This window comes from Lygodium microphyllum, chromosome 29 (assembly GCF_053477565.2).
Source record: "Lygodium microphyllum isolate KBCC chromosome 29, Lygodium_microphyllum_v1.1.10, whole genome shotgun sequence".
Taxonomy (NCBI): Eukaryota; Viridiplantae; Streptophyta; class Polypodiopsida; order Schizaeales; family Lygodiaceae; genus Lygodium; species Lygodium microphyllum.
Genome location: NC_141163.1, coordinates 47,677,236 through 47,821,414, shown reverse-complemented (window position 1 = coordinate 47,821,414; position 144,179 = coordinate 47,677,236). Strand labels below are relative to the sequence as shown.

The 144,179-nt window shown below is 41.7% G+C and overlaps 1 protein-coding gene across 1 annotated transcript; it reads right to left on the bottom strand.

Annotated features, from left to right (window-relative positions):
* Positions 1-30,523: 30,523 nt before the first annotated feature.
* On the bottom strand, positions 30,524-108,300 carry HAP6 (ribophorin II (RPN2) family protein). Its single transcript, XM_087672116.1, has 20 exons — positions 108,124-108,300; positions 107,855-107,999; positions 107,309-107,492; positions 107,125-107,214; positions 74,777-74,836; positions 74,621-74,690; positions 66,675-66,739; positions 66,534-66,588; positions 64,044-64,174; positions 63,840-63,961; positions 63,645-63,714; positions 51,206-51,307; positions 39,971-40,060; positions 39,726-39,865; positions 39,526-39,637; positions 39,326-39,409; positions 39,118-39,198; positions 31,639-31,860; positions 31,416-31,538; positions 30,524-31,200 (listed from the first exon to the last, which is right to left on the bottom strand). The coding sequence occupies exons 1-20, from the start codon at positions 108,134-108,136 to the stop codon at positions 31,084-31,086; spliced, it is 2,076 nt and encodes a 691-aa protein (XP_087528242.1). The 5' UTR covers positions 108,137-108,300; the 3' UTR covers positions 30,524-31,083.
* Positions 108,301-144,179: the final 35,879 nt, after the last annotated feature.

Here is a 144,179-nt window from a genome sequence, read left to right as displayed (position 1 = left end):
GCAAATGGTGAAGTCAAAAAGCTTTCAAATGTGTTGTATGTTCCCGAAATCAGGAGAAATCTCTTATCAGTTGCTGCCATAACTGATCTTGGTCATGAAGTGAGGTTCAAGAAGACAGGTGCAGAAATTATTGATAGTGCTGGCACAATTGTTGGCAAAGGAGAAAGAAGGAACAACCTGTATGAGCTAAGTGCTCTTACAGCCACCGCTGGAGTGGGCACAAGTAAGCTTTGGCATGAAAGGTTTGGACACATCGGATTTGCAGTATTGAAGGAGATGCAAAAGCAAGGTATGGTTGCTCACCTACCTACAATAACTGAATTGAAGGAACCATGTGAAGCTTGTATGATGGGCAAGCAACAGAGAAAGGCATTTCCACAAGAAAGCAAGAATAGAGCACATGCTCCTCTAGAGTTGGTGCATGCTGACTTGTGTGGTAAGATGCCTACACAGGCCTTGGGGGGATCTTCTTATTTTATGTTGATTGTCGACGACTACAGTAGGAAGATGTGGGTGTACTTCCTTCGTGATAAGGCTCAAGCTTTTGGTAAGTTTAAAGAATGGCTAATACTTGTTGAGAATGAAACAGGGAAAAGTGTGAAGAAATTTAGAACAGATGGTGGTGGTGAGTTCAACTCAAAGGAGTTTGAAGGCTTTTGCAAGAGCAAAGGGATCAAGCGTCAATTGACGACGCCTCACACACCTCAGCAGAATGGTGTTGTGGAACGCAGGAATCGTACCATTGTGGAGATGGCAAGATGCATGCTAAAGGGCAAGGGATTGCCTAACCATTTTTGGGCTGAAGCTGTTAATACTGCAGTCTACATTCTAAATCGGAGCTACACAAAGGCTCTCAAGGGAAAAACACCTCATGAGGCTTACACTGGTAAGAAACCATCTGTTTCACATTTCAGAATTTTTGGATGTGAATGTTATGCACATGTTCCAGATGAGAAGAGAAACAAGTTACAACCAAAAAGCAGAAAATGTATCTTCTTGGGTTATAGTGATGAGCAGAAGGCTTACAAGTTATATGACCAAGAGGCAAAGAAGATCATCGCGAGCCGTGATGTGGTGTTCAAGGAGGAGCCGCATACAGTGGAGGAGGAGAAGGCAAGGTCTTCCACTTTATCATCAAGCGAAGAAGTAGTCCACTATGAACCTGTCCCGAGAGCTATCCCTATCCTTAAGGAGGAGGAAGCATCATCTTCAGATGATGAGGAAAAAGTTCACCAACCTGACATCACCCCACCGGAAAAGCCATTGCCGCGCTGGGTGAAGCAGCTCTATGACCACAATAATCCTATGCCTGCATCTGTTGAGGAGAAGGCAGACGGACCAAGGAGGTCTCAGAGAATAGAGGAGCAAAGGAGGGCTTCTGCTCACATAGTCAACATGGCCTTGATGGTTGAGATTATGAGAGAAGTAAAGGAGCCAACTGACTTAGAAGAAGCACTTGCAGATCCATCATGGAAGGCTGCTATGCAGGCGGAGTATGACAGCATAATGAAGAATGACACTTGGGAGCTAGTGGATCGGCCAGCAAAGCGGAAGATTATTGGCACCAAGTGGATCTGGAAGGTAAAGTACAAGGCTGATGGTACCTTAGAAAAGTACAAAGCTAGACTGGTTGCCCAAGGATTTTCACAAGTTGAAGGGTTTGATTTTCAAGAGTCATTTGCCCCAACTGCCAGAATGACCACTATTCGCACGGTACTTGCAGTGGCTGCCCACAAGAAGTGGCCAGTGTACCAAATGGATGTTAAGTCAGCGTTCTTAAATGGTGACCTCAAGGAGGAGGTGTACGTGGCTCAGCCACCAGGGTTTGAGGCCCCCCATTCTGAGAACAAAGTGTGTAAACTGAAGAAGGCATTGTATGGGCTGAAACAAGCCCCCAGAGCATGGTACCAGCGGATAGATAGGTTCTTTTTAAACCTAAACTTCAAAAGATGTGCCTCAGATGCTAACTTGTATGTTTACAGGGATGGTAAAAAGTCTGTAGTGATTGTCCTATATGTGGACGACCTTCTTATTACAGGTGACTATGAAGATATGATCAACCAAACTCGAAAGGCTTTGAGTTTTGAGTTTGAAATGACAGACTTGGGCTTGCTGCACTATTGTTTGGGGATTGAAGTCTGGCAAGAGCCAGGAAAGATCTTCATCTCTCAGAAGAAGTATGCATGGGAGATCTTGAAGGCATTTGGCATGACCGAGTGCAAGGAGATAGCTACACCTATGGAGGTGAATGTAAAGTTATCCGTTGAGGATACATCAGCACTAGCAGACATTGGGAGGTATAGGAGGTTGGTCGGCAGTCTAATCTACTTGTGTAACACCAGACCAGATATCAGTTTTGCTGTTGGTGTTTTGAGCAGGTTCTCAAACAAACCTCATGAGAGTCATTGGAATGCTGGGATGCGGGTGCTCAGATACTTGAAGAAAACTCTTGACTATGGTATCACATACAGTTTCGGAACTTCTCTTGTGGGGAACTGTGACTCAGATTGGGCAGGAGACATTGATTCCAGGAAGTCAGTTTCTGGTTATTGTTTCTCTTTGGGTTCAGGAATTTTCTCTTGGATTAGTAAGAAGCAACCAACAGTGGCATTGTCTTCTACCGAAGCAGAGTACAAGGCAGCTTGTTTTGCTGCATGTGAGGCCGTATGGTTGAGAAGGATTCTATGGCATATGGGAGTGCAGGATGAAGAACCAACTGTGCTGAGATGTGACAATCAGAGTTGCATCGCCATTGCCAAAAATCCAGTGTTTCATGCACGCACCAAACATATAGAGATCCAGTATCACTATGTGCGTGATTTGATGGAGGATGGGATAGTGGAATTGGTCTACTGTCCAACAGAGGAGAATGGAGCAGATATCTTCACCAAAGCACTTACGAAGGATCTGCTTCAAGTTCATCTTCAGAGACTCGGCATTGGGCCGAGGAGATAGTTCACCTATGGGTGGACATTGAGGGGGGGTGTTAGATATGATCAATGCCCCACCCTCATTAGGTGCTACCAATGATCCATGGTGCTCAAAGTTGTAAGGCCCCCATTATGAGGAGAAGCCAAATGTGAGCCCGGACATTGGTTGAGTCCTGACTTGTATATCAGATGAGGTCTATGTGACCGGATGGCAAAAAGGTGACTGTTGTGGGTCTAATCTTTGGGTTAGACGGAGTGGTTAAGCTGGTAGCAACTCGAGGCACATTGCATTGAGTTGCGTGGTAAGGGAGTTAAAAGGGGCCCCTATTGTGGGGTCCGGGGGCCGCGGAAGCGGCCCCTGGCTGGGGGGTCCCAGGGGGGCCAGCGGCCCCCCTGGCGGGGGTCCGGGGGCAGCGCCCCCGGCCCGATGGTAAAGGGAATATTCCCTGGAATATTCCCTGGCCGACTAGTGGAGGCTCATATGGTAGGTCGGTCAGCAGGCCGACCTAACGACCTTCGCGGGCTATAAAAGCTAAACCCCTTCGCAGCCATCTCACACTCATCTTTCACCCAGTCAGAGTTGTTGTTCCAGCTAGCCTTAAGCTCTTCACCTATCTTCTGTCTAGATCGCCATCTAAGCTTCACTCAGTGGAAGCGCACGGGTGGACAGAGCCATCTTTGTATCAGTTGTTTGGAGTTAAAGAATTTACTGATTCTCCTCTTCTCTGTTGTGTACTCTCTATCTCTTTCTCAGATTCTGTTCGCTGCGCCGTGTAATATTTTACACTCCAACTCGACATTTCCGGTCCTACCGATTACGCATACACTGAAAGGCCCTAGCCCCCGAAACTTCATCTTCTATTTATGTCCTTTACCGAGTACAGCAGAACAAGGTCCCCTTGTTTGAAGTCTCTCTGCATGACATGCTTGTCAAACCACATCTTTCGTCGAGCCTTTTCACAAATCAGAGAGTGAGTGGCGAGGAGTCGGGTCTCCGTTAAGCGCTCAAGTTCTACTAAGCAGTTGGTCCAAGCCTCTCTGCCCTCCCAACCTTCCTGGACTGCTAGCCTCAAACTAGGGATGAAGAATTCTATGGGTAGAATGGCTTCAGTTCCGTAAGTCAGCCTAAAGGGCGTCTGTCCTATAGTCGTTTTATAAGCTATGCGATAGGCCCACAAAGCCGCCATTAGCTTGTTATCCCAGTCACTTCTCGAAGTAGACACAACTTTTGTAAGCACATTGACTAGAATTTTGTTTGTGGATTCGGCTTGGCCATTAGCCTGAGGGTAATAGGGAGAGGACTTCTGGTGAATTATTAGGAAGGTAGAGAGCAAGTGGGCAATTACTTCATTAATGAAGTGTGTGCCTTGGTCGCTTACAAGTTCGATTGGACAACCGAACCGTGAAATGACCTGCTCCCACAAGAACTTAGCAGTGGTCCTAGCATCGTTCTTCCTCGTGGCTTGTGCCTCTGCCCATTTCGTTAAATAGTCGGTTGCCACTATGATGTATCGAGCTTGGGAATATTGTGCTGCAGGACTGACAGGCCCAATAAAATCGATGCCCCATTTTTCAAAGGGTTGTCGGGCTACGAGAGGGCTCAACTCCATCTTGTCCTTCCGCACAGGCACTTTGGTCCTTTGGCACTCATCGCAGTGCTTTACAAATTTAGCTGCATCGCGGAATAGGGTGGGCCACCATAGCTGGGATTGTAGCACCTTTCGAGCTGTTGTGTCCCCACTAAAGTGTCCTCCAGCGATTCTGCCATGTGCTTCATTTAATGCGTCATGCATCTCGTGCTCACACACGCATCTGCGCAATAAACCGTCTTGTCCCAACCTAGAGAGTTGGCCCGCTATCAGTTGATAGGGCTGAATTTTCAGGATAAGTCTCTTCAACCTGGCCTTCTCAATGGGTCGCTCCGATAGTCCATTTTCTAGCACTTGCACTATGTCATCGGCCCAATATGGCGTCAGATCAGCTCTAAATAATTCTCGTTCACTAGACAAGTTAAAAAGATGGCCGTAAATCATCAGGCACACCTTGTCCAGCGGCTTCTCCTGTGGGTATGCGGGACATGTGGTCAGCCATGTAGTGTTGCTTTCCTTTGCGTACAACCACAGAGAAGTCAAACTCCAATAAAAGGAGTAACCATCTAGCTATACGTCCCGTAGCGCAAGGCTTGTTCACAAGATACAATAGGGCTTGATGGTCAACGAAGAAGACAAAGGGAGTGGCCAATAGGTAATGCCTAAAATTCTTTACCGCAAATACCATGGCCAACCCCTCCCTTTCTGTCGTGGAATAGTTCATCTCGGTTTCTGTGAGCTGCCTGCTAGCAAAACTCACCGGGTAATCCAAATTATGCTCACCAAGCTAGCATAGTACGGCTCCAATAGCAAACTTAGAGGCGTCTATGTGCACATGGAACGTTACGTTCCAGTCTAGGGCTCGCAAGATTGGTGCAGTTGTAAGAGCCTTTTTCAATTCTTCATATGCGTGCTGGCAGTCCTCCGTCCACTCAGACACTATCAACAGCTTGTACAAAGGTCTAGCTATTAATGCATAATTTAGCACAAATCGTCGATAATATCCAGTGTGTCCCAAGAAGCATTGAACTCCCTTGTAGTTGTAGGGTGGCGGTAGGTCAACAATGACTTTGACTTTGGAAAAGTCAGTGGCAATGTCATTCCTTGACACTACGTGCCCCAAGATGCATCCGTGATTTACCCAGAACTGGCACTTTAAGGGGTTTAGCGAGAGGTGGTACAGCCTACACCTTTCAAAGACAGCTCGCAATTTCTTCAAGTGTTCGTCCCAACTAGAGTGTAAACATAGGTCATCTACGAACACTTCCAGTTCGTGCCTAAGCATGTCTTTAAAGATGGTGCACATTAGGCGCTGGAAAGTTGCAGGTGCATTCATTAGCCCAAAAGGCATGACAATGTAGGCAAATACGCCCCATTCCGTGGCAAAGGCAGTCTTGTGTCTGTCGTCAAGGTGCACTTGTACCTGACTGTAACCCGAGAAGCCATCCAGAAAACTGTAGGCTTCCTTCCCTACTACCCTCTCCAGCATGTGCTTGGTATAAGGTAAAGGATAATTATCCCTTTTCATAGCGGCATTCACTTTTTTGTAGTTGACGCACACTCGGATTTTTCCATTTTTCTTCATGACAATCACGATAGGTGACACCCAGTCCGTGTGCTCAATCTCATATATGAAACCTGCCCTCATGAGTTTGTCAATCTCCTCCTTCACTGCATGGGTGTGTTTAGGATTCATGGGGTAAGGTCGTTGTTTTGTTGGCACTGCATCTGGAATCATTGGGATGTTATGAGTCACAACCCTAGGGTCGACTCCCTTAAGTTCAAGCAAACACGTCGATGTACTCTTGTAGGAGCGCAACAAGTTTGGTCTCTTCCTCTTCCGCCAAGTCATCTGCGACGAATACCGGTCTTAGTTTTTCACCTTTTCCAACCAAGTTAACCTCCTTGACTTTGGCAGGTCCCTCTATCAGTTCACTAGTCTGACCTTCTCTCTTTGCACCTAGCAAGACCACCACTCTATCACCCTTTTTAAATTTTGTAAACCGTTTGGGCAGATCCTTTGGTTTCCTCTGCCTTTCCGCTTTCGAGCCCCTTGCTTGCTTCCTGGCCTCCTCTTTTAGCCTCCTGCGCCTCAGGTGGACTGGCAAGTCTCCCTTGGTGTGTTTGGCCTCAGATGGTTGCGGTATCTCGGGATCACTCTCAGTACTAACTTCCGACTCTGAGTTGAACTCGCATCCTTCACTTGAGGAAGGTGTTTCCCCAGGGGGTCTTAGTTCCGTAGGTGAATCTGTCTTGAGCACTGGGATTACCCACCATTGTGCTACTCCAGCTTGCCCGTAATCTATGGCTTCTATTCGTTCTAGCCAGGATCTGTCACACTCCATTAGTATGACTCCTTTTTCGTTTCAACTGAGCCCTTCCTTCCTAGGCCTTAAGTCTGCCCTGATTTGCTCTATCGCTTTTCCCTCCATGTCGTACTATATCGTGTCTACCTCTTCTTCATTCTCTTCTCCCGCAAAGCGATAGTCCTCATACTCCTCATCATTCGGGTCCTATTCTTCTGACTGCTCATCATCCCCTAAGGTTCCCTGTTCACTCTCCTTGTCGTCAGTAACTAAAGCCCAGTTATATAACAAGTTCAGGTCATGGACTTTGTTCCATTTCCATTCTGGTTTAGCTAGAAGGTCACGTAGAGGCTTTAAGTTAGCGGCCAAATTGCCGTTCAATTTATCGGTCAGATACTCTACGATCTCTTGAAGCTCTAGTTTGTTGTTGGGGATGCGAGACGAGGCCGGTTTGCCAGGGTTGAGCGAGCTTCCTACCATCATGCAAAGCGGCACAACTGGCTCTTCAGCTGGCACTGTGGCAGTTTTAGCAGCCTGCTGATGTGGTCCTTCCTCATTCGAGAATGGTAGGTCAATGGTTGCCAGCACGTGCATCCAATCCCTCTCATCCTCAGGGTAGGGAATATATCTAGCTAGCGATCCATAGGGCTTGGTCAGTTGAGTATTGCCTTTTAGCATGGCTGAGATGGCAGCCAGGTCAACAGACGTCGTCATCCAAGTGTCCATCTCTACCCTCACTGCACTAGTTCTGTTCCCTAGGAAAATCAATCCATTGCCCCAATCCTCTATGACTCGTGCATTCCTCATCCAAGGTCGGCCTAATAGTATGTCGTAATCCACTCCCTTCATGACAATGAAGTTTACCGAGAATCGCACACCGGCAATCTTTACTGGCCAATTCTTTAAGACCCAAATGGTCTTACCTTCATTCCATTTGCTAGTGTGACATTGAATCTAGTGGTCTCTACGGGAGGGTTTCGCCATGCCTCTAGGACCGCATGGTTTAGCACACTAACACTGGCACCTGTGTCTACAATTCCCTTCCAAGTCATGTCCCCTAAGCCTAGGATGGGGGAAAAACTAGGTGCATTTCAGTGCCCTCCCAAAAAGCATTGATGTGCAAAGACTTAGGATCTGTGTGTAGAGTTAGACTTGGGATCTGTGTAACTGCGTCGCGATCTTGCGGATCAGTGCCCACAAGTTCCGCGTGTCCCTCGATCGAGTCTTTTAACTCCTGCCACAAGGAGTGATTTTGCCTGAGCAGATCCTCCAGGCTTAGAGTTACTGGGGTGGACAGCAAAGTTGTGAGGAGGCTATTAGACCCTTGTCTTCCTCTGAGGCTGGCAGTTCTAGGCCATGCATCTTGTCTACCCTGGTAAGCTTCCCCCCGGCCTTGCTGTTGAGCCGCTTTTAGGGGTGCAAGCAAGTTCCCAGCCAGTGGTTTTGAGGGTGAGACTGGTGTGTTAACACTGGAGAAGTCATCCATAGGGTCTTCCAATATGGGTTCAGCATCTTCAAGGTGCTTTTGGGCGTCCTTGACCCACTCCTTGACATTGGCTTTAGCTTCCAGTTGTCGTTTGGGATGGGGATATTCCCCTACCTTGGCACTCCCTAGCTTTGTTGTCTTAGGAGCCGAGGTCTCTGCCTTTGCGTCTGTGACCCTCTTTCCTGTTACCAGCGTAGTCGTTTCCTCGGTTTTAAGGGTTATCTTCGCATCAGTACTCTTTTTCCGTCTCCTCCGGCTTTTCTTCCCTATTGAAGTTGCATCAAGGTTACTTGGCCCTGGTAAGGAGATGCCTGCTTGTTTTGTTTGACCTCGCGTCATAGCATGTAATCGGATGGGCATATCCTCACTACCGAAAGTTTCAACTCCAAAGAGCCCCAAGGGCACCGATGGCATGTTGGCAGCGCCCGTTGATGGCTTCCACCTAGGACAGTCAAGAAACACGTGTGTGATTCCACACTCTGTGCATCGGAGATCCGCTTTGTCCTTGTTAGCTTGTTCTCGCTCTGGGCAGTGTGATGAAATGTGGCCTGGGTGGCCGCAAGTCCAGCATGTGACCGGATCCTAGCTTGGCCCTCCAAAGCCTCTACCTCGTCCTCTTCCTAAGGCCATCACCGGTACTGGCCGGTAGTCCATCAGGACTGGGTTTCCCTCCTCGTCATAGGATACATAAGGATTGACATATGCCTCTTCCTCATTGGGCTCCTCCACAAAGTGAACAAGAGCATCGCTAGGTGGGTGAGTCACAAAAGGCCCTGGTGGCCTAGGTATGCCAGTTGGGTTCATCTCCAGCCTAGGCATGATAGGTCTTGGGTCAGTTGGTGCTGGAAGAGCTAGCTAGCTAGGTTCCCCTGCCCAAGAAATTAGGTGGCCTACTGCCTAACTATGGAGGGTTGTACTGCTGCGTATACGGGAGTCTCCTGGGCATTCTACAGTGCACTGCATCATGTCCGAATCTACCACAATTTGAGCACGGCCGAGATCTAGGATCTTGGCACTCCACTGGGAGGTGATTGCCGCCGCAGTACACACATTGTACATGCGATCTCACCGGCTTTCTAATGAGCTCTTGTAACCATGCAATCTCCATTCTCATCTCTGCCATCCCTTGGTCATGGTCTGCACTCTTTCCCTTGTCCTGCGCGCTAGCAGTTGCTTTTTTCCCTAAGGGGGTTGATCTCTCAGGGTCCCTCTGGTTTGCATTATCTCGGTTGGTAGCCCTCATGCTTCGCTCTCTAAGTTGATCATCTACGCGTATTGCCTCCTCGAAGACTCAAGCTAGCACGTCCCGCCGTTGTAAGGTGGAGCTACTGGCCAGAGCCTTGTAGAGCTCCTCACTCCGAATCCCGTTCATGAACACTGTAGACACTGCCCTTTCGGTAGGTCGCTCATTGGCAGGGATTCTCTTGTAGAGGCTACGCACCTGAGTAACGTAATCTCTAACATCCTCCTTCTCTCTTTGACTGATATTCATTAATCTAACAATGAGGTTGTCCGAATACCCTGCCTCTGAGAACCTTTTGATAAAGAGGCCCTTAAGGCGAGCGAAGTTTGTACGTTCTGCGCCATCCAGACTAGAGTACCAGGTCCTCCCCTTGTCGCCTAAACACAGGCCAAAGGCTTGAGCTCGCTGCACAAGGTCAGTAAGACCGTTTGCCTCACATACTTGCTTGAACTGCTCCATGAAGCTATATGGGTCACTGCTAGGTTCGTATCGAGCTAGTTGTTTCGCTACTATAGAGATTCTAGCCTGCCCTTTAGCTCCTTGCGTGACTCCCAATCCTGACAGTAGCGCAGTGGCTAGGGCAGTAGCACTTTGCTCCACGGATGTATTGTCCATGAGTCGCTTTGCCACCAGTTCACTCAACGTCATGCCAGCCTCTGCTGCCCATTCCCTCTCTACATTCGGTCCGGACTTGGCTGCCCCAGCTAGGTCTAGCACTCGTCTAGCCTCGTACATATCCACATCCTGCTGCAGCCTTCTAGCCCTTTGCTCATGGTTGTAGGCAATTATGCCTTCCAATGCTCTCTTGATAGCTCTTCTCTCTTCTTCCAGGTTAGCCACCACTTCTTCTACAGGTCTACCTTGGATCTAAGTCCTGGTGAGTAGATCGTAGTCATGGACTAGTTCTTGGACTGAAGTTGGAAATTCTCCTAGGTCTAATTGGTCTTCCCCTTGATCGCCCCTTCATCCCGACATTGTTTCTGCTTCCAGCTCCAAGAGGTTGTCGATGAATCCAATCAGCTCCGGTAGCTTCCACTCCTCTATCTTGTTGCTTCTCGTGTCTTTGTGTTTTCTCCAGGCACTACTAGTAGGGTGCTTAGGCACCTATCTAAGTCTTGGGGTCTCCTCCTACTAGTGGGTTCCTTAATGTTATTAGGTATCCAAATGTGTTCCTTTTTACTTGAAAGCAGTGTCAATCCTTACTCGCACGTTGTGCTTAGTGCTTTCGTGGTGCTTGGTGCGAAAACAGGCTTTTCTCTTTTCTTGTTGTGCAGGTTTAGTGGAGCACAAAAGTGAAATGCCGATGCAAAAAGAGTTTAATGCAAACCCCACCTTGTTTCTACCCACGTTCTTAGTCTAATTTGAGTTTTCAACTCGGTTCCCGGCTATTCTATGGTCTTTCTGCACCCTAAGTTTGATTAATCTTTGAGGTTCTAATGGCCAACTTGGGTTCTGGGGGTGTTCAAGGTTGCATCCTGGGGTCAGGTCTGTGGGTCAGGTCAGCAAAAGATCCTTATCTTTGTGTTCTGGCAAGATGGTCCGATTCTGGGAATCGGACCGGGATGGTCCGACTCTGAGAGTCGGACGAGGTTGGTCCGATTCTGGACTGGTCCGAGTCGGACAGGGGTGGGTCCGATTCCTTCAATCGGACGAGGTGTCTGGTCGGACAGGCTGGTCCGAGTGGTTCGATCAAACAGGACGGTCTGATCAGACAATTGAGTGTCCGATTATAAGGGGCAGTCTGAGTGCCACGTAGCACATCCGATCGGGCTGGTCCGATCCTGGGAATCGGACCAGACTGGTCTGACTCACTCTCGGTCAGACGGTCTGATTCTAGGAGTTAGACGGTCCGACTCCAGAACTCGGGTGGTCCGATTCTGGGAATCGAACCACTGTAGGTTGGTCCGACTGTCTCGGCGGTGGGTGCGATTCCCGTGCATTTGAATCCTCCTTACTGTCTGCTACACTCAATCATCACAAAACATCCCATAACCGATCAGAGCGCTACTGGAACTCACTGGACTCACCTGAAGTAGCACGAATCGAATGCGCCTAGAATCGGGGTTGCGTTTCCTCATCCTGTGAACCAGAAACTCTCTCTCTCTCTCTCACACACACAACAAAGCCAACTAAGAAAATGAGGTCTGTCCTGGCCTACCAGGCCTCTTAAGGTTCTTTCCCAGCACTGCAAAACCTTACAGCCAGTTCCCTGTCCCTGGTTCACGCAGAAGCTTGAGTCTGGTCCCCTGTTTTCATGTTTCCAGCAGCAGCCAGAACCTCTGTTTTCTTTGGTTTTACCCTAATCTAACCTCCATCTAGTGCAGCCAATATGAAAAATAGAAATGCAGAATAGTAGTCCTAATCTAATGCTTCCAAAAAACCCAAATACTTACGTGTTCCTCATATTAAAACCTCCTAAGTCTCCTAGTTATCTCGAGCACTGGTTCATGCTGTAAACCCTACTTCCATGCTCGATCTGATACGCACAGCTCTCAAAGCTCGAATCCGTTGGTCCCGGCAACGGAACCAAAATGTGGGAACTCTTCGAGCTCTACCCCGAGACCTATGGACCACTTATTACTCAAGTGTTTCGAACTGAGCAGCCATGGCTACCTCTCACATAGCCGTCGTGCAACGCCTTCCTCTCTCTTGCACCCCTGCAGCTCCACGATCCTTGAGGCAAGCTCAAGCAACCTCAATCCCTCTCCCATGAGCATCATCCTCCATAGCCACGTTCAAGACCAGAGGAGAGAAGAGAGGAGGAGAAGATGAAGAGGGAGAATGGAGAACTTCTTCTCCAAGATCCCTTGCCCTCCCACGATCACTCCCTCACACGCTCTCACACTCTCAGTCCCTCTCACAAGCACAAGCAAGGAGGCACGAAGGTGAGAAACAAGAGGAGAAGAAGAAGACGCTATCTGCCACACACGAGGATGATCTTCTCATTTACCTTTTAACTTTATATACATGCCCTAATTTCCATGGGCGGTCATCCCCCTTTTTTACATGGCCGGCCATTAGCCTAGGCCCCTTCTCTCATTGTCTGTCTATCCTTCTAGCTTCCTTTCCACCGCCTGTCTACATTTACAAATTGCATGGGTGAGAGCCCGGTGCTCTTTTACACGATTTTAGGGTGCGCCTTTTCCATTTTAAAATGCATATTTCCCCTTCGACATTTGCCTTGGACTTTTGAGGTTGCCCTTGTGCTTTTGGTCTTTTTTCCTCTTCTTTCTTCAGTCGGGCTACCTTTTTCCGCCTTTGCCCTACGTCTTTTCCGCTTTCTTTTGCTTTCTTCGTGTTGGGGTTAACAAAAAGGCATTGTAAGGAATAGATATAAGGTGCAATAAGCCGTATCCTAGCCTTCCTCTTGTGGATGGAGTGCTTGCATAGGAGATCAGGATCAATGGAGTGGAGGAAGCTCATTGAGGACCGTACCATGGATTATGGAGCCACTTATGAGCCCTTATGTCATGACATCAAGGAGAAGGTAAGAAGCTGAGCTTGATACACCCTCATTAGTTTGTACATTCTTACTTTTATGGGGTATAAGAGAAGGATGTCGAGATTGGTGAGAGGAAGCCTAGATGTGTCAACTATGTGAGAGGTGCTTGAAAAAATAAGCATTCTGTCAAGTCTAATGTTGAACTTGAGAAAGCTCCAACATTTTGGTCCTATTTCCAATAAGTGATAGGATCAACCATAAAGGCATACATCCTCTCCATCATGCATCAAAATAGAAACATGAATTTCAAAACAAAATGAGAACGTATACTCCAAAAGAGAATAGAAGTTGGACCTCCAAAATGAGTATGAGATAGATGAGACGAATGAAATAGGAAAAGATTGACTTGAATTTTTAATTAAATTTTGGTTGTAAAATGAGTTTTGGAAAGATTAAATAAAAGAGAAAAACATTATAAAAACTTTCAATTCTTTTAAAAAACCACAAAAAATCACTTTTTGGTTTGTGTTATTGTATCCTGTGGGGAAATGGAAGGGGGCTACTTCTAGAGTTGAAGCAAGGAGGTGGTGCAGTAGAAGGAAGAGTAGGCCACTCCAAGCTCAAACACATTTCCTTCTACACCGTCCGTATCATCCAGCAAGCCACTCACAAGGCTTATCCTCCTTTCCTTTTCCTTGGCTCCTTGTTTGGTGCTAGTGGTGGTTGACCCTTGACCTCCTTAAACCCTAAACCCTAAACCCTAAACCCTTCCTCTTGGCCTTGCTATCTCCATGGTCACAATTGTGGCCAACTCACCCCCTTTTTTTTCTGACTCATGGCCTCCATACAACTCAATTTTGGTTGCTTCTCTAGGCGCTTTCCCCTTACAATTTGGATGGCCTTCAACTAGGCCTCAACCACATATGCTTAGCCCCTTAGCCTAATCTGTTTCATCTTAGACAAGAGTGTTTAGCCTGTGCACTTGAATTACAAAGTAACACTCAAACTCAAACCCTACTTGAGCTCAAATTGTAGAGTCGCACTTGGACCCAAATCGCAAAGTCTTTTGTGGACTCAAATTACAAAGTCTTGTGTGAACTTGGATGACTCACCACCAATAATCACTCAAACTTGTCCTAATATTCTAATAGCTATCTACTAACTAGGCCAACAATCTTAGTGCATCTTGTCTATTTTCAAGACACTATATGTCTAAGATGTGAAAACAAATAGGTTCTCCAATGTTACAAGATTTCAATGAGTGCCTATGGGATGAGTTATTCAATGATTTACGTGACCTGTCAATAGTAGTCATGTATGACATAGTCTAAAGTACCACTTTATATACCAAACATATAAGTGACTAAAATTAAGAAGGATAGACCATTACTAGCATGCCAAGACTTATTTTGAGTGACACAAGTCTTTCAATTTGAAAAATATCAAAAAGTGACACATTTACAAAAAGGTGTTGTTTTTGGCTATTCTAAGAGCATTTTCACAATCATCCCCATGTTAGCTTGACAACTAGGTGTATTCGCTTCAATTTAAGTACCCTGGTCACCCTATTCTGATTTTGTATGTAAAAGTTATCGTGTTGAAATAAGTGGAATCCATGCTTTTTTAAAAAGCAAATATTGGAAAAGTAAAGAGCAAGAGTTTGGAAGGTAAAAGGCATGAAAAGCAAGAATGAAAGTAGGCCTAACCTGCTACTATAAATGTTTGTAAATAGATATATAAGTCATTTTTATAGATATGAACAAATAAACAAGTGATTCACTACTCCAATTAAAAGGTTTGAAGTAAAAGATGAGTGATTTTACCTATTTATGAGTGTCTTTAGCCCAAAAATGCATGTCTATAAGAGGTTATGTTTGTGTGGTTATAATTGAAGAGATCTCACAAGTTTCTTACAAAGAAAGAGGGTTGAAGTGATTCTAGGTTGTTTTATGCAAATCTGGGCTATTTTGGTAGAGTATTCTTTAGTATTTCCTAAGTGTTTTCTTTGTATTTGCTATTGTAATTTCTTCCAAGCTGAAAAAGTGGTGTTGAGCTATCATCTCAAATAGACTTTTCCTAAGTTATCATCTTAGGTGTAGTGTATTCAACTAGAAAATATTTATTGCAGTACTACAGAGTTTTTAAGAGTAATATAGTCACTTATTGGGCTTCTCAATTTCTTGTATTCAAGATTTCTTGCTTTAGTATTTATTTCTTCCATATATCTTCACTTTTCCTTGATCCCTACTAGTGGATTTAGGCCTAGACCTTTCCAACCCTCAACATTTGGTAAACCTGACATGAAAGGTCTACCTCAGAGTCTACAAGATTGGTGGACCAACCGAAGATAAAGTTATTGTCAAGACAATAGATATTAGAGATTTCGTGAGGACTTATGGATCAATTAAACATAAAGAGATCAATGTTATTAAGGCTCTACAAGAATTGATTGCTAAGATAAAGAAGTTTGATGGCAAAAATATTTCTAGGTTTCTTTTCTTCTATGTGGAGAAGCTAGAGTTGCCCACACTGTAATGGCACATGATATGGCGAGATATTTTATAAGATTGTTTCTTATCAAATTCAGGGCCACATAGAGTCTGTCTACACAAATTATGGAAATACATGGGCTAGTTTCAAGAGAGTCCTAAAAGAGGAGTATTTCATTGATAGTACAAATATAGTACCCAAGTAGACTTTCCACCCTCTACTACAGCTAGAGCTAGAGAAGCTGTTAGAATATGATACTACAAAGAAGGGAATAAAGAGTAAATAAAGATATGCAAGATGTTGTATCTAAACTAGTAAAGAGATAGAGAAAAAGAGAGCTATTGGCCATGCTGCCTAAGCCCGGTCAGTCTCATAGGTGTCAGAGCTAGTGATTAGGTGGCTATCTTCGATACATTTTGCATACTTTACAAAAGATAGTGCCATGGAGGAACTTATCAAAAATGTGCAGGATTTAGATATCAAGATTGCTAAGCTTGAAGAGTCAAAAAAATCTTCTACTTTGAAGTCCCATCTAGGAAACATTTTGTCCACCATTGCATATGGTGTGACAATGTAGAGCATGACCACAAAGACCGCAAGTCATACCAGAGATGCTTTAAGAAATATTTTGCTTTTTTGGAAGGATGGAAAGATTCATGTAAATGAAGCTAGTATGCCCCTTTCTGAAAACTTCGAAAAGGGAGGTATGCATGAGTTTCTTGAAGTCCTTGCAGTGGGAAACGCATATGTAGTTGTAGATGTTGTTGTCTATAAGCTATAAATAGATAAATCTCCAATTTCTAGTGCAAGTAATAAAACAGAGTTATGGATCCATGCCATGCAGACTGTAGGTAAAGGTAAAGTTCCAAAGACAGAGCTAAATGATGTAGATTGGAGCATTAGAGAGAAGACTAGATGGGATTCTAAAATGTAATAGTGAAATATAAAAGAAAAAGAGATTATGGGAACCTAGAGCCTACGCATCTACGCCTCATGCTAGACTTGGTCTAGAGTAGAATATGGAAGATATATTGAAGAAGGAGTAGAAAGAAAAGAAACAAGAAAATCCAAATGGAAAGCAACCAAATACAAGCTACTCTCTAACATAGAGATGGCCATATATCCTAAAAAGCTTTTGGAAGAGAGGATTTTAAACAGTAAAGTCAAGTTTATATTGGGTAAAATGGGGGTAAAATCCTTGGAATAGAAAAAAGAGAGTTCCATGAAGAAATTATAGATATTATAAAAAGAAAAATATACACTATGGGTGAGTCAAGTTAGGCTATGATATAAAGTGAAGAAGAAATAGGTTTATAGGGCATACATTTGGTTTCTAAAGATGATGTAGATGCAAAGGTTGTCTATGAAGAAGCAAAAGAGTTTATTCTAGATAGTGGTAAAGTGAACGGTGTTGCAAAGAAGATTGTGATATGCAGTAAAAACACGAGATGTAGGACCTATGCACTATACAGAGGATGAAGTGACTTTAGGGGTGATACCTAGGAGTCATTATTCCAAGAACAATCGGGCCCGTGACTATACTAAAGATTGGAGAGATAGAAACTCCTTATTTTGCATTGATAGACCAAATATCAAATATAGATATCATGGTGAAGAGTAATTATGAGAATGGAATATGGCCTATTGATGCTAATTGTGGATGGAGGATGTGGGCAAGGAAAAACTATGTAGGAGATTTGTATGCTACCTATCCAAACATGAATATTACCATAGGAGATGTACATGATGATCACCATTTCTTTGTGTGGAATTATTCATCATACCCAATGATCATAGGGCATCCATTTATCATTATAGCACAAATGGAGACTAAAGTTCTACATGATGGTTCTATCTATGTAATAATCTAGAGAGAAGACAACAAAAGAGTAGCACAATTTATGAAAATATGTGTTTATCATGTAAGGGACAAGGATATATTGAGGGATTACCCCATTGCCCCCCAATGCCAATGAGTTTCAAGAGTTGGGTTTTTCAATGAGTACTACTATAATGTGGGGCTATGGAAATACTAAGGGGATAAAGCTCTTGCCTATTGCTGCACATGAATATGCTTTTACTTTGGGCTTCATAGGATTCTTAGCAAATAGGTTCCATGAAATTCCAAAGGATTGAAGAGATGAATAAGGCTTCTAAATAGTATGCTTTTATGATGAAAAAGATCATGAAAGAGCAAGGTTGAGTATGCTTTTAAATAGAAAATAGTATAAAAGAGTAGGTTTTACTATAGGATGATGAGATGATTACAAGATTATATGATGGGGTATCTTTTGCAAACACAATTGCAAAGGTTTAGCTATGCTAAAAATAGAAGAGTATTTTGTCTACCATGACACAAGTGAATTCTTTGGATGTGTTTAAGTCATTGTTGAATTTGTGATGCATGAAGAGTTATATGGAAAAAATAGAGCAAAAGCGACTAATGCTTTCAGAGATAGTGACGATTACAAGGAGCATGATTCCATGGGAAATAATCTTGGACCAAAGAAGAGCTCTTAGCTCTTAGAATCCAAGTGCTAGAGAGAAGACAAGAAGATATTGAAGTTGTAGTCCAAAGATTGAAAGAGGCAAGATTGAAAAACAAAGAGAGATCTGATAGGAGACATTGATTGAGACCTAAGGCTATTGAAGATGATGATGGGGTGTTGTCATAAGATAGTAGTCTAGATAATCAACACAATACAATTGAAAAGGTATCCAAGAGATGGTTTGGATCATACATTGTGATCTAGGTTTTTGGCAATGCTACATATGTGCTCTTTGAGAGTAAGGAGATTTCTCTCACAACTTAGAAATGAAGAACTCAAATGACAAATTGAACTTGAAATTCATTGCAAGATAACTTGATTACAAGAGAATTCTCACAAGAGTGCGGCTTGATTACAAGACAGTACAAGAACTAAAAGAGAACTTACCTTTATAGAGCCTCACAATTGGTGTTGGTGAGACTGAAGGGCTTGTAGCCCAAGACCCCTATTTATACTATATTTGAGGAGGTTAAGAGGAAGCTCCTAGATGATGATAGATTTGATATTCTTCCAAGGATACTCAATGTATGACATGGCTCCAAGAGTAAAATAGGGAATACATGATGGACTTTCATGGATGGAGAAAGCTGTAAAGGATAGGTAATCAAATTTACTTTGCCAAGAATCTTGAAGGGCACAAGTTGTTGATATTCTAGTTTTTGGGAGGGGTGAGAAGAATGTACATCACAATGAAGAAGCCAAACTTGATCTCCAATTTTGTATGATGGGTGTTGCATGCAAAACTTATCTGCATTTCTCTAGTATTTCTATTGAGCTTATTTGAGCTAAACTTGCAAGTCTTTATGAATATCAAAGAGGTGTGGAGCTAAGTTTGTAGCAGTTGGATTCTTCTCATATGATCTTAAATGATTATCTATCCTTGGGTGACCATAATTAGCAAAGAATGTTGTGAATTGAGTGGAGGCATGGGAGGAATTATTGAATGTAAACTCAACAATTGGTAATAGATCCACCCAATTGTATTGATGATAGTTGCTTATGCATCTAAGGTATTGCTCCAAGTCTTGATTCACTTTGTCTATTTGTCCATTACTCTATGGGTTATTGGCTAAACAAAGATTCACTTGTACTCCCATAAATTTAAATACTTCTCCAAAACCCAAATATGATTGGGAGCCATGATCACAAGCAATATCACTCAACAATTGGTAATAGATCCATCCAATTGTATTGATGATAGTTGCTTGTGCATCTAAGGTATTGCTCCAAGACTTGATTCACTTTTTCTATTTGTCCATTACTCTATGGGTTATTGGCTAAACAAAGATTCACTTGTACTCCCACAAATTTAAATACTTCTCCAAAACCCAAATATGATTGGGAGCCATGATCACAGACAATATCATCGATAACCCATGGTGCTAATGATATGTATCTATTCTAGGAAGAGCCTTGATGACCCTTCCCCATTGATACTCTTGGTTGTTGGGATAAAGTGTGCCCTTTTTCTGAATCGATCAACCACAATCAAGATGGAATCATACCCTCTAGAAGAAGGTAGTTCAGTAATGAAGTTCATGGATAAAGATGGCTATGGCTTACTTAGAATAGATAATGGTTGAAGAAGGCCATGAAGTTGATGACAAAGGACTTTAGCTTGATTGCACATGTCATAAGAATGCACAAAGTCCTTAACTAGTTTCCAGATTTGTGGCCACTAAAAATCCCTTGAAACTAGCTCAATTGTCTTATTAACCCCAAAATGCCATACTAAGGGGAGATCGTATCTCTTTTTGACTATATCCACTTGCAAAGGACCAAGAGGAATATAGATATGTCATTTATAATAGAATAGCCCATTAATATCCTAGAAATCCCTTCAAGTTTGTTCTTGGTCTTGATGTAATTGCCTCCTTATGTCCTTGGCAAATGAGTATTTTGTAATTTCCTTCTTGACCTTTGATAAGAATCCAAAGACTTCTAGGGATTTGCTAATGATTACCCTTAACTTCAATTGCTCAAGTTTCAAGATTGTTGAATTCTGTTGGCCATGGGCTTCATCACCTTCTTTTGGTGCCACATAGGATCTTTGAGATAAAGCATTTGGCTTCCCTTGTTGGTGGCGAGGCCTATAAGAAATGATAAAGTTGAATCTGGATAGGAAACCGCTCCATCTTGCTTGGCAACGATTCAAGACACAAGAAGTCATAACATATTCTAGATTTTGGTGATCCATATAGATAGTGATCTTATGAGGGGTGCCTTCAAGTAGGTGTTGCCAAGTCTCCAAGAAGTCCACAATAGCTAGAAGCTCTTTATCATGAATTTCATAGTTGATTTTTGTAGCAAATAATTTTCTTGATTGGAAAGGTACTGGATGAACTCAATTGTCATCAGTAATTTGGAATAAAACTGATCCCAAGTGCAAAATGTGAGGTGTTTATCTCCACAATAAAGGGCTTTAATGGATCTACATGGATGAGAATGGGTGTTGAGGTGAAGGCTTTCTTAAATCTTAAAAATCTTGTTTAGCCTTTTGATCCCATACAAACTTGTCCTTTCTAGTTAGGTTGGCTAGAGGGGCAACAATATCAAAGTAATCCTTAATAAAGATTTGATCAAAATTTGTAGATCCCAAAGATCGTTGAATATCTCACATAAATGAAGGAGCCTCTCATTCTAGAATAGTTTTTACCTTCTTGGGGTCCATAGAAATTCCCTTTTCAAAAATGACATACCCCAAAAAGTCAACTTCTATTTGATGGAACAATCTTCCAACTTCACATACAATCCTACTTCTTGCAATTTATTTAAGACTATTTTGACATGATGCTCATGTTTCTCTTAGTCCTTGGAAAAGATCAATATGTCATCCAAATATATTGCAATAAAGTTATCCAAGTATTCTCAAAAGATATCATTCATCATATGTTGGAAGACTACTAGAGCATTTGTCTGGCCAAATGGCATGACAACCTATTCAAAACACTCACATCTTGTGCAAAAATCTATCTTCCGTTCATCACCTTCCTTTATCCTAACAAGATTGTAAGAGCCACAAATATCTATATTGATGAAGACTTTGGCTTCCCCAAGTTGTTCAGGGAGTTTTGGAATCAATGAAAGGGGGTAGCGATTCGTGATAGTTATCTTATTGAGCTCTCTATAATACACCCATGTACGGAGGGATCCATCTTTTTTCTTAAGGAATACAGTTGGAGCACCCATTCAAGATTTTGAATGACATATGAATCCCTTAGTAAGACTCTCATATATATATTTCCTAAGCTTTACTAATTCATCTTGGGATAGCTTATTATAGATGGGGCCAAAAGTAGGTTGAGCTCCTTGTAAAACTATTGCACAATCATAAGAATAGTGTTCCAGTAGCATATCCACATTCTTCTTTTCCAACACATCCTTGAACTCTACATATTGATCTGGGAATATGTCCAAGCTTTCATCCTTTGACTTCTCCATTGGAATTGCATAAATCAAAAAGGATGGATTCTTCTTTACTTGATGGTTGAACACCCTTTGCCCCAATGTATATTGTTCGACAATTCTTCCTTTTATTATTTTCACTAGCCTTGGTTCAACCTTTCTAGACCTCCAATTGATGTCAAAATTATGTAACTCTAGCCTAATAACAATGGGACTCTAGCCACGGTAGCCCAATAACAATGGAACTATTTGGGCAATGGATGATATTGAAGGCTATATCTGATAAAAGACTCCTTAGGGTAACATTTATGGATTGTCTCATACCTAATATCTCTCAAAGCAACAAGTCAACCATCAATTACTTCTACACATACCAGCTTTGCTTTCCTTCAAAGTTGTATACCATGATGCTCTACAAATTTCTCATCCATGAAGCATGATGCAGCTACAAAGTCTAACAAAGCTTGTCCATCTATTTGTCTTCCCTTTAGGTGAATCTTTATTTTTAACATAAAGCTAAACATTGGATTTGCAAATAGAAGGAGACCTTCTTTTGGATTTATTGAAGCTTTCTCTAGGCACATGGTCTCGGTTGAGGCTAGACGTCAACATTTACCAAGTGGCGCTACAAATTCTCATCGTTCCCTTGTTAGGACAATATTTAGCTATGTGTCTTGACCGGCCACAATACATGCATAATCCATTAATGAGCCACCTTTAAATGGCTTGAACCGTGTCATATCAATTTGCATAGGCTCTACCTCAAATACTTGGACTTCTTGGGCAATTGGATCTTCAAAAGTATTCAACCATGCTTGAATTCAAAGTAGCTCCTTGACGCCTTTCTTATTTTCTCTCAAGTAGGCCGTTATCACATTCAATTTCTTGAGAGATAAATTCACTAACTATATGCACCTTTGGCATGGTGAGCAAAAGATCTTTTACATCATCTTTCAATCCCCAATAGAATTTACTAATAAAATAATCCTCATGCCATGTTTAATCGCATATCAATTGCCAAAATTTTGATGTATAAAATGAGGCAGATCTCCAACCTTGGCATAGATTTCTAGCCTTTGTTTCAACTACTCTTTCCCTATCTACTTCTCCAAATGTGGCAAACAACTCTTGTATGAAGGCCTCAAAATCATATAGCAATGGGGATTCCTTCTCAAGCAAGGGGGAAAATGAAGAGAGAGCTATATATGAGAAGAGATTTCCTACAATGCCAACTCGAGAAACATCATTTGGGTAACAAACTGGTTGCATATGTATAAACAATCGTACCTACTGGAGGAAACCTCTAAATTTTGACCTTGGACCATCAAATTTCTCTAGAATACCAACCTATGGTCCTTTCCTATGTTGACCATGAAGGTTTCCAGTAGTAGTTAATGGACCTTTGGCTTGATGTAGGCTTGTCTCTTGAATTTCTTGAAGTTGTCCTTGTACGTCTTGTACAACTAAGCCCAAAGCTCGTGGTTGCTTTGCTTGTAAATTTGGATTACTTTCTTAAAGCTCTTGGATTTCCTATCAGATTCTTTGTAAGAAGCAACAATTCCTTTCATCATGAACTCCATCACAACTAGGTAAGATCATGGTAGGAGGGTCTTGCCAAACTGTTACAAGCATGGCAAATGCTCTTTAAGAGTGAGGAGACTGCTCTCTTCAAAACTCACAAGAGAAGAACTTGAAAGAGAAATTGAACTAGAAATTGATTGGGGGGTAGCTTGATTACAAGAGAACTTGATTATAAGAGAATTCTCACAAGAGCGTGGCTTGATTACAAGACAATAATCAATACAAAACAAGACTAAACAAGATAAGAACTAGAAGAGGACTTACCTCGCATGAACCTCACAACTAATGTTGGCAAGGATAAAGGACTTGTAGTCCAAGAGTCCAAGACCCCTATTTAGAGTAGAATTGAGGAGGTTTAGTGGAACCTTCTAGATGATGACATAAGCAAGATTGACATAAGTCATGACAGCAATATTGATGTAAGGAATCATGCAAGCCTTTTCTAGAACTTTCCAAAGAATTATCTATAACCTTCTTAGAATCGTGTCAAATCTTCTAGAATATTTTGGAACCTTTTAGAATGTTCTAGAATCTTCTAGAAACTCCACGAAACTAGGGCATCTACCAGCTTGAATATGAACCAAACATTGTCCTTTCTTGAGCATATGTTACATCTTCTGCAAACTAGATGGAACAAATAGAATTCTAGTAGCGGGAAAAGAAATCTAGATATTCAAGAGAAGAGAATCAAAGGAACTTGAAGAGCTAGAACTTGAATATGAAGAGGCCAAACATGATATTGAAGAAGAAGAGCATTCATAGCTTATGGAAGATGATGAAGACCTCAAATTAATATACAAAGCTTGGACAAAGATTTAGTTAACCAAAGCTTATGCCAATGAGTGTAATCCTAAATCTTGATGGTAGAAGGCCTTGTGTTCTCCTAAGCAAAGGTAGGATTCTCACCACCATGGAAACTTAAAGCTTAAGCATCCCATACCATGTGCTTCCAAGCCTAACTAGTTTGAGAGCCCAAAATCTCCTATGTCTACACCTTGATTGTCTAAAAGAAAGAAGAGAAAGCAATGGAAACAATAATAGTAGCTGGAAGTGGCTAAAGAAACCACTAAAATGGAGCCCATGGGGATAAAAATAGAAAACTGATAAACTTTCAAAAAAGTAATAGACAAATATATCCATATCTGATTCTCTCGAAATTGATATTAAGCCCCTCTCTCTCTCTTCTCTCTCTCTCTCTCTCTCTCTCTCTCTCTCTCTCTCTCTCTCTCTCTCTCTCTCTCTCTCTCTCTCTCTCTCTCTCTCTCTCTCTCTCTCTCTCTCTCTCTCTCTCTCTCTCTCTCTCTCTCTCTCTCTCTCTCACACACACACACACACACACACATTAAATTGACTCCACATCCCACAATCACTTCTTCTCAACTAGTATCAAAGCTGCATGTATGGAAGCTCATGGTTGGAGCAAGAAGCATGAGGACTTAAAGATTGGAGTTGAAGCTATAATCAAAAGCTTGAAGATTGTTGCCAAAGCTTACAAAGGGTCTATATTTTCCCAATTTTTTGGAGCACTCAAATAGCAAGAAAATTTTATTAATCTACTTATGCACGTACTTTGACTTGTAAACAAGGTTATTGAGGATTGTAAATAGAAGGCATTAGATGGTCATTGAAGGTTGTAAACAAGGTCAAATAGCCAGTATTTTAACGTGTAAACAATACAAGATGTACTGATTTTGTCTCAAGAAAGCATGATAGCTACTTAAGCAAGGGCCTAACTTAGCAACTTGGCTCAACAAGCACAAGGGTTGCTTGTTGATAAAAATATGAATCAAGAAGAGAAAATAAGACTTTGTTTGCCATGGCTATTAGAGAGCTCATGAGCCCCCCAATTTTCAATGAATAGGATATGAGGACGCTACAAATCAATTTGACATCCTCAAAATCATACTCTTAGCCATCTCAAATTGCACCACTTTTAACTAGCTTGGCTCACGATTAAGTTTTCCCTTGTGAAATAGGCTGCTTTTACACTCACATATAGAAATTGGTAATTGTGAGCCCTTTTGACATTGAAGAGCCATGAGCTACTTAGTTTTTCATTAAGTTATTGTTTGGCCATTATGGTGGCACTTGAGCTATAGCTGTATTTTTCTTCTTGGTTATGTAGTCGATACCTCTTGATTGCTTCTTTCTTTGCACATAATGTAGTGGTTATAACTTCATCATCTACTTTAGAAAATACAATTTCAAATATTGAGAAGTTGTATAATACCAACTTATTGATATTGAAAAGAAATAAACTATAGTGTATTGTTTTAAAAAAATAGGTCAACCCTATTAAATTGGAAGGCACAAAACCTAAAGGCATGGAGAGGGATGCATGGGATGATGTTGCATGTTGTGCCATTATATTCTCTCTCTCAAACTCAATTTACTTTACTATAAAGGATAAGACAATAGTGCATATGGTATGTGGAAGAAGTTACGCAACTTCTATGAGAAGCAAAATGCTACATCACTAATTTATTGTTTGATGAAACTCATTAACCTTCATATGGAGGAGGAGATATCCATTGTCAAGCCATTTAAATGAGTTACACTATCTTTAGCCAATTGTTTGCACAAAAGCTTGAGGATTCAATTTATGTTTCTGCTTGTGCCTTCACATTTGAGGATTCAAGTATGCTTTTAATTGTGACTCTATTGAAAGTTGGGAAACTTTTAGTATTGCAATCAATAACTTAGCACCACCTGAATTGAGTAGTGCTAATGTAACTTGCTTATATAGAAGAGTTGGACAGAAAGAATAATGCAAGTACTAATAGCTCTAGTGCACCTATAGTTAGAGGGAGGTTAAATGCAAGGAAAAAATCCTATCAATCACGGAATTCTAAAAGCAAGTCTCACATTTAAAAAAATATGTGCAATGTTTTTATAACAAAAGAATGGTCACATCAAGGATTACGTCAAGTGGAATAGCAAGAACAAAGGCAAGCAAAAAAGTGAAGATGATGGCAAACAAGGAGAAAATTTTGAAGGCAAAGATTGAAGAGATAAATACCATATGTAGTAATAATAATGATGGTGATGTACTATATGTATTTACTCTTGGGGATACAATCCTTGTTGTTGCAAATGATGCTATGACCAAAGACTAGTTTCTTGATTCAAGAGCATCATTTCATGTTAATCCTCATAGCAAATGGTTTACTACATATGATGATGCGGCTAGAAAGGGATATGTCCAATTGGGAAATGACATTGCATGCAACATTGTTACAATAGGACATCTATACTTATCACTTGCCAATGGTTCTCTTTTTTGCTTAAGAATGTTTGGACCTAAAGAAAAGCTTGATAAGCACTTTACAATTAGATGAGTATGGCTACCATCTTGTATTTTGATAATCATACTTGGAAGATATGAAAATGGTCACTTATTATTGCTAGAGGATCAAAATGTGGCACTTGCTACCCTTTGCATGTATTTAGTGTGAAGGATCACATTGTAACTATCATTGAATTGCCATTTGTATCTCTTTGGCATCTCCATTTGGGTCATATGTCAATGACTAAAATGTAAGTTCTTTCTCATTTGCAATATCTTTTACCTTTCAATTTCTACAACTTTGATATGTGAGCACTGTAAGCATGGAAAACAAACTAAAATATCATATTAGAAGGGTCTTGACATAAGTAAATCCAAATCATTGGAATTGATACATATAACAGTGATGTATATGTGCCTATACCTACATTATCATCGAAAGAACTATCTTGTTTTAATACATTCATTGTTAACATTACTAAAAAAGTATCGGCTTTTCCTATTCATAAGAAAAGTGATGCATTTGATGCATTTCAAAATTTTTAAGAGGAAATTGACTTCTCTTGAAAACCCAACTCAAAATGGAGTAGCCAAAAAGATAAATAGAACCATAAAGAAAAGTGATCAAAATATGCTATCAAATGGTGGTCTCACTTGTGGGTTTTGGGCTAAAGCTATTAAGATAGTTATTATCTTGATTAATTTGTCACTTAACAAGCCATTGGATGGCAAGATTATTCAAGAGGTGTGGTCTAGCAAACAACCCTCTTATAATCACTTGTGAGTATTTGGCTATGAGGTTTATATGCATATCTCAAAGGACAAGCGGAACAAGTTTGATCCTCAATCTAAGAAATGCATTCTTCTTCGGTATGGAGATCCATGTGAGATTGGATACCAAATTGAGATCCTAAAGCTAAGAAGATAGGTCGCAACCATGATATCATCTAGAAGATACATACACAACCCATCAAGTCAATTGAGATACGCAAGGTAGTATTCCGAGACAATAGGAAGCCACCATATGAGTAGTATATACAACCTATCACACATGATGCAAGCCTTGGACAACCAATGAATGTTGAGATGGGAGTACCACAAGTAGATGGAAAACCTCACTTATAACAACAATTGGAATAGGCAAATGCTAAGGACGATAATCTATGAGTCTTTAGACCACAAGAGAGATACACTCCATCTATGTCATGGGGATAGATTGTGGAGACCCTTTATGTTATATTAATGATATGATCAAGGATGATACTCATAAATGGAAGAAGAATATATAGTCAGAGAGACTCTTTGGTTAAGAATATTACTTGGGAGTTAGTTCCTTTGCCTAAGAGCAAGCAAGCATTACCATGAAAATTGGTTTATAAGCTAACAATATCACCATCTAATGCATTGCATAAGTACAAGGTAAGATTGGTGGCCAAGGAAATAGCATTGACTTTGATGAGATATCCTCACCAATAGTCACGATGGCCACCCTCCGTACAATACTTAGATTCATTGAAGGAGAACAAGAGCTTCTCCAAATCGATCTTAAGATAGCTTTCTTACAAGGAGATTTTCATTAGGATATTAATATGCAATAACAAAAAGGATTTATTCTGCAAGGTAAGGAATAGTTGGTATATAAACTCCACAAGAGCTTATATGAATTGAAGTATACTCCGAGAGAAAGGGAATCCAAAATTTGATGCTTTCACGATATCTCAATGATATACTACAAGTGAGACCTATATACGAAAGGCTATGGATGGAAGGTTAGCCTTATTATCATAATCCTTTGCAGATCACATACTCATTGCTAGAAAGCCACTCATGGATATACATACACTAAAGTAAAGGATACATAAAATCTTTAACATGAAAAACTTAGGGATTGTAGTTCACATTCTTGGCATGTAGATTATCAAAAATAAAGACGAAGCTTCTCTATTTGTCTCAAAAAGAGTGCATTGAAAATGTGCTAGAATGTTTCAATATGTAAAGCAAAAGGCTTTCGTTATTCCCTTCTCTCTATATTTGAGACTTAGCCAAACGAATAGCCCCAAGTCAAATGAGCAGAAGATTAAAATGACCAAGTTCCCTTATGCATCCACAATTGGTAGCTTGATAGATGTTATGGTTGCTACATATCCAAGCATTGCTTATGCAATGAAAATTGTTTTTATATTTATATCAAACCATGGCAAAAAACATTGGCATTACCACTCTATGCTTTCTTATGGATCTTCTCTTCATGTTTTAAAAGCTAATGATATACAGTGACCAAACATCAACTAGCATCTCACATCAACTTCACATGTGATGGTGCAAGATCAATAATGTTAACACTCCATAAAACCTCTTAGTTTTGTAAATATCAGTCAACATCTAATCTCACGTAGCCTTTAAATTTTGAATATAAAAATTTTACTTGATCATAAATATTCAACATTATAATCATGAAAACTTTAAAAATATAACAAAGTTGAGGCAAAATATTGAGAAGAACTATAATTCCACAAGTCATGTTCAATGCATCCAGCATATGCGTATGTGTGTGCATCTGTGAGTACTTGGGCCAAAATTCAAAGCCAATTTTTATATCCTTTAAAGCCGATTCTCGTGGTCTTCATTCAAAGTGAACTCTGAACACCATACATAGAATTAAACCAACACATTTTAAGATTCATGTCCCTCAAAGCATACACCACTCTCTGTCCCTCCCTCCCTCTCCCAAAAGCCTACTCCATTAGGGCTATCTATGTCAATAAGTTTACATCTTAAAAGCAAAAAACGTGGTTTTGAAACATTTGCTAGTCATCAAATTACATATGCACTTAACAAGACTACAGGGAAAGTTGAAACCAAAGATGGTGACAACTACTAAGAATATTCAAGATGAAGCTAAATGACAAGCAGAGTGCAAGAGGTGATGCAAGAGGAAATAGAAACAAGACAAGCAAGGTATGACAAACCCCATCTTGTCAATAGTTGATGACACTGCATTGCAAATGTCACTATCTTTTGGATAGTTGATGAAGCTACATTACACAAAAAACTTACGTTTTGTGCACAATCAAGAGGCCTGATTGACAAAATAGCACGAAGAAACTCGAAATGAACTAGATGATGATGCTCGCCAAAGATGTTCAAAGACAAAGGCTAGAGAGACCAAACAAACACATATTTTCAAAGAAAAAGGATCCAAGGTGGTATAACAAACACCATCTTTTCAGTAATTGATGAAGCTACATTGAAAAAAAAGCTTTGCATTCCATACACATCCAAGAGGCTTGATTTACAAAATGGTATGAAGAAACACGAGGATCTAGATTATGATGATCGCAAGGATGTACAAAAACAAAGGGTACATACCCAACTAAAACCCATTCTAAAAGAAAAAACATTCAAGGGGATGATACCATGGAAAATTATCAATCAAGGAAAGAATTGGGCAACTTTGGAGTTTGGATGTATGCAAGATAAAGTCCAACTATAAAAGCAATAGAAATCTTTCAAGTGTACCAAAGGATGGATCATAAGAACTTACACCAACATATCTCAGTACAACCGAATGAAATCGCCAAGATGAAGGCAGCAAGAAAGGAGGGCAAATGGGCAGTTATCGAGCAGCAAAGCCATTGTAGAGGAGTTTAGAAAGCCTACACATTAGGTTATTTGTAGCTGATGACGTATTTAATAAACGATGTCGCTTTAGGAGTCCATTCCTTTTTGTGCTGAAGGCATCTCAAGGTGGGTTTCTTTTGTGTCAATGGCATCCTAAAGTGGATTGTAACTAAAACTACTTTCGTCCTATATGCATTTCAAGCATCTAAAAGGATGCTAAAACCATATGGTTTCTCACGTATGGCAATAGATCGTAACAATGAGGCATCCTAATCATCAGGGGTATAGTTCCACAACAAGCCTAAGATCATTCAATGTTTTCTGGGGCCCCTTTATTTTCTCTTTTTTCTTTTTGGTGAGTGTGTGTGTGTGTGACACGCCAGAATTGTACAAAATGCTCCTTAGAGATCTCAAGACTGCAGTCGACCTATCAGTGTTGCAGGATTCCAACGTATAGACGTATAGAGTTCTGCATTTTAGCAGAGAATCAGCAGACAAGCATTAACAGCAAGACAAAAGCAAATGGATTAAAAGAACAGATTACCAAAAAAGGGCTCCAGATTACATCCTTCACTACCATCTTTTTACTCATATATGGAATAAAGCAACTCAACCTTCAGTGCTGACACGTACATGCCATGTTCGTTGAGTCTCTTGGCTTCAAAAAAAGTAAATTATGTTCTCTCAACAGATATAACTAGTTGCAGATCCTGAAAGTAAGTTTTTGGTTGCACTGGAATGGAAACTTCCACGAGTGACAATTGCAAGCACCGTCTTGTTTGCAAGCCAGCTTTTAAAAACTTGCATAGCTCATACTATAGATGCTGTATACTTGATGCATGCCTACTAAGCTCTCACTTCACTTGACATGGGTTTCAATTTTGATACCCTGTCAAAAACCCGATATTTGGTTTGCCTAAACAGAGGGAGATATGATTCCATTCTGTAGCTCTCTAATAGCAACCAACTTGAGCATATCTGTCCTTGCCAAAAATACATGTTAAAAGGTTTGTTGAGAAAACAGTATCCTTGCCGCAACCTTGAGAATGAGGGATTCGAGGGATGCTTGAAGAGAGCTTTTTGAAATTTTGCAGGCTGCAGATGCCCCTTTGTGATTTTGTTTGCTACGGTCCTCACACTGACACAAGTCAAAAATTATGCAGTCTTCATCTTTGGAGAAGAGTCAGCCAAGTGTGATAAGAGATAATGGCCAGGTAACACCAGAAAGACACCAAGGATAGAAAGGAACTTTAGAGTTTCAAAGAGATTGAACTGCAAGACAACAGAGCACACGCAGTTAGAGCCACCAGCTGGAACAGAAGTTGAAAGAGGAATACAAACACAATGCGCATAAATGTTTTAACTGGAGATTAAGCTAGATGCATGTGTGTGACTAAAACTATCCAGAATCATTTTTCACGTTTACTCAAAATCTTCAGAAGCCTGTCTAGCTTTTTAATGCCAACACATCGAAAGTAGTTACAGACCTTCAGCCAAAACAGGAAATAAAGTCCAAGAATACTTGCAATTCCTGCATGGAAAGCTAGAGCAGCAAACAAGGGGAACCCTGATGTAGGGAAGCTCTTGAGGTTTGTGTTCAGCAACTTGAGCTGCTCACGAAACAGAAACAAACAAGCTAGCAAAATGTAAATCCAAATAACAGGCACCTACCTTCATAAACAGCACTAAACGCCATCTTTACAAACTTACTCCAATCAGGAAGCCTAACAAGGGAATGGCTGTAAGCCCTAAAAATGCATTTGAAAGTGTTGCAGGGGCCCTTTTCTCTGCAGGCCGAAACATATGTGATATTTCTGGTTTTGGGCCATACTGGGCCTTAGCATCCACAACCATGGAAGTCTTTGCCAGACCCTCAGGTGGTTCAGGCAGGTCCAGCTCAACTGTACCCAAGGTCCACATGAAAGAGTTCTCCTGCAAGTCAATACCATATCGAGTTAGAACTTTGATCAATGAAAAAGAGGAATGAACAGAATTATGACAAACCGTGTGAAACAGCAAAATACCAACCAAGTCTGCAAAGTGAATGCATCATACATTGCAGGTTGCATACATTGACATGAACAATCCCAGCATGCCATTGTAAAAGAAACAGTATATAAACATGGATTGATGAATAATGCTATAAAATTTGTGAATCCTGAACTCTCCATTCATTAACAAGCCTCCATAAAGCATGTAATATACAACAAGATACATAACCATTAAAAATCTAATGCAACTCAGGCCCACCAGCTTTTAAGGGACACAATAGTGTAGATTGGTGCATTTTTTTCATCCTCATAGACTAGATAAAGTGTGGATTAAGTGTAAATTGACCATGATAGCATGAGCTAAACGTGCACCCTTTGTTATACAAAATGGACCCATTTTACTGATTTCCTTGCCAACTGGCTTCATAGAGTTCCAAAATCTCCCAAACATGCAGCTTCCTTCAACATTCAAGACTACCTCCCAAATATCACATTTCAAGTGGTAGTGGGAACCGAGTCTATTGCCTTGGACATGTCTAGAGTAGCTAGACTTGCCAAGTCGGAAGTCAAATGCCCATGGAACCATATAGCCCGCTTGAGGAGATCAAGTCACAAGACGAGGCAAAAAAGACTCCCCCAAGCACCTAAGAGCCTCAAAGGGGGGAATGGCAGGTTGGGGGTTGCTATCCTAAGGAAGGAGAGCATGCTTAGCAGTCACCAGCCACTGTTTCCACCCACCAGTGGACACCAGCCATTTTGTAGACCAAGCCACTGTGTGTCCGTTTTGGCTCAGCAGGTGCATGAAAACTTTACATCCTCCTTCAAATCCTCAAAATGTGAAAATGTTCATTCTTTAGATGAAACTCATTCCATATAAGACATCAGCCCGCATGGGACCTCTATAAATGTTGGCGATCTGGAGATACTGGATCAAGACTGAGCAAGCTGAGATTGAGAGTGTCACGTTACTACGCAAGGAGCAATAGAAAAGAGTAAGTCACAGGAGTGTAAGCACAACACAATGGGTATATGGTACAATGAAGAATGTACCACTTTTTAGGTTTAGATAGTATATAAAGTGCAAGAGTGCAAGGGTGCATTCACACCCAAACACTAAAGAAAGGCACAGCAAGCCTTTATTCCCAACAACCTCCAACCTAAAGGCAACTTGCTTGAAGAAAGAGAGAAGAATCAGCTAAGTCTATGTATGTGCAAAACTGAAATACACATATACTATCCAATCCCCATCATCTGGCGACAATGAGCAAACCGCTCTGCTGCAAGACCCTTCGTGAGAAAGTCTGCAAGGTTATCATCTATATGTACCTTGACTATTTCAATGCTCTTATTGTCAAGTACATCCCTGATAAAATGATACTTCACCTGTATCTACTTTGTCTTTGCATAAAAGACAGGATTCCGTGCTAGTATGATAGCACTCTAACTGTCACAATGGAGGATAGGAACCTCTGTAATACCAAACTCTCTCACCAAACATGAAAGCCATAAAGCCTTGCATGCCTCAGTGGCAGCCACATACTCTACCTCTATAGTAGACAATGCAACACATTTTTGCAACCTGGATATCCAAGAGACTACTCCCCTATGAATGTGAACACATATCCTAAAGTAGACGTCCTGTAGTCAAGATCACTAGCATAGTTTGCATCTATGAAGCCAACAACGAATAACTTCTGCTTCCCAAAGCAGATACACAAATCCTTTGTGCCCTTAAGGCATCTCATGATACCCTTCACTGCTTCCCAATGCTTTTTGCTATAATATGCCATGTACGTGCTAACCACTCCCACCGCAAATGCAATGTCAGGACGTGTAGCAACCATAGCATACATCAAGCTACCAACGGTTGAAGCATAAGAAATCTTGGCCATCTTAGCCTTTCCATCATCATATGAAGGGCTGTCATCTACACTAAGTTTCATATATAGACACCAATGGCTTTTTCCCTCTCCATATTAAAACGCTACAAAACCTTAGTAACATACTCCTGCTGTGACTGATAGAGAAGACCCTTCGATCTATCCTTGAGTATGCACATGCCAAGAATATGATTGGCCTCACCAAGTTCCTTCATATCAAAGCTATTGTGTAAGCTTTGCTTCAAGGAGTCCAAGGCATGAACATCCCTATCCACAATCAGCATGTCATCCATATACAAAACCAATAGAATAAGACTGCCTTCTTGGTGTATAAGCAGTGATCAACTTGAAAACGTTGAAACCCTTGAGATTGCATAAATGTATCAAAATTATGATACCATTCTTGTGATGCCTGCTTCAGCCCATACAAACTCTTGTTGAGTTTACATACCATGTGCTCTTTCCCCTTTGCAACAAATCCTTCAAGCTATTGCATATAAATCTTCTCATGCAAATCCCCATGTAAAAAGGCAGTTTTTACATCCATCTGTATGAGTTCCATGTCTTCAGATGCAACCAAGCTCAAGATGGTCCGCAAAGTAGTCATTTTGACTACAGGAAAAAAGATTTCATCAAAATCGATTCCATGTTATTGTTTGTACCCTTTAGTAACTAAGCGTGCCTTATACTTTGGCAAAGAACCAAAAGTGACTTTCATTTTGTAAACCCATTTGCAAGATAGCACTTTTTGCCCTTTTGGCAAATGCACCAAATCCCAAGTGTCATTCTTCATGAGACATTCCATCTCTGACAGCATTGCTTTGTGTCATTTCTTACTATTCTTTCTGTCCATTGCTCTTGGAAGCATGACGGCTCACCACAATCTCTTAACATAACATAATCAGCCACATAGTTTACACCAAGAACGAACCTATTTGGTTATCTCTACGCTCTGGTCGACTTACGGACCCAATGTTCAAGATTTGTTGGCTATTCAACCTGTAAATCTACATTAACAGCTTGTTGTTCTGCACATTCAACGTGCTGTACAATTGGTTCTAGTTGTTCCAAAGGTAAATGTTATTGCTAAATTTGTGATACATCATGGGCAAGATCTTGTTGATCGTGTTCAACATCATTTTCTGCATTTTCACGAACATTTACAGCAGATATTTGCTACTGCCTAATGGGCATTATTTGCTCTCCTATTGGTACATCCTCCCAGAATACAACCTTTCTGACCTCCTCTGTCTTTTCAGGTTGTTTGCGCATGCAATCTTCTTGGAAGATAACATCATTGTTGCGTACTACTTTTCTTTTCTCGAGATCCCATAATCGATACCCCATCTCGCCTTAATCACCATATCCTAGGAAAATACATTTACAGGACTTTGGCTCAAGTTTGTTGTGTTCTTCCTTGCGAATGTCCACAAATGCCTCGCAGCCAAACACTCTCAAGTGAGCATACAAAGGTGGCTTGCCTAACCACGCTTTTTGAGGGACTCCCCCCCTCCAGAATACCTGTTTGGTGACTAATTAATCAAGTGTATAGCTGTCATAACAGTCTCTACCCAAAATCCATGGGATAAATCACCATGTGACAGCATTGTACGGACCTTGTCTTAAATGGTCTTGAGCATACGCTCTGCAACACCATTTTGGGATGGATTATGAGGCAAAGTTAATCCCTTTAAAGTCACAAAAATCCTAAAAGACTCTCAACATATATTCCCTACCATTGTAAGAGCAAAGGCATTTTAATGTCTTACTAGCCTGATTTTCAAGAAGAGTCAAGAATTTTTTAAACTTTTCCAAGGCCTCATCTTTGCGACGAATTGAATAAACCCATACTTTGCATCTGGCATCATCAACAAAGGTAATGAAATACTTATTCCCCTAGAGATAATCCTGGCATTTGACATACATCTAAATGTACCAACTCTAAGGGTGAAGACTTTAGAGAAATAGATTTTTTATGTGATGTTTGAGCATGTTTACCATAAATACAATGATGACATTGTTCAAAATCAGCATACCTCAAAGACAGCAAATAACCCAAGCGAGAAAGAACTTTCATTCTAGTTTGACTCATGTGTCCCAACTGGCTATGCCACAAAGAAACACTCTGCTGCTTGATTATGGCGACTACATGGTCACACACACTAGATACATGCAAAGGATACAAAGTATCACTTTTGGATCCCTTGGCAACAATGCGAGAGCCCTTACAAATTTTCCATTTGCTATCCCTAAAGGTGGTGTGATAGCCTTCATCATCTAGTTGCCCTATGCTTATCAAGCTCTTTTTGAGCTAAGATACATGTCTCACACTATGCAAAACAAACACGGAGCCGTGCTGAAATTCGAGTTTCACACTGTCAATGCCTGCAATTTTACATGCATAGTTATCCTCCAAGTGGACAACACCATGTACACTACCACTGTAGTCAGAAAACACTCATGATGTGGTGTGACATGAAAAGATGCACTTGAATCAAGTATCCAAGTGGGTATATCATCCTCAAAATCTGCAATTAATACACTTGTGACTCAAAGAAAAAGCAAAAAGTACATCACCGTCAATGTCATTCTCAGGAGTGACTACATTAACCTCTTCTATTTTCACATTGCTATTCTTTGCAGGTTGACTATCCTTTTTTTTAGCCTTGAATTCAATGTTTTTGTTTTTGCCTTTCTCTTTCTTCAATTGAAAACAGTCCCGTTTGTAGTGTCCTTTTTTGCCACAATGATGACACACATTTTTTCCACAAGACTTGCTGCGTGCTCTATTTTCAAAACTGCACTTTTGCTAAAATTTGCCTCTAACATGCAATACACTAGAAGACTTATTTGCTGAGTTATTTTACCTATTGAGTTCTTCCATCAGCAAAGAACTCTCCACATCAGAGTATAACAGCTAAGCATTCGAGTTACTCAAAGCTGTCCTGAAAGTATGCTAGCTTTCAGGAAAAGTGCATAGCAAAAAAGTAGCCTTGAACTCATCATCAAAATGGAAATCCAAAGCAATCAGCTGATTGAAAGTTGAGTTGAACTCCTTCAAATATACAAACATGGTTATACCTTCTTTCATGCGAAAGTCCATTAATTTTTTCAACTAATAGACCTTGCTAGCTGCACTTTTCTAAGCATACAATTCTTCAAGCCTCTGCAACATTGCATATGCTGAATTCAACTTCTCAATGTGAAAGAGTAAGTTGTCTGACATTGAGAGCTTGATGGTAGAGCGGGCAAGCTCATCCAAGTCATACCACTCGTCTCGTTCCATGTCTATGGGCTTTATTCCTTTTGTTTTGATGGGCTTTACATGTTCCTTCTGCACCAAGACATTGTAGCACTGTTTTTGCCATATTGCAAAATTATGTGCACCTTGAAGCTTCTTGACATGCAAAAGATTGCTACTGTCACTATTTCCAGCCATAATTTGCAGTACCAAATTAACTAAGCAATCACCAAAGACAAGCCTAAATGTTACACAAGTAACCATGGTACACTACAAGTACCAACATGCACTGAAAATCCCAAGATTGCAGAGATTTCAGATCTGCAAATAGATTTTCCGAAAAAGAAAAATTGTCTGTTGCTGCAATCCTCAAGCAATTACCGACACATTTAGGTACCAAGGCGCCAATCACATGTGAAATCCCCAAAATTTCACTGCAATTTCTGCTCCAAAGGCATTCCCAGGCACAAATTTGACAATTTTGATCAAAAGCCCCAAAATTTTAGAGGGTAATCTGTCCAGATTGCATCAACACATATACCCAAGTGCATATACCAAACATTTGTTGCACAAATCAAAAGCATTTTGCAAAAGCCCGAATTTTCTTAGGTTCAAAGTGCACAAATTTTAGTGAAATTGAAGAAATTCCACTAACATGTGAAAAACCCCAAAATTTCTCGATCAAATGTGCACCAAAGTGCAATTTCTGAGTCGGATTGTCTTGTCCTGTGGCGCTGAAGTCCCCAAATCGGAGAAAAGCCCCAATTTTCTTGGGCAAAATTGCACGTTGTGCCTTTGCATGTGAATGCCTAGCGAAAGAATGGCAAAATTTAAGTATATTTATTTATTTTTTTAAAAACAACACGACAAGTCTGTCCTAGCGCTGACCAGGGCCTGTGGGATCTGACACCTAGTATCACTCGATCCTCCCGCTGCCTGCCAATAGGCCTGTGACCTGTCGTGCCCGTCAAATACGACGCCTGCAACCTGTAGTGCCTATACCTGTCAGATCTGCCACCTATGACCTGGCAGTTTGTTGGAGCTGATCGCCTGCATCGAGCCGACTGCCTACCTAGTGCCTATCAATCCTGTTGTCTTCCGGACTTGCCCTGACTGTTGCAAGTCTGTGACAACGTGGAGCCTATCTCAACACGTCCGTCTTCTCAAGCCAATCTATCGCCTGTCACCTCAGGTCAGTAACCTCACGCCAGTCACCCGCTCTGATACCAGTTTGTTGGAGTTGTGGAGCTGCTGGATCGAGATTGAGTGAGCTGAGATTGAGAGTGTCAGGTTATTACACAGGAAGCAGTAGAAAAGAGTAAGTCACAGGAGTGTAAGCACGACACAATGGGTATATGGTACAATCACGAATGTACCACTTTTTAGGTTTAGATAGTATATAAAGTACAAGAGTGCAAGGGTCCGTTCACATCCGAACACTAAAGAAAGGCATAGTAAGCCTTTATTCCCAACAATAAATTTAGAGATTCCTAGGCACACAGTCTTTCTCTCCACTCTAAGAGGATTCCTTCAGATCCTCGAAACGTGAAAACATTCATTCTTTAGATGAAACTTGTTCCATATAAGACATCAGGACGCATGGGACCTCTGAATTTGGAGATTCCTAGACAACCTGTCTTCTCCCCACTTGAGAGGACAGTGGAAGGGGCCAATCTTGTCTATGCTAGAGCATGTACGGTATGGATTCTGACTAACACTTCTCAGGCCACTACTCCAGGTAGCTAAAGAAAGTCAGGGTGGCATCAACCTTATTGAAAGGCAGAAAAGCATCAGGAGCATGTGGTTGATACTGGAGTTCAGGCCACTGAGCATTCTGGACTGCAGGAGTCTACATATTTATCTAAAAATGAGACATAGTTACTGCATCTCAGAGATGACTGCTTTTTCCAGTACCTATGATTAACCATAGTGTGTATTCACAATAGTTTAATGCCATTACTAGAACTCTGGTAAGTACAGAATATGTAATGACTTTTTCTTTACAGCTACCAAATTTCTGAACACTTCAAAAACAAACACAGTCCAGCTGCCAGAGGACTCGAGAAAAAGAACCAACCAACACATCGTCTCCAACAAATAACTCAATTGTATACACTCCAGAGAGATAGTTGAGCTTTTCAACAAGTCCAAGGAGGTCCTGCAAAAGACAACGAGATTAAGACATGTCTTTCTACAAACACCACAAACAATAAAACTATAAGAGACTGACCAATATTGATTTCTTATTTAAGTTACAAGCACCTTAGGATAGTCAAGTCACTTACCAGTTCCAACTCCAAGTGTTTCTTACTTCGTTTAACTAAAAATAGATGCTGTGACTGGCTCTCATGTGTCAACTTCAGAAACACCTGAGCCACAATGGGGTGGAAAGTACAAATTACGTGAATATACACGCTGTTCCACGATCAGACATGATGCCCATGGTGTTGTGGTTGGAAAATCCATATTAGCAAGCATCACTTACCTGATGTGGAGTAAATTGTTTGTTTAGGGGAGAAAAAACATCCAAGGAGATATACAACTTCTGAAGATGATTGGCAAAAAGTGAAACCAGCTCTTTTGTAGATGGGTTCCATCTGTCATAACACCATAATAAAGCTAAAAATTTCACCAAAATGTAGCATTGACTTCATTATGTTGTCATGTGTAAGAAATCAGTCATACTTCTTGGAGATCTCTGTACTCCCTGTGTCACTGTCAAGCACCCCAACTTCAATATTCGAGATAGTTGCAACACCTGTCACCATGATTTGTGCAGTGTGTGGAAGTACGAAGAAATCTTTTTCCTCATTATGGGACTTCACCTGCAAAGAGGACTAACTAAATAATCATTACACTGAAAGACCACTCTAAAATTTTCTGCATATCCATATGTTGAAATAGAAAGAAGATAAAGAGCAACACTCCACCTCAAATGCAAGCTCGTATTTACCCAGGTCTGTTTGATTCTCCAACAAAGCTAGCCTGTGGCTAATGTTATCAGCATCGGAGTCCAACACCTGTTACAACATCAACCAAAACCATGGCATTGCCTTCTGCTAAGCCTTGATTACCTAGCCATACACTCATCTTTGTTTGTACTAATTTTAACTTACAAGCCAGCTACCCAAGGGAATTGATCAAATAAGAATGTCAGAGTAATTAATGGGTGTTCCAAAGGGTAGCCAGTCAAAGCAGAACACAGAAACAGATCAATCCTGGAGATCCTTTTAACAGACACATGGAGTATTAAATGAGATCAGACAAGGAAGCAACTAGCTTCTTATGCAGAAATTCTCAGACATGAATGGTAGATTTGTTTTGCTTGAAAAAACACTAACATAGAAATCAACTTGTGAGGAAACAGTGACATAGAGATCGACAATGATGTATGTATGGCTTGTCAGAAAAATATTATCTTTCAGGAAAGTAAGAATGTTTTTTTGATCTACAGACATGAAGAATGTTACATTCTTGGATGTGCTGGCTGGACACCCTCCCGCATCGGCCACTGATTACTGACCATCACTCCATGTGTAAGTGCCCTAAAAGTTGGGATAGTTAAGGGTCTTGTAGTGCCAACATGCCCTAGGCTAAGGCAGTTAAGTTCTATAGATAGGACTTTCAACTCATTTGAGTGCCATCTCTCATGTGATTCCTCTTGGACTCTAGACCCTAGGTGGCTCCATCAACACACCTAGGATGGTATGGGATGTCAAGTCTTTCTGATGGGAGCTTAGCCCAAAATGCTGCTGGTCCCATGCATGGTGGTGAGCCCATTTGGCTCTACGGTTAGAAGGTAACTATGACTTCCATCTCTTTATGTTTCTTTCTATGCTTGGCTTATGCCATGTCATATGTGCAGGCTGGAGATCTATAAATAAAGGGGGCATTTCATTAGTATCAGAGAAGCAACCTGCTCTTTACCACGTGACATGGCAACATGCACATGCCAGGAAACCACTAGAACCTCATGGGATTGTGATGGTCCAAGCTGGACAGGCCTAATCCACTCCCAAATAGGGTGGTATAGAACATTGCTAGCAGGAGAGCTAGACATGGGGAGCATGTGCAAGCAGGTGGTGAATAGGATTTTAAAAATTTTCAACCCCTTGGCCAGGCAGCTATATAGAGAATCCAAAAATTAGCTAGTGGATACATCAATAAAACCTCCAAAAACCATTTGACAACTGCACCTTTCATGCCTTCTCGTGTATCGAGGTTATGCTAGTTGCATTTTAAAAGGTATTCCATTTACTTTATGTTATCTCCACCCATTTTCCGCACATGGTGCACGTGAAGGTAGCCCAAGGCATTCACACTCTAGGCCAAACCTTTACAAGGCATGGTAGACACATAGTTGCCAAGAAACATGTTTGATGGTTAGGAAACTTCTGAAACATTTGCCCGCTTCCTAAATGTATGAAATGTCAGAATTCAATTTTCTGCAAATAGTGACTAGGGTGTCGATCAAAAGTAATCACAGCTGGTCAAAAAAACATAGTTTGTGAGTTCTTTTAGAGTGCGCTAGCAATGAAAAACAGGCTAACGGTATTTGGTATTGAGCCTACAAATGAAGAGATGGATGTGGATCAAGACATTGATGTATGATACCATTCTTGTGGTGCCTGTTTCAACCTATACAAACTCTTGTTGAGTTTACATACCGTGTGTTCTTTTCCCTTTGCAACAGAACCCTCATGCTGATGCATATAGATCTCCTCATGCAGATCACCATGTAAGACAGCTGTCTCATCCATCTGTATGAGTTCCATATCTTCAAATTCAACCAAACCCAAAATGGTTCGCAAAGTAGTCATTTTGACTACAGGAGAAAAGATTTCATCAAAATCAATTCCATGTTCTTGCTTGGACCCTTTAGCAACTACTCGTGCCTTATACTTTGGCAAAGAACCAAATGTGACTTTCATTTTGTAAACCCATTTGCATGGTAGCAATTTCTGCTCTTTAGGCAAATGCACCAAATCCCAAGTGCCATTTTTCATTAGACATTCCCTCCTTGATAGACCATTTCTTGCTGTCTTTTCTGTCCATTATTTCTTGGAAGCACGACGACTCACCAAAATCTGTCAACATCACATAATCAGCCACATAATTGACACCAGGAACAAACCTATTTGGCTATTTTGCACTCTAGTCGACTTATGGACCCAATGATCAAGATTTGTTGGCTACTCAACCTGCAAATCTGCATTAACAGCTTGCTTTTCTATAGGTTTAGCATGCTATACAGCTAGTTCTGGTTGTTTCAAAGGCATCTGTTCTTGCTGAATTTGTGGTACATCATGGGCAATATCTTGCTCAACATTTTCAGTGTTATTTCCTACATTCTCAAGGACATTTACATCAGCTATTTGCTACTGTGTAGCGGGCATTCTTTACTGTCCTATCAGTACATCCTTCCGAAATACAACCCTTCTAACCTCCATTGTCTTTTCAGACTATTTGTGCATGCGATCTTCCCGGAAGATAACATCATTGTTGCGTACTACTTCCCTTTTCTCAAGATCCCATAATCGATACCCCATTTCACCCTCGTCACCATATCCTAAGAAAATACATTTGCAGGACTTTGGCTCAAGTTTGCTGTGTTCTTCCTTGCAAATGTCCACAAATGCCTCGCAGCCAAACACTCTCAAGTGCATATACAAAGGTGTCTTACCTGACCACACTTCTTGAGAGACTCCCCCCTACCCCAAAGACTTGTTTAGTGACCAATTAATCAAGTGTATAACTATCATAACAACCTCTGCCCAAACTCCATGAGGTAGAGGAACATGTGACAGCATTGTACGATGTCGCACAAAATACGCACAGGAGTTCGCGAAAGTCGCTCTTCACAGGGATGCTTTGTGGGAGCAAAGAATGATGAAGAGTACTCAATGCAAAATAATTATCCAGAAGAAGAAGTTTAGATACAAGGCGAATAAGAAAACATACTCATTGATTCAAGATACATGTTCAAAAGACTCTGGGTCAAGGGGAGTTAAAGGTTATGATCAAAAGACATATGAAGAGCTCGAGATGGAACTTGCGAAGACAAATTGTTTACTAATATGAAGCCGCTCATCAGAATGATTTCCTCCTCTTTCCTAAGAATTCACTCTCAACTTCTGCTGTCAACAAGAGAAAGGTAGTAAAGACGATCTGGCCATTGCAGAGAAATTTACCATGTCTCTTTAAAGCAAGCAAAGGATCACTTGCCAATCAGAAGACAAGGTTGTAATCTCGATCTTAGAGAGAAGAGAAGAAGGTGAAATGTGAGAACATGATGGAGAGATCTTCTAGGAGGGCGAGGCGCTCAAAGCTCAAACTCAAGAGTTACTCCCATGTGAAACTTGATGACGAGATCTTCAAGGAGCTCAAAGCTCAACTCAAAAGCCACTCTCATAGAATTTGATGGCGAGAACTTTGAAGAGGACGAGGAGCTCAAAGCTCGAACTCAAAAGCCACTCTCCTAGACCTTGATGCGAGATCTTTAAGGAAGGTCCTTTACTCTTCACTCTCTCTCCTTATATAGATTTTTTCACCACTCGTTGTATATGCTTTTTGAAAAGCTTAAGAATCTTTTCTAACGCTTGATGTTTTTAATAAAGCTTAAAGCCTTTAATCAAACCAAATTGGAAAGCTTTTAAGGCCATACAACTTTTGTTAAGCTTTTTGTTTTTTCTATGTTTATATCTAACGCCACCATCAGCGGCCGCTATATGTGCCATATTGCGTGTGTTGAGCTGGCCGTTATCTCTTCGTCAACAAACTGCCATTACTGCACATTGCGTAAGCCAAGAACACCACCATGTTGAATTGTTTTCAAAACACCAACCGTCATCATTATCAACCTGTCGTATCGTGCTGCCTCTTAATCAACGGTTGTCATTAATACTTCAAAACATTTCGACAACTGTCTTAACCACTAACAGCCGCCATTCTTGATCTAAAACTGCCGCCATCTGTACTAGCAATCTACGTCAGTCAATGAACTGCCTTGAAACGCAGGCTTCTTTTGTTTTTTGTTCGTCGCTCGCCCTCCATGCTCGAGGATATCTGGGCAGTGGAAATAGTAATAGAAGTATTCCAATCACTGGGATGGAAGACTCGTTGTGGAAGAATGAATACCCCTTTCATCATCATCAGTCTATAATTCACTTACAGCTTGCCTCTAGTTATGGTTGCCTCCCACAGACAACAACTAGAAGTTCCGCCTCTTGTAATTAACAATCAAGATGCAAAACCAGCGACCTACACTATAATCAAGGCATGCTCTAGAATGACTATGTGTCGCCTCCGTTGTTGATGATAGCAAGGTAAACAAGCAATGCACTCCAATGATGATCACAACTCTGCATTATGATCCCCCATCAACAATCAATCGAGCACATTATAGCAGATAATCATGGCCACCACACTTCTCCTTCAATAAAGAATAACTACATCTCAATGCTACATGGAGGCTCATCTCACCATCATGCTTCAATACCTTACCATAATGACAACACCACTGGCCTACTGCAAGAGCACCGACACCCAACTACACATCAGACGCCAAAGTCCCCCACAAGTAGCCTTCCCCTAATAACCTTTATCAACCTCCCTTTTTCCACAAGTAAATGATGAATCAAAACTTAGATGATGATTTCTCTCTCTTTCTTTTTTCTCTTTGTGTTTCATAAATTAATGCTTCCGATGAATGCCAACAATTTCTGCTCTACTTGTCCAAAAGATAAGGCAAAGGTCTTCTCTTGCATCCATGCTGGAAAAGTGAATTGTTTTAATTCCATTGAGATCAACCTGCTAAAGCAACTATTGAAATGGTAACCTGTAAACTTGAAGTCAAAACTCAAAGTCATCTTCATGCACTTATCCATCCATTCTCTTCTTGGACAAAATATGTTAGCTTCATCAAGGAGACATAGATGCAATTTGAAGAACCATTCTCGACTTGTGTCGTCATTGCAACTCATAGCAATCCAAGTAAAGCATTGTAGAATATCTCTTCTCATCTCAAGGCAAGTGCTTTAAACATTATAAATAGCATCCATATCTCATACGAGAATTGCCATCACATTGGATTAAGCCATCCCTTGTATATTCCCACTTATTCATAATTCTCCATATGCCTTTTTCCATAAACTTCATCATGGAGTACACACCCTTGGAGTCTTCAAAACATACACTCTTCATAAGAACCTATTTTTCATGTAATGTGCCCTAGCAAAAATATGCTTTGGAATAGAACTTTGTGCTTATGCACACATGATTCGAGATCAAATGCAATGTCAAATCCATGATATGCAATCAATCAAACAATGTCCGCACAAAAATTATGAATGCACTTAAGACAATGGCCTAGCCTAACTACTTGTGCTCATGCATCATGCAAAAATGCAAACAAAAAGACACACACAATGGAAAATAAATTCCTAACGACACTGACTAATGAGATCAAATTCCTAGCGAAAAACTGCGCCCTCAAGTTTACAGTGGCGGATGCGCAGTATCACGACAATGGACTCTGTCTTGAATGGTCCTATTCATACGCTCTACAAAACCATTTTGGGGTGGATTGTGAAGGGTGGTGAGCTTCCTTTTAATCTGTTTGCTGTCACAAAAGTCCTAAAAGGCTTTAGAGACACAATCCCCAACATTGTCAAAGCAAAGACACTTTAATATCTTGCTGGTCTGATTTTCAGCAAGTCCCAGGAATTTTTTAAATTTATCCAAGGCCTCATCTTTACAACGGATTGAATAAACCCATACTTTGCATGTTGCATTATCAACAAAAGTAATAAAATACTTCTTTTCCCCTAGAGATAACCCTGCCATGTGGCATAAATCTGAGTGTACCAACTCTAAGGGTGAAGAGAGAGAGAGATTTTTTATGTGACATTTGATCATGCTTACCATAAATACAATGATCACATTATTCAAAATCAACACACCTCAAAGACGACAAATAACCCAAATGAGAAAGCACTTTCATTCTAGCTTGACTCATGTGTCCCAACTGGCTATGCCACAAAGAAACACTTCGCTACTCGGTTATAGCGACTACATCGTCACCCACACTAGATACATGCAAAAGACACAAAGTATCTCTTTTGGAGCCCTTGGCAACAATGCAAGAGCCCTTACAAATTTTCCATTTGCTATTCCCAAAGGTGGTGTGATAGCCTTCATCACCTAGTTGCCCTGTCCTTATCAAGATCTTTTTGAGCTGAGGTACATGCCTCACATTATGCAAAACCATAGTTGTCAGGTACGAAAAGTACGGTACGATAAAATACCGTACTAAATGGTACCTTAAGATTTTATAAGGTACGGTACGATATTAGTACGAAAAAAAATTTAACTTCATTATTTTGAACTATAGATGATAGAGCAGATGTTTAAAGTCTAAATAGCAATGCTATTGGAGTATATAAGATGAATACTTAAGGGTAACACGTCAAAACCTCTATGGCATATGCTGCATGCGCAACATGCGCTACAACTTATAAGTACATACATAGAAGTGGATACATCATACATGAATGATCATACAAATAAGTATGTATGCTTGAGAGAGAGAGAGAGAGAGAGAGAGAGATGAAATGACATGAGATGCTTTATTAGCATCTACAAGAGGCCAAAATGACATGTGAGACCAACAGTTACCAAACAAACCGCCAAAGGTTTTATGAACTTTGTTATGGTTTTGTTTTACATTGCTAAGGCTAAAGTAGCTACCGATGGTACATCAATGATGGGACATCAATTAGAAATGATGGGACATATTGTGAAAAATGATGGGATATCAATTAGAAACGTTTGGAACTGCTTGAATACCTTATGTATGGCCTTTGACACTAGGATAAATCATAACAAAACATGTATGAGGAGTATGTATGGCATTTGACTCTAGGATAAATCATAACAAAACATGTATGAGGAGTCTAATCAAGCTTCCACCCCCTTTTTTGGTTGATCGATCAAGGCTACAAAATCACCACCACCACCACAACAACAACAGTCAACAACCCAAACCACCAACAACAACAACCACCCAAAAAAAAAATTTGCTTGTTTTTTTGTACGAATTCGTACGGTACGGTATGGTACGGTACGGTACGAACCGTATAGTACAAACCAATTCATACTACGTACGAGTGCAACTATGTGCAAAACAAACACTGAGCCATGCTGAAATTTGAGTTTCACACTGCCAACGCCTGCAATTTCACATGCATAGTCATCCCCCAAGTGAACAACACCACGTACACCACCATTGTAGTCAGAAAACCACTCGTGATGTGGTGTGACATGAAAAGACAAACTTTAATCAAGTATCCAAGTGGACATATCATCCTTAAAATTTGCAATCAATGCATGTGCACTCAAAGAAGCAGCAAAAAGTACATCACCATCAGTGTCATTCTCAAGAGTGACTACATTTACCTTCTCTATCTTCACACTGCTCTTCTTTGCAAGCTGGCTGTCCTTTTTCTAAGCCTTGTTGTCTTCAGTGTTTTTGTTTTCGTCTCACTTTCTTCAATTGAAAACAGTCCCATTTGTAGTGCACTTTCTTGCCACAGTGATGATGACGCTCCACATTTTTGCCACGAGACTTGTTGTGTGCTTTATTTTCAGAATTGCCCTTTTGCTGAAATCTACCCCTAGTGTGCAATGCATTAGAAGACTTCTTTGCTGAATTATTTTGCATGTTGAGTTCTTCCATGAACAAAGAACTCTCCACATCAAAATATAGCAACTGAGCATTTGAGATACTCAAAGGCTAAAGCTATCCTGAAAGTATCCCAACTTTCAGGCAAAGTGGATAGCAAGAAAGTAGCCTTGAACTCATCATCGGTATGGAAATCCAAAGCAATCAGCTGACTGAAAATTGAGTTGAACTCATTCAAATGTACAGACATGGCTGTACCTTTCTTCACGCGAAAGTCCATCAACTTTTTCAGCCAATAAACCTTGTTGCAGCACTTTTCTAAGCATACAATTCTTCAAGTCTTTGCCACATTGCATATGCTAAGATTAGCTTCTCAAGGCTAAAGAGCAAGTTGTCTGACACAAAGAGCTCAATGGTAGTGCATGCAAGCTCATCCAAATCATCCCACTCTTCTTGTTCCATACTTGCTGGTTTTATTCCCTTTGCTTTGATGGGCTTCACCTATTCCTTCTGCACCAAGATACTGTAGAACTATTTTTGCCATATTGCAAAATTATTGCACCGTCAAGCTTATTGATGTGCAAAAGATTGCTGTTGTCACTGTTTCCAGCCATGATTTGCAGCACAAAATTGACTCAAAAGTCAACAAATGCAAGCCCAAATGTCACACAAATGACCACGGTACACTGTAAGTACCAACCAGCAATGAAAGTCAAGAATTTTCAGTTCAGGAATTTCAGATCTGCAAATTGATTTCCAAAATTAGAGAATGTCTACTACTGCGCTCAACAAGAAATTTCAGGAATTTCAGACCTGCAAATTGATTTCCAAAATTAGAGAACGTCTACTACTGCACTCCACAAGTAATTCCAGCCACATTTAGAGGCCAATGCACCAATTGCATGTGAAATCCCCAAAATCTGACTGCAATTTCTGCTCTGAAAGCATTTTCGGGCACACATTTGACAATTTCAATCAAAAGTCCCAAATTTTCAAAAGGAAATCCATCCAGATTGCATCAATACATGTACCCAAGTGCATATACACAGTAATTCTTGAACAAATTTTCTCTAGTCTGGTGTGCACAAATTTCTCTAGTCTGGTGTGCACAAATTTTAGTGACACTGAAAAATTTTCACTAAATTGTGAAAAGCCCCAAAATTTCTTGGGCAAATGTGCACCAATTTTGCAATTTTTAAGTTAGATTGTTATGTTTTGCATCAAAATCCCCAAATCTAGGAAAAGCCCCAATTTTCCAGGTCAAATTTACACACTATGCTCGAGCATCTAAACGCTCGACAATGAGAGAAGGAAAAATTGCAAGAAATAATTTTTAAAAATGACAAAGACTACCTATCAGCTCAATGCCATGATGGCATTGACCTGTTGCGTCCCTTGTGACTTGTCGCCCATCGCATGCGTGCGCCTGACTGCACCCCATCTATGGCCCGTCGTGAGTGCCTGACTGCGCCACTTTCCTAGTTACGTGTCACACGCCTGATCCTGCGTTGACCTGCTCCGTTACCTATGACTAGAATGCATTGTGTGTTGACCACTGATCTTGCACCGCCTATTGCCTACTCCACCAACTGTCCGCTGGCCTGTGGCGTCTTTAGCAACTGACCAACTATCGAGCTGCCTCTTGCCTACTCTAATACCAGTTTGAAGACAAGTGTGCGCAAGGATCGAGACAAAGTGCAGCTGAGATATGCACAATGAGAGAGGAAGTGAGTGCAGAGTTCAAAGTAGAGAGTGAGAAAGAGTGTGAGAGCACGACACTCAATGTGTGGGTACAATGACGAAGTGTACCACTTTAGGTTTTTAATAATATATATAAAGTACATGTGTAAGGGTGTTTGCACACCCAAACACCGTAAAAGGCACGGTGAGCCTTTATTCCCAACATTGCAACTATCGCCTAGTACCCTGGAGCTATTGCCTACTACCTAAGTGTTGTGTTTGATGCTAATGTCACCATTTGGTATTGTTGCCAACAATTTGGGGTTGTCGCCCTAATCTTCTCTCTCGTCAATGGACTACATTTACAATTTCTAGCTACCACCCTAATCTTCTCTCTCCTCCACAAGCTAGTTTGCACCTAACAATTGTCGCTCAGTTTTTCTCTCTCCTCAAGTACTTGCGTTTTTAGTCTTTCTCTCTCCTGCATTGTCCTTTGCATCAAATCTAGCCTTCCTTGGCTATGTTTGCTAGTGTTCGACATACGGAGGTTGCCTTTGCTACAATTCGGGATCTTTTCGGAATACAACACAGTCTACAGCTCATAACCTCTGCCTTAATCCTAGAGATACAAGAGTTCAAGATTCAGTATTTACTACATAGTGTGTTTGTTGCATGAGCACTATATATATTCATTATTCATTCACTTTATTATTCATTGCATTCACTCTCTCTGAGTTACCCTAACTATGTTCTATGTTTAAAAGCATGTGCTTTGTCATACAATTGGTTTTATGTTTTTGCGCTCATAGCATTTCTTCACAACACTACCATCCATGGCATGCAAGGCTTCTATCATTCTTATAAATCTCATGATTCAGCATTAAAAGATTTTTATTTGTTCAAGAAGAAATGTACAAAGAGCATCTCAAAAATTGGCTACATAAGAATTAATGTGGTCGAGATAGAAGAAACAAGTCACACATCGATCTCCTCTTTTTTCTTAGTGGCACAATTGGTTGTCATTTTGAGATAGTTCATTTGAGCGCCCATGGAACCCTCCGGTGAGATTCTCTTTGCCACCACTTGTGAGCCAACCAATGTCTACAAGACATCATTCTGCCTAGGGTGTTTTTGGGGCCTTTTAAGCTAGTTGGCCCATGAACCCATGGCTCAAGCATCCACTCTCTTTCTCATTAGGGTTCTCATATGGTAGTTATTAGGGTTTCACATTGATACCCTTGTATGTCATGATCAAAATGAGTCTTGCAGTTCTCATATTCTAGAATAGTCAATGCCAACTAATCAAGGTTCTTCAAGTTGAGTCAAGAATTTCATTAGCAATGTTAGAGCAACATGGTTCATGTCAAACTTCAAATATCTAATGCTCTGCATGTTACTAGTATTCTTAGGTCCCTCCAAGTACACCGATGCCACTCCACTAGTAATGCAATTTCATTCCTTGACTAATTTAAGAATCTAGGAGTATCTTTCAAAATGTTGGTGCTTTTACTAATATACGAAGGCACACCACTATCAAAACAGTAGAACTTATTCAGATGGACACAAGAAGCCAGGATCAGCATCCATTCACAAAAGGAAAGCATTGCTTCCTTATTATACAATTCTCATCCATGTTCACAACAAAGAGTAGAGGTAAAAAATCGTAAAAAACCAAGCACTTTGAAGTTCTTATAACAATTCACCCACATATACAACAAACTGTAAAAGTAAAAATCCCACAACAACAGGGACTCAGAACTAAATCTATGAACAGTCTAGACTCCATATAAAAATAACAACATACCTTGTTGGTCAATACTGGTGTCTTCTTTGACTCCAACCGAGCAGCCTTCAATAAAGTAACTTTTGTTGGGACAGGTGATCCAAGTACTGTGGTAACAAAAACCTGAAATATAAGAACATGTCAGATAGTTTATATCATGTCAATCAAAGATAGTCCTCAAAGCTTCCACCAAGACAGCAAAAAGTGGTAACTTTCAGAGTGACATGGCAACAAATGTCATAGAAATCAAATTATAGACTTGGATACAATTTCCTTCCTACAAATGCAAGCACGTGACATCAAGAACTTCAAACATAGAAACTAGCCAAACGTTATCAAGGATGCAACTAAAAGTTGTCTTCACATTAACCTACAACCAGCCTGCCACACACATAGACATGAAAAATTCATGAGCGTTAAAAAATGGTCTATTGGGAATCATACTAGCCTCAACTAATAGCAAGTTAGCAGCATAAGGACCTCTTCTAAGGTCGTGAGAAAGTGGAGGCCAGATGGGTGAAACTAAGGGGTGGTTTTTGAGAAAGATGCACAAAGATATGTGCTTATTTTTCTTTTTAATTTAAGGTTAAGTGATTCTTAACCTCTTCTTATCCAACAATCAAAGAAAATCCAAAGGGACCTTGAGAATTTATTGGACAACACTAACAAGACATACTAAATCCCCAATCTCTTCTCATAAATATCACAAAGAAGATTAGAGTGGAGATCGTCTCTACTTCTATAGAACATGAAATACCTTCACAATATGGATTTTTATTACTAATGATGGGTCATGCTTGGGATGTGATAGCAATGGGGTTAACTTGCTGCCTCAAAAATTTTCAAGAATCTATAAGAGAAGAAAGAGACTAGCAATAAATTATTACCTATGCACGTACCACAAGACTACAAACAAAGAGTGAGGAATTTGTGAAACAATTCTCTTTTTCGGAAATTCAAAATGCCGATATAAGGAAGTGTTCTCGTAGGTTTGTGTATAGTTGTATAATGATCTCATTATGGTGTTGTTTTGGTATATTTTACCTCTCCACAACCACATTCTATTTTAACATATCAAAGACCTCCAACTTTTAGAAAACAATTTTATACTTGATTTTTAGGTATAAAAATACATGGTCAAAGCATTGGAAGGTACATTGTTATAAGAAGAATGTGGAACTTTCGTAACTTTGGATGATTCTTATTTGTGTGGAGTTGAGAACAAGGATTTAACATGAAGTGTACAAAAACATGATGAATTGGCTATAGACACCAATCCAAATAAAGGTCATGATGGATTATGAAAGGTTACTATTAATTGTTGGATTTGTTTGAAAATAGAAGTTACAAACATGTGTAACAATAAAGAGGCCAAAGGAGGTTATTCATAGAATGATTTTTCTAGGTATTGGCACCATCAAACGAATGTAAGGACAATAAATCCATTGAGATTTCTCTGCATGGTCATTACCATTGCTACCATTAATGCCTCTAACTGTCAAAGCATGAGAGATACATGAAGCATCTACATTCTTTTTGTTGACCTCTTCATTCAACAATGCACCCTCTATATCCTACAATTTCAGCTCATCAAGAGGTATATTTGCATACATAGCAGTACAGAATGTGTCCCATGACTTGGGCAATGTAACCAATAATAACAAGGGAGGAAGATTGTCCTTAAGTTCAATCCCTTGCAAAGACAAGAGGTTGAAAATAGAATGAAACTCATTTAAGTGGATAGACATGGAAGTCCCCTCCTTCATATATGTAGTAGTTTTGGAGATGTTGGTTTTGTAGGTAGTTGGCTTGGATCTCTACACTTTGCATTTGCCTATATACGAGGCTTACACTCATGAATAAACAAGCATTCTAGTTCTTTCGACTTTGCTATCTCCCTCTTCATTCTCCACACACGGTAACCGCGCAACGTTTCACCTCCGAAACATTTCAAAGTGAAACACCAAGTGAAATAGTTGAATAATATATATATAAGATGGTTTTCTTTATAAATAATCGGTCGCAACTTACATATTTATACGAGGCGAATCCTTCCATGTCAACAAATGATGTCTATCCTATATGCAACGTGTCTCTAAAAACTCTCAAAAGAGCAAGAAAATTTGGTTTTTTTTCCAATTTAAAAATGTGGTTTCAGTCAGCTGTTTCACTCAGGGTGTTTCACGTTTCCCTCAAATGTTTCAAGTGTTTCGCATTTCAATGTCAACAAAGTGCATTTTGTGGTTACCATGCTCACAAGATTTGTCCATTTTGGTTTATAGATAATCATCATCTATGCTTGGTCTCTCACTTGGAAGATTAATCACTCTAAAGCTGTAAGTTTGGAAGATCTACATCAACATGAAGACTTTCACCATTACATTGGTTGGCATGTTCCAAAAGTTTTATTGGAATCTCACTACAAGAAGAAACTCCATAAAATTCTTACTAATGAACACAATCATTATTACATCCTTTGACATCCAAATGGATGCTAGTAGCATTGGTCACAATGGTCATAAAGTATCCCTAGTGTGAACACTCATCTAGATGTTCCAAGGATGTAATAATCACTCGACTTTGCTTGGACTTATATGGAGGAATCTCAACCTCAACAACTGCTCAAGGAGATTAAAGAAGACTCAATACAAGATACCAACCAGCAGGCAAAGAAATTATTGCAATTATTAATCTTGATATTGAATGGACCTTATGAAACACTCCTAGTAGCCAAAAAATCTCCCCCAATTCGTAATGAATGGCCCAAAGCACCCATGTAATAATCGCTACATTACACATCCAAATAAATCCAATCTAGGACAAATAAGGCACGCGTGGAGTAATAGTCTAGTGGCACATAGCCATTGATTGTTTATGATTAGTAGATTCATGATTCTGTCAAAAGTGGTGCAACAATGGAAGCATAAACAAGTGCTAAAATAAACTGCGGAACACAAGATAGAAGAGAAAGAAAACAGAAGAACACTACAATAGAAGAAAACTCAAAGATGTGCTTAGGAAATGAAATCCGCATACCAAACACAAGAATGACACGTACAACAATGAGTCTCTGGCTCCTAGGCCCTATCACCGGCTCCCTCTCTCCACAAAATCTGTAGATAACGATGTGTCTAAATGAGAAGGGAGCCATGTATATAAAGAAGAAAATAATGTCAAAATAGGGGCAGGTCAGCCAGCATTTAATGCTAGTCGGCTAGCATAAATGCCCCAAATAAGCATCATAATAACTATAATAAAATGCCTAAATAACCTAGCCATGCCCGCATAGGTCAGACTCACACATGAGTTGTTTGGACTACTAACACCCTCTCTCATATCATGGGTGATCTAATACAATACAATGATACAATGATAAAGGCTAATGGTAGTCCATACAACAAAAAACCACCAAAGTAGAACCATGGATACCCAAGCAACAGATGATCAAGCCACCACCAAGGTGCCTCGAAGAGAACCTGATATCGATGTCAATTGTACCAACTCCTAAAAATAGAGAAGAGTCGTAGCAGATCTCTATGTCCATTAACAATGTCTCGCAGTAGCATACAAGACCATCCTGTCAAAAATGCCATTGAACATATGTGCCCATGGATTCTCTGCCTTTGGCCAAGATCACCAAAGTGTCCCCTCATGTGAGCTTGAACAAGGAGCCAATCCTGCTCTTTGTCAAATAACCACCTCATCATGAATCCCGATGTCAATCCCAACTCCAAGATTTGAACATGCTAGACCTTGGTCAATGCGTCAAGGACACGTCTCTCTAGAACCCATGCACCTATATACATGTATAGATGAGGCTCAATTGTCCCATCTCACACTCTCTCTTTGGCACTAGAGTGTCGTGAGGAATGACCACATCATCTGGACTAGAAAGCAACAAAGAAAGGGGCAATCAAGCTCTTTGCTCGATCTGAAAAAGTGGACCCCTTGCGTGCCTTGGACTTTTCCTTAGCTGAAGGATCAGAATAGGAATTTGAGAAAGAGAATGACTCATTGGAGGAGTCTGCATCCCGCTTCGTCTTCATCTCCTTTTTTCGAGAGGCTACTAACTCCTTGCAGTCCTTTCACAAGTGGCCCTTCTTACCACAATCCTAATGCATTTGCCAACAATTACTCTCACCAATCTTGGGCTTTCTCATGACCAAATTGTCCCAATCACCACTCTAAAATGCTGAATAAATCCATAAAAGTGATTGCATATTCACGAAACATTGTATGCATGTCCAAATACTAATGTGCACTCACATGCATTGATCACTGCAGTATGAATCAGCTATGACCAGTTGAATCCCCAAAAGACGTACACAAAGCAAAGGAAATCCAAGAGCGCAATTGACCATCACTATAGTGCATTAGTGTTTGCAAAGGGCAATTGGATTCTCGCGTGTGGAAAAGGAAAAGCTTTGAAAGAAAAGGCAAAGAGAGCTTGTTCCCTAATGGAGGTGACAAAAATACCCTGCAGGCACGACACTCATGTGCTAGACAACTGAGCTCTTGTGATATCATCAAATGGTTAGATTCACAAAAACAAGCTACCATTAGTCTAGGAGTCTAATGATTACCATTTTGATGATTGTACATTTGTGGTACATACAACAACAATAGTGTTGCTTGCTTGCTTAGTCACATGGCCATCTAGTATGCCACATTGGATCTTAATTGCATGCAATTGGAATCGTTTGCAATCTTTCAAGAGGGGGACATATCGTCAAAATGAGTAATGTGAAAAAACTTTCAATAATTCAATTAGCATAAGGTCTAATTCTGGTACCCCTAGCTCTAGGCATGGTGACAATTGCACAAGCAATGGACGATATGGCACTAGAAGTGAACGATGCGGCGTTGGGCTTACAGTAGATAAGTATAGGCTCTATGGCACAAGGGCAAGCCAAAGGGTCAAGGTTTAACACAAAACTTCCATTGAATTGAAAGTTTGGTCCTTGGAATTAAGTTACATTGAAAGTCTCAACCAATGAATAATTGTTAAATTCCACCAACCCTCTTCTCATTTAATGTGACTCGTGGATTTCTCAAGCACAGAATGCATTAAGAAAGGCACACATTGGCTTGCTCCCTGTGTGTGTGTGTGTGTGTGTGTGTGTGTGTGTGTGTGTGTGTGGTAGATGCCTACAATCTGAAATCTTAGAACTGGGGGAAGAATTGAATACATTAAAGAAAAAAGAAATGAACATGCAAGAAGAACTACAAAAAGAGAAAGAGGCTTTGAAGGCATGTGAAAGGGAGGTTCACTCATGGGCAAAAGTGGCAAAGACAACACAGAAGCACATAGAAAAAGCAAGCTCGTGGATTGAGATAGTAAAAAAGAATAAGGGAGCATCAGTGAACAAGACTAAAGTAATGAATGCTACCTTGAAAGAAAAGGCTAGGAGACGGGCTCGGGTTTTACATGTACAAGTAGTAGGATGGGAGGAGAAGAGCAGCCCACAAGAAGATGCTAAGACACGTTCTGACAAAATTGGGGCTTCAGACGTACCTATCGTCACTGCTTGGAGAGTGGGGAAAGAGGACTCTAAGTCCAAGGCTCTAATTCTTCGCTTTGAGGACATAGAACAAAAAAAGGCCTTCCTTTCCAAGAGAAGAGCCCTCAAGGGTGAGAAGATTTATTTGGATGAGGACCTTACCCCAGCACAAATAGCGCATCACAAAGAACACATGCCCAAGGTATTGGAGGCTCGCAAAGAGGGAAAGTGGGCTGTTTATAGGGATGGACAAGTCATCATCACTAACAAAAGGACTTCATGACAGTACGAAGCCTATGAGACACTTCGGATGTCAATATGGAATTGTAATGGAGCCCTGCACTTGGATGTTGGTATAGCAATGTACACAGAAACACACCCATGTAAAGGTAGCCGACTACCAGATGTGCAAGGATACAAGTGGGAAAGTGCATTTCGTCCAACAGCTAGAAAACCAGGAAGCACTAGGGGTTCTGGAGGTGTGGCCATACTATACCGGGAAGACCTCAAAGGGATAGTGCAAGTAATGAAAAGATATGATGATGCACGATATTTATGGATTAGGATACATGCAAGAAGACCACATGATATATTCATCACAATATGCTACTTTTCTCCTGCAAATTCTACCTATGCCCACGAGATGGATCTCCCTTTGATGTACTTTATGAGGATATCATGAGATATGCTAGCATTGGGGACATATTATTAGTAGGAGATTTCAATGCACGCACTGGAGATAGACAGAGTGACTTGTATATGCATGATAAGGCCATGTTCAAAGAGATCGACATAGATGAAATAGGCCTATGCAAGAGAGCCTAAGATAAAGAAGTGAGTACCTATGGGACACACCTATTGACTTTGGGAAGTGCACATAGACTAGCCATCTTTAATGGTCTGCCACAATGGCCAAGATCTGACAATTTGACATGTCGGAATCACAAAGGAGGGGCAAGTACTGTGGACTACTTAATAGGCTCACCAACATTGATACCAGACATCCCAAACTTTAAGATATCTAAGAGACCAATTGGCATAGCAGCAAATCATGCTATTTTGACATTCATACTCTCTTGTGTACATATGAAACATGAAACACCATACCTCCCTAAACATCCCAAATACTACTTTACAGAAGACACCTCACACATCTACAGTGGTTCTTTGTAGAAGAGTTTACATATATTGGACTTGAGTAGATCATTGGAAGAATGTAGAAGGGATTTAGCAAAGGCCATACATGGATCAACCATGTATGCATTCCCACACACCTTGCCCCGATATAGACCCACACGATCTACTACTCCCCAAAATAGCTAATATGATGATGAGTGTACAATCACCTGAGTTCGCTTACAAAGAGAAGTGGAGCTAGGCACTCAGACACATCGCCAAGCAAAGGCGTTCTTCAAACCCCTTGTGCAGAAGAAGAAACAAGACTACTTAGCGAAAGCTGAAGCAGAGATATATCAGCTATTTTTGGAGAGGGATGGCAAGAGCGCATGGAAGATGTTTTATAAAAGACAGCCTCCCATACAGATTACATTACCAAATGCTTGGCTTGACTATGGGAGACAAATGTATGACCTGCCAGGACAGCCACCTATGCAGCCCCCACAAGCTTATAGTCCAACACAGTGGTCTTTCTCCACATGGAAAATGGTTAGGTATGCAATTTATAGATTACAAAATGGGAGGGCACAAGATGAGGATGGACTAGTAGCAGAACATTTCTCGCATGCCTGTGACATATTAGCACCCATATTAGCACATATGTTCAATAGAGCAGTATATGATGGTTTCCCTATGAGTTGGTCAGAGAATACTATAATTCCGCTATTTAAAAGTGGTGATCCCCTGATTCCTAGAAACTACAGGACTATAATGATCGGTCATACTTTGGCCAAGATATATGGATCTATATTGGACCATGAACTCAATGAGTGGGCTGAAATGCAAGGCAAGAGAGCACAAGGACAGGCAGGTTTCAGATGAGAATATACCACGCTAGACCATTTTCTCACACTTAGAGCCATAATTGAGGAGGGTCGAACTCGAGACAAGAGGATCTAATGTTGCTTTGTAGACTTTCGCAAAGCTTTTGATACAGTGCCTTGTGCGCGTATCATGCAGAGATTGCAAGACATTGGAGTACCAGAGGGTATACGATGGGGTGTCTATGCATTATATGAGGCAGTGACAGGTCATGTACAAGCACTTGGGGAGCTATCAAAGAGGATTGACAGTACCATAGGAGTGAAACAAGGATGTCCACTTTCACCCACATTGTTTGGTCTATACATAGATGAAGTGTTTGATTACATAGACTGAGGAGGATGAGCTAGAGCCAGGGCAAGGGTGTTGATACCGATATTATTGTATGCAGATGATATTATTCTCATTTTAGATTCATTAGAGGGATTGCAATGCCATCTAGATGCTTCACACATCTTCTATAGAGATAAAGACCTCACAGTGAACCTTGAGAAGACCAAAACCATGGTTTTCAATACTTCAACAGCATGGATAACAAGATCTATGTACCAATTCACATTTGGAGGAGACATACTGGAGCATGTGAGGAAATATATCTATTTGGGAGTCACCTTCTCTAGCCCACGTTTTTCCTTGAGAGGGGCATCAGAGGCACTTCTGGAACGTGGATACGCAACACTAGGGGGCACTCGAGAGTCAATATGCTCACATACAGTTCCAAGAGCCCCGCATCAAACCCCAGTTGTTTGACACCCTAGTCACACCTACATTACTATATGGAGCAAAGGTATGGGGTTGCAGCTTGTACCACAAGCATCTTAGCCCACTCATTGATCAGATTGGAGTAGAGAGGGATTATTATGATGGTTGGGATAGCATGGAAAGGCCATTGATCATGATGATAGCACGCATGATTAGGAGTAAGCCCTCCACTCCACATCCCATTCTCAAAGCACAGCTAGGGGTAACACCTATAGTTACGGAGGCACTCTTCAAGGCACTCACCTTTTCACACAGACTATAGAAACTTCCACACCATAGATACTCTAGATTGGCACTAACCTCATCTAGACAACTAGCAACAGGAGGCAAGAAGAACTATTGGTTTTCACATATGGCTATTTGGATGAGCCTACATGGTTTGGATATTGGCCATCTTCCACCTTTGGATTATAGCCTTGACTGCCCTACACTTTCTCTCAGCCAATCAAAGCTAAACCAGGTGATCAAAGCTGATATCTAGAGGATTGAGACAACAAGGACATGGATCCATCCACCACTCCCTCTAGGATCGAGAATGGAGTTCTACAGGAGTCATTTCTTGTGTCTCTCTGATGATGGTTTCACTATTCGGCCAACATATATGGACACCCATCTCTCACATAGCGTACAGGTTGCTATCAAACAAATTCGCACCTCCTCACATAGACTTCAGATGGAGGCAGGTAGATGGACAAATACCCTAGTAGAGGATAGGACTTGCCAACTTTGTGGTCGAGAGCCTAAGACGGAGGAGCACTACATATGCAGATGCACAGTATACTATGACATACGAGGACGGTACCACTCCCTCTTCCATGATGGATTTGGACCCCTTCGTCGCGCCATGGAGTACAAGGACCAGAGATGCCTAGGTCTTTTCCTCCTGGAGCTCGAGAGGCCTCGAACTGCACTATTGTGAGACAAGAGGCCAGCTCATCCAGAGGGACACACACACAGAGAGCAGTGACGGACTTCTTCTACAAAGCCGACCCTACTGACACTACTAGCCTAGCAGAGATAGAGCCACCCCTCCAGACACCTTACAAGCCACGCCGTGGAGTCACATTGTATAGAGCCATTTCCCTTCGTCGAGCACAACGACCTCACCTACCAGGACCACGTCCAAGGAGGCCACACCACAATCGGATTAGAGTCATTATCATGAGACACCAAAGGCTCACCACCAAGCATATCAGTGAAGCAGCTAGGGACCGCATCATAGCTGAGATCATGTGCATATCTTGAGATCAGCTACAGCCCATAGTCTCCACCACACCTTTGTACATGATTCTATCAGATCTGCTTCTCCTTTCCTTTTCTTTTCTTTTCTTTTTCTTTTCTATCAATGGAACAACACTACACATGGTTCAACCCTAGTATAGTCCCATCGTATAAATATTTTCAGTATTGTTTCATAGGCCATCCACTTATTTGTAATGTTATCTTTACCTTACTAATGAGATGACATTAGACATGGATGTACTCTGGATTTTGTCTCATAGGCGACATTGGCCTTATGTAGACATTAATATATATTTCTTTCTTTTCTTCTTTCTATGTGTGTGTGCACGCGCACGTACCCAGTCAATTCTATTGCATGTCTCAATTGACATTTGACTAGCTCTTCAAAATGCTATCTAAATAATCAATTCCACCACCTACTTGTCTCCTAGTTGAACTACCTCCCATTAGGGTAGCCGCTACCATTTGAGGGCAATGGACTTTCCCTTAGATGGCCAAGACAACATTGCAATAACAACCCCTCAGCCCTATCCCTATTTCCACCAATTTTTTCTGTAGATTGACTTCTATGGATAGTCAATGACCTTAACAACATCATGACTCGACTCGTTAACCGCCATTGAATATCCTAAATGGCTCATCCCTCAAGTCAGTCTGTAAACCCCAAAAATAGAGCAGTAAACGAGACACTACTTTGGCAAATCCTCAGTGCATCCCATACAACTCTGTCCAATTTTTCCCTGCTGCACTTGCCACCAATTGCTTTCACCAATGTTGGCTTTTCTCATGACAAACGCCATATGGCACTATGACATAACAAATGCTAGCATGATTTAATGTTGAATACACCCATAATGGTGACTGAATGTCCATGAAACATTACGTGCATGTCGAAACATTGCTGTACACCTCTGATCTACTCTGATAAGCTTAAACCCTGTTTCACCCCTAGTCAACAAACCCTAATTTAGCACTAATCAGCAAACTCTTTGCAAGCACAAAAGAGAAAGGAAGGAAGGAAGAAAGAACATTATATTAACATCTGGTGGAGGCTAAAACTGACCTAAAATCAAGCACATCAATCATTATTTGTACATTCCACTTCAGGTGCCAAAAAGGCATAATGAACTGGAATTAAAAGAAAAATAAACGAAAAATAAAAGTAAGCTCTAAGGTCAACCTATCATTATAAGATAGGAATATAGCATGTCAAAAGGTCCACCTAAACATTTTCAAATGGTCACTTCCCTTCTGCCTTGGGTATCCAAAACTCTACAATGCAATGACAGCTTGATCATGTCTGTAGACCGCCCATTTACCCTATCTTCGCGCTCCATGTACTTTAGCCAATCTTGTGGTGTGTGTGTGTGGTCATGTTCTAGCAATGATCCCATGCAAACAGTTCCACATGATGTTGCCTTGGATCACCTCAATGCTGATCCAGGCTATATCGCCATAAACCATCCCTGATGCTCCAAATAACAAATCAATGGAGGAGATGATGAATAGAACCTCTTGCAAGTGGAAAAATGGCTGCACACAGCCAATACAATACTGGCCCATGCTCTCTGATTCTCTGAAATGACTATTCCTCTTCCAGATTCGCAAAACTCAGACTTCTCTCAGCCAGCCATGGCTTCTCCCAGGCTTGCATGCCTCAAATGAGATAGATGAAAAGAGAGTGGCAAGTTTCACTTGACCAGAATTCATGCCAAAACATCCCAACTTTTGCCTTATTTATAAGGCTTTGGGACTGCCCAAACTTTCAAATGGTTGCTCAAACATTTTGAATGGCCAGCCCAAAAATTAAATTAATTTCTGGCTACCCAGTCTTCATTTAATGTAGTTTCAATTTTTCTACTTTAGAAACCCACCATTTCAAAGGTTCTAAGCCCAATCTTTGGTTTTGTCCTTGTGCCACAAGGCCTAGACTTTGCTCACCCCATGCCTTGTGTTCATGTCCTTCATTGCTAGTGCAATGGTCACCTTGCCCATGTTGAGCCACTAAAACCTGCCTCCAGTCCCAAAAAGTATTTTTCCTATTGTGTATAACACAATAGACAGTTGCATGAAACACAAGGCTGCTTCTGGCTCCAACAGTTTCAATGAAAGGGGCTCTGTGTCCACACCACTCTTCCTTCTCACATCCACAATTGCTGCCATCATTCTTCCCAGTCTACCACAACCAGTCAGCTGCTGTTTAGAGGTTTCATCACCCCGCTTCAGCTGCCACGACCTGGTTTACAGCATCCACATCACTGTCAAACATCAGACGACCTGACCTGCTGCTGTTGCCAACAGTCCCTCAGGAGTCAGCCAACAAACCTGTTTTAGAGCAGTTTGGACCACTTTGCAATTAAGGTGCATTTTGGCTAATGCATAGTTAAACTAAAAACCAAACAATTTAAGTCATCATGAGAAGGCCATATTAATGGTAATCACCATAAGACCAATCCACAAGCTCAGAGGCAGAACAAAAAGATGTGTTTTTTTCTAGACCTAGCAATAATTAATTCTATATGCAGGTGACAATTACAATTACACAATTAGAAAATAATATATGCATAGTAATGTGTATAATTAAAGTAGGATAACAATGAGCATAATCACAACACATATAATATTGAAAGGATGCTAATCAGTACACTTCTAGTTCTTCTGAGGGTCACTTGAAAGGAGATGGAATCATCCTCCCCATGGATATCACGGACTTCTTCCTACATTACCCGTGTCATGATAGGTGCAGAGCAACATCTAGATGCAAATTCCAAGTACTTGACTAGAAGAAAGCCAGCAGGCTAAGTTTCTATCCCCTGTCGCTACTTCCGACCACAAACAATCAACAACTATGGACAAAGCTTGACCTATGCCTTCAGTCGTGGCATTAATTAAAATGGGCAGGCGAAAGTAAAAATTCAAAACATGCCAAAAACATAAACCATGCACTGTTTACATACCTCAAGGATATCCTTTGATGTCAAAGAGAGAACTGATGATGAAACTGACAGGACCAAAGGCAAATATAATCTGGCCAACATAGGCAACCACAACCACCATCAACAGTTTTAATAAGGGACTGAAACACAACAATCTAGTTGCAGACATAGATGCAGCAAAAATAAAAGATGGCCTTCAGTTACAGGAAATCCTACCTATTTGCTTCAAGTAAACCCAACGCATCCAGCACATGGAATGCATCAATGTTAGCACTGGGTATACCAACACTTAGAAAGAAGTTAGCAATCCCAATAACTTTCTCAGCAACAGCATTAACCTGGCCCCAAAAACCCAAACAAATTGTCATATAGCACACCTAAAGCCCAGATTGCTAGTCTCTGCAAGACAAAAGGACATACCTTGAGTTTTCCTGGAGACACCGCAGCATATGCAGTCACACCACGGATAACACAGGAAGTGGCTACTATAGAACCACCAGTACCACTAAAAGAATCCACATTTCTTCCTTCAAAATACAGTGTGCCATCATCTGCACATCAGGGTAAATTGAAAATTTCCAATCAAACATACAAAACATGTACAATATTAGTATATTAACATGTATGCAGCTATACATAACAAAAGCAGCCTTGGAGTGTACAGATATGAATTTTTTCATGAGTCCTAGATAAATTTGCAAAATGTATACATCCAATATATGCATGCATGTGTATTCTTCAAAACTCTGCCCTAACACAAGAAGCTGTGGCTTCACATTGTTGCATTTACATGACAAAGGCCAAAGAAGGCATGGCCAAAGTGAATTTCAAATTTGATATAGCCTTTAATGCACAACAGCATATGGAAACCTCTAATTTTAGAATTTCTAAATCAGAGTTGTAGATTCCTTTGATGGAGAGGTATGTGTGAGTTTGGTTTTAGGACAAGCAGGATGGCCTATTTAAATGGTACTGGAATAGAAGCCTCTGATGCCAATCTGAAATCCCACAATGTTTGGCAGCAAATGCATGCTCCCTCTTAACTTCATCAACTCTAAAAACCCACCCAATTTGTGGCCTCAAAACTCAGCATGTGTAAATGTGGGCTGAGTCTCCAAAAGTTCAGACACTCATCAACTCTAAAAACCCACCCAATTTGTGGCCTCAAAACTCAGCATGTGTAAATGTGGGCTGAGTCTCCAAAAGTTCAGACACTCATCATAAGGATCCCAAATCTATCTATGGAACTTCTCCACAACAAACAAACATCCTGATGTAGTCAAATAACAAATTCTTCTTCCTCTACTCCAGCAGTAAAACTCCCCAAAGAAACAAGACTAGGTCAACCACATGGCAAGCATAATCTTTAATCTAACTGCATCAGGTAGCAATATCTGCATTTCAACGAACATCAAGATTCAGGCCTCCTTAGAAATAAATGCTGGAGTAAAAGACGTGTGTGTGCACAGAAAAAAGCACGCTATACGATTCCATCATCCTCATCTGTTTTAATAAGAAACAACCCAAAGCATTTTGCAAGAAGCTAAAGCATTATGAAATGGCAGTCCAAGACCCAAACAATGAGTGAAACAAGCAATACAACAACCAAGTGACAAAGCTCTTAATGTCTCCCAAGGACTTGGTGGGGCCGCTGGCTCAACAAGCAAGAGATGACCATCCTGCTAACACTCCTCCAATCCAAAGTGGGTTTGAATACCTCTATGGAAGGCGATCAAAGAACCAAAGGTGATGGAAAAGTATTCACAAAGAGATCTCATGTGTTGTCCTGGGTAGTAAACTAGATAACTTTCAGTTCCTTGTCAAGAATGCACTTCCAAAGACAGTGGTGCTTGTTCTTCATGTGCTTTGTGAGAGCATCTTCACAATGGCCAGGTAGCATCTGCCAACTTACTCTAAGCCTGCTGAGGCAGCTTGGACTTGGGAATAATGAAGAAGTAGAACAGCATGTAACATACCAAAAGCTGAAATTTCAGTACATCATCATTGTGAAAGCAAGAGAGCCTGCAGTGGATGAAATACCTCGTTCCTGCAGCAGCCCCAAATCTGTCATCTGAACTCCTGATACATCAGTTCCTTTTACAAGCAATGTGCTCATTGTGGATTCTTGTAATAAGATTATCAACATAAGAGAATGATGAAACTAACCGACCCAACATCCAGAAACAGGGCAGATTTCCATCATAAGCCTACCTTGGATCTGTTAGGATTATACGATGGATCCTAAAGATGGTAGGAGAGCCAAGAGTTTTTCTCCATATTGATGGCATCGTCTTCTTAGTTTTTAGGAAAATTAACAGAATACCCCTACAGTCTGTAGAAAATTCCCAAAATGCTCCTCAAATTTCAAATATTACCAAAATACCCTTGGATATACTTTTTCTTAAACTGCTGACCTTTTTCTCCATAAATCATAAGCTGTTGTATCTCCTTTGTAAATCCATAACAGTTATTGCTCTATTGTCCCATAATCATAAAGCACAATTATCGTCATAGAAACTTACAGATACAATGTTGAAATTATGAGGCATGTATTGCAAATTTTCACAATTTTGAGGGGCGGATTTTTGAACAAATTGGAGGGGTATATTGAGAAATTGTAACAGCTTAAGACCCCTACTTCTGCCATCCTCGCACTTCTGATGTTATGCAACACTTTCAGGACAAAAGAGCTGATAACAGATTTCTAAAGCATGAGATCAGCTTTTAGCCAACAGACTGGATTTTTTGACAATCTCATATATTGAGTTTTGTCAGCACATTGATTGCTACAGAATTCCACATTCATTTATGAAAACACTTCTCTCATTACTTAACAGGTAAATGAAAGTATGTATTCCCAAAGTCATTTGGGTATTCCCACAGTCATTTGCAATCATATAAGATCCATACCATAGCTCTTAACGGATTCAAAAAGCTTGCTTGTTGTGGCCTTCAACAAGTCCACCTGCAACAGTGAACAACTTCTGTACTTAAGATATTGCAATGCAGCACCCCACAATTGTCAGATCCAAAAGAACAAGAAGCACCTACTGCTGACTTTTCAATCTTAGGACCCGCAATTCTTATCAAACTGGCAAGTGTTTCCATTGCAATTCCTGCAAGATCAATGCAGATAAATATTCAAACATGCTTATGGATAACTCAGACCAGCCACATACATATTATTTTTTCATCTGGCATACAACAATCTGAAGTCAAAGTTTGAGCTACCAGATTTTGCACTTCATTTAAAGGTGAGAACTAATCAGTCAGTAATAAGTATATTATAATGCTTTATTCCACTGCCCAAGTTCTCATTTGAAGACTTAATATCTAGCATCAATATTTAGGAACATTGTTCAATACAAAATTTATATAGAGCGATGGCAAGTTCTTTGTGGGAATTTCCAAGTACTTGAAAGACAGTACATAATTGCACTAGAATGCAAGTTTCAATGACCACCTCTTAAGAAGAACGACCTAAATTCTTTGTGGGGGATTTATAAATATTTAAAGTTTATGTAACCAAACTGTCGACACATTAGAACAGAAGATACAGCTAATAAACTCCATCAATAAAAGGTTGCAAGTCCAAAAAGCCCAATCAAATACGAACCTTGACAAGTACACCTAAACCAATTATCAAATAGAACCCCTGTTTCAAACTGTGAAACCTTGACAAATTCCCACATCTAATCATCCTAAATATGTGCTTTAAGCTCCTGAACATGCATGTTCAATTGTGTTTTCATTTTTGGCCAACAGCCAATGGGCTTTAGTTTGTTAGCTTTCATTTCTAGCATAGGCAGAAGGGACAGCTCTCCTAGTCCCACGAGATGCATAAACGCAATCCCCTACCCAAAATGTGGAAGCCCGCAACAAAAATACCAGAACAGAAATGTTTTAAGAACTCTCAGACGCATTTTGAGATCGCCACTTTTGCAAGGTTCGTTTTAATTTAGTTTTGTTGTTTCAGGGGGAGACCTTGAGCTTTACTGATCCAAGTTTCTGATTTTTGGCCAATAGGCAATGTCTTTCAGTTTGTCAACTTTCACTTCCAGACTTTAAAAACTCTTTTTATCGCATGCATTTGCATGCCTATTTCTCTTCATTAAAGCCATCTATAGTCAAATGACATACAGTCACATAAAGATCTGTGTAACTATGAAGGTGGTACTGGCTCTTAACTCTTGTTCACAACTAATAGCTACTAAATAGAGAGTGTAATGTGTGTGTTTGCTAATGTAAGCATCTAACTGTGTAAAGGCTAAAGTAGTAGCTTGTACTACAACAAAACACACACATTCATATTTATTTATTTATTTATTTATTTATTTATATTTTTTCAGTTCTTGTTTCATCATCTTGGACCAAGGTCAAAAATCCATCTTGTAGCTCTAAAACATGTCTATGTTTCCTTGCTTCATAAACTCCTGGCAACTAGGCCCCTATCCCATTGCTCGTACCATCCCCTCATCCAGCGACCCATGTTTCTGATTTTTGGCCAATAGGCAATGTCTTTCAGTTTGTCAACTTTCACTTCCAGACTTTAAAAACTGCTTTTATCGCATGCATTTGCATGCCTATTTCTCTTCATTAAAGCCATCTATAGTCAAATGACATACAATCACATAAAGATCTGTGTAACTATGAAGGTGGTACTAGCTCTTAACTCTTGTTCACAACTAATAGCTACTAAATAGCGAGTGTAATGTGTGTATTTGCTAAGTAAGCATCTAACTGTGTAAAGGCTAAAGTAGTAGCTTGTACTACAACAAAACACACACATTCATATATATTTATTTATTTATATTTTTTGAGTTCTTGTTTCATCATCTTGGACCAAGGTCAAAAATCCATCTTGTAGCTCCAAAACATGTCTGTGTTTCCTTGTTTCATAAACTCCCAGCAACTATGCCTCTATCCCATTGCTCATACCATCCCCTCATCCGGCCCATCCTCTACCTTGTCCCCTTGTTAGATGGACCATTTTTGTTTTCACCAAAAAAAGGGTAGAATTTTCTTCCCAAAAAAAGGCCCAATTTATCTTCTCTTTGTCTTTCATGCACATCCTCAAGCCTCACGCCCACACAAAATCAGCCCACGTTGTACACTCATGTCAGACACAAAATAAGCCCTTAGCCAATATCTCTCTTTACAAACACATACTCTTTTTTGTTGTGCAAACAAGCATAAACAAACATGCAAACAAACACTTTTCTATGATTGTTGATAGACCATACTGTAACAATTAATGGTGGGAATGTAGATATGAGAGAAAACTATAATGTCTAACAGCCAACATCTTTAATGGTGCACACACCAACGCATGCTCACGAACTCCTGCTTGCTAGTAGCAAGTAACTATTAAATAGTCAATGTAACATGTATGTTTAGCAATTTAGCATCTAATTATGTAAAAGCTGAAGTGGTAGCTTCTACTAGAACTACGCACGCACACACAAAAAAACATAGATTTATATGTATACACGTACTTGTGAAGGAAACAGCTAGGGTTTGCACTGAGGACACATAGAGTATACGACCACGACAGAAACACAAAGAGACAAACACAGACATAGAGGGCAAAACTCAAACCCTAAACACAAAACTCAAAACTCAAACACAAACACAAGAAGGGAGAGAGAGAACACAGCTCCGAAGCGAATGAATGCTGTAAATGAATGTAAGAGTGTACAGTGTGCTCAAGGGCAGAGCAATGTCAAAGTGTGACGTCCACCGAAGACGGATCCCAAGTCTATAACCAGCAGTCGGAGTGTAGGAGTGCTGAATAGTGAATGGTAACAAGCTGGTCACCAAAACGCAGTAGTTTGGAGGCTGGAAACTAGTAAACGCAACAGTGTACCACCGATTGGAGGCTGGAAACTGTACACAGTCTGCTGTAAACAACAGGCTGAAATAGTGTTTGAGAGTGTCAGGGCCTACAATGCTGAAAACGCAAGCTGGCTGACCCTGGAGATGATGGACAGCAGGCTGAACAGCAGTCTGGGACAGTCTAGAGTTGTCGCCTACAGCAATGGACAGGCTGAAGATAATGTGGCTGCAGTTGATGATGGCTGGACAGCAGATGGAGGCGGGCTGCAGGCTGGAAACTGGGCGCCAACAACAGCAGAGGGTGTGTGGTCTAGTGTAACCTGCAAACAAGGATAATGGTTGAATGGGGACAGCCTGTCTATTTATAGAGTGAAAGGGCATCCCAAAAATTAGGGTTTCCACTAAACTATCTCGAACCACTCTCCATTTTAGGGTTTCCACTGAACTCTCTCGAACCACTCCCCGTTTTAGGGTTTTACTCTAAAAGAGCATTTTTAGTGTGTTTTGGGGCTGTTTAAGAGGCTAATCGGCAAGCAATGCATATTTTAGCTCAACAGCCCCCCTCAGGCTCAAAACTGAGCTGAAACGTTAGGCCAACCATTGTGATGTTTATGTATCCCAAGGTGTCCCATCCCAAAGCAACCAAGGCATCAGACAAAGGGTGCACGTCAGCTGCCCAATGGCCTACCAAGACTACAGAGGCGATGGTTATCTTACCAAGGGAATCCAAGTAGTCACCCCAAAGAGGACAGGGCATCGGACAAAGGGTGCACGTCAGTTGCCCAGTGGCCTACCAAGCCCTACAAAGGAGAATGAAACTACATGGATTTTATTTTATTTTTAATAAGTAAAGTAAATTTGATGGGATGTAGCCGATTGAGTAAAAGTGACCCAAAAGACGGGAGTAGGGAAGGTACACCCAACACATCACAAAACAATACAAGCTAACCCATCCACTCAAGGTGTCGATGACGAGGAAAAATAGGTGGTGAGGTATCCATGTGAAAAAGGATGGTGGTGTGGTAACAACAACCGCCGATGGAAACAGCTTAGGATCCGCGCAAGTGGTGCTCTGCACAATGAGATGCAAAGTATGCTACATGCTGAAGAATGCTCATGCAACAGGTGCCACTTGGACAGCGTCCCTCATGGAAAAATTGTTCACTTGCCCAAGCGCCCTAGTACAAGGATGATGTAATCATACAATGCAAAGGGTAAGGTACAATAAGGGGAAGAAGCCGATGTCAAAGACAAAGTGTTGATGCCTGTAGAATACCAAGAAGGGTAGGAACCCCCTCTCAACCTAGATGTAGATGCCGAAGAAAGAAGAGGAGCCTGATATCGGTCTTCATATGGTGTCGAGAACCATAAGGAATGAAATAAGATGAAGTGGATAAAGTGGATGAAGCACCCCGCTAGAAGAGCAAGGTAGAAGTCACCGCCATGATAGCATCGAGAGAGATGTTGCACAATCCGCCTTAGGAGGGGAAACCGCCATGCTAGAAGAAAAGCAAGCACTCCTAGGATAATGAAACCATGAAAGAAACAGTGCGCATCCCCACGTCTCTAGCCCAGGTAGTACCAAAGCAATCTACAAGTTAGCCCTACACTGAAAGACAAAAACCTTGCAAAAGAGATGAGAATCTACAAACACAAAGGTTAGTGGTGAGATACTCCAAAGCAAAACAGAACAGAAAGAAAATCTAACTCAAAATAAATGCAATGAATGTGTATGTGTATAAGTAAATGCAGCAGAAGACAAAAAAATGGAAAAAGTAAGGATAATGAATCTTATGGGCCCGACTCTAAGAGTGCAAAAAATGAATGTTAGACTGACCTAGGGTATCTGAAAGGACTTAGAGACATGCTAGGCTAAGAAGGTGGCCACCATCATGTACGTCCAGTCGCAGGAATCTGCCAATGGAACGTCTGACAAGGTGGGGAGGAAGGTGGATAGATGCACGAAGTGCAACGAAATTGAAACCTACAGACTAATCAGCCAATCCCTCAGGGGTAGTGAAAGAGATGGACCGCTGAGGCGACTGTACTCGAGCCACATGTCCAATAGCAACAACAACGGGTGCTGGAGGAGTAGATGAAGCAGAAGTGGAGAACGTAGCCCCACTAGACTGTGCAGTCGCAATGGTCTGCTGAGGCTTTTTAAGTGGAAAACCTTGGGCCTTGGAGCGACACTCCTCGTCCACATGGCATGCTCTCTCGCAATGTGCGCAAAACCGATTTTTCTTAGGGAGTTGCTACCAGATAGGTCTAGATTCTTTGGTTCCATATAAGAAAGAGGAGCCACCCTTTGATTGGCTTGCCTTCGTATCTAGCAAGTTCTTGCCACTAGTGGTTGTCCCTCCCGAAGAAGGGGCAACCAACCCCCTCTGCTCTAAATAAGGCCGTGATGAGGATTTTTTGTGGACTTGATCATACAGCCTCATGTAACGCAAAAACTGGCACTCAAACTCGTAGAAGATTGGCAATCTAGGTTGGGAGATGATGTGTTGAATGAAATTACAGTACTTGTCGGGCAACTTATTCAAGAAGAATGTAACATGATCGTCATCTGACTTTGGAGAGCCAACAGTGGTGAACTCAGCAAGTAACCCCCTGTATTCAGCCAGCTTGACTTTCAGATCATCCCCTTCCTTAATAGAGAACTCTTGAAGCTCAAAGTCGAGATTGATGCGCCGAGTACGATCACGATCCGCATAGCGGTTGAGAAGGTGACTCCAATGCTCTGACGCGAGCGGAAAGTGCTATAACTGAGAGTGAAACCCAGGAAGCAATCCCTGCATCAGCTCAACATTGGTTGTGGCATTGCCGGCTCTCCATTGACAGATGTAATCAGGGTGAGCTAGTCAAGGGTCCGGCATAAGCTCTGGACCAATGACCAAGTCCCAAAGACCCTGAGACTCAAGTACTTGTTGCATGAAATTAGACCAAGTGGTAAAATTTGACCCCTTAAAACGTGTCTTATCCGAGAAGGCATTCTTGTCCGTTGCTACAAGATTGGTAGTGCTCGAAGATGGATAGTGTGAAAAAGTGTAGCGTGGGTAGGATAGAAGAGTGGAGTACACTTGGAAATGAGCCTTAGAGTGCCTACCAGGCATGCATGTAGTGTGCAAGGTGGATCCATAGATAGGGATGGGTTGACTAGGCATGGGCATGGTAGCCACATGAGGAACTCAAGGAGGTGGGATGGAAACACAGTGAGCAAAAGATGGAAATCCCTACGTAGGTGTAACCCAAGGAGAGTGTGAAGATGCACCATAAGCTCAGAATGGAAACCCCTGCGTATGAGTGGTCATGGAAGATGTGAAGCTAGGGATAGTGAGGGGGATGCCCATCACAATCGTCCCAAGAGTTATGGGTGTGCTCATTTTCTGAAAGGTGAGAGCCACTGTGTTAAAGGGTTGCATCCCCCCTAATGAAGTATCATGGTGCAAAGAGGTAGAGAATGGGGTGGAGAAGGAAAAGGTGCTCGAAGCGGAGATGGAAGATCCAACCCCTGGGGTGTGTGATGCAGATGTGGAGTGTAATCCAAGGTTTTGGAAAGATGATGAGAGGTGTGATATAAAAGAGGGTGGAATGGAAGGGAAGTGAGAAGTGTGTGTGATATGCTCAAATGAAACAGAAGTTGTAGATGTACTTGAATTTCATCTACTTCGTGAGGCCCCTCTATTGAAGTTCACATACGCAAAGCCATCGGATCCTGTACCACCAACAGTCCATAACTAGCAACTACTTCTTCCATACCTGCTCTCACAAATTGGATTTGCACTACCTGGTAGCTTAGCCACCAGTGGCTCTCACCAACCATGACTCTCAGGCATCAGGTCTGACCAGATCTGCCATAATAGAATGCAAACTCCACATAAACCTAGAATAGTATCTGTACGCAGCCCAAAGTTCCAAACTAGCTGTCACCAGCAACTCAAGGAAGAGAGAGAGAGCTGCTCACACAATCCTAAACAGCAAGCTTACACTGTCCAGAGCAACGCATAGCTGTTATGAGCACAGAACAGTCTTCCAGTCTGGCACATTACAATCCAACATTGAGTGGTGCCTAGGAAAAGTGACAAATGGTAGAAAGCCTTGCAAACTCAGCCTGAGGGGAGAGAGAGAATCCTCCTGCACATGCAGAGAGGAGAAGAATTCTACACACGCAGCCCCTTGAGACTTGAGCATGCCCAGAATCAACACGACTCCATGCAAAAGTTCCATCACTGCTGCTAGAAACTCCATGACTGCCAGCAGCTGCTAGTCTGCATACCAGAAAGCAGCATGACTGCTCCATATATGCACCCCTGATGCAAGAAAAGTAACAAGACTGCAAATCTGCCATATTTATGCCTTTTTCCAGCTTTTCCCACACATTTTGTATAAAAAGTATATTCATCCACATTAGAATACTTAAATCAGGTGTCCTGGTGCCCGAACTAAGTATTTTAATGAAACTAAGCATACCATATAACTATTCAAACAATCAGAGAAGATATATGTTAAACCAGAGTAGCGTCCTCTCTGTTCCCACATGGAGCCACTGCGCACATGATAAAGGGGCCTAACAGCACAGCAATTAAGGCACCATGGAATCAGTACCTCTGCTTGACACACTTCTCCACCCTCCCACCTTACCCCTACATTATAACTGAAGTACTTGTGATCTTCCTGTGTTGAATGGTAAACACTGGCCTTTCACTTATCTTCAATTCATTGTATAGTAACCCAAAACTTTCATTTGTGAAATACATGCACATAGAGCTGCTATTCAAAGGCCTACTAGTCAAAGCATTAAGTGCATAATGTGAATACACTGTTCTCAACTTTAATCAGACAGCCTTGGAACTCCTTAAGATTCAAGGTGCATCTATTGTTCTCTCTCTTTATCTTCTCTCATGCTTAAAATTTTCCTAAACAATTGTCTTTCCTTGGTTCGATGCAGTAGAACCATGAGAAGCAATAGTAAGTGCCAGCTAAAAGAGTGAGTTGAGGTTTATGTCAGAGATTTGTACGTTAAAAACTGCAAGGCCATAAGATGAATTAACTCATACAACACAACATCGGTCATAATTTCCAAGGGAAAGCTGAACAGCTCGGGAACCCATAAATCACTTTTGGTCTAAGAGATCCTCGCCCTTTTGGACAAAGCATACCTGCAGCCTTGGCACTTGATTCAGCATCATTCGCAGAATATTTCCAAGTACCATCAGCTTCAGACAAGTCCTGATGAAAACTTTATGAGATTCCCAAACCATCATAGTTTTATCTAAATCGAATTCAAAGCTTAGAAAATAAAGAAAATATGATACCCTGATTTTATTGAGCATTTCAACTGCATTTTCAAGGGTCAAATCTTCTGTAATCTGATTCTGTTCACACATTGTGTTAGCTCATTCAAGATTTTTTCACAAAAGAACAAAAGAACACTCCTTGAAAAAGACAATATGAAAGAGATGAACAAAATACCTGCCTTATAAGTTCAAACAAATATAAGCAATCAAAGTTTAGAAACCCTAATAATTTGCATACATACTGAAAGAATTTTCCTTTTTGTACAGAAATTTGAAAAAAAGTACATGGTTATACAGACATTTACATAATCAAGAATACCAAAAGAACTTAGTTGTTTGGAAAAAAAAACAACCCTCCCAAAAAAAGGATGGGAAAAAGTAAGAAGGAAGGAAATGGTACGAGTGCTGCCACAACAACTATCTATACATCCAGCACAAAGCAAACTACCAAAGCCCTAACATTGGAGGCTGATATGAGAATAGCTGCTTCAAATGCATAGTGACAACTAGTGCAGGAAACGAAGAAACCAAATGCACAAAATGAGTCGTGTCTGATAAGACTTGGGCTAAATCACATAGCCATGATTTGCTAAACTCACAACCCATTTCTCTTCATTTTGAGCATTAGCTCAGGGTGATGGCACACACTCAACCATGAGCACCATTGAAAAGCTTCTATGGTAATCTAGATACCTAGCAAACATCAGACACAGGATTGCCAAGTGCTCAAAGGCATTTGAGTATAGGAGTGATCTGATGCATCTCTGCTCATAAACTGTGTTACAAGGGCACACCAATTATTGGTATAGTAAGCACTTTTTGCAGCTCAGGTAGAGGACCTGGCTTACGGTTTTTTATATGAAGACATTTAAGGCCATAAGCAACTCTGAAAAGGGAAAACCTTGTACCCTCTCATTATTTGCACATGTTTCTTCTTTGTTCTTAGTGCAGGAATAGAAACATAAGCCATGTTGTGCTACATTTTCCAAGCACCGTGAATGTCATTGCTTTGAAGGAGAACCTGCAAACAACCCTACCTTGGTGAAGTCCCTCTCACTTGATTTGAAGCATCGACACAAACATGCTAAACATGCCAGAAATTTTGAGGCTGTGTGTAACTCCCAATTGAATGCCTCAATAGATATAGTTGTCTTAATCATTAGCTAAAAGTGATAGTTGATTGAATGGAGGAATAGCCAAAACCTTTCAGCCATCTAAACCTAACAGCCATAAACATGGTGGTGAGGATAATTAGTTCCCGTCCTCCTAGCAAGACAGTTTAAAAGTGAAAGGTTCTTGGAACCAAAGCAGTGTGATCATAGACAAAGCTGCAACAATTTAACACCATGGCACCAGCATAAGAAATATGAAAGAACTGAATGAGTTCTAATTTTGGTACCCCTAGCTATGGTCACGATGACCATTGCACTAACAATGAACAATTTGACATTGGGTATGCAATGGGCAATTGTGTGAGCTATGTGGCACAACGTCAGGGCATAAGGAACAAGGTCAAATGTGAAACTTTCATTAACTTGAAATTTGGACCTTAGAATTAAGGTATATTGAAAGTTTTGCCCAATGAGCAGCCATTAAATGCCAAAGCAGTCCCCCTCATGTTTCAACATGATTCTAGACAAAGATGCATGTAGAAAGGCATGTATCACTAGACAATGACTTTCTTGCATAGTCTCTTGAACTTGCCGAGACAAAGATACTCCCACATCTCACTAGAGTCGTGTAGACAACTAGCATTATAGGGGGATACCAAGTGCCGGTATACTCCAACAAAGGCATGGCTACAGCTACATGGATACACATGGATCACCTCCCACCACTATAGTACAACTTGGATTGCCCTCACTTGGAGCTTAGCTGAGAGGAGCTAAACCGCATCATCAAGATGGACATTATTCAAATATACACAGCCAAGACATGGGTGACACCTACTGAGGATCTAGAGACAAACATAGATATTCTCTCTGCACCCGTGTATAATTCCGCATCCCTATGCAGCATTCTTCACTGCAAATTTTCTATGTTTTACTACCTCCCTCCTTCCCTCTCTCTCTTTTTTTTTCGTAAAAAGTACCCTCCCCCCCCCCTCTCTCTCTCTCTCTCTCTCTCTCTCTCTCTCTCTCTTTGTGTGTCCACTCTTTGTCATGGTCATTTGCTTCCACATTGCTTCACTCTGACATGGTATCAGAGCATTGAAGGACTAACCTAGGGTGGATCTCACTGAAAAGGAGTTTTCAGCCCAACACAAGGCTGTGTTTTCAACCTTTAAGTGGGAGCAGGTGGGCTACGCATCAGAACGAGGCTGAGGTGAGCGTGAGCATGCAAGAAAAGAGAATTTGTTGAAGCACCTGCGCGTTTTCTGCTGTTAGAGAAGGAAGAAGGCTGTGTTTTTTGGCCTTCAAGTGCAGATTTTACCTTTTCATCGCCTCTGGCGGCTAAAGAAGATTCGGGACACGGAGACAAGAGCCCTAGTAGGCTGCGTTTTCACAGTCAAAGGGGGTTTCTTTTGCGTTTGTGCAAGCATTGCAGGTGCAGATGTCTACAAAGACGGACGTGGAGTTCCAGGAGATCATGGACCGGAAGGTGCTTGTCTTATCGGCTCTTCCATCAAATCAAAAGCTCGATGGTGACAATTACCACATATGGCGTGTGATGATGTTGACCATATTGGAGACTTATGATTTGGTGGAGCTTGTGATGGAGGAGATCAACCGGCCCTCGGTGAGAGATGAGTCCAAACTCTCTTCAAGTGCTCGTGCAAAGTTGACCAAGGCCCAATCTCATTGGGACAAACTAAATGCCAAGGCTCGCTCTTTTCTTTTTCTGTCTTGTACAATAGCCATGATAGCCCATATAGAGCACCTTACGGTGGCTTGAGAGATATGGCTAGAACTTGACTAGATGTACAACCAGATGACCCTTATAAAGAGGGTTTCTTTGAAGGTGCAAATGCGGACCTTGTCCGTGAATAAGTCTTCTTCGCTTTGGGAACATATCAAAAAGCTTCGCCAACTTCAAATGCAGGTTCAAAATGCGAGGAAACCCATTTCCTCCGAAGACATGGCAATCACTCTATTGTCCCAATTCCCACCACGATTCGGTACTTTTTATTTTGCTCTTATTGCTTCAGGGCGGGAGTCGACTCTTCGATGGGAAGAGTTGGTTCCTATGGTCTTGGACCCAAAGGAACAATTGAAGGGACAGAATGCTTCCAAATCAAAGACTTTGATTGGTCAAGCCTCTCAAAAGAAGGGCAAGGACCAAAAGGAGGAGGAGGACAACAAATCCAAGAAGGACAAAGAGAAAGAATCGACATGCCATATTTGTGGTAAGACCGGCCATTGGAAGAAGGATTGCCCCGACAAGGACAAGAAGGACACCAAGAAGAAAGACAAGAAGGATTTTGGAGCAGTGGCTGCACCCTCATCAGCTGCTTTCCTACACTTAGCAGTCATTGAAGACTCCACACCGAAGACTTCTGATGCTGCGATGACAGCTCCCCAAGCTCGAGTGTGGATCATGGACAGTGGTGTCTCACGGCACATGACTCCTTTGACAGTTGGTGTTGCCCATTTGCGACCCTCACGTGGGCAGATTCTCATAGGAGACAACTCTTCTATGTCTATTGCAGCACGGGGTGAGATGCAGCTCATTCCAGATGGACGCGGTGATACCCACACTTCCGACGTGTTGCATGTGCCACGTTTAGGATATCATTTGCTTTCGATCCATAAGATTTGTTCTCTTGGTTTCTTGGTGGAATTTGACATTGATGCTATTCGAGTTTTTTATCGTGGAATCGAGGAAAGTTCTCTCTTTAGGGTATAAGAAGAATGGCATCTACAAATTGCAGTCTTCTTCGGCTCTTACCTCTCAGACATAGTCCAAGCTATGGCATGCTTGGTTTGGCCACCTAAACTATGAGTACCTTCAGAAGGCATCGCACAGATCGCTTGTTTGAGGTTTGCCGAACATAGTGGTGAGCCAACAGCCATGTCTCTCCTACATTCATGGGAAGCAACATAGGGATGCGATTCCCAACCAAGCTTCGAGGCGGTCTACTTCACCTATGGAGTTGTTATCTACGAATCTTTGTGGCCCGATGAGGAATCAGCCCCTAAAGGGAAGCTTGTACTTCATGTTGATCGTAGATGACTACAACAGGATGACATGGGCCTACTTCTTGATGCTGAAGGCGAAGGCTTTCTTCCACTTCAAGAATTGGCTTCTCTTCAAGGAGAACCGATCGGGCCGGCGATTAAAGACCTTGCGATCAAACAAGGGTGCTGAATTTGTTTTTAATGAGTTTGCTCATTTTTGCACAAATAGAGGCATTCACCGAGATGGCACGCACCATGATGGAGCACTGACAGACATCTCAATTTCTGTGGGCCAAGGTAGTGGCTATGGCAGTCCACATCCTAAATCAATCTCCCACTTTAGTTGTTGACAGGATGACACCTTTTGAGGCTTACTTTGGGACTAAGCCTGATGTCTCTTATTTCAAGATCTTTAGGTGTGACGCCTATGTGCACATCCCAAAGACGCAGAGTGATAAGTTTGAGGCGGCTTCCCAACGACAAGTCTTTGTTGGCTACAACTCCTAGTCCCAAGGTTATCGCTTGTATGATCCTGTAAAGCGGGATGTCTACATAAGCCGACATGTGCGGTTCGTGGAAGTCCCGACCACAGAGGGACGTGAGAAGCACCCCGTACTTGGAGATCTAGGGAAGAGTTCGGCTCCTAAGACAGTTCCTTTGGAGCCAGGGCCTCTCGATGGAGATTCTTCTTCAGATTCCAAGTCTTCTCCTCCATTGGCCACCCCAACGGAGATCCCACCGATGGATGTACCCGATTCTTTAGTGGATGGGGAGCATCGAAGAGAGATCCAACCTCCTCGTTGGGCCCGTGACACACTCCGTGATTCAAGAATCAAGGGAATCCCTGAGGAGTGGGAACCGCAGGATAGACTGCGGAGGTCACGAAGACACCAGGCACATTCTATAGAGCTTGTTTGCTCTAACTACTGTGTGATGTCCCATGTTATGCAGGATAGAGAGCCTACATCAATGAAGGAGGCTTTACAATCTAATCATTGGCGAAAGGCGATGAAACTGAGTTGGAGGCTATTGAGTGGAATGGCACTCGGTTCCTTGTGTCTCATCCCTCTCATAAGAAGGTGATTGGTGTCAAATGGGTCTTCAAGACCAAGTACCATAGTGATGGCTCTTTCGACAAGCACAAGGCTCACCTTGTTGCTAAAGGTTTTGCACAGCGCCCAGGTGTTGACTTCCATGATACTTTTGCCCCTATAGCTCGCATGGCGACTATTCGTGTTGTGCTTGCCTTGGCTGGTCATAGGAGATGGCTTGTTTTTCAGTTGGATGTGAAGATGGCCTTCTTGAATGGTGATTTGAAGGAGGAGATCTATGTAGAGCAGCCTCCTTGTTTTGATTCCTCAGATGGACAGGTTTACAAGTTAAAGAATACCTTGTATGGCCTAAAGCAAGCTCCACGTGCTTGAAACAAGAAGATTGACTTGTTTCTCCAGCCCAAGTTGGGATATTAGCGTTCTAGGGCCGATCCGCAGCTTTATGTGTACACTTCCAAGGACGGTCATGTGTTGTTTGTTTTGTATGTTGATGACTTGATTATTGCAAGTGCTCATACCCCGAAGGTCGAAGAGATAAAGGCAGCCCTACACCAAAAGCTCAAGATGACGGATTTAAGACTTCTCCATTTCTTTTTGGGCCATGAGATTTATTAGTCTTAGAGGGGGATTTTCATCTCTCAGCAGAGATATGTACAAGAGCTCTTGGTGACTTTTGAGATGGAGGATTGTCGGTCCACTTCTACTCATATGGATCCGAACTGGAAGGCCACTTCACACGTAGATTCTCCTTTGGTGGATGCTACTCGCTACCGTCAGCTGATTGGCTCATTGATTTAGCTCCTCAACACACAAGTTGATCTATGTTTTGCTATCGGTCTCTTGGATGGATTCATGAGTGCGCCTCAGCAGGTGCATTGACAGGTTGCTCAGAGGATACTACGGTATCTAAGAGGGATCTCTGACTTAGGGATTCATTATCCAACAGGTACAGGTGCTTCTGATCTTGTTCTTGAAAGTTGGAGTGATTCAGATTGGGTTGGCGATGTGGATCACAGGCGGTCTACTATAGGTTATTGTTTTACCTTGGGTGCTAGTGCTATCTCTTGGAGTAGCAAGAAGCAGCCCACGATAGCACTATCTTCATGAGGTAGAGTATCGGGCTGCATCTTCTACCACATGTGAGACTGTGTGGCTTTGGCGGTTGTTGGAGCAGCTTGGTTGCCCCCACACTCGTCCTACTCTATTGTGGAGCAACAATGAGAGTTGCATTGCCTTGGCACGGAATCCCATATTCCATGCCTAGATGAAGCACATAGAGATACAGTATCACTTCATCAGGGAGAAGCTTTTGGATGTGACCATTGATGTGGCATATTGTAAGACTAAAGACAATCTTGCAGGCTTGTTTAAAAAGGCATTTCCCTAAGCTTTACTTCGTCGACATTCCAGATCCCTCAGTCTGTTGCCTTGTCCAGTATCTCAAAGGGGGTGTTGAGAGTCATCTCCTGCCACGTGGCAACAGTCGGACTGTCGAATTGCAGTCGATTGCATTAAATGCAACCGACCTGCCTATTTTGGGCATTTTTCAAGCATTCTTTTCAGCCTTTTTAAGGCTGAGTTTCCAACAGACTTTCTCACTTGTATTTTGACACTGCCTGATGCTGATGGAGACAGCACTCGAGGCTAACGGAGATCAAGGTCCTCAAGGCGGAGACATACCCAAATATTCTCTCTGCACCCGTGTATAATTCTGCATCCTTATACAGCATTCTTCACTACAGATTTTATGTGTTTCACTGTCTCTCTCTCTCTCTCTCTCTCTCTCTCTCTCTCTCTCTCTCTCTCTCTCTACCGAATGCAGAGCCGATTGCCCACGCCCAACCAATCCACACCCCCACAAGAGGCACCATTTGCAAATACAAAGGATACTACATTGTCATCAAGGGATCATACTTCGTCGCTTTAGTCTCTCTATGCTAGATAGGCCTATGAAAGAGATCTTGGGATGAGAGTGTCTCTTGAGCAGTTCCACATTGTATCTAGCTTCAACATCATTTTGTACTCGTTAGCTATGTAATGTTTATTGTTTCTTTTCCATTTAGTTAGTCATAGCATTAGATGACAATTATTTTGGGATTTGGGAAAGTTCCCTAACTTTTCAGATGTAACATTTTAGTCTCATAGGCCGATTCGGCCTTTTGTAGATGTTAATACAGCTCCCTCCCTCCCCCTCTCTCTCCAACCAACGCACACTCAACGAATTCTACCAAATACCAACTACCCTCCCCACCACCGAGTCCCCCACCAGCCCAACCAGCCTCCCGACCCCGGGGGACCACCTTAGAAATAGCCACAGCGAGAGGTAAAGCCCGGCGCCCACGCCTCACCGACCCCCGTCCCCACAGAAGACACATGTTGAAGATACAAGGGATACCACGCCGCCATCGGAGGGCCTTGCCCCGCCGCTTTAGTCTCTCCATGTTAGACCGACCCATGTGGGACATCCTAGGATGAACACTCCAGGAGCAGTTCCACACCGCATTGGGAGTACCTCTAGATTATATCTAGTCTAGATATCATTTTGTACCTACTCAATTTAGTTCAACATAGCATAAATGTTAGCTTCACTAGGACTTTTGAAATCTCCCAGACATTTTGTATGCAACATTTTGGTCTCATAGGCCAACTTGGCCTGTTGTAGACGTTAATATCTCTCTCTCTCTCTCTCTCTCTCTCTCTCTCTCTCTCTCTCTCTCTCTCTCTCTCTCTCTCTCTCTCCACCCACACACACACACACACAGAGCACCTCTTACGAACTCAAGAGCAAGCACAAGGAGACACACAGCATACACTCGCAAAATTCTACAAAGCATTGACCACTTCCTATACCACAAAGCCCCCATTGGACCAACTAGTAGCCCCACCCTGAGGAGTCACCCTGACACAACCATTGAGAGATGAAGAGCCCGTCATCCACACCCAGCTAGCCCATGCCCCCATAAGAGGCGTCATTTGCAAATACAAAAAATACTATATCATCATCAAGGAACCCCACCTCATGGCTTCAGTCTCTATATGTTAGACCCACGAGGGATATCTTTGGATGAGAGTACCCCCAAAGCAACTCCACATTGTATCTCGTTTTGACGTTATTTATATTCATTAGCTATGTATTGTTTATTCTCCATTTAGTTAGTCACAACACTAGATGACAACTATTTTGGGACTTAGAAAAACTCCCTCACTTTCAAATGTGATATTTAGTCTCATAGGTTGCTTTTTCGTAGACGTTCACACACAGACACACACACACACACACACACACTCTCTCTCTCTCTCTCTCTCTCTCTCTCTCTCTCATGGATGCCCACTCTCACCTACTCTATTCGGCCTTTATATTGATGAGATATCGGATTACATTGATAGACTCGAAAGGGAGGGAATTGGCCAAGGGAGGCATTGATACCCATATTATTGTATGCAAATGACATAGTCCTCAAATCCACCACATCGAAGGGATTGCAATACTACTTAGATGCACTACATGCCTTCTGCCATTCCTCAGGATAGAGATCTCACAGTGAACATTGGGAAAACCAAGGTTATGGTGTTTAATACTTCCAGTGGATTCACTTATCAATAACCCCTTTCACATATGGAGAGGAGACAGTGAAGGTGATCCAAAGATATGTTTACTTGGGGATTACATTTTTAGGGACAAGATTCACTTTGAGGAGGGCAACAAAGAATAGACTGACAAGAGGCTATACGGCTCTAGGGTGAATGGAGAGCTAACGCACATACATACGATTTCAAGAGCCCTAGATGAAGCTCTTGCTCTTCGACACTTTGGTCACACTGACACTTCTATATGGGATCCCCATTTGGGGATCGACCCTCTACCACACAACAAGAGCCACACAGGATCAGCCACTACCCAAGGGAGAGGAGATATATGAGGAATGGGGGCAAATAGAGAGACCCCTAGACCCCTAGTACTGATGATTTCAAGGATGATTCAAAGTAAGCCCTCATATACCGCATGAGATTATCAAAGTAGAGATGGGAGCAGCACCCATAGTGGCAAAGGCCCTTTTCCAAACAATGACCTTCCTACATCGGCTCTAGAACTTGCCAAGACAGAGCTACTCCTGCCTCGCACTAGAGTTGTCTAAACAACTAGCATTGCAAGGGGGATATTGAGTGTAGGTCAAACAAAGGCATGGTTACAGCTACATGGGTCACATCCCACCACTACAATACAGCTTGGATTTCCCTCACTTGGAGCTCACCCGAGAGGAGCTGAATAGCATCATCAAGATGGACATTGTTCAAACACACATAGCCAGGACATGGGTGACACCTACTGAGGACCTAGGTACAAAGATGCCTTTCTATCGAAAGCATCTTCTACACATCCCCCAATGGCTTTGTTATTCGCCCAAGATACATGGATGTATACGTCCCATGGTGTATGATACGGCATTGGATAGCTCCATACATCCTCCTGACAGCTGTGGATAGAGACAGGTAGGTACCGTGCAGACTCCCTCCCCCTTCAGAATAGGATTTGCCAACTCTACCAACTCGAGCCAAAAACAAAGGAGCATTGCTACGTAGATGTCCACTGTATTATGAGATCATGGGGCACTTCCATTGCCTGTTTAGAGAGGGATTTGTGCCACCATCCAAGGTGATAGATTTCCTAGATCAAAGATGTCTCGGCCTCCTTATGGAGCTACACCATCATAGAGAGCACCTATTGTGGACCCAAGAGCAAAGACAAGGAGCCACACACCAATGTAGACTCAATAGAGTTCTACTGAGCATCAACTACTCCCTCCACTACAGAGCCTTCATCGGACCAACTAGCAACCTCAACACAGGGAACCACCCTAGACATAGCCACACAAAGATGCAGAGCCCATTGTCCATGCCCAGCTAGTCCACACCCCCGTAGGAGGCATCATTTGCAAATACAAAGGATACTGCACCATCATCAAGGGACCATACCTCGTTGCTTCAATTTCTCTGTGCTAGATAGACCCATGAGAGATATCTTGGGATAAGAGTGCTTGAGTAGTTCCACATTGTATCTAGCTTAGAGATCATTTTGTACTCATCAGCTATGTACTATTTATTGTTCATTTTCCATTTAGTTAGTCATTGACAAGACTCGTTTTAACGAGTCAATCTTTACAACTTGGTCAAACCTAATAAGACATATCCTTGACTTGCAGAACCTATGGGATCTTGTGCAGGAGTTGGAACCCCAACCCGATCCACACGAGGTCCTCCACTCATGGAAGGCTAGGAATGCCTCCGCTATTGTCGAGTTGATGCATGGCTTATTACCTAAGTTTCATTCTCAGCTCCAACATTTTGACTTAGCATCAGAGCGATGGTCACACTTGACTGACCGCTATGCAGCTCGGGATAGGACCCGTCGAATAAATCTTGACCATGAGCTTCAAAACTTCAAAATCTCTGACCGGAAAGACTTGAAAGTCAAGTCGGTTGAGTATCGACGTTTCCTTGCCGAATTCTCCACTACATGGACTCCTAATTGTTTCTTAACAAGTTGTCACGTAAATACTTCAATTTTGTGCAACAAGTGGTTTCTTTGCCCAATTTATCCACATTCTATGAATTTGAGTATCAGCTATTGTGTTATGCATGGCTGTTTGATCAATTTCATATGAATAATCCCTCAAAGGGGACTCTTGTTGCCCATTCTCAAAAGGGGTTTTGAGGGGCAACAAGAGAAGGGTAAACAAAATCAAGCTTCAAATCAAAATCAAAATCAAAATCAAAAACAAAATCAAGCAAGGGAATCACAAGGAAACTCCCAGTCTCAACTCAAACCCAAGTAGCATAATGTACCTAAGAAGAATTGGTATTTCAACATTGTCATAAGGCTGGCCATTTTGACAACCAATGTCGATCAAAGGTGAGAGGCACAACACCAAAACCCAAATCATAGACCCCCGCCCCTCAATCGGGCAACCCCCATCACGAAAGGCAAGGTGATGGCAAGGGGTAGTGGAAAGGTCAAACCCATACTGCCACTGGTCAACCATCTCAATCGACAACGTTCTCAACTCCAAATGGCTTGTCTGACTATTGTGTAGAGGCCCACATCGTCTTCGTAGAGACATCTGATGCGAGTTTATCCACATTTGAGACTTGCATCCTAATGAGGTTACCGCAAAGGCATACTCATCACAACCAACCACATTAGCACTTGTTTGGATTGTGGACAATGGAGCTACACATCACATGACTCCTATAGCGGACATCTTGCGTGCCCAAGCCCCTGCAACCAGGTGGATAGGAAACAACTACTCGGTCAAGATTCAAGTTCAAGGTTTCATCGGTTTTGCCTCTGACAAGGGTCCGAATCTCACTCCGGATTTGGCTTTACTAGACAATGTATACTACACTCCTTAGCTTGGGGTAAACTTGTTATCTCTTCAGCAGCTTTGAAGATTGGGGCAAGCAATTTTCTTTACAGCGACCACAGTCGAGGTTCTTGACTCTTAGACTGGTTTAGTGATTGCTCGCGGTGAGGCACAACCTAATGGCCTATACCAAATGTCCCATTTTCTTAAGAAGTCGACAACCGAGGACTCCATGTTCCATACCTTCCAAGCATTAGCCACATCTCGAGAGCCTGCGAACAATGAGCGTCTTTGGCATTTCCACCTAGGGCATCTTCGCTATGACTCTCTATGTGAATTGGCTTGCCATGAGATGGCTGAGGGCCTTCCTCACCTGAAGCTAGCTCAAGATGTCTGTAAAGCATATCAACTCGAGAAACAGCAACGTACCCCATTCCCTCAACAATCTACACATAGAGTTGAGGCACCTCTTAGATTGATTCACATTGATCTTTGTGGGCCAACATCCACTGCCACCTTAAACGGCACATTGTACTTCTTTTTTATAGTGGATGATCATTCGAGATACATGTGGGTATACTTTCTCAAGCATAAGTCCAATGCTTTTACATATTTCTCTGCTTGGGTAATGTTGGTTCATAACTAGACGGATCGTCGTGTTGGTTGCATGAGGAGTGATAGCAATGGTAAGTTCATCTCCCATGAGTTTTTCGAGTTTCTACAATAGCATGGCATCTCTCGCCAGCTCACCTCTACCAACTTCCCCTCTCAGAATGAAGTCGTAGAGCGTCGGAACTAGACAATCATGGAAATGGCATGCTCTATGTTGTTCGCAGTAGAGCTCCCTGAGTGCCTTTGGATTGAGGCTAACCGCGGTGTACATCCTCAACCGGTGCCCGATTGCGGCCCTTCCCCAAAGGACCCCGTACAAGGCATTCTTTGGCTCCCGGCCTATCATATCCCACTTCAAAGTCTTCGGATATCGTGCATATACACACAAACCTAATAATAAAATAGAGAAACTTCTTTGGTTAATTCATACTAGGCCAAACTTAGCTTACTTGGTTGGTATTCTCAGTCAGTATTTCACAGCACCTAGGATGTCACATTGGATTGCATGTCTTCATGTGTTGCGTTATTTACGGTGTACTTATTCTTATGGACTCACTTATGGTTTGGGTTTATGTATGCAACAGTACACTGATTCTGATTGGGTAGGAGATCCTGACACCTGGCATTTCTATAGTGGCTACCTCTTCACCTTCGGTACGGCTCCCATTTCTTGGTCCAACCATAAGGCGGCTACCTCTTCACCTTCGATAGGGTTTCCATTTCTTGGTCCAGCCATAAGCAAGAGACGGTGGTGGATTCCACAGTCGAGCCTGAGTATACGGCAACACCAAGGCCATCTACCTAAGGAGCTTACTGGTAGTGCTTCACTTTCCTTGTGACTCTCCCATCGTTGTCTACTGCGACAACCAGAGTGCCATTGTCCTTGCAGGCAATCTAATCATCACACCACAGATGCGCCATGTGGGTGTTGTGCTAAGAAATACACTTAATCACTTAAACAACCCCAAAACATGATTATTTTAGACTTATTTTAGCCAAAACCCTAAAATGGAGAGCGGATCGAGAGAGTTAAGTGGGAGAGAATCTAGAACCCTAATTCTCTATAAATAGGCAGCCAGCCCTCCACTCTTGTTTAATCTAGTTTTTGCAAATTTCAAGTGTTTCAGCTTGCTGCCCACACCTCATTCGCGAAGGACATCTCAGCCGAAGCTGTCCATTGCTATCTCCATCAGTTGACACCTGATTTCCAGCCCTCTTCACGCAGTTTGGAGCTAATTCCAATCAGGCAACTGTTGTTCCTATGCAGACCTATTGCCATACAGCCTACTATGTCATCAGCCCTGCTGCCTGCGTTTTTTGTCTTTCTCTCTCCTGCAAGCTGTCCTATCAACGTTTTTAGTCTTTCTCTCTCTTGCAAACCGTCCTACCTGCGTTTTTAGTCTTTCTCTAACATGCTGCCTGCGTTTTGTCTTTCTCTCTCCTCACTGCTGTTTGCATTAGATCAAGCTTCTCACTACTGCGTTTGTTAGTGTTCGACATCCGGAGGTTGCCTTGCTGCGATTCAGGATCCATTCGGAGTACGGCACACTCTCGAGCTCATTACCCCTACCCTGATCCTTGAGATATAGGAGTTCGAGGTTCAGTATTCATTCATTGCATAGTGTGTTTACTGCATGAGCATCGTATTATTCAGTAGTTATATCACTTCATTTATTCACTGTGTTCATTCTCTCCGAGTTACGCTAACCCTAACTATGTTCTTTTATAAGTCTAGGCTTTGTCGTACAGTTTCTGTTTATGTTTCTTTGTTAGGGTATTTCTTTACATGATATCAAAGCCTCGTACTCTTTGAGAAACCTAGGCCTTTGATCTGAAAGCTCTATACAAGAAGCAAGAACAACAGTAGGTTCAAATGACTTCGAACACAACACCGATCAGTCTCCAGAATCAACTATGCCAAGAATCGAGCAAGAGTGGGTCGATCAGCTTGCTCCACATAGTTCCAACATGGTGGAAGACACTTCTAATTACATGGAAGAAAAGCTAGGCAAGCTGACATCTGAAAAATACAAACTGATCATAGCTTATCGACGAAAGAAGATTGAGGAGCTCGATCGAAGGATTGTCCTTCAAGAAAAGCTTCTAAATGAAGGTATGCATGAATTTCTCTCTTCAAATGTTGCGCATAAATCTAATGATGCTGCAGGGCTGTCGAGACCTCCATCAGGGATAGACCTCCCCTCTTGGAGAACAAGACCCGGAGTATGTTCCTTTCTTTCATCCTCTTCCGTCCACTCCGGTGCAAGGTACTTTAGATTCGTATTTTGTTCCTTCTTCTTTTACCTCTTCTGCTTTGCAATATTCTGATAGAGATCCTATGGAAGAAAGAGTTCAGTCTATTGACTACCGAAAATGTCCTCTTAAGGACCAATTCTTGTATGTTAACACACGTTGTAGGGATTATAAGAAAAAGCCAAGTACATCTCAGCCGAAGCTATCCATTGCTATTTCCATCAGTTGGCATCATTTTCAGCCCTCTTCACGCAATTTGAAGCTGATTCCAGTAAGGCGACTATTGTTCCTGTGCAGACATGTCGTCGTATAACCTGCCACGTCATCATAGTCCTATTGCCTGCGTTTTTAGTCTTTCTCTCTCTTGCAAACTGTCCTACTTGCGTTTTTTAATCTCTCTCTCCTCACTGCTATCTGCATCAGATCCAGCTTCTCATTGCTGTGTTTCTTAATGTTCGACATTCGGAGACTGCCTTGCTGCAATCTGGGATCCATTCGGAGTATAGCACACTTTCCAGCTCATTACCCTTGCCCTGATCCTTGAGATATAGGAGTTCGAGGTTCAGTATTCATTCACTGCATAGTGTGTTTGCGGCATGAGCATCGTATTATTCAATAGTTATATCACTTCATTTATTCACAGAATTCATTGTCTCTGAGTTACCCTAACCCTAACTGTGTTCTTTTATCAGTCTATGCTCTATCATACGATTTCTGTTTATGTTTCTTTGTTAGGATATTTCTTTACGACGAGGGTCCACTTCCACTTTTCCAAAGAGCAAGTTGAGTTAGGCACTATCCACCTAGAGTTTATGCCTTGATCAAACAATTTTGTTGACATTTTGACCAAACCGGTCAACCAACCGATTCTTCAATACCTTTTACCTAGGATCGGCTTGGGTACATCCTCTCCTACTTCTTCAAATTGATAGCAAGAGGGTACTTCCCTCTTGCTTTCGCTTCAAATTTGAGAGGTGGCGGCTACTTCTCTTAATAGTAAAAGTGATGACATTTACAGTTTTTAAACATTCATTCATTCATTTGTTCTTTTATATTGTACTTATGGACATTTATAACTTCATCCGCAATGTCAAGATAACATGATTGTAAAAGGACACTTGAACAAGTGAATAATTCCCTTGCGAGAGCATTATCCAAGTGACACAGTTGCATTGCATTTTACGTGAGCGTCACATCTTGCATCTTCCTTTGCATTACCCCATTTTTGGCATTCTCTTCATGTAAACATGCATTTGTGTGCATTTATCCCTTTTCCGTCCTTTGGAGTGGTCGACTTTGGATCCACCATATTCGTGGCATTGCACATAGCAAAATCTCCAAGGCAGTTTTCCCTAGCTTGCTTTCTTGCTTTGCTTATCTTGCTTGCTTCGCATCTTTGCTATATTTGTGTCACCCACACCTTAGCCATTTTCCTTCTTCATCGACACCTAGTAATAGTAGGGATAGTATACTTGTTTTGTGAAGGCCTTAGATTTGACAATCCCTTATTGCTCTCCCATTTGGGAACACGGACGCTCAATAGGACGAACACTGATTTGAAACCCCCACTTAATGTTAAATCTATCAATACTACAAAGCCCTCCAAAAAAAAAAGTCCATAGCTGATTCCATCCGCCTTTGCAAGACTTGGTAGGCCATTGGACAGCCACCGTGCATCCTTTGTTTGATACCCTAGCCTCTCTAGGGTGATCCCTTGGGCTCCCTTGGTAAGATAAATATTACCTTTGTAGTCTTAGTAGGCCACTAGGCAGCCAACGCACACTCTTTCTTCAATGCTTTGACTGCTTTAGGGTGGGACGCGTTAGGGTAAAAGATAAAGAAAAAAAAAGGCATGGTTGGCCTACTTCTCATGGCACCGTTGGGCCTGAGAGGGGGTGTTGAGCTAAAAATGTAATAGCTTCACTTAAACAACCCCAAAACATGCTTAATTAAGGAAGAAACCTTGTTTACTTAAAAAGAAATGTGTTCCTAGAGAGTGCCTATATTCCATAAGCACAAACCCGCTTGGAAGGGCCCAAACTTTCTACAAATAGCTATGATACCCTCCATTTAGCCCTAATCTCGTTTTTGCAAGTTTCAAGTGTTTTTAGCTTGCTATCCACACTCCATTCGCAAAGGACATCGCAGTCCAAGCTGTCTATCGCAATCTTCACTCATTTGGCACCTGTTTCCAAGCCTCAATCATCATTTTGCTATTGTTTCCGGCCAAGCAACTACTATTGTCCGTCATCCAATTGTCGTACAACCTGCCACATCAGCATACTACTATTTTTGCAGGCCCTAACTGCCACCCTACAAATTTTCTCTCTCCTCTCAGCTGTCGTTGCAGATTTTCTCCTCAGTCTATGTTTGTTGTTTTCTCTTTCCTCAACCTGTCACTGCTGTTTTCACTCTTCTCCCAACTGCATTCATTGTTTTCTCTCCTCTCACTTGTGTTTTTAGTCTCTCCTCACTTGCGTTTTTAAGTCTTTCTCTCTCTTGCACTACTGTCTACATCAGATTCAACCTTCCTAGGCTGCGTTTGCTGGTGTTCGACACTCAAAGACTGCCTTGCTGCAATTCAAGATCCATTCGGAGTACGACACACTCTCCAGCTCATTACCCTTGCAGTGATCCTTGAGATAGAGGAGTTCGAGGTACAGTATTCATTCACTGCATAGTTTGTTTGTTGGATGAGCATTGTATATTCAATAGTCAAATCATTTCATTCATTCGTTGTGTTCATTGTCTCTAAGTTACGCTAACCCTAGCTATGTTCTTCTATCAATCTGTGCTTTGTCATACGGTGTTATTTGTGTTTCTGTGTTAGGGTATTTTCTTCACACCTTCCCCCTAATAAAGAAATACTCCGTCTACAAATAACAAATGCAATCATACGACAAAGCATAGACTAATAAAAGAACACAATAGGGTTAGGGTAACTCGGAGACAATGAACATTGAAGATACAATAATGACAATGATTTATACCAGGCTCAACATAGCAAAAACACTGTGCAAGGTGAATATTGAACCTCAAATTTCCAGGTCTTTAGGACTAGGGTAGAGAGTATGAGCTAGGGAGTGTGTCATCCTCTAGCCGAAAGAAACGGATCTTTTTGTTCCGAGGCTATACAAATCTTGAAACGCAACAAGACAACCTCCAATGTGTATGGCACCAGAAAACACAGATCTGTCGAGTCTTGATTGATGCTTGACAAAGCTGGATAACTCTAACGGTGGACAGCAGCTGAAAAGTGGCTGAAATACGATGACTAAAACACAACTGAAAAGTTGGTAGGTATAAAACACAGCAGTATGCTGCCTCTATTGATGACAACATCAGCACCAATGTAGCAAAGGCAGGCACAAAGGCGGGCAGCTAACCACTTGGCAGCAGTGAACATAAAATTGCAGCAACTCCTTTGAAAGATGGAGATGGCTGGAAACAGCTGCCAACATGCTGTAGACTGTCCTGAGGCAGCAAACACCGTCTGGAGGGCTGTGGGCTGATGGCTAGCTGGTGGAGAAGGGCTGAATGCAGGCACCAGCTGATGGACAGCAACTTCTAACTGAGATATATGCTAGGAAGGGGTGTGAACAGCAGAGAACAAGCACCAACAATCTGCAAAATAAGGATGGGCTGAGTGGTGGGCAGCCTGTCTATTTATAGAGATGAATGGATCATCCCAAATTAGGGTTTGGCTTATGGAATGCAGACACTATGCAATTGTTTCACGCAACTGATGTGGCCACTGGCCATTCTAGTTGAGAACTAGAAAGTCACAAACTCCTCACTTTCTATGTGGCTCAAGAATATGAAGCTGCTCTAATACCATATATGATATAATGAAAATCGAGAGAGGCAAACATTTGAGATAAATTGAGATCTCTCAGAGGGAGAAAAACTCTAGAGAGTCTCTCTTGATAAAAAGAGAAATTGAGAGAAATATGATGAGAACAAGGTATATATAGCCTTGTTTACAAAGGCCAAGAGGCACACCATCTAGCTTGACCTTCATTGCATGCACCTAAGGTGTGTTCACATGTTGCAAGACACACCCACACTTAGGCAAGCTCATACATGAGGAAAAATATACCTAACAACACATGTTATCCATAAACTTAGATCTCTGATCACTACAGAAACTTGAAAGAAAACACTAACATGAGTAAAGATTCGGAGAAACAAGTGAAATACCCATAGAACTAGTAGTGCCCTGTCAGAGTAAAATGTCAAAGGATAGTTGAGCATGTTTTGGCCCAAGCACTGATGAGGGGGAGTGTCAATTTTCAAAGAGAGACATATCCTCTGAGAACAGATCCCAGGTGCAGCAAACCACCAATGTGACATCTATAAAGAATGATGTCGAGGAACTGAGGAGAGGGCTGTGATCAACAAACTGCAAAAGCCCGTAGTCGACAAAGGCTGTCAAGAGATGTAGACAATGGTAGAAAGTGAAAACGCAGTCTGTTTGATGGGCTGGCTGTAAACAGGAGCAGCAGATGTTAAAAATGCAGCCTGTCAAGGGCTGAAGAGGCTGTGCAACAGGTCACCTACCTGGTGGGAGATGAAACGTAGCTGGCTGAACAGGCAGCAGTCCTCTAGGAGCAGGAGGCAGCACCAGCCACCACGGCAGAGCTGGCTGGTCAGGGCAGAGCTACCAGCAGTTTAGGCAGCAGCAACCAAGGCAAGGACAGCAGCCGGTGAAAAGGTAGATGATGCAGGATGATGACAATGAAGATGGAGAACCAACATCATGTCTTTAAATAGGAGATTTTTTAGCATCTGTCCTACCACCAAATAATATATCCTCTTGTTTAATAAGTATTTTTGGGGATGTTTTTGTGGAGTTAAATTAGGCCAAAATGCATAATAATCTTGCTCAACAGGAATCAATCTGCTATCAAATACATCATAGCAATACTACCGATATGTACAAGGGTAAAGACTACTAGCAGCGAATCCATGCTGCATTCCAACCCCAAGTGCAATCCCACAATCCAAATCTTGGAAGACACCATGTTGCCTTGTCCAAGACAAACTTCCAATCAGCCACAATCAATCCTCGAACAGCCACAATGGACCACCAACTCTCCTATTTGTGCTCTATGATGTACCATGCTGCACTCCAACTCCAAGTGCAATCCCACACTCACTAGTCCAAATCTCGGAAGACACCATGTTGCCTTGTCCAAGACAAACTTCCAATCAGCCACAATCAATTCTCGAACAGCCACAATTGACCACGAACTCTGCTACTTGTGCTCTATGATGTACCCGCCCCTAGCCAAGCCAAGGGAAAGATGTTTGGTAGCTACTTATACGCCTTTCCTAAGCAACGCTATGCAAACCCCTTAGGATTTGCAGACTTAAACTGTTCAAGCAACTCCCAAGTCTACCTCGTAGCAAAAAGTTTGGCCTCCACCCACGAGAATTGACCTAAAGGACCTATGACCTAACAGTCTCTAACCGCAATCTAGTGCTCTGCCAAGGAGGATTGATTTGCAACTAAACCTGGCCAAAAGCAAACTAATCACCGCACTTGGTTCAAAGACAGTAAGAGACAAAGGGGAGCTGGGCTCAACAATCTACCCATAAGACATAACGTCAACTCCAACCCCCTAAAACAGTACTTAGTCTAGTTCTAGGACACTAACGCTAGGAAGTCATCATTCAGCCTGGTTCTTATTTTTGAAAAGCATCCAACTCATCACATTCAACCATCTGTAGAATAGTGTTGTTGTGACAACCATCCACCCACTTTCCATGCACACACCTAATGTGCATACTTGTTTGATTAGGCCCTGAGACATATAAAATAGCTTTCTTAATTAGCCACTACACTAGGTTTGTTAAACGCCTTTAATCACAACACGAAAACAGTGAAAACAATCTTTTCCAAATAGCTTCCTTTTATTAGAATAATCTAACCAATCTCCAACCAAGACTACCAGGATACTCTATCCTAATTTTCTCCTCTCTTGGTCTCCATGATTTGCTAACCCAACCCTGATCCAATTCGAACACACCCTTTGACCCCTCTCTTCTAATCAACGTCCCCTAGTGCCCATCTCCATGCACCATGCCTGTCAAGGATTTCTTCCCTAACAAAACGCCGTTCATGAGTATTATCTAATTGACCAAAGCTCCACCACTTCTCGTGCCACCATAAGGGAAAACCTTCCTCACACATTTGACCTCTCATCTGGGTGACAGTCTACACTCTAGATGGTAATAACTAGCCAAATGGAAGCCACAACAACAAGACTTGGGAGAGAGTACATGCCAATATCAATTCCACAAAATTCTCATCACACAATAGATACCTTTAGTCACATCCACAACTAGCCATATCCACACACAAGCAATCTTTATCAAACAACAATTCCATCTCAACAACCAACATTCAATCACAGCATTTTATCAACACTTTCATCATCCAATATCATTGTAATATCCCTATCTTTCACAATAACACATCCATGTGGGATCAAGATCAACAACCCAATATCACTATATGATCCCTATCTTCAACAAAACTTTGTCCAAGAAAGATTTCAAGAAAATATCACATCCATACAAGTGCAAGGTGCGATCCAAGTAATTCTTACATCTTCTTGTCATACCTATTCCTTCGCTACTATTGCATAATCACTATCTTTAACACATCGTATCCATACAAGAATCAGGTTCATCTCAATAGAACATTGGCTTTCTATACCTCTTCCTATCCACTTCCTTTTAGCATTCCTATCCCTCTTCTCTCCCAAACCACAAGCACTAGGTGCCATATAACAATCTTTTACTACCCTCTTTAATTTAACCAATTACCACCAACTTGGGATTAGTATGTTACCTACGCCATCACTTTACGTGCACTTATACAAGTATCCCCTCTTTGCGGCTAGAGTGCAATTGTACAACCACAAAGCACTATCCGAGGAATCAACCACGTTTGCTTTTCTAAACCATCTCCTCTCACTTGGGACTTGCGCACAATATTTAACCATCATTTATTGCACACTAATGAGTATGACATTGGTGTTTTACGATGACGTCACAATTTTTATTGGGAAAGAAGGGAAGCCTCTTGTATATGTTGTAAATACTTCGGGTTTTATATAGAGTCTAGGTGGATGTGCGTGTAAAACAAGTTGTTTGTGTCATATGCTTGTGCATGATGTCAAATCATGTGTCAAAATGCAAAGCCACAAGGGCCAAGGTTCCAAGAAATGAAGAAGATCTTGATTTCACAAAGTGGTGGTATGATGAGGCCTCGAGTAAGTGTGTATATTCATAGGAGAAAAGGTTGAAACAGATTGAAAAGACTTCTCTATGTGGGATTGTAACATCTAGCTGCAAAGGAATGCTATCTTCCGTGGGACTGTACATTGTTTGGTGGGCAAAAGGTGGTTGTGTAAGGCCTCGTATGCAGGGGGCCCCATGGTTATTTGATTAAGTGTTCGAAAAGCCTTAGTAATAAGGCTCAATGAAGAAGTTCTACTAGCTATATTGCATGACATCATGGGAGATCTTTCAACAAAGTGAGATGCATCCAATTGCACCAAAAGTAGCGTGTGAATGCCTTGGCTATCTGACGACGCCAAAGAGATGGACTTTGATGAATCAACTGTTAATCTATAGGCATTGCATGTTAAACACTTGGCAAATCGTGAGAGAGTAAACAAATGTAGCAAAGATTATAAAAATCTATAAATTGAGCCTTTCAATGAGGGGGTGAAATGGGCTGACAAGCTACTGCCATGACATTTTGGAGCATCTTACTCATTTATCTCTTTTCATTTGGTGGTTTGAGCTAACTAATATAAGCCTCAAGGCTTAAGGCTTAATGCTTTGCCTTCATGGAACTCAAAGGTTTGTTTCAACAAGCCACTACTACCTTTAAACTTTTCATTTACATACCTTTCAAACACACAACATGATCTTGCAAGGATGCACTTTCTTGAAGATACCATGCAAGGATAGAGGGATTGGCTCAAGACTTATTGGATACAAAGGCTTGTAATAAGGCATAAAGCTAGAGTTCTACTTAGCTCATAGTGTTCTTTGAAATATGTATTGGCTCCTCACTTGTTTTGAAGTTTGTGATAGAAGAAGATGGAGGAGTATCAAAGACAAATGCAAAAGAGGCTCATCATACTACCATAAGATCTTGTAAACTAATCCCCATACCCCTTCTGGATTTGTTAAAAAGAGTGTTTATGTTGTATGTGGTGTGTGTGGAGTTATGGGTGGAAAGCATCCATGTAACAAACAACCATTTGATCTTTTGTCTGAGTTAGCCACTACCTTTACGAGCATTATCCTATTGTATAACTCGTTGGGATATAAAGGCCCGGTAACCTCCCTATATAGTACACGCACATTGTACATGTGAACGCACCCTTTACGTGCCCTAAGTATAAATACATTTTATAATTTGTGTACCAACACATTGTTGGTACACTCTAATCGTCTCGTACTTTTCACTCTGCTCTAACTCTCTTCAGCCGTCACACTCACGCTCACTCCTGCTCAATCTCCCTCTCAAAGTTACGCCCCTATTAGTCCAACAACTGGTATCAGAGCATTAGGTCCCACATGCTTCCCAAGATCAAACCAACTAACAGCATGGATTGCTTGACAAGTCTAGTCTGACCTGATGGGATCAACTGACAAGAGCTAGGCGCAACTGTCAGGTTGACGTGAAGGACCAAGATGGACTAGGATCAAGCGAGGTGCTAAGCGTGTGGCGACCAGCAGGCAGTAGTCGCAACGTGGAGTAGGTAGCACCAACAGGCGCATGTGGTAGGGAGTCACAACGACCTGCAGGGCGCACATGGGCACGACAGCAGGGTCAGCACGGGCTGAAGCATATTGGGCGACGACGGGCGACTAGCGAACACGTGGGCGACTGGCAGGCACAACAATTTGTGGAGGCGGACGACGACTTCATCGTGACGGGCAAGTGCACAACGGTCGACAATCAACGACCTCCCGTCAATCTCCCAAAAGTTAAAAGTTTCTTTTAATTTTTCAATTACACTCTTTTTTTACGAGAGTTCACACGCCAGAAGCACAGATCACAGATCTATGAGGACTCAAGCCAAAATTTTGGGGCTTTTCCCAAATATGACATAGCTCAAGCCTGTCCATGACTATCAAGTCAGAAATTGCTGACATTGCGAGCAGTGACCCAAATTTATTTGAGGATTTTGCCAAATTAGTCAAAATTTTGCCCCTTTGAGCAAAATTTCCTGACATTGCACCACAGAAACTTGGGGGTTTTCATGTATTGGCAAAGTTTTACTCAACTGGGTCAAACTGACTGACATTTATGCAATTTTGAACTTGAAATTTTGGGGATTTGCGTAGAATTTGGTAAATTTTTGCATCTTTTGCCCGTTTGTTGGCTAGTTCATGTACAAATAGCAAAAATTTGCTTCTGGTTGAGAAAGAACAACAACGCATTTTGTTGGTACAGCTTGTGTTTTTGCAAATTAGTGCATTTACTCGTGTTCAAGATAAAATGGCTGCAACTTCTTCCAGTTCAGACATCAAGAGTTTGATGGAGATCAAACGGTTTGATGGTCATGGCTTTGACCTTTGGAAAGACCATATGCAAGGCATTTTGTTCCTGAAGGATTGTGAGGATGCTTTGCAGGAAGATAAACCCGCACTAATGTCTGATGCAAATTGGGCCAAAGTGAATACAAAGGTTGTGGCTTACATAAAGATGGGTGCCACTGATGACATTCTGACAGACATTAAGGGTTTAGATACAAGTTATGCAATATGGGAAAACATGAAAACTACTTATGATATCACCACACCTGTTAATCAGGTGCATTTAATGCACAAGTTGGTGAATATGCGACTCGATGAGTCAAAGCCTGCAGCTCGGCACTTGAGTGCATTTACAAGGATTCTAAATTAGCTCAAAGATGCAAATTTGGACTATGATGATAAGTTGAGGGCGATCTTTTTTATCATGACACTACCAAACTCGTGGGAAACCTTGGTGGTTTCACTCAGCAATAACCCCAATTTCTCATATGATGGGGTGAGGGGTTCTATCTTGAATGAAGAAATTAGACCTATGTCTAGTGGAGAAGGCAGCAACTCAGCTTATAATGTAAGAGGCAGGGCTCAAAAGAAAAATGCAAATGCAGGGCAAAGAAACAGGAGCAAGAGCAAAAGAAAGGAAAAGAGTGACATTACTTGCTATCACTGTGGTCGAAAGGGCCACAAGAAACCTAATTGCAGGTATTACAATAAGGAACAAGAGAGAAAGAAGAATGCAATAGATAAAAAGAAGGAAGAAAAGACAGATGCATTGGAGATAACCAAAGGCAAAGAGAAGGCCAATGTGACCTCTAGCGTGGTCATTGAAAAGCTTTCAGATACACAGACTGCTGTATTATGTGCAGTTGATTATGAGCAGATTACCAAGGCTGATGTGATTGATGCACTCTTGTCAGTTGATGATGGTGTCACTCAGACTTGGATTGTAGACTCTGGTGCCTCTTTCCATGTGACTCCTTGCTTGGAGTGTTCTACTATGTTCAATGCAAGCAGTTATGGAAAGGTGTATCTTGGAAATAACCATGCTTGTAGCATTGATGGGACTGGCACAGTACACTTGTCTTTAGACAATGGTCAAGAGCTTGTGTTGAAAGATATCAAATATGTGCGTGGCATTAAAAAGAGTTTACTATCTGTTGGTCAGCTTAACTTGCATGGCTACGCCACACTATTTGGTGGTAGTTTGTGAAAAGTGAAAAAGGGTTCCATGCTGATTGCAAAAGGAACCAAGAAGGGCACTTTGTATTGCTTGCACTGTAAAGCCTTGAATGGCAAGTTTCTTGCAGTTGCTGAAATTTGCAGCCACTTGGAGTTATGGCATAAGAGATTAGGCCATATGAGCCAAAAAGGACTTGATGTCCTTACCTCTCTGAAGAGGGTTGATGGAAAAGGCTCTAAACTTGATTTTTGTAATGAGTGTCAGTTTGAAAAGCAAATAAAAATTTCATTTTACTCTAGTGTCTCACGTAGGTCCGATGTCTTGGACTTAGTGCATTCTGATGTATGTAGTATGCCCGTGAAATCGTTGGGTGGTGCTGCATATTTTGTCTCCTTTATTGATGACTGTTCCAAGAAGATTTGGATATATTTGCTGAAAAAGAAAAGTGAAGTGTTTGCTGTTTTTAAAACTTTTCATGCATTTGTGACCACTCAAACAGGTAGAAAGCTAAGATGCTTGAGAACTGATAATGGGGATGAGTTCACATCGACTGAATTCAAGTCCTTTTGTGACTTGCATGGTATGAAGAGGGAGCTTACAACCCCTTACAGCCCTTCTTCAAATGGGGTGGCTGAAAGATATAACAAGACTTTATGTGAAAGAGTGCGGTGCATGCTGTCCACTACTAATCTCCCTCATGCATTTTGGGGAGAGGCACACAAAACCGCGGTTCACATTTGCAACCGCTCTCCAAACAGGTCCTTAAATAATGGCATCCCTGAGGAGGTTTGGTTTGGCAAATCGGCCTCATATGACCATTTACGCATATTTGGCTATGATGCTTTTGTGTATGTTAGGGATGAGCTGAGGAATAAACTTGACCCAAAATCCACCAAAGGCACTTTCATGGGCTATGGTGATAAGGGTGAATTTGGCTACAAAGTGTGGTTACCTCAATCCAAGAAAATTATTTGCAGCCGTAATGTTGTGTTTAATGAGGCAAAAGTGCTAAAAGGCACCTTAGCCTCTAATGAAGATCTTAAAAAGGTAAAATTTCAGAGTTTGTAGCCAGCCATTACTTCAAAAAATGAGCCTCAAGGTGCTGTACCACAAGCTGAAACTGATGATCAACCGGTTATTTTTGAGCCAGATAATGATGGACAGCAAATAGAAGCACAAAGAGGTCATGAACAGCAAGATAGGCTTGCTGATTATGAAAATGCAGGTGCTGGAAATGAAAATGAAGGTGCTGTACAGCATGAACAGCATGCTGAAAATGGTTTACAGCAGCCAATAAATGCTGAGAATAATATACCTCCAAATGTAGACCCAATTCCTGAAAATGTTGATCATTGGGTACACACGTAAGAAGGCAACCACATAGATTTGACCCCTCCTTGCATTATGTGATGCTTATAGATTAGTGTGAGCCTCTTACATACAAAGAGGGCAAGTCATGTGAGTTCAACAGTAAGTGGAAGCTAGCTATGCAAGAAGAGATTCAATCTCTATATGCAAATGATACTTGGAATCTTGTGTCATTGCCCAAGGGAAGGAAGCCACTTCCAAACAAATGGGTGTACAAAGTCAAGACAGTTGATGGGAAACCCAAGTACAAGGCAAGGCTAGTTGCCAAAGATTATGCACAAAAGGAAAGGTTTGACTTCCAAGAGGTCTTCTCACTTGTTGTGAAGATGACCACTTTACGTGTGCTTTTTGCTCTTACTGTTGTTTTGGATTGAGAGCTGTATCAATTGGATGTAAAAACAGCTTTCTTACATGGTGACATTGATGAGGAAATCTACATGAAACAGCCCAAGGGCTTTGTAGTTCCTAGAAAAGAGCAAATGGTGTGTAAGCTAAAACGCAGCCTGTATGGGCTGAAACAAGCACCACGGCAGTGGTACAAAAAGTTTGACACTTTTATGCTATCTCATGAGTTTACATGCAGCCATGCAGATCATTACTTGTACATGAAAAAGGATACAGATGGCAGCCCCACCATACTTGTTTTGTATGTGGATGATATGTTACTAGCTGGGAAAAGAAAGACTGGCTTGGATGCTCTCAAAAATTAGCTGAAATCAGCTTTCTCCATGAAAGATTTTAGGAATGCATAACATATTTTGGGCATGAGGATTCGTAGAGATAGAATGCAGAAACTAGTGTTTTTATCTCAAGAAAAGTACATTGGAAAGGTACTCGACAGATTTAACATGGCTAAAGCTAAGCCTTTTGGGGTACCCTTACCTCCTTATCTCAAGCTTAGCAAAGCCAACAGCCCGAAAGATGATGTGGAAGTAAATGCTATGAAGGGAGTTCCTTATGTATCAACTTGTGGCTCTCTTATGTATGCTATGGTTGCTACTCGTCCAGACATTGCTCATGCATTGCATTCGACTAGTGGGAGTTGGTTAGCTAGAGGTAATTCCTTCCAACTTTCCTGAGGACATCATTAACATCCTACCCTATCCAAAAACTACTTTAATTTGTATCGTTCTTTATGACACTGTATTTGGTTTTGTGGTTATCGCCTACAATTGCAACTATAATCATGTGAAGCTGCCCTTGTATTGAGGTTATATCAATGTTGTTCTTGGATGGGTGGATGCTCGTCTTAGAACTACTAGCTCGCGTGGAGAGTGTGAAGATTCCAAATGAACTACCTAAAGTTGGATATAGTGTTGAGATGGTAGTGGAAGAGGATTTTGCCCTCTGAATGGTATTTGTGTTGTGTTGCTATATTGTGAATGGGTTGCTCTATTCCTCTCCCTTGTAACAAACCATAATGGAAAAAAAGCCTTGTTATGTAGGACTTCAATCCCTTATAAAGAAGCTAAGTTTATATAGTATTTTGGGCTTGGATTTTTGTGCCTATACTTCTCCTTGTACAAGTGTGTGGCTATAGAAGTATAAGTTTCTCGTCCTAGCAACATTAGACTTACCTCTAATACTTTACTTCCTAAACTAGCCTCACTGTCTCAAGCTTGGCACATCGCCTAAACCATCACTTGTCACATGCTTACAAGTAGTTATTCCCTTCTAACAAAATCCAACATCTCTATACATCTCCTTATCGGTAAATTCTTGGCAAGATTGTTGCATAATTTCTATGTTGCATGACATGTAATCCTGGAAACCCAAGGCTCTAATTAAGACGACAACCCACCACATAAGCCCTCAAGCCTCACTATTTTAAAAGTTATCTCTATCAGTTTAAGGGGTGGATTAAGCATGTTCCTTAAACTATACTTGACCACGTCTACATTGTAAAACACTTTGGCCTAAACTAGGCCTATCATTCCAAATCTAAAATACAACTCTAGCAAAGTGTATTTTCTCGTGTGTGAAATCAATAGGGTAATATTTAAATCTAGTCTCTAACCATTGACCCATTCTCTTAATCTTGTTTCTTTTATAAGGATAGTTATTTAATTTTTAATTAAACTATAAATGACAAAATACAAGGGAAATACCTAGAGCCTCATAAATGATGTTTGTGCGTTTGGCGATGATCCCTTACTGATGTCCAAATATCTCCATGATATTATAAAGATATTGAAGTGACAAGTTAGATAAATAAGAGATGGGTGGGATGGTAGTAGTTCCCACTTTCGATTCCGCATATGGAGGTGGCCAATTGCATCATTCGTGGATGCCACAATTTGCTCTCTCTCTCTCTCTCAACATAGCCTCCACACCAAGATGGTTGTTGGGGTTGGGGCAGTTTTGTTTGGTTTGTTTTTTTTGGGAGGGGGTGGGGGGGTTGGGGGGATGGGTTTTGCGCATGGAGGGGTGGAAGAGAGTGCTTGCCTAGTACCTACATGGCAAGCTAGGATTCAGGGAAAGGTACAATGGGGCATGAAGAGGAGGGTATGACAATGAGGAGACAAGGGGGGGTTTAGGGCGACTAGAGGAGGCAACTCTTGACCCAAGGGAGGGGCAACTAGCTAGTGACGCTAAGGGAATTTGATGGAGGCAATGGAAGTGATGGCAAAACAGCTACCAAGTGCATGGGAGAGGAGCGCTTACTAGGAATAACAAGGCTGATGAGGGGGATGGGGTCACCATAATGGCAACCTTCAAATGGCTGCAGCCCCTTTTTTATTTTTTTTAAATTAATAACTAACTAAACTAACCTTCTAGCTTAAACACTAACTAGCTAACCTACTCTACTAACTCATTACTAACCTCTCTTTTTTTTTATGCGCAAGGCGTTTTGAGTGCCTCCAATGAGTGTTGCATTTGACAGAGTTTGCACATGTACGCAAGGCGAGATGTTGGGTGCCCACACAAATCAGGTATATTACATGCTCTTTGATTCACATGCAAACCGTCCGGCTCACTCTTTTGCTGTTGTCACCTCAACATGATCTCAACTCAACATCCTATGATCCTTGATCAAGCAATGGCTAACTTAGAACTAAGAAGGGCTTTAAAAACCCCAAAATTATTGCAATAAATTGCAAGCGTTAATTGCTACATCCTTGGATATCACAATTAATCCTAGCACACCCACAATCAACCACAAACTCTCCTTGTGCTTTTTGACCACATGCAAACCTTCCGACTGACGCCCTTGCTATTATCACCTAAGGATGACGTCAACCCACAATCCTCTATGGTCGATCAACTAATGACTAACTTAGAAGTCAAAACCAAGAATGGCTTTGAGCACCCCAAAACTATTGACATTGCAAAGTAGGTTGTTACATCCTTGGATCTTGGATTGATTTCTACAACGTTGGCCATTGACTACTGCCCATTTAGTCACTCAACATGAACACATCTTGAAAGTTATGACAATTAAGGGTCTCTTCTATGTTTGTATAGCTTGTCCCATGCCATGTGTGCAAGTTGGAGATCTGCATGGGCATTACATTGGTAACAAAGTAACATCCTACTCTCCACCACATGACATGATCACTAGTAAAATATGCACAAAACATAGAAGCTCATCGGATCAAGACAATCCATGATCCATGGATCTACTCCTCTCCCTGACAAGGTAGTATGGGAACCTACTTGCAAAAGTTGGGATGGGAAGCACTCTGATGCACCTAGACGAAACCCATATTCAGATGATCGTGTGCAAGGTATGATGACATGGGTAGACAATTATGTGGCTAGCAATGCTACGAGAAGCATCAAGATCGAGTGTACAATCAACAAGTCACAATGGCAGCATAATCACGTGGGCAGCAGTTCGTGGATGGTGTTAGGCAAATGTTCACTTTTCTTTTAGTTGGACCTTCAAATTGTAATTACATGACAACTTAAAAGAAATCTGCAATTTTTTACATTGAAAAAGACAAGCTGCATTTATTTCAACATGTCACCTACATGATTACAAAGAGTAATAAAGGCAACTACAAGACAACTACAAAAGGGCATCCAAGTGATTGAAAGGTCATCATGAGGATCATGGCATCATTAATAGTCATCGTGTGATTGAGATCAACGGACATCTTCATCAACAGAGATCATGCCAAATTGTGGAGCACCGAAGGAAGTCTTACCCAAAAGCTAGAGTGTTCATGAGATTTGAGGCAAATTGGAGTGTTCATGACATGATTTGACCACATAATCCAACCTCAAAAGCTCCTAGGTCCTAAATGTGGTAGAGCTCTAGCAAATGGAAAAGGTCCAAAAGCCTATTAGAGTCATTATAACCTAGTCACTCGAAGGTCAAGACAAAAAGTATGATCATTCATCCACCCACATCATCGCTAAGGATCCATATTGACACTACCAACCATGACCACTAAGTTGCCCATCATGACCATATTGTTGTTTACAACAACTCTAATCCTTGCTAGTCACCCAAATAAGTTCAAATATTGACATCATTGTCCTCCATCTAATGTCAGCTAGCCTCACCAGAAGAATAATGTCTTGTTATAGGAAAATGAAGATAGAACCATCATTGGTAATGTCAAGCTCATCCATCCATAAATATTGATTGATAGGACAAGAATCTGGTGTCTTAATCCAATCCATGGCAAGCCAAAAGTTTGAATGTGCATGCATATGTATTTATATGTACCCATTGTATACTTGGCTTCTACGAAGTTCAAATTAATAGAGACTAAATACAAAAACCTAACCCTAGCAATACTTAGCTATCTCAAGAAGTCAAGAGAAATATGGGTAATGATACATTTGAAATACAACCTAGACATTTTTAGAAAAGGGATAGTACTGCATTTTCAAATGTAAAGCACCTTAGTATGCAGTCCACAACCCTTGAATGAGACAATATATCACTATAACAAACTTTGACAAGGAATAGACTGGACCAATGTATTCCACAACCCTTGAATGAGATAATGCATCCCTAAAATAAAGTTCAGCAAGGACTAGACATTGGACCGAGCAAAACACCACCATATTACAAGATGCCCCTTTTGAGGCTAATTGAGGGACAACTAATCATCCAAATGGGTCTCCCCTTCATGCGACTAGTTGCTTACAATGGTCTCATTATGGGAAATTGGATTTTTGGGATACATCAAAAGGGGACAAGTCAATCATCCGCTAAATAGTGCTCAAGGACACAAAAAAAAAAAGTCTCAAATGAACCTAGTACTTTGTATGGTTCTTTGTGGAATTGAGTCAAGCCTAGCCTAACTCAATCAAGCCTCTTATTGGTCAAGGTCAGCCATGTACTGTAAATAACAAGCATACCTCCCCATACTTGGAGAGGACAAAAGCTCCTATTTGTGATGAGAGCCCTCAATCCAACAAGACTTAGGAAGTTGATAATCAAACTCCAAATGTGCCATCCCAATTAATACCTATGCTCTCACAAACCTTCTAAGCGTGAAGCTTAGCATTGGAGAGAGGACCTCCAACCTTCTGCTATGACAAAGATCATACAATACATTACACCCCAAGCTGATCAATCTGATCCTCCCCAAACTGCCTCAAGTTTTGTTCAAACACTGCCATATATCCTCTTTGCATTGTTTGGCTCCAACCCTGCTGCGAAGCCTTGGATTATCATATATACTTTCAGTTAGCCATTCCTTTCCTCGCAAACATAACAGACTTCATAGATACTTAAAATCTCTAAGGTTCAGTACACAACCCCCATCAATGTGGGGGCAATCGGCAGAAGAGAAGATGGCAAGTCAACAGTTCACCAAGCAAGCAGCACAAACAATCATTATATGTTGTAGTCAATATGAATTTATGCATGCACATAATTAAGAATGCTAACCTTTATGATAGATAGAGTCACAATAGAGAAATGAAGATCCACTAGAGTGTTGCTGCTGCTTAGAGATGAAAGCAGATTTGAGGCAGTAAGCTGCACATAAGAATCATAAGAACACATTCCAATGCTGAGAATATGTTTGTCAAACATGACCATAAAAAATAATTATGTTGGAACTAATTGTCACCTTCAGGTCATCTTCGGCCAAAGGACATTGCAGGATTTCCGATATTCTAGCCGCATAGAAAATATCATTCAGTCCAGAATTAGAGGAAGTTAGAATGTCTGTGACCTCAGTGCATGTGGCTACTTCCTTCCTCTCGATTCCAAGAACTTGTAGGGACCTCAATGCCTGATACTTCTGTTCCAGGCTGTCAAGTAGCAAAATTGTATCGAACAAATGAAAGGCCTAATTCCATGCCTGAATAGCAAAACATTTAACACGGTACCAATTGATGCAGTGGCATTCTAAGCCCAATCACAACGCAAGTGCCAACATCGACATAAACCCACCACACATCTAGGACTATGTTCTTTCGCACAAACTGAAGATGCACAATGCCTATAAATTTATCGCGTCTGACCCTTATGGTGAGCATGGCGGTTTTAATTTGGAGCTGAATTCTGATTTGCCCATACCTTAAGATGTATAAAGCAATCCAATTACGTGACTTGTGAGAGCTCTTCTAGCTAGCGTGCACGCCGAAAGTTGAGAGGGACTAAGAGCACAAACCTGGCGAGATCATGATGTGATGAGAAAAGCTGTTCAGCAAAGGCCTTGTCTTTTGCAGAAAGGGGATGGAATCCTGCATCAGCAGCAGAGATCGCAAAGAGGCAGAGGAAGGCGAGTTGCAGAAATATCCTCGGTGCTCCAGCAGCTATCCAGAAAATGCAAACAACTTAGAAAAACCAAAACCTTGGTGCGATGGAGAAGAACGGATCGTTTTCTTGTAAAATGCTTGCCGGATCTACAAAAGCTTACGCTGGGGACGAGCTCTTTACCTGCGACAGCCATGGCGCCGCCAGCAGCAGCGAGACGCACAGATCAAAGAGCACGGGATGGAACCGTGTGACGAATCCACACACTGTCCCCGCAGGTTGTAAGGTGTATTTTAAAAGAAAAATGTGCACTAAGGTTTCGAGGGTTGATGATGATTCCTTGGTATAAAATTTTGGCCTGCTCTTTACCGACCTAGTTTACATCATCCCTTCTTATAAATGTGTTTGAAGGTCATCAAGACTACCATAGAACTAGTAGGATAGGAAGACATTAAGAGCCTTTGAAAGAAGTTTTCCACTGCACAAGCTGCTATCAACTACAACTTTAGAATTGCACTCCTAAGAGTTGAATATGACCATGCCAAAGGAAGACCTAATCCACACTTGCAGAGATGTTGGCTATAGTAATTGAGAACTCAAGGAGATGCATTTGACAGCATCAATCTCATCAATAGAGCCATCCTCTTGTAATATCCATCTTAGAGAGTCAGACTTGCTCCCATGCAAATTGTAAAGTCCAAGTGAGGTGTGAACTCAACAGATTTCAACTGAGTAAGTTGTAAAATGTAAAATGGTGTGTTTGATGTGAGAAAAGGCTAGTCTAAGCTAATGCAAAAGGAGGGTGCCCAAAAATTTGAGGCTAGTCTAAGCTAATGCAATGGAAGGGTGCCCAAAACTTTGAGGCCATCTATAAAAAGTAAAAACTGAATGGACAAGTTCATTATTGTGTAATGCAAACTTGACATCTCTCTTCTTGCTTCCTGCATGCTTCTTGGTTGTGTAAGAGAGGAAGAGATTGAGAGAGAGAGAGGGGAGGGGGGGAGACAGAGTGTGAGGTATAGTGAGAGAATGGTGGAGAAGCACTTGCTACATATTCTTCTTCATTTTCATCTTATTATTCTTCTTCGGGGAGCTTGCATGATGATCGAAGCAAAGGACATGGAGCTCACTTGAGGCATGTTGCAAGGATCATAGAGCCATTGATGAGAATGTAAATTTGTGAGTTCACCACATTACCCATAGCCGTGTTGCTCCAAATGCTTGAAACAATAGATATTCCATTAAGTTCAGCACATGTGGCTTGTGCAAGCGATGGTGTCGAAGCATTTGGGGTTGAAAGTCTACCATGGGGGTAAGAGATAGTAGGGTGAAGGGAGATTCAAGGAGAGCAATTGATGAAAGAGAAGGGGTTCGAGGAAATAGAAGATGTAGAAGAATACTCATAGAGGTAAAGCCTGTCAATTTGTTTTTGCATCCTAAGAAGATAAAGCCCTTGTAGACCAAAAAATGTGCATCAAACAATAGCTTCTTCTCTACTGCCCAAACTGCCAATCTGATGCTTCCGTTGGCTCCGAAAGGGGAGTAAATTATCAAGACATCTAGTCAGAATTCTCCCAGATCACTCCTTCTTCTCCCAGTTCGGAGTGATGTTTGTTGCTTGTAAACTACGATCGCGCGTTGCGCGCTTTCGCCAATCTTTCGTTTTGCATAAAAATCCCCAAAAATGGTTGAAAGCCACTTGCTTCTTTTTTTTTACATGTCATCCTATTCTAGAAGTTATCTATAACTTTTGGATATTTACAAGAAATAATATCCAAAATATAAAAAATCGGCTAAATTTGTCCAAAAATCTAGTATTTTTGAACCATCCACACTATGGACACTGACACTAATGACTAATATGGCATGACTCTCTAGATCAATAGGAAAGCCAAATGACGATGCACTCTAGAGTTTTTCACACTGTGTCTGCGTAGCGGCACAACATCCACTCCCTCTTAACTTGCACATCCTTCAACATGTGCCAAAGTCTTATGGATCTGCAGTGTCAAAAGAAATATCCTCTACCATGTTAATGTCTTCATCGTCTACCTCTTCTCCTTCCATATTCTCATGTTCATGCTCAGTATATCCAACTCCTTCAACTCATATGTGGAAGACTCCCTACATTTAAAGAGCTTGATACGTTTTCCAGCCCCACTGGAATCCTTAAAGTTGTCCCATCTATCTCATTTAATGCATATGTAGCTTTATCAAAAACAAACCTTACCACATATGGACCAAACCACCACTTTGCCATCTTTCAATTGGCACTATGTTGATTTTCCAAGATGTTGTCATAAACCAACACCCGGTCCCCTTCTTGTATAGCTCGTGGTTGTACTCTGTGTCGCATGTCAAACCTCTTCTTATTCTTGATCCTTGTAGTCTTCAGCTTTTTCATGGTTGTCTCAATGTCTTCAGGCCTTCTTTCTAACTATCTAACGTGTAGGACCAGCAACTCTTCTCTATTCAGACCCTCTTCCCATGGTAGAACACTCCAAGTAGCAATAGTATCCTCAATAGGGATGATTAGTTGTTGTTCATACATTAGTTTAGCACGCATACACCCTGTAGCTGCACTATGAGTGGTCCTATCAGCCCATAAAGCAAAGGGTAACATTCTTGACCACTCTTTCATCCTGCCCTTGCATGACTTTGCTAATGCCATAATGATAGGCTGATGACCTCTTTCACTTTTTCAATTTTCTTCAAGATTGTAGGTTGAAGTTAAAGCCAGCTTGATACCCAATCATGAAAAGAAGTCACGAGCCTCATCCGCATCCAATTCTCCTATATCTGCAACCACTTTACCAACACAACCATACCTGCAAAAGACTTCTTCCAATAAGAACCTACAAACTGCTTGAGTAGTCTTTTTACTAAGAGCTCGACCTTCCACTTGATTTGTCAAGTCTTCTCATGCAAGCACAAGATATCTTATATTCCATAAACCTGTAGGCATGGTAACCAAATCAACTACCCATTTGTAATGCATAGACAATGGATAGATCAGTTGCAACCCATCTTTATGCTTTACCATGGAATACCTCTGACTGTCATTCCATGATTCCACCTAATGCTCCACATCTTTATACATGTTCTGCCACCAATATACTTCTCTTTGATCTTAGCAAATATGCCCCAAACTCCTTTATGTCTAGCCCATAAACTTTCATAAAACTCTTGCATCACGTTGTTGAGAAGCCCTATCTCCCAATACACATACTGGAGCTCCTATCTTCTTCTTTGCATGCTTCCATAAATATCTGTCTTTCAAGAAAAACCCATAAGCTTTTCTTTTAATCCTTTTGAAATAAGCTTCAGACCACTCAACCTTCTTTGTCATGACGCTAAGATATTGGCCTATTTTTAGCCAATCATCCTCATACAACTCTTCCAAAAATTGTGTTTTCACTGAAGCATAACATTGATGATGCTTTCTCTCTACTACCCATCTCTTCTCACTACAAGATATAGACCTTATAGCGACGTTTAAAGCGACGAAAATACAAACAACAAAATTTGCCCCCGTCGTCGGAAAAAGCGTCGTTATTGACGACGCCATGGAATCGTCGCTATTTGCGTCGCTATATGCGTCGCTATATGCGTCGCAAATAGCGACGCAAATAGCGACGCATATAGCGACGGTTGCAGAGAATTTGCGACGCTGATAGCGACGACAATAGCGACGTCTGCAGTAAATTTGCGACGTAAATAGCGACGGTAACAGAGGAAAAAAAAATTTTGTGGCAGGGCAGCAAGCTGCCCTGCCACATATAGCACTGTGTGCTGTATGAGAGCCATACAAAATAGTTTCTGCACTGCTGCATACAAAGCGTTTGCAAACAAAAAGAATCTATACTGAAATCATAAAACTGATAGATGAAATAAATACATGATATCGCATAAAATGCGATTGGTACAATCATAAAACAATATCACTAATACATAGAAAATGTCTACATAGATCGGGCGACTAAAAACTAAAGGTATGTGAGCGCTAAGGATCCGAGGGCGAGCTACAAATCGTCGTCCCCCGAAAGCTCGTCCCTCTGCAAAGGAGCATCAAACGGATTCTGCAGAAAAAGAAACAACATATCAATCCACCATACAATAATGCATTCAAATATCTCATGGTAACTACGGACATGAAAGATGAGAGACTTACTGGGCCGCCGCGTCTGTACAATCGGTCGATCAATGATCTGAGACCGTGCCTCTCTGCATATTGAGTCTCAAGGCCTTGCGGATCACGATTTGTAATGGAGTGCTGCAAAGAAAACAAAATGCTAACTGTTAGAAATATGATTGTCAGTACAAATAATATCTCAAAAAAACAAATAAGCAAAACAAAAGAGAAACTTACAAAGTCCTCCAAATATGTCCTGTGGCCGCCACTCCCAAGATGATGTACCGATCCGGCCTCGATTCGTGCCCTCGCCGCCTCCCGCTGCTGACTCCAACGTCCTGGCGAATTTGTAGCCTCCTCCCTCAGTCGGCGCCAGTCCTCTGCATCTAACCACTCGGGCTTTGGAGCCCCACTCTTGATTGCCTTGCGTGCGTCGGATCGTCTATGTGACATGTATGCACGCATGCAATCCATCATCCAGCCCGTAGAGAATCTATCCACTGCGGCTGGCACCGGGAACTCCTCATGCAAGGATGCTACTATGTACTCCTTGCTCCCCTCCGGTATGTTCCTCCAATGATCCAGGACGTTGTGCCGAAAAACTTGTTGGCACAACTCCCTCATGCGAGCTATCACCCTCCTCCCCTCATCATTCATGATGATAGCTCCTGACCTGCCATCCACTAGGTATCCATAATCCCTAGGAGTGTGCCTCGTATGGGCCCTCTCCCATCTCCGTCCACGCTCCTGGGCATATCCAGGAGACCCCTGAACATCCGGTGTACCGACGGGGGTACCCTCTCCCGGAGTGCCACTGAAAGGGGTGCCACCAGAGGGGGTGCCACCAAAAGGAGTGCCACCAGAGGGGGTGCCACCAAAAGGAGTGCCACCAAAAGGCGTGACATCTGCCGACGGCTGCGCAAAAGCCGGAGTAACTGGAGTGGACGTCCCCACAGGTGTGACAAATCCTGGAGGTGACCGAGCTCTAGCTGAACGACGAGACGGAGACACCGCGTCCGTGTCTCCACAGCAGCACCCCCTGATCCTCCTGCAGTCGCAGTCCCTCCCTCTGGCCCAAGTCGCGAGCGTCGAGATCGTCTGCTCGAAGCTGAAGCATCTGATCGCACTGAAGCTGATCTAGCAGAGCGCCCTGACGAAGAACGAGACAGCTCCTGATCTGCTATCTCTCTGAATCTCGCGAGCTGATCTGGAGACATACGTGCCATCATCTCCTGAAACTCCTCATCGCTCATCCCTCGACTCATCCTGAAAATAAAGATACCTGCAGAGATAAAAAATAATGTTAGAATAATCAATTGAAACTATACAAAGCGCATTAATATAAATCATTTTTGAAAAATCCATCTTAAAATGCATATCTTATCTACCTTTATGGAAGATCTAAACAACGAATTGAGTAATACAATTCTCCAAGAATGAAGTATTCTATGGTCCCATGTTAATCTCCTGACATAACTCTGCATACACTGGAAGGTCGATAGACATGTCACCACAAAAGAACGAGTCTGCCTCGTTCTCAAAAAATTCTACGACTTCTGTATTTCCATCATTGTTAGCCGATGCGGGCTCCAAGCTTGCGGTGGCCTCCACCCCTTGTAATTTCGATCCCTCTATTTGCATATATTCTTCATCTATGCCTGGAACATCGCTTTGATCGTATACTCTCGCACCTCTAGGAGTTGAAGGTATAACATACCACCATCGAGGTTGTCGGGGATTTGGATAGAAGATTACCTGTTCACAAACACTTACAAACCGTCTTCAAACCATTGTGACATAAAGCATGTCGTATTACAATTAGCAAGCAAATGACTAGAAGATTACCTGTTCACAATGTGCCGGCAACACAAAGGTGTCGCGCAAATCCATCCATTTTTTTTCGGAATCTATTTCGAGAAATCCAGATGGACCTCGTCGAACCGTTGCGCCAGCTCCTCCAAGTACCACTTTGAACCACTGCACATCGAATATTATCATGGAGAAGCTACGGTAATCCACCGTAATAATACTTTGCAAATTCCCAAAATACTCCATCTCATCCACAACCGTGTTCGGATCCGTTGCTCGTCGCCGGCTCTCTTGCTCAAACCTTGCCATGACACCACAGTCCATTGTGGAGCGCATTTTGTCAATACGCTCCACCCGAAAATGCCATCCGCGCGACCACGCTGCACTATATATTTTGTACTGCACATTGAAACACTCAAATTAGATGTAGCAAACAAATTCAGATACGACACATTCTAAACCCCTCATTACCTTTGGACTACATCCCCTCGAGAACTCCCACTCCTCCATTGAGACCTCTGCCCCTTCGCTGGATGCTGCGATCAAGGCTCCATGCAACCATCGTGTTGACATAAACCGCGGCATCTCCTCCATGCCTTCGGGATATCGAATCGGTCGGTGACGCGTACTGCGTCGGAATTCAGCTCGCGCTTCCTCTCGATCTTGCCTTGCAATCTGGTACTTGGCGAGCCACGTCTCCATGGAGGCATGGTGCAACATACAAAAGCGATTCACTTTCTCTTCCATTGAGGCATCCATTCTTTTTTCTACCCCATTTCCAACCACCACATCTCCAGTCAGCCTGTCATCGTCCTTGAGCGTCCATAGCATTTCATTGTCTGGTTCCACCGTTGGTAGCCATTGTGAGATATGCACTAATGCCTCCGACACCAACCAACCCTCCGCCATGCTACCTTCCGGACGAGCTCGTTGTCGCACAAAGCCTTTCAGGGTTTTCATGAAGCGCTCCAGGAAGAACATCCATCGCGTATGGACAGGTCCGGCAATCTCCACTTCGTCCACAAGATGCACAAGAAGGTGAACTTGTATCGTGAGCATGCTAGTGGGCAGGTATTTCTCAAAGAGACAGACCGTCTCAACTGCTCCCCGCCTTGCGGATTCAATAGAGGACGTCTTAATCTCTTTCTGTGAGATCCATTGCACCAAAGTCGACAGCTTGTAAATGGCCCCACGAATTTCTGGAGTTAGGCATCCCGCGATCGCGATCGGTAGGACAAACTGCCACAAATGAGAAAGCATTAAGAATAATGGTCACTTTTCAAATTTCAAAATGTCCACGCTTATTAAAATCCATTCTGTTCACAAACCTGACATATCTTATGCCAATCATGGGATTTTAGCCCAGATATTTGGTCATCTTTAGAAAATGCGGACCTGAGAGAACGCATCATACCCGTCGGAGTGCGGATAGACTTGATTACTTGCTTCACAATGCGCTCTTCTTTGGTAGACAAAACCCAGGGAGCGCGAGGAAGCTGCACTCCCCCTTCAGCACTCGACTGCGGCCAAAGCGCCTCCATCTTACCTACCTCCTTTAAATCCATTCGTGACCCTATAGTGTCTCTCTTTCCTGTGATGTGGTCCCATAGCAAGCTGCCCACATTTTTGAAAATATGCATGGGATCCAACAAGTGGTTGACCTGTAAGTGGGTCCAATATGGCAACTCGTAGAAAACTGAGAACCGTCGCATTCCATTTGGATGTGATTCCGGGTTTACCATTTTCAGCTCGTACCAGCTTGCAGCGTTCATACGTGCTGGAGGTCGTCCAAGAAAACCTTCCCTGAGTTCATGATCCTCCGGCAAGAAAGTGGCGTGTCCTTGATATACCATCTTCTTCATGGTTCGTGACCTTCGGGAGTCTAACTGTGGCCCACACAATGGACATGCATGATAACCTGAGGTAACGAGACCTGCAAGGCGATCCACGACCTAGTGAATACTTGATTGAATGAAATAAAATATAGATATTACCGGCGTGAACAAATGTCTGCTCACCTGAGCACTCTCCCAATCCCGGAAAGTCATGCATCGTCCACATGAGAATGGCTCGAATGTTGGCTGACCGCCGACCATCGCGCCTGCTCATATCTTGCACCGTGACCCCCTCCTCCCACAAAATCTTAAGCTCATCGACTAATGGACGAAGATACACGTCCATATTTTTTACTTTGTAGCGGCCCGGGACGAGCAAGCTAAGGATGAGATGTCCTTTCTTCGTAGAAAGCCATGGAGGAATGTTGTAGTTGACAAGCACTATAGGCCACACACTGTAAGAAGTCGAGCGCAGACCGAATGGGTTCACACCATCCATGGCGAGACCGAGCCGAAGATTCCTTGGCTCTCGCGCAAAGCCTGGGAAGGTAGAGTCAATGTGGCTCCATGCGCGCGAATCTGCTGATATTCGTTGCACTCCATCCGTAGACCTATTCTGCACATGCCACGTTGTCAAGCTTGCCATGGCAGACGTGCGAAACATGTGGTTTATGCGGGGGATGAGCGGAAAGTGTCTGAGGACTTTTTGAGGGATGGTCTGCCCTTGCAAGTCCTGTCGATACCTGTGAGCACCACACTTTGGACATGTCTCCATAGTCTCGTATTCATCTCGAAACAATATGCAGTCGTTGATACATGCATGGATGTTATTGTAGTCCATGCCAAGCTTCCGTAAAACATGTCGTGCATCATCACGAGACTCAGGCATGGTGTTTGCAGGTGGCAATATATGATATTTCAATAACCTGAAAACATCATAAAACACCTTGAAAAATCCATCCATATTTACAATAATACTGTTTAAAAAAAAAACAATGAAGTCTGTATGCAAGGTATCTGAATAACTCAGTCACACTCGTATCGCTCCAACCGTATTTCGCTTGCACACTTAAGAGTGCAAGCAATGTCTTCAACCGAGATACTCGGCACCCATCATATAATGGTATGGATGCTTCCTCTCTAAGCGGGTCAGATGTCTCAACATCCATGGGAATCAATGCATCGATCATTGCCTCCATCTCAGGCTCCAAGATTGTAGGCAAGTCGGGAAGGTTGTCTGTCTCCTCTGGCATTGACGATATAGATGGGCCTTGCGAGTGGTCTATTGGCTCCTGCCATCCATCCATCTCACGTCCAAGAACTCTTCTAATTGGCCGCAAAGGGTGCTCTCCCCCTTGGGTCGAGACATCACCCCCCTGGACACAAAATTTGCCAACAAGACCCAATCTTATTGTGTATGGTTTTCAATTAGCTTGAGAGTACAATGCATGAAAAATGCTAACTTGAAAATACCGTTTGCTGAAAATCTGCAATCGCCTGATCAATAATCTCAGGTTGAAACTCGCCAAATCGTCGTACGTGTTCTATAGACAATCGACGTTTTCGTCTAATTGCCAACTTGCATTGAGAGCAAGGACATGGGACACGCTGATTAAGATACGACTCGCGGTCTTGAACAATAGGACCTTCTTCGTTTGCCATCTTATCTACATTACAGCAAACGAGGCTTAAATGGATAGCTTTTTGGAGATGTACGTCAACTTGCAAGTTGACCATAAACCTTGCATTGTATATAGTAGTCGAGAGATTTTCCGATGTTATATCTCGGCCTTGTATCATGCTCAACGATTTGTTTGTCCCGGTAGATAATTTTTTGTTATATCTCGGCTTTGAGTATAAGTAATCCATTTTAAAATTAATGCGCGCCATCTATGAAATTTTACAACTATAGTAATAAAATTTATTTCAATCAATTCTACTCATAGTCATAAGACCTGAGAGAAATTATCCTATACTCAATTTAAGGGATCTCCACTTCTATAACAATAATTTTGGGTTAATTTTGATGAAGTACGTGGCCGTATGCAAAGCACATTGCATACCATTATCGATACGTATATTATCTTAAATTTCATTCCCTTCCCTCTCCCTCTCCCTCTCCCTCACCCTCTCCCTCTCTTTCTCTCACCCTCTCCCTCACCCTCTCGTTCTCTTTCTCTCCCTCTCTCATTTCCTCCCTCCTCCTCCCTCTCCCTCTCCCTCCCTCTTTCTCCCTCTTTCTCCCTCTCCCTCTCCCTCGCTCCCTCGCTCCCTCTCCCTCCCCCTCCCTCTTTCTCTCCCTCTCTCATTTCCTTCCCCTCCCCCTCCCTCTCCCTCTCCCTCTCCCTCTCTTTTTCTCCCTCTCCCTCTCTATCTCTCTTTCTCTCTCATTTCCTAAACAAGCAAAAAATAAAGTGATTTAAACATCCTCCAAGCAAAAGGGAGAGGGAGAGATACAATGCACTCTCCCTCTCTTTCTCTTTCTATCCCTCTCTCATTTCCTTCCCCTTCCTATCCCTCTCACTCTCTTTCTCTCTCATTTCCTCTCCTAAACAAGAAAAAAATAAAGTGATTCAAACATTAAACAAGCAAAAGGGAGAGGGAGGGAGAGAGAGAATGCACTCTCCCTCCTTCTCCCTCTCTTTTTCTTTCTCTCCCTCTCCTATTTCCTCCCCCTCTCTCTCCCTCTCCCTCTATTTCTCTTTCTCTTTCTTTCCCTTTCCCTCTCCCTCTCCCTCTCTTTCTCTCTTACTCTCTCGTTTCCTCTCCTAAACAAGCAAAGAAGAAAGTAATTTAAACATTAAACAAGCAAAAGGGAGAGAGAGAGAGAGAGAATGCACTCTCACTCTCTTTCTCTCCCTCTCCCTCTCTCTCCCTCTCCTTCTCCTTCTCTTTCTTTTCCTCTCCTAAATAAACAAAAGAGAACGATTTAAACCTTCAACAAGTAAAAGAAAGAGAGAGGGAGACTCACCAATGAGATATGGCGAGCGTGGGCGGCTTCTCTTTGCAACGAGGGCTCCTCCTCTCCTTCGCGAACAACGACGGTGGCGGTGGCGGCGGCGGCGGCAACAAGTCTCTTCCTCCTCTTCTTTCACAAAGCCTTGGCTCTCTCCCTCGCTCTCGCTCTCAAAAGGCGAAGAAAACAAAATGAAAACGGCGCTCTGGTTTCGGCCGCGCTTTTTTTTCCCTGCGGCGTCGCTATTGGCGTCGCTATTTGCGTCGCTATTTGCGTCGCAAATGCGACGCAAATAGCGACGCGTATAGCGACGCATATAGCGACGCCAATAGCGACGCCGATAAACGCCGTCGCTAATCGGCGTCGCTATTGCCCCAGTCCCTTGTAGTGCTAATGTTGAAAATGGGTTAAATGGGAGTGTAGATAGCAAGCTTGTGGCTAAAATTGGTATTATGGGCAGCAATAAGCATAAAGAGAAGGCTATGTACAGTGGGGATGAACTTATAGCCATGGAGACACTACAAGGGACTGGGGCAATAGCGACGCCGATTAGCGACGGCGTTTATCGGCGTCGCTATTGGCGTCGCTATATGCGTCGCTATACGCGTCGCTATTTGCGTCGCATTTGCGACGCAAATAGCGACGCAAATAGCGACGCAAATAGCGACGCATATAGCGACGCCGCAGGGAAAAAAAAGCGCGGCCGAAACCAGAGCGCCGTTTTCATTTTGTTTTCTTCGCCTTTTGAGAGCGAGAGCGAGGGAGAGAGCCAAGGCTTTGTGAAAGAAGAGGAGGAAGAGACTTGTTGCCGCCGCCGCCGCCACCGCCACCGTCGTTGTTCGCGAAGGAGAGGAGGAGCCCTCGTTGCAAAGAGAAGCCGCCCACGCTCGCCATATCTCATTGGTGAGTCTCCCTCTCTCTTTCTTTTACTTGTTGAAGGTTTAAATCGTTCTCTTTTGTTTATTTAGGAGAGGAAAAGAAAGAGAAGGAGAGGGAGAGGGAGAGAGAGGGAGAGAAAGAGAGGGAGAGGGAGAGAAAGAGAGTGAGAGTGCATTCTCTCTCTCTCTCTCTCCCTTTTGCTTGTTTAATGTTTAAATTACTTTCTTCTTTGCTTGTTTAGGAGAGGAAACGAGAGAGTAAGAGAGAAAGAGAGGGAGAGGGAGAGGGAAAGGGAAAGAAAGAGAAAGAGAAATAGAGGGAGAGGGAGAGAGAGGGGGAGGAAATAGGAGAGGGAGAGAAAGAAAAAGAGAGGGAGAAGGAGGGAGAGTGCATTCTCTCTCTCCCTCCCTCTCCCTTTTGCTTGTTTAATGTTTGAATCACTTTATTTTTTTCTTGTTTAGGAGAGGAAATGAGAGAGAAAGAGAGTGAGAGGGATAGGAAGGGGAAGGAAATGAGAGAGGGATAGAAAGAGAAAGAGAGGGAGAGTGCATTGTATCTCTCCCTCTCCCTTTTGCTTGGAGGATGTTTAAATCACTTTATTTTTTGCTTGTTTAGGAAATGAGAGAGAAAGAGAGATAGAGAGGGAGAGGGAGAAAAAGAGAGGGAGAGGGAGAGGGAGAGGGAGGGGGAGGGGAAGGAAATGAGAGAGGGAGAGAAAGAGGGAGGGGGAGGGAGAGGGAGCGAGGGAGCGAGGGAGAGGGAGAGGGAGAAAGAGGGAGAAAGAGGGAGGGAGAGGGAGAGGGAGGAGGAGGGAGGAAATGAGAGAGGGAGAGAAAGAGAACGAGAGGGTGAGGGAGAGGGTGAGAGAAAGAGAGGGAGAGGGTGAGGGAGAGGGAGAGGGAGAGGGAAGGGAATGAAATTTAAGATAATATACGTATCGATAATGGTATGCAATGTGCTTTGCATACGGCCACGTACTTCATCAAAATTAACCCAAAATTATTGTTATAGAAGTGGAGATCCCTTAAATTGAGTATAGGATAATTTCTCTCAGGTCTTATGACTATGAGTAGAATTGATTGAAATAAATTTTATTACTATAGTTGTAAAATTTCATAGATGGCGCGCATTAATTTTAAAATGGATTACTTATACTCAAAGCCGAGATATAACAAAAAATTATCTACCGGGACAAACAAATCGTTGAGCATGATACAAGGCCGAGATATAACATCGGAAAATCTCTCGACTACTATATACAATGCAAGGTTTATGGTCAACTTGCAAGTTGACGTACATCTCCAAAAAGCTATCCATTTAAGCCTCGTTTGCTGTAATGTAGATAAGATGGCAAACGAAGAAGGTCCTATTGTTCAAGACCGCGAGTCGTATCTTAATCAGCGTGTCCCATGTCCTTGCTCTCAATGCAAGTTGGCAATTAGACGAAAACGTCGATTGTCTATAGAACACGTACGACGATTTGGCGAGTTTCAACCTGAGATTATTGATCAGGCGATTGCAGATTTTCAGCAAACGGTATTTTCAAGTTAGCATTTTTCATGCATTGTACTCTCAAGCTAATTGAAAACCATACACAATAAGATTGGGTCTTGTTGGCAAATTTTGTGTCCAGGGGGGTGATGTCTCGACCCAAGGGGGAGAGCACCCTTTGCGGCCAATTAGAAGAGTTCTTGGACGTGAGATGGATGGATGGCAGGAGCCAATAGACCACTCGCAAGGCCCATCTATATCGTCAATGCCAGAGGAGACAGACAACCTTCCCGACTTGCCTACAATCTTGGAGCCTGAGATGGAGGCAATGATCGATGCATTGATTCCCATGGATGTTGAGACATCTGACCCGCTTAGAGAGGAAGCATCCATACCATTATATGATGGGTGCCGAGTATCTCGGTTGAAGACATTGCTTGCACTCTTAAGTGTGCAAGCGAAATACGGTTGGAGCGATACGAGTGTGACTGAGTTATTCAGGTACCTTGCATACAGACTTCATTGTTTTTTTTTTTAACAGTATTATTGTAAATATGGATGGATTTTTCAAGGTGTTTTATGATGTTTTCAGGTTATTGAAATATCATATATTGCCACCTGCAAACACCATGCCTGAGTCTCGTGATGATGCACGACATGTTTTACGGAAGCTTGGCATGGACTACAATAACATCCATGCATGTATCAACGACTGCATATTGTTTCGAGATGAATACGAGACTATGGAGACATGTCCAAAGTGTGGTGCTCACAGGTATCGACAGGACTTGCAAGGGCAGACCATCCCTCAAAAAGTCCTCAGACACTTTCCGCTCATCCCCCGCATAAACCACATGTTTCGCACGTCTGCCATGGCAAGCTTGACAACGTGGCATGTGCAGAATAGGTCTACGGATGGAGTGCAACGAATATCAGCAGATTCGCGCGCATGGAGCCACATTGACTCTACCTTCCCAGGCTTTGCGCGAGAGCCAAGGAATCTTCGGCTCGGTCTCGCCATGGATGGTGTGAACCCATTCGGTCTGCGCTCGACTTCTTACAGTGTGTGGCCTATAGTGCTTGTCAACTACAACATTCCTCCATGGCTTTCTACGAAGAAAGGACATCTCATCCTTAGCTTGCTCGTCCCGGGCCGCTACAAAGTAAAAAATATGGACGTGTATCTTCGTCCATTAGTCGATGAGCTTAAGATTTTGTGGGAGGAGGGGGTCACGGTGCAAGATATGAGCAGGCGCGATGGTCGGCGGTCAGCCAACATTCGAGCCATTCTCATGTGGACGATGCATGACTTTCCGGGATTGGGAGAGTGCTCAGGTGAGCAGACATTTGTTCACGCCGGTAATATCTATATTTTATTTCATTCAATCAAGTATTCACTAGGTCGTGGATCGCCTTGCAGGTCTCGTTACCTCAGGTTATCATGCATGTCCATTGTGTGGGCCACAGTTAGACTCCCGAAGGTCACGAACCATGAAGAAGATGGTATATCAAGGACACGCCACTTTCTTGCCGGAGGATCATGAACTCAGGGAAGGTTTTCTTGGACGACCTCCAGCACGTATGAACGCTGCAAGCTGGTACGAGCTGAAAATGGTAAACCCGGAATCACATCCAAATGGAATGCGACGGTTCTCAGTTTTCTACGAGTTGCCATATTGGACCCACTTACAGGTCAACCACTTGTTGGATCCCATGCATATTTTCAAAAATGTGGGCAGCTTGCTATGGGACCACATCACAGGAAAGAGAGACACTATAGGGTCACGAATGGATTTAAGGGAGGTAGGTAAGATGGAGGCGCTTTGGCCGCAGTCGAGTGCTGAAGGGGGAGTGCAGCTTCCTCGCGCTCCCTGGGTTTTGTCTACCAAAGAAGAGCGCATTGTGAAGCAAGTAATCAAGTCTATCCGCACTCCGACGGGTATGATGCGTTCTCTCAGGTCCGCATTTTCTAAAGATGACCAAATGTCTGGGCTAAAATCCCATGATTGGCATAAGATATGTCAGGTTTGTGAACAGAATGGATTTTAATAAGCGTGGACATTTTGAAATTTGAAAAGTGACCATTATTCTTAATGCTTTCTCATTTGTGGCAGTTTGTCCTACCGATCGCGATCGCGGGATGCCTAACTCCAGAAATTCGTGGGGCCATTTACAAGCTGTCGACTTTGGTGCAATGGATCTCACAGAAAGAGATTAAGATGTCCTCTATTGAATCCGCAAGGCGGGGAGCAGTTGAGACGGTCTGTCTCTTTGAGAAATACCTGCCCACTAGCATGCTCACGATACAAGTTCACCTTCTTGTGCATCTTGTGGACGAAGTGGAGATTGCCGGACCTGTCCATACGCGATGGATGTTCTTCCTGGAGCGCTTCATGAAAACCCTGAAAGGCTTTGTGCGACAACGAGCTCGTCCGGAAGGTAGCATGGCGGAGGGTTGGTTGGTGTCGGAGGCATTAGTGCATATCTCACAATGGCTACCAACGGTGGAACCAGACAATGAAATGCTATGGACGCTCAAGGACGATGACAGGCTGACTGGAGATGTGGTGGTTGGAAATGGGGTAGAAAAAAGAATGGATGCCTCAATGGAAGAGAAAGTGAATCGCTTTTGTATGTTGCACCATGCCTCCATGGAGACGTGGCTCGCCAAGTACCAGATTGCAAGGCAAGATCGAGAGGAAGCGCGAGCTGAATTCCGACGCAGTACGCGTCACCGACCGATTCGATATCTCGAAGGCATGGAGGAGATGCCGCGGTTTATGTCAACACGATGGTTGCATGGAGCCTTGATCGCAGCATCCAGCGAAGGGGCAGAGGTCTCAATGGAGGAGTGGGAGTTCTCGAGGGGATGTAGTCCAAAGGTAATGAGGGGTTTAGAATGTGTCGTATCTGAATTTGTTTGCTACATCTAATTTGAGTGTTTCAATGTGCAGTACAAAATATATAGTGCAGCGTGGTCGCGCGGACGGTTTGAAGACGGTTTGTAAGTGTTTGTGAACAGGTAATCTTCTATCCAAATCCCCGACAACCTCGATGGTGGTATGTTATACCTTCAACTCCTAGAGGTGCGAGAGTATACGATCAAAGCGATGTTCCAGGCATAGATGAAGAATATATGCAAATAGAGGGATCGAAATTACAAGGGGTGGAGGCCACCGCAAGCTTGGAGCCCGCATCGGCTAACAATGATGGAAATACAGAAGTCGTAGAATTTTTTGAGAACGAGGCAGACTCGTTCTTTTGTGGTGACATGTCTATCGACCTTCCAGTGTATGCAGAGTTATGTCAGGAGATTAACATGGGACCATAGAATACTTCATTCTTGGAGAATTGTATTACTCAATTCGTTGTTTAGATCTTCCATAAAGGTAGATAAGATATGCATTTTAAGATGGATTTTTCAAAAATGATTTATATTAATGCGCTTTGTATAGTTTCAATTGATTATTCTAACATTATTTTTTATCTCTGCAGGTATCTTTATTTTCAGGATGAGTCGAGGGATGAGCGATGAGGAGTTTCAGGAGATGATGGCACGTATGTCTCCAGATCAGCTCGCGAGATTCAGAGAGATAGCAGATCAGGAGCTGTCTCGTTCTTCGTCAGGGCGCTCTGCTAGATCAGCTTCAGTGCGATCAGATGCTTCAGCTTCGAGCAGACGATCTCGACGCTCGCGACTTGGGCCAGAGGGAGGGACTGCGACTGCAGGAGGATCAGGGGGGTGCTGCTGTGGAGACACGGACGCGGTGTCTCTGTCTCGTCGTTCAGCTAGAGCTCGGTCACCTCCAGGATTTGTCACACCTGTGGGGACGTCCACTCCAGTTACTCCGGCTTTTGCGCAGCCGTCGGCAGATGTCACGCCTTTTGGTGGCACTCCTTTTGGTGGCACCCCCTCTGGTGGCACTCCTTTTGGTGGCACCCCCTCTGGTGGCACCCCTTTCAGTGGCACTCCGGGAGAGGGTACCCCCGTCGGTACACCGGATGTTCAGGGGTCTCCTGGATATGCCCAGGAGCGTGGACGGAGATGGGAGAGGGCCCATACGAGGCACACTCCTAGGGATTATGGATACCTAGTGGATGGCAGGTCAGGAGCTATCATCATGAATGATGAGGGGAGGAGGGTGATAGCTCGCATGAGGGAGTTGTGCCAACAAGTTTTTCGGCACAACGTCCTGGATCATTGGAGGAACATACCGGAGGGGAGCAAGGAGTACATAGTAGCATCCTTGCATGAGGAGTTCCCGGTGCCAGCCGCAGTGGATAGATTCTCTACGGGCTGGATGATGGATTGCATGCGTGCATACATGTCACATAGACGATCCGACGCACGCAAGGCAATCAAGAGTGGGGCTCCAAAGCCCGAGTGGTTAGATGCAGAGGACTGGCGCCGACTGAGGGAGGAGGCTACAAATTCGCCAGGACGTTGGAGTCAGCAGCGGGAGGCGGCGAGGGCACGAATCGAGGCCGGATCGGTACATCATCTTGGGAGTGGCGGCCACAGGACATATTTGGAGGACTTTGTAAGTTTCTCTTTTGTTTTGCTTATTTGTTTTTTTGAGATATTATTTGTACTGACAATCATATTTCTAACAGTTAGCATTTTGTTTTCTTTGCAGCACTCCATTACAAATTGTGATCCGCAAGGCCTTGAGACTCAATATGCAGAGAGGCACGGTCTCAGATCATTGATCGACCGATTGTACAGACGCGGCGGCCCAGTAAGTCTCTCATCTTTCATGTCCGTAGTTACCATGAGATATTTGAATGCATTATTGTATGGTGGATTGATATGTTGTTTCTTTTTCTGCAGAATCCGTTTGATGCTCCTTTGCAGAGGGACGAGCTTTCGGGGGACGACGATTTGTAGCTCGCCCTCGGATCCTTAGCGCTCACATACCTTTAGTTTTTAGTCGCCCGATCTATGTAGACATTTTCTATGTATTAGTGATATTGTTTTATGATTGTACCAATCGCATTTTATGCGATATCATGTATTTATTTCATCTATCAGTTTTATGATTTCAGTATAGATTCTTTTTGTTTGCAAACGCTTTGTATGCAGCAGTGCAGAAACTATTTTGTATGGCTCTCATACAGCACACAGTGCTATATGTGGCAGGGCAGCTTGCTGCCCTGCCACAAAATTTTTTTTTCCTCTGTTACCGTCGCTATTTGCGTCGCAAATTTACTGCAGACGTCGCTATTGTCGTCGCTATCAGCGTCGCAAATTCTCTGCAACCGTCGCTATATGCGTCGCTATATGCGTCGCATTTGCGACGCATATAGCGACGCAAATAGCGACGCATATAGCGACGCAAATAGCGACGATTCCATGGCGTCGTCAATAACGACGCTTTTTCCGACGACGGGGGCAAATTTTGTTGTTTGTATTTTCGTCGCTTTAAACGTCGCTATAAGGTCTATATCTTGTAGTGTAGCCTACTCCAAATCAGCATTACATGCATCATCATATTCTCTCTGAAGTTGTTTCTCTATGTCTTTGTCAACCTGCATCAATGCTTGCAAAACTTCACTATCAAATTGTCTTTTTTATTTTAGCATATCAATGATTACATCATGAAATTCATGCTTTGCGATTCCAATAACTTCACCAAGTGTGAATTCCACTCTACTGCCAAGTATGCGATCTTCGATGATCTTTTTAAGGTTTGTAGCACTCTCAAGATTCGATTGTAACTTGTAACTAGGCTGCTTTGCCTATAAACTGCGATCGCGTGTCGCATGATTTTGCCAATCCTTCTTTTTGCCTAAAATCCCCCCAAAAATGGCTGAAAGCCACTTGCTTTTTTTAAAAATGTCATCATGTTCTAAAAGTTGTCTACAGCTTTTGGATATTTACAAGAAATAATATCAAAAATATCAAAAATAGGCTAAACTTGTCCAAAAATCTAGTATTTTTGAGCCATCCACACTAGGGACAATGACACTAATGACTAATATGGCATTGACCCTCTAGATCAATAAGAAAGTCGAATGACAATGCATCTAGAGTTTTTCACATTGTGTTCACGTAGTAGCACGACAATGGCATTTTGATTTCGTTGCTAAGACAAATTATATTAGGACCTTAAGACCTTATCGCAAAAAGATTCAACCATTTTTCCTCTTAAAAAGGCCTGTGGACCTTTTTGCTCAAATGAACATGCCAAATGGCCTTGTTGCTCGACCATTGGGCCCATGAGTAGTCACCTCGACCATTATGCTCGCATTTTGAGCCACATGGGTTTGTTGCCCACATCTCAACCCAAGCAGGCCACATCTTCCTCAAAAGTACATCTATGAATTAGGCCAAAAACTCCAAGGTTGGCATCAAGCCATTAACACTTTGATTCGAGCTCACGAGCCTTATGCTATACCTTGGGATCTTGAGGGTGGAATGAGAAGAAATCCAACACATTATCTAAGGCTTTTTTGGTCACTCTAACTTCAATGAGGGCCTATTTTGGGTACTAGAACTAAACCACGGATACTTTGGCCAACACCCAATTGTGCAAACTAGGTTGAACTCCCATCAAATAGACCCACTTGGACTAATATATTGAATTGGTTCTATGCTTGGTCAATTGGGCTACATGCCTTAACAACATGATCCTATTCTGACTCATGCAACGACAATACAAAGCCTATGTTTCATGGGCCCTAGTGACTTGAATCCACATCAAATCACACTTTGGCTTCTTCATTTAGATCCTTCACTTTGAGCAACTGGCTTTATCAATTGTCACGATTAGTTTACAAATTAGGCCAAGGAGTCAATTCATCTTAATCCAATGTTGAACCCTAAAGAGCTACTGATGATTAGCCATACGAGACTTAATTAGGGCTAGGCTCATTATGTCAAATCTGACTTGGTTTTGAGTCAAGAAAGATCACTGAACTAACATCTCAACTTGACCCCATTAGTAGTACAAGGACACAAGAGTCACACCACTAACCTCATTGTGAAGCTCAAGAATAGAGAGTCCCCTCTTAGCCTGGGGCATAAATAGGACTTGCAACTCACACGAGGACCATCATAACACAAGTAAGTCATGAGTCCACATCCTCCACTCTCTACCTTAGTCAAAGTGAATCACTCCATCCAGTGAGGACACTTGTACCAAGGAAGTTCTTGTAACACTCAGAATTGGTGTGTGCAACTCCCCATAGCTAAGAGTTTGGATTGGAAATCTTCATGTTCAAAATGATCGCAGCTCAAGACAATTTAGGTACCTAATGAGAGGACCTTGCCCTTTTGAATTTTGGGTCATTAGGAAAGGTTGTTAGAAGCTTAGAAAGTGGAGCGATGAAACTTGTGCGGAAACACACAATGAACTTTGAAACAACCATATATCATGAATATTTGAAACAACCATATATCATACACTAATCGCTTCATAAATCCTAAAAGCAAATGACAAGGGTACCCACCACTCTACATGATCCCATTGGCATCATTGAAGCCTTAGTTGCACAAGAAGAGAAAGCGACCATGTCAACTTTGAGTTCAAAAGCCAATGACCTAGGGTTTGACCCTAGAGAATTTCCCACTAAAATCTAGCAATTACTAGCACAATTCAAGTAGAAATCAAGAATTGTGCATGTGGGTAGACTAGGGCATGAGATAGTTACTGAATCAGAGGAAGAGATAAGGCTAGGGAAATATATACTACAATAGGTTGCTAGGTTTACACAAGCACAAAGAATTGATAGGCAGAGGAAAGAGGCCGAGCTTAACTAGGTTCAACATAAATTGGCATTTGCACAACATGCTAGACCAAGAGCCAATGTAGACATACAAAGAGCTCTTGAAGCATATCTTACCCTAGCTTATTGACCAAGTGTTTGCTGATAGTTCTGCCAACAGGTGAAGTAGCGCAACATTAGGTGCCTCAATCCTAGCTAGACTAGGAATTGTGTCCAACACCAAAAACCAAACTAAAATCATGATAGCCATAAAATAATTTGAAAAATACAAGGCCTGGGACAATCCTTACAAATTTGTGGAGCAATTTGAGTATTTGTGAGGCCAACAACGTCCAAGATGCGGCCCAATGCACACAAGCTTTCACATTATGCTTGGGAGAAAAAGGGTGCACATGGTTTACTAATCTCGATAATGCCAAATGCAATGATTTTGATACACCGAATGACCTCTTTATTAAGAGATTATTTGAAGAGGAATATGCAAACAATCTAATTGTCAAATTGATGAATGTCAACTAGAAGGACAAAGAGGAGATTCATGATTACATTGTCCATGTCACGAGCCTCTATAAGAGGTTCCAATAACTAAATGACCCCACTTAGAAAGTGATCTCCATTGTATTCATTAATAGGATCAAGGATGAGGAACTCTATAAAAAGCACTAGCAAGCAATTCAAGTTTGCAAAGAGACATGCTAACCAGGGTCTTCGAAGAAGTAATCCATATGGATAACCTATTAAAGAAGAGAAATACCAAAGCTATTCAGCCCATGAGTACCCTTGCCATCCATAGCGAGTGAACTACAAATTTGTAGTGACCAACCTCCCATAGATATCAAGGACAAGGGAAAAAGCATATATATCACACAACAAATGGTGAGGCTTAAGTTAGAGCTTGCAAAAATTATGGATACATTGAGACAACCCATATGACCGCACTTTCAGCGTGTCCACCTCGGGTAAGTTACTCATGAATATATGTGTGCATCATGTGGGTTCAAAATAATGTATTTTTAAAATACCATTTTTATACATTTTTTACATATAGAAGGGTGTAATATAAAGGGATTATTTACAAACTGAATAGGTTATGTTTTATTCAAGAAAAATTCACAGATAAGGATATTTATTAATAGGCCTTGAATGCATGTGATGTAGAGGATATACATATAGGAACTTCCCCGAGGTTTCCACTTGGGTGGCAACCATCTTCCATCAAAATGTCCAGATTCATGACCATGCGCTTATAGGATATCCATAGATATACGCATGAGAAACCAAGTGCTAGCTTGCTACCTACTTTAATCTCAATGCTGATTTCCCTACCATTAGGATAGATATTGAAACAAAACTTTTCACTCAAGAATGCATTGAAAAAGTGGACCGAAGGACAAATGCATCTGGAGGTACCAACCCCATAAGACCATCAGGTTGACATACACATATCTCATCTAATCCTAAATCCCACAATTGGAAACTTGCATAAGTAAATGCCTTATGGGAAAGAACAGAGATGGACACAATTGTTCCTATCATTGCATTGGGAGCATCCACCTAGAAGGGGACTTTGGATATAAGAGCAAGGGTTAGCATCCTTAGCCATGCAATGTTGCAAGCTTGGGGCAACACACATGTGGAAACTATATGATTTAATGTCATGTTGTCCAAAGGAACAAGGTCAAACCATTTGGTATATTGAAGGACTGGCCTATTAGAATCACTGATATTAAGTTCTTAGTGAACTTCATCATCATGAAGGGAGTATATTATGCTATCCTACTTGGTTGACCCTAGATAAGTAGTGAATGAGTAATTGAGGGTTGGGATAATGACTTAATGTTCTTCAAAAATTGCATAAAAGATATTAGGATTGAGATGGATACTTAAAAGAACTCACCTGTTGACCTAGACACCATCTTTTCCTTGATGACAACAACAAGACCACATCAAACTATGGGCCACTCATGAAATACATCCCATGTCCTAACAATGAGCAAGATTGGATGCATATCCTTACTATAGTTAACTTGCCTTTCTCAAATGACGAGGATGATTATAAGCAAGCGACTATTGTGGCCACTCATATTGAAGAGTGAAGAAAAACAACGAATGCCATAGACCAACACAGGCCATTAGTTCCAATATGCATGATGGCAAGAGGTGCCTAATTACTCCTAACATGACCAATCAAGTACCTACAAATAAGCTAGAGTTGATTAAGATCCTAGACTTTTTGAAAAAGATATTACACAAAAACCCTAATGTAAACTTAATAACTACTCGAAGAGCTCTTAGAAGCTTGATGATGGAAGTGGACTAAAGTGCATGATCTAAATCTCCTTTTCCAATTGGGGCTTGAGTTGGCAAAAGAGGCGATGACAGATGGTGATTTTCTAACACAAAAGACAAGGAAAGTGCATACATCAATTGAAAATCATGGGATGAAGCCTCAACCATATGACTCAAAATGATCCAACTATGACACTGATAGGCAAAAAAATGAACGATCATTGTCAACTCCAAACCTAAGGAAACACATGCATTGCTTGTTGATGGAGTAGTCAGAATGGATTGTGATAGAACTTGGCTAGAGTACTTGGAAGTACTAGATTACGGGCAAATAGGACTCAGCCAAGCGAATCCAACAACCATATATGAAATTGGAATCATTTCTAAGTTATGATTGCCTAGAGAAACACCCTCTTCCAACAAAGGCTATGACTTTAACTTCGAGTCAGAAGTCAACTCAGATAGTGACCCTGAAATCCATTTATTGCCTAAGACCCAATGCATTAAGGGGGATCCTCTAGTCCACCTACGATGCAAAAGGTTGAAGGAGGAGCAAAAAAAGATTGCAAAAAAGTACTAATGCTAGAAAATAGAAGAAAACTCAAGATCTCCCTAAACGCTTTACTAAATTCAAAAAAGGAGATCGAATAATGGTGCTGCTTGGGGCTAAACTAGAGGGAAAAACTAGTGAGCCTATTGAAGATCTAGCCAAAGTCAAAGAGATTGATTTAACTGCTAAAGGGCGACAAGCCTAGACCTATTTTCATTGTTGACAACTTACTGAGGATGATGAGATTACTCTTGTGAATCTCTTACAAGAATTTAAGGATATGTTTGCTTAGTCACTCACAAAACTCTAGGAAATAGACCCCAGCATCATCGCTTATAATATTCCCATGGTGTTGAATGCAATGCTAGTCAAACAATGACCTTATGCCATGAATCCTAAACATGTTAACGCGTTTGAGGAGGAGATTGACAAATGCCTAAATGTCAGTTTTATCTATAAAATTGAGCACATGGACTGGGTTTCCCCCATATCATTATGTTGAAGAAAGACAAAAAGAGTAGAGTCTACATAAATTACAAAAAAGTCAATGCAACAATGAAAATAGATAATTATCCATTGCCTTATAATGAGTACATGTTGGAAAGAGTCGTAGGAAAGGAAGAATGCATCCTTCTTAACAAAATTTCAATTGTTAACCCTCAAACGAACAAGGTGGAAAATTTGGAAAATCTAAAGCAGAAGACAAGGTCAAGGCAAAAGTGAAACGGAAGGCGAAGGCACGCCAAGAAGAATTTGGAAACACAAGAAATGCAGAAAAGTCCTAAATCAAGGAGAAAGGCACACAAGAAAAAGCACAAATCAATACTTTTGTAAAAGAGCGCAAGGTGCACCATGATTTATTTTAAGAGTGTCGTGCAAATTGTAAGATGGGCGGTAGGAAGGAAGCTATGAAGATAGGAGGACAATTGGGAAAAGGGCCTAGGCTCGACTGCCCATGTAAAAAAGGGGATAAGGGGATGACCGCCCAAAAAGGATTTAGGGTTTTGTATATAAAGTTGAAAAGTGAATGAGAAGCTCATTCTTGTGTGTGGCCAAAAGGAGCTCTCCTCTTCTTCTTCTTCTTCTTCTTCTTCTTCTTCTTCTTGCTTGCTTGAGTTTGTGCTTGAGAGAGGGAGTGTGAGAGTGTGAGGGAGTGAGTGTGTGAGGGTGAGGGGATGTGGTGGAGAAGCTCTCCATCTTCTCCTCCCTTCTTCTCTTCTCTTCTCTTCTCTTGCTCGTGGCAATGGAGCTTGGAGTGTGGACCTTGAGGATGGAGCTTTCTTGAAGCTTGCACTTGGGTCGTGAAGCTATTGGAGTGCCTGGGAGAGAAGGCAACTCAATCAAGCATGGAGGTAAGTTCACTACACTCGTAAAGATGGATAGCATGTCGGCTATGTGAGAGATAGCCATTAGTGCTCGGCTTGGAACGCTTGAACAATAAGCGGTTCATGGGTCTTGGCGGTTGATCGCCCCTACATCAACTTACAACTAAGTGCAAGTTCATCTAAATGATAGGCATAGAATTGCTTTTTCCATTGAATGGGGAATTTTTACATACACCATAATGCCCTTCAATATAACCAATACTCCAACCACTTTCCAATGGCTAATGTGCACGATTTTCAAAGACATGATCCACAAATGGTTGAAAGTGTTTGTGGATGACCTCTACGTACATACCAATTGGAAATAACAACTTGAGAAGCTTCGAGCAGTCTTTGAATGGTGTAGGCAATATGTCTCTCTTTAAACCCCTTAGAGTGCCAATTTTGAGTCAAATATGGATGCATTCTACGGCATGTAGTAAACAATGGCATTGCAACTAACTTCTCAAAGGTCAGAGTCTTTGTCAAATTGCCACCACCAATGAACTATAAGGGAGTTCAATGCTTCCTTGGCCACATTGGATATTTATCGACAATTTGTACTACACACTAATCGCTTGATCTTTATACAAATTATTAAAATTGTTTTGAGTGGATCAAAGAATCCAACTTGCCTATCATACACTAAAAAAGGTCTCTAAAAATAGCATCGATTCTACGAGCCCTAGACTAGAATATAACTATCCATGTGCATATCAATGCCTTGAAGTTTGCCATGGGAGTAGTGTTGTGCCAGTCTAGTGAGCATAAATTGGACTACCCATTGAGCTTTGCTAGCCACTAGTTCACTGACACCAAGATGAACTATTCTACCACTGAGAGGGAAGGATTGACAATGGTTTGCAATGAAGAAATTTTACCATTATTGATTAGCCATGCCATTCACTTTCTTTGTGGACCACCAGGCTCTATTGTATCTTGTCAATAAACCATGTGCTACTGGTTACATAGCCCAATGGTTGCTATTACTTCTTGAGTTTAACTTCTCAATAGTATTATGAAAAAGAAAGCAAAATTACATGGTCAGTCATTTGTTTCAAATACTCAACAGAGAGCCAATAGAAAAGGACATCGTAGATGACCATCGTGATGCACATTTGTTCAAAATCTCTAAAGTAGAGGATCTCTTTAAAGTCAACCTCACTTCCTATTGGGCTAATGACATTATTGAGGACTTGAAAAATGGAATACTTGATTGAATAATAGAAAAGGCTCAACTTCATTGACTCATAATCAAAGTGCAACCCTATTAGCTAATTGTTGGATAGTTATATCAGTCAGAGGCCAAGATAGCTTGTTGAGATGTTGCATTTGCGAGCATGAGATGCATGAAGTATAGACTCGAGTGTATGTAGCGGGGTCATTTTGATGGTGACTCCATGACTTGAAAGATCTTGTAGTCTCAGTTATGGTGACCAACCCTACTTCGTGATGTTGTAAAGTTTGTCAAGAATTGTGATGAATGCCAATGCATGAAAGTTTCAATAAAAATAGACAAGATGGAGCTCATGCCAGTAATTGCACAACAATTATTTGAAAAGTGGAAAAAAAGATTTTGTAGGGCCTATTAGTCATGTAGCTTAATATTCATAGGGTACCTATATTATCATTTCTATCAATTACTTGACCAAATGGGCTGAGGCTAAAGCCACACGAAGAAATGATACACAAAGAATGTCAAAATTCTTTTGGGAAGAGGTGATCTCATGATTTGGCTGTCGCATTGAGATTGTGAGCAACCAAGGTATGCACTTCATTGATGAGGTAATCAGACACTTACTGTCCACATTTAGAACTATATAAAAAAAACTTCCCCATAGTACCCATAAGCAAATGGTCAAGTTGAAGCTACAAACAAAATTGTGATACATATCATAATCAAAATAGTCTTTGCTTCTCAAAATAACAGGGACAATAAACTTATGCTAGCATTATGTGTATATTGCACAACCTACAAGATTGCAACTAACCAAACCCCCTTTAAATTGACCTATGGGATTGATGCTATCACACTAGTTGAATTCTTCATCCCTAGCTTGAGTGGCTATACAAGAATGGTGGGAAGGTTGAGAGATTTGGACCAAACTGAATTAGAATGATTGTTTGAAACTTGAATATTGGCAACACCTACTCTTATATGTGAAAAGCATAATGAAATGTCTAGTTTGATAGCCTAGGTCCTTTTCGAGTGCATGCAATTAGTAGAACTAGCAATATCAATCTTGAAAAATTGGATGGTGAAGGCATCGTTTCTTCAAGAAAAGTTGAATCAAGAAATATTACCCACCACTACATTTGCTATACAAGCCCCCAATGGCGTCTATTGCCATACAAGATTTTAAAATCATTGAGCTCGACCTCAAAGATGAAAACTCTATTCTAGTAGCTTATTTGAGAGTCGTGATGATGGTAAAGAAATCTGACATGGTCAATGCCTAAATTAATGAAGATGCTGACTATAACATTATGACATATAATGATTGGATGAGCATTGGGCACAACCATCATTGTGATGACTGCAAGGTGAATCCATATGGAGGAACTCCTTATGCACTATTGGGAAAATGTCAAATTGTGTTGACCATCGAGACTGAAAGCCTACTCATTATCTATGTGTTGCCTAATATCAAAGGAGTTGGTAATGAAGTAATGTTGGGATGCCCATTTAAATAACTAACAAAGTGTATAGTTTGTTAGAATATCAAGCTCCTGTTACTCTTCAATAAGTCTATCTTTATGTGTGTTACTAACATTAGTTGGATACGCATGTGTGACATTCAATAAGTCGGTATAGTAAGTGACTTAAGCACAGTTAGTCTTGGTTAATCATACCTATGTGTGTAAGTCTTTTAGTGAGTATGAAAGAAGAACAATGGAAGAAGAATAACAATGAGCTGAGGCTCATCTTCTGCTCCACTCTGTCTCTCTCCCTCTCTTCCAACATGGTATCAGAGCTTAAATGCCTAAATCCTGAAGGCTTGGTAGTGGCCATTTGACATCAAGATATCAGATATGAAGAAAACATCATCAAAGGAGATTGTGCCTGCAGCCCGTTTTTTTGCAAAAGCTATATCTTGCTACTGAAATGGTTTTTGGAGAACTGGCCTGTACTTCTTGACAGTTTCGACGTGGTCTACAACTTTGCAAAGGAAAGGTTTTTCAAATTCCTCACAGATTTTGAGATATTCAGCACAGACCTATGTAGACTGGTTGTTTACTGTAATAAACAATAGGTGATAGCATCATTGCTTGACTAAGAGATCATTTGGGAGCTTGAAGAGTTGATTATAGATATGAAATAACAATGTCTATTGTATACAGACAACCTACAGCATGTATGCACCTGTGACTACTTTGATGGATAATATCTCCATGTCCATACAATGTCCATACAATGAGAAAGCAATATATCTAAAATATTCCTTGACTACTGTGATGGATAATATCTTCATGTCCATACAATGAGAAAGCAATATATCTAAAATACTCAAAGAGAAGAGAAGCACATGGGTCACAACTAACCAAAGCTATAGTAACTATTTGTAGTTGGATCTCACATGTATTCTTTAGAGTATGTGTCACTTGTATGCCCCCTTCTAATGGAAGTATGCACAGTGACATCAACTGAGAGAAATGGTGTAGTTGTTGAAAAAGCCCTTAGCCAGAAGTTCTCTTGGAATAATCTTTTGAAAATAATCATTAGATTCATTTAAGAATTCAATAATTACTTTATCTAACTTAGGATCGTTATTATCAATATCTTTTACAAATACCAAGTGCAATCAATGATGATATTTTATTACTAAGGCGATGGCCAAAGCCAATACAACAACGATTTACTCTCTCTCTTAATCTTTACTTCAAGCCCATGTTTCATGCTTTTATGCTCAAGAGCAATCTTTCTACTATATGCATCTACCAAAGCATGAACACAATGACACCAAGGTGTGCTCGATAAAACATCGCAACCTTCCAAACGAATAATGTGAAATTCCTCATTGTCACACAACTTTGCACATGAGCTTGGAGATCTCAAGCTTGTTCAGGAGTACCATTGAAGCATAGGTATATTCTAGGAAGTCATATGGACTTGATGTCATGCATTGAAGCTGGGAGTTTATGCTGAAAAATATTCAGATTTGGAAATTTTTAATGGCTGAAAATTGTCACTAAATGTAGGCAACACGCATTGTCTCTTACTGAAGCATTACATGTCATTTTGGAGCTCTTGTCATTTGTATGACCTGACATATGTATGTTGAATGCTTGAAAGACTAAAGAGAGCATTGGATGCAATTGAGGATTGAAATCTAGAGATGAAACAAATACCTTGACATCTACTTGGCTGGTCATTTACAGTAAATGCAGTGTACGACATTGCCTCTCTACACTCCTGAAGAAAATAACATCATTTATCACTCATGATCTCAAAGGAGTTGATTTCCTGAATGTCAAGTTGCAGGTTTTAGACTACATATTCTCTTCATTGCAGTAATAATACATGAGATAGAGATACAATACTTGCAGAGTCTATGTATTGACTAAAATATCTACTGGTTATCCCGTATGCTTGTGGATGTTTCTGAGGTTGTAAAGGGCTGAAATACCCTGTTTCTTTGATGCATAAAATTATTGCAGAAAACTGTCCTGAACTACAGGAAAACTATTTCTGAACTGCAGGAAACTGTTCTTGAACTGCAAGAAAACTGTCATGAATTGCAGGAAACTATCATGATCTGCAGGAAATTGTCTTGAACTGCAAGAAAACTGTCATGAATTGCAGGAAACTGTCATGAATTGCAAGAAACTAGTCCTGAACACTATAGGAAAATGAGTCAAATATTTACAAGTTGTATACATCACTGAATATCTAAGCCGCAACTATGGCAAATGCTCAAGGCACTGATAATATCACTCAAATTGTGGGAGAAAAGCGGGACATAAAAAATTATGATTTATGAAAGTTCCATATGAATACTTTTTTGATTGGCAGAGGTTATTGGGACTTATGTACAGGTGATGAGGCTGAACTTGAAATGCCTGAAAGAAATCCGACAAATGATAAAAAAAGGGCTCATAAGCTATGGACTGAGAGAGCATGCAAGGTGTTATGGACAACATCACCAAAATGACTGGCATGGCATGAATACACATGGCCAGTGTGGATTTCGCAACTTTAGAGGCATGGGGAGATCACCCCGTGGTAGAGGTGGTGGATCTAATTCATGGTAGTCGAATGATCAATCAAACAACAGAGATAAGGATTGTCATTACTACGACAGATATGGACACATTGCAAAGGATTGTTACAAGAAGCAGGGAGATATGAAGGCAAAGGGCAAACATCATGGGCACTATGCATCTTCAGTGGTGCTCATGATGAGCAGGTTGACAGATTGTTTGCCATGCAGCATGTGTCTAAGAATGCATCTAGGTAGAAAAGAGATGAGAGATGGTACATTGATTTAGGGACTTCAAATCATATGACACCCCATGGAGAATGGTTTGATGAGATGGTTGTAGGTTCACATGGACATGTTTGTACTGGGGATGACACCCATCATACTATTTATCATAAAGGAGTTGTATCTTTGTTGATGCCCGATGGCAAGAAAAAGAGCCTGCATGATGTACTACATGTACCTACAATAACCAAGAATCTTTTGTCAGTTGGACAGATGGCAGAACAGAATCTGCAGGTGAGATTTAATAGAGATGGATGCTTTGTTGAAGAATATGGTAATGGCTACAAATTTATTGCTAAAGGTTGAAGAGATGGTAGAATGTTTACTCTTGATGCGTCAATTCCAGAATTGAAAGTAGCCATATTTGCACATGATGGTGGTGCTATACGGGATGTTGAGATATGGCATAAGTGGATTGGCCATGTGAATGTACAAAAGCTGAAATCTATGCGGTAGAAGGAGATTGTGCTTGGACTGCCTCAGTTCAAGTATCATGACTTTGGACATGTATGTGATGCGTGTCAGTGGATTTGCCATGTGAATGTACAAAAGCTGAAATCTATGCAGTAGAAGGAGATTGTGCTTGGACTGCCTCAGTTCAAGTATCATGACTTTGGACATGTATGTGATGCATGTCAGTTTGGAAAGCAAGCAAGGTTTCCATTTATGAGATATGTATGAAATAGCTCATGACCCTTGTAATTGGTACATTCAGATGTATGGGGTCCGTCTCATAATGCTTCATTTGGTGGTGCTTGTTACTATGTATCCTTCATTGATGATTTCAGCAGTACACGGCTTTACATACTGAAACATAAGGATGATGTATTCGATGCATTCAAGGATTTCAAGAAGCATGCTGAAAATGAGTTGAGCTGTAAAATTTCATGTCTTACATCAGATGGAGGTGGAGAATATATCTCTAATTACTTTGACATGTACCTTGCTAAATATGGGATTAGAAGATAGTTAACTTGCAACTATACACCGCAACAAAATGGTGTAGTAGAAAAGAAAAATAGGGTACTCATGGAATCGGCAAGAGCTATGCTAAATGAGAAGAGTTTGCCAAATGGTTATTGGGTTGAAGTAGTAGTGACTGCTGTCTATGTGCTGAATAGAACCCCTACAATAGGGATTCATGATGTAACTCCATATGAGAGGTTGTATGGTCATAAACCTGATATTTCACACTTGAAGGCATTTGGCAGCATTGCATATGTGCATGTTCTTGATGAAAAGAGGAAGAAATTGGATCTCAAAGCTGTTAAGAGTGTGTTCCTTGGTTATGCACAAGATCGAAAGCTTACACGTGTTATGTACTGTCTACACATGAGACATTGATTAATAGAGATATTGTTTTTGATGAGTTGGCATCGTGGTATGGTAATCCTGTTGCAGTGGGTACTGATGGATCAGCCAGCACTAGTAATGCTAAAAATATACCTACAGTGAGTACATCTGTGAGTGGTCCTACAGGTGATGGGTCACCTATAGTAAGTCCTTGGTTAGGACACTTGCAGAGTCGTACTCCTACGTCCACTCACATGGATATGTCAGTGAGGGGGAGATTGGATAAGGGAAAAAAAAAAGATGCTTGAGGATGTGACTAGGTCCACTTACAACAGAATATGAGTCATCCAGTAATATAGTTTGGATAGTGAGTTGGGCATTCCGTCTATTATGATGCTGCCTGGAGCAAGGTAGAGTCATTATGTACCGCCTCATGAGAGGTAAGCTCAGAGTGAGCCACAGTTACAGAGATCTGAGAGAGTCAAAAAACTAGTTGACATGTTTACATACATTGGTTATTCAGCCCGCCACTATGCATGTATGGCTAGTGTGACAGGTTACAAAGAACCTACAAAGTTTGATAATGCAATTATAGATGATAACTGGTGTGCTACCATGGATGAAGAGTATGCAGCCCTGGTTGAAAATTAGACATGAGAATTGGTTGAGTTTCTTGAAGGCAAAGTCCCCATTGGCTACAAATGGGTGTACAAGGTTAAGTGCAAGTTAGATGGTTCGTTAGAACGCTATAAGGCCAGGCTAGTTGCAAAAGGGTATGCGTAGTAGTATAGCCTTGACTGTGAGGAGACTTTCAGTCCGGTGACTAAAATGGCAACAATCAAAACTGTCATTGATTTGGCAGCATGCAAAAGCTAGAAATTATGGCAAATGGACATCAAGAATGCTTTCTTCAACGGTGATTTGCTTGAGGAAGTATATATGGAGTAGCTTGAAGGCTGTGTTCACCCGGACTTTCCTACACATGTATGTAAGCTTAAAAAGGCTTTATATGGGCTGAAACAGACACATAGACCATGGAATGCTCGGATTAACAGTTATTTACAGCAACATGGATTTAGATTGGGTGATGCAGATTACAGTCTGTTCAGAAAGAAGACAGATCATGGATACGTGTTTCTAGTGGTTTATGTAGATGATCTTATCATTGTTGGAGATAATGAAGAGGGCATTGTTGAAATTAAATCATGTTTACAGGCTGAATTCAGAGTCAAAGACCTTGGTGAGCTGAAGTATTTTCTTGGGATTGAGGTAGTCTCTACGCCTCAAGGTATATGGCTACTACAAAAGCAGTATGCTCATGACATCTTACAGAAGTATGGTATCGTTGAATGCAAGCCTATGGAGACATATCTTGATTAGAATGTCAAGCTACAGATTGATGTTGGGAATGACATAGAGAATGTGACCATACATCGACAGATGGTGGGCAGCTTGATATACTTGACTATTACTCGTCCTGACTTATGTTATGTAGTGGGGCTGATTAGTCAGCTCATGCAGAAGCCTCACAAACCACATTTAGATGTAGCCATGAGGATCATGAGATATGTGAAGGGTACTGTAGATTATGGGTTGTTTTATGCATATGGAAAATCCCTTGACTTGATAGGGTTTACTGATGTTGATTGGGCTGGTTGTGCCTATGACAAGAGGCCAACCAATGGTTATGCATTTGGATTGAGCAGCAGTGTGATCAGTTGGTAGAGTAAGAAATAGCCTACTATTGCATCGTATAGTACAAAAGCTGAGTATAGAGGAGTTACCTTAGCAGCTTGCGAAGCAGTTTGGTTGATGAAACTGTTGAAAGACTTGGGAATACAACTGGAAAACAGAGTGAGATTGCATTGTGATAACCTTAGCAGTATTATGTTGGCTAGCAATCCTGTCTACCATGCTAGGTCCAAACATATTAAGGTTCACTACCATTTCATCAAAGAAATGGTTCTTATAGGGAAGATTGACTTGATTCATGTGAAGATTGAAGACTAGGGAGTAGATATATTTACCAAGTCTCTTGGTAACTAAAAGTTCATATACTTCAGACAGCTACTTGGAGTTTATCAAACGGTTTGAGCTTAAGGGGGAGTGTTAGAATATCAAGCTCCAATTACTCTTCAGTCAATCTATCTTTATGTGTGTGACCGACATTAGCTGGATACAACTCTACACGTGTGCGACATTCAATAAGCTGATGTAGTAAGTGATTTAACCACAGTTAGTCTTGGTTAGTCATACCTATGTGTGTAAGTCTCTTTCATTGAGTATGAAGGAAGAATAATGGAAGAAGAACAACAATGAACTGAGGCTCATCTTCTGCTCCACTCTGTCTCTCTCCCTCTCTTCCAACATAGTTAACCTCGAAATGCAACACATCCACTTGGAGTTACCCAACATCAAGGTCATCATAACTTTTATTAAGGGTACTACTGCATCAAATGAGAAAGTAGTGCCATCGATGCCTTCAACATCTCCCAATTTCCCCCTTAAAGAGAATAATGATACTCTCCTAACTAATGTGTCCAAAGCTCAGGCAGACCATAGTAGACGAGTCAATCCAAGCACACTACAAGTGAATCTTAGCATTCATGATGATGTGTACAAGAGGCTAGTTGAGAGATATTCAAAACAAGCCAGGATCAAACAACCATCCCACTTAATCAAACCAATCAACTAAAGTTGAGTCCAATCCTAGGTCTATGACCTTCTTATGAGAGGTAATTCCTCTTGAAACTAGCTATCAGCGTGGCTTCAGATACCGGTGACAACAGTCACATGTATTCAACTATTGGATAACACCTTCACTCTATTTATTCTTAGCTATGAATGACTTAACCTAGGCCTCCTTTATGAGAATAGTGTCAATGATGTAAAGTCTCTACCATGCTTATGGAAGGACTTCAAATTCATCTTTACAAATGCCACCTTGATCACTAATGAGCTCATTACAACTCAAATTTCACACGAACAAGCCTTGAAAGGATAATTGATCACCTCCTTCAAATGTAGTTGTGTTGAGGCCACACATGAGGATCTTGCCAATCTCAATTGTGTCGCACAATTTGAGTCCTAATTTTTGCAACATTGGTTTACATTATGAGCATTGTGGGAAAGAGTGGATGTCAAATCATGAACAATGCTAAGCAACGTCATGCCTTTAATATGTTGAAAGATGGCTCTACCTATGTTTCCCCCACTTCATTTTGGGTACTTGCTTTGACCCGTAACTGCCCATTAGAAGATTATGTGATGTTGCATCTATACATGAACCGAATCCTTAGCAAGGAAGAGCTTCACATCACTAGCTTCACCATAATGCATTTTTCATAAAAACCATCCACAATGTAGCAAGGACACTTGGATCTTGAGCACAATAGTTCAAAAAACCAAGATCCATATTAGTTGTGTTGACAACAATTATATAATAAGTGATCAAGGGACCATAGACATGAGCAAAATAAATAGCACAAGAACCTCTAGGCATAGCAATGCAAGAGGTTCCATAAGTGCATGTAGGAACATTAGAGCGCAAACCCTCAATCGAGAAAAAAGAATTAAAAATCAATAGGAAACTACCAAAAGACTTGTAGCCACAATACAAAAAGCTCTAGACTAGACAAGCACCTAACAGGAGAGTTGCAATCAAAATCCCCATGACATGTTCGACTAGAGAACTGAAAGCAACATAATTTGATCCCATAACAATTGATGTCTAGGATCAAGCCATGGCAATGGATCGACTTCTTGAGTTGAGGAGCAAGAGATTCTAGGATCCACAATAGAGGAGGCTAGAAACCTAGTTGCAACAACAAAAGCCACAATCAACCACAATTAAAAGGGAAGAAGGGGAAAATTTTACCTTCAATAGTAGTTTAGTATCCACCCTTTCCCTCCACGTGGTTGTGACTTATCTAGATAATGCAATTGATCAAATTTAGATTTGATTATGGGAGCAAAAATATCCATTAGCTATTGGCCAAGCGGTAGAAGGTATTGTGAGACAACCAGAGGTGATTAATTTGAAGTTTCCATGGGTATGCAAATGATGTCACTATTCCCTAGGATTGGCTTTGGGCTCTGCTTATGCAGCTTAGGTGGAAGGTGAAGAAGGCTCCTTTCTAGCAGAAAAAGATACTAACTATAAATAACAATGTACTTGTTCTAGAAGAAAAGGTATTGTATGACCAAAATCAGCACAACTCATCCCTCTTTCTTGATCCGATGGAATAGTGAGAATTCAACTAATATAGATTTGGGAACTGAAATAGCAAGTATTGGTTCTACTAAGTTATGTAACTATTCATTTTGTAGTCCCCTATAAGTATAAAGATAATCACTTCAATAAAAGCAAATGGGCCCAATTCTTGGAAATTTATAACCCAAGGATAGGGAAATATCATCAACCAATC

Excerpts from the sequence above, each read along its gene's own strand:
- HAP6 (XM_087672116.1), bottom strand. Across the intron at positions 74,837-107,124 it reads TGACTCTATCTATCATAAAG|AATCAGATTACAGAAGATTT; the intron begins GTTAGCATTCTT and ends ATGTGTGAACAG. Across the intron at positions 63,715-63,839 it reads GGTTTACTTGAAGCAAATAG|ATTATATTTGCCTTTGGTCC; the intron begins GTAGGATTTCCT and ends TATGTTGGCCAG.